At 36.9% G+C, this 133512-nt stretch overlaps 4 protein-coding genes and 1 long non-coding RNA gene across 12 annotated transcripts in view; 1 reads left to right on the plus strand and 4 right to left on the minus strand.

Moving 5' to 3' along the window:
* Nucleotides 1–3358, minus strand: part of tnfaip3 (tumor necrosis factor, alpha-induced protein 3) — a 10713-nt gene extending 7355 nt beyond the window's left edge. Inside the window, exons 1-2 of the mRNA XM_058796394.1 lie at nucleotides 2990–3358; nucleotides 1808–2144 (exon numbers count right to left, since the gene is read on the minus strand). Of these exons, the coding sequence (XP_058652377.1) occupies nucleotides 1808–2114 (307 nt within the window). The 5' untranslated portion in view covers nucleotides 2115–2144; nucleotides 2990–3358. The remainder of the gene's footprint in view (nucleotides 1–1807; nucleotides 2145–2989) is intronic.
* Nucleotides 3359–48722: 45364 nt separating this feature from the next.
* On the minus strand, nucleotides 48723–88629 carry LOC131552506 (uncharacterized). Its single transcript, XR_009273989.1, has 5 exons — nucleotides 88556–88629; nucleotides 87905–88003; nucleotides 55350–55467; nucleotides 49480–49660; nucleotides 48723–48924 (listed from the first exon to the last, which is right to left on the minus strand). It is a non-coding gene; the product is annotated as an uncharacterized LOC131552506 (long non-coding RNA).
* On the minus strand, nucleotides 64310–65065 carry olig3 (oligodendrocyte transcription factor 3). Its single transcript, XM_058796335.1, has one exon. It carries the CDS (start codon nucleotides 65063–65065, stop codon nucleotides 64310–64312), a length of 756 nt encoding a protein of 251 aa, XP_058652318.1.
* A 1362-nt stretch (nucleotides 88630–89991) lies between the features above and the next one.
* On the minus strand, nucleotides 89992–94279 carry si:ch73-52p7.1 (uncharacterized protein LOC100321084 homolog). Of its 7 annotated transcripts, none has more exons than XM_058796037.1 (4): nucleotides 93961–94275; nucleotides 93241–93494; nucleotides 92703–92929; nucleotides 89992–91301 (listed from the first exon to the last, which is right to left on the minus strand). In XM_058796037.1, exon 4 carries the CDS (start codon nucleotides 91282–91284, stop codon nucleotides 90658–90660), a length of 627 nt encoding a protein of 208 aa, XP_058652020.1. In that variant the 5' UTR covers nucleotides 91285–91301; nucleotides 92703–92929; nucleotides 93241–93494; nucleotides 93961–94275; the 3' UTR covers nucleotides 89992–90657. The 7 variants fall into 7 exon arrangements, with proteins under 7 accessions (XP_058652020.1, XP_058652017.1, XP_058652016.1 ...); XM_058796034.1 differs by having other exon boundaries at nucleotides 92703–92873; nucleotides 93241–93776; XM_058796033.1 differs by having other exon boundaries at nucleotides 93241–93776.
* Nucleotides 94280–99908: 5629 nt separating this feature from the next.
* LOC131552444 (interferon gamma receptor 1-like) lies at nucleotides 99909–118130 on the plus strand. 2 transcript variants are annotated; one of them, XM_058796243.1, is made up of 8 exons: nucleotides 99909–100115; nucleotides 112543–112660; nucleotides 112748–112929; nucleotides 114560–114693; nucleotides 114786–114957; nucleotides 115541–115558; nucleotides 115657–115778; nucleotides 115908–118130. In XM_058796243.1, exons 1-8 carry the CDS (start codon nucleotides 100040–100042, stop codon nucleotides 116232–116234), a joined length of 1149 nt encoding a protein of 382 aa, XP_058652226.1. In that variant the 5' UTR covers nucleotides 99909–100039; the 3' UTR covers nucleotides 116235–118130. The 2 variants fall into 2 exon arrangements, with proteins under 2 accessions (XP_058652226.1, XP_058652227.1); XM_058796244.1 differs by lacking the exon at nucleotides 115541–115558.
* The last annotated feature ends 15382 nt before the right edge of the window (nucleotides 118131–133512 follow it).

The raw sequence follows: 133512 nt of genomic DNA on the forward strand, positions 1-133512 counted from the left end.
TCCTAGTCGATTAAAGCTATGATTTAATTTATTGCAAGTCAAATTACAACACTGAACTTGCTTCAAAAAAAGCTATTACCATTATTACGGATATTACATTTATTCCTGTTCCCCTCTATATTCGGTTACAGGTCATATCAATGATATCTGTTTTAAACAGCATGTTCCAGTCTGATGCTTTCATAATCCCATGTGACTTAAAACAGGAAATTCCTGTTTCATTATGAGGAAAAATCTGTGCTGTCCAGAAAAACTAAAAAAAAAATTACCAGAATACAAGAATGAGACACTGTCCACTACCAGGAACTAGACATGATAAAATGACATTATACTGTATAAAATACTGACACTTACAAACTAAGCTTGCGGACTATTTCGGACAAATGTTAAGGTAATGAGAGAAAATGTTATGTGTAATCTGCATTTACCTAATTTCAGTTACAGTAACTAGTGACTGTACAATGGAGCAACAATGGCAAGTACAGAGAAGTTTCCCTCGCAGCATTACTCATAAGAGAAGAGTAGTGCGTCCTGACCCTGAGTGAGCAGGAGAAACGTCATAAAGCGCTCACTTTGAGTCCTGCATCACGCCACGGCCCCTTAAATCAAATTGTGTTGTTACTACGGGGGAAGAACATCAGTGTGACAGACAGGGCAGGATTTTCCCGTCTGCCGTGAAGCCCTCATGTGCCAAGCACGATAAAGATATCTTGAACTGAATGCTTATTTTATACAATGAAAGAGGTTATCAAACAAAAAATGAGCAAATAATGGCCTGGCCGATAGGGCTGCACAATTAATCCAATTTATAATCGCGATTACAATTGTTCAAAGTGGCAATTAATTGTTCAAAGTCCATATTATTGTTATTCTATATGCTTAAGATGTTTGTTTGTTTGGTTTTTTTCCCCCTACAGGTTATCTTTAGGGTTTTTCTATTGTTCTAAGTTTAGTTTTAGCATTATAATACCATGCATATTTTTACTTTTTAAAATTGTTTTATTTAAAGAAGAAACCAATCCGATGTAAAGTAGGACATTTGAGGCTTAATACTATAGTAAAGCAACAAAGGTTTTTCAGTTAGTGTTTTCAGCTTGTTTATTTTCACATAAAATGATGGCATGTGGTTGCTTCAAACAATTGTATAAACATCATTCGGTGTAAATTGTGATAATTGTAGTTAATAATCGCAATTAAATCAACAATTACGACTTTTGTCATAATCACGCAGCCCTACTGGCTAATATATATATCTGCCTATTGCTAACAGCAATAGAATTCTCGAGTCATTTAAATAGTGTATTAGACCATTAATGCATCATTAACATAAATCGACACCTGAATGTGACCCTGGACCACAAAACCTGTCATAAGTAGCACTGGTATATTTGTAGCAACAGCCAATAATACATTGCAAATACATAATTTTTCTTTTATGCCAAAAATCATTAGGATATTAAATAAAGATCGTGTTCCATGAGGATATTTAGTAAATTTCCTACCGTAAATATATAAAACTTACATGCATTGCTATGGACTTCATTTGGGCAACTTTAAAGGCGATTGGCGAAAGGCAAACCATACAACAATGGAAAGCTTATTTTTTCAGCCTTCGGATGATGTATAAATCTCAAAATTTACCCTAATGATTGGTTTTGTGGTCCAGAGTCACAAACGGTTTAAAAGATCATCACAGGAGAAAGAATCCAAGTGTTTCCAATGTCAGCGTTTGAGAACACTTAATTCAAAGAAAACGCAACACACAGAGAGCCGCCATTTCTAGCTGATAAAATCACAGCATAGTTACCGTTGGTCCTCAGCGGCACCAGCTTCTTGACCTCGCGGCACCAGTTCAACCTCTTCTCCTGCTCCAGCGAGCTCTGCATGGCCCGGTCCAAGATGGCCGCCTGGATGACCTCGCGGAAGGCCTGCGGGAACTGGCTCATGCGGATCATCTCCAGCGTGTAGCGGTGCATGCTGCGCAGGTGATGGATCAGGCTGCTGCTGGCCGAGGGCTTGACCACATCGTTGGGCACCCGCTCTCTTATTTTCACGGCCTTCAGTAGGTTACTCACAAACAGGAACTTGGGCAGGAAGTTCTGGCCCTGAGACATGGTAGTCTGGAGTGGGGAACCGATCTATCTCTGTGAAAGAAGACATGAAACAAACACACCATTGTCAGAGGCGCTCAACCCACGACCATGTGCTACAAAGAAGAATTTCCCCTCCACCCTAAAGGTGAAGAACTGAAAGACAGATCGTGGCCCCTGAAAGCTTTTGGTGTATTCCAGACTCATGGTAAAGGGCTCTTGAGGTCAGATGAGTGAAAGGCGAAGCTCTTTATTAGTCCACTCCACCCCCACAATGAATTTTCCAAAACTCTATCAGAATGGCCTAAAGATGGGCTCAGACGCGCAGACTGGAACCTGGCGGCGTTAAAATGCCATTGACTGCAAGGGCACCATTTATTTGTCTCAGCTGCCGAGGTTCTTTAGGGACAACTTACTCTGATCGCCAAAGCGACAGCGTTCCCTTAAATACCTCTCGCGCGAAATGTTCGCCGCGTTAACGTCGCGGGGAAAGCGACGTCCACAGTTTTATTTAACACAAAGCACAACGGGGACAATAGAGACCGAAGCGAAAAAATATTGTAACAGCAGTTGCTGACGCTCGAATTACGTAATTGACTTGACAGAAGCCTTAGACAATGCCACAATGTAACATTCGAAAGGAAGCGATATGTCCCCATGGCAACAATAGAACGTTCTCTCCGTTTAATGTTCTAAATCGCCGACAAGTGACGTCTTCGCAAACAATGGCTGTCAAATCCGTGGCGTTCAAGACCGTATCCGTCTGTACGAGACAGACAGACCGCCGTTTAAGCGAGAGACAATACGGGAGAAATCAGCCCCGCTCGCTTTAGGATTCAGTCTGGACACGATATCAGAGAGGCGAGGGAACAGGCGGCGATGAATCGCACAACTCTTACCTGTTCAATATGTCGGTAGCCACCAACAAAGCCCATAAGATGCTCTGGCTCTGCTGCTACTTCACTCAGTCCACTTTAATGGTCCATGGCGCTCTTCTAGAGATCCACAGGATTTCACTGCTCGCACGAGACGCGTCCAAAACACGGCCAAGTCTTTACTCTAGTTCAGACCCGATTGAAAGCAGTACATAAAAGCCAGTGGGGATTTCCATAAGGTACTTTCCACTTTCACAACCCATTATCTTCGGTTTGTCCGCTAGGGGGCGAACGGTGGCGTTGTATGCGTACGCTACGTCGTGCTGGATGACGTCAGCTTGACGCTTGTTTTGCCACACCCATAGGACTGGTAGTTAGGTGAGATATGGAAACACAACACAGTGGAAGTCCCAGCCTGTGCAATTTACACGTGTGTGTGTGTGTATGTTTTAGTTCCATTTGACGGATGTAAAGAATAAATGTGCATTACTAGAAACGCAGCTGTCTGAGTCAGTGGGCGAGAAGTGATACATAAGGGCCTTTCTACCTGACTTTTTCAGAGTAAGGTCATTAAATGAATGTAGTTTAATGTATGTCATGTCTTCAGAAAGGAAAGAAGCTGACGGTACAAGTCGAAACTAAGGTTATTCTTAGAAAGATAATTTATGCTGGTATTTCTACAAATATTCACTCCCCGATGAAAAAACCCCAATATAAACCATCATAGAAATTCTAATGGTCTCCTCTACAAATATCATTACAAACATTACAAAGCATCAGCTTTTAACCATTAAAACCATAAAATTTTTTGGGGGGACATTCCATTAGGATTTAGTGATTTTAACGAGCCACCAATAGAAGGTGACAATTTACCAGACTCTCAGAGACCATTACAGTTCCCCAAGTCCCATTATAACCAGTAAAAACATTACACGTTCTGTGAAGGTTTCTATTGTTTTGTTCAGCAGGGCTTTTACAAAATCTTGGTAACACGGCTGAACATATATTCTGTATGTTTTGTTTTCATCAAACTGTGTGTATTTGCTAAAACACCAAGGAGAAAAGGAGAAATATGTTACTGGATTATTGTTGTAATTACCATATTAACATATAATAAACATCAGCATCAGGTTTACACTTTATGAGAGAGACGTTTTGTAGAATGACCCATATACTGTGCGTCCTGGGCAGAAACAAATTATTGCACATGATTGATGATAACGATGTGGGAGTAAAGTTTACAGATCAAGATTCAACTCAGCATTCAAGAGAAGAAGAAGAAGTTCCCATCAGCAATAATGCAATAAAGAGTGACTAATATTTCATTTCTTGCGAGGGTCGTTCATTCTGTGTATTCATTCCACTCAAAAATTCTGTAAAATGTCTTTTACTATTAACCTGAACAAACATTTTTACATTGTTAAACTCGCACTGACCTACTCTCTCAATACCGTTGCATCTTTTGACATTCCCTGAATTCATCGTGCAACTTTATTGTCTGACAGAGATTTATATTTGTTTAATTAAAGCAATACACTCTATAGCATCCTTAATATTATTTTTTAGCCGTAAATGAGCCATAAAAGGTTTAGACCATATTTAGAAATACATTTCGAAATTAACAATATATTTTTCATATTTTTAAAGAACTTTTGATGTGTTTTCTGTGCACTGACACCCTGCAGTACCTCCATACACATCCAGGCATGCACAAACCCAGATTTCTTTTAAATCAAATCAAATCAAAAATATACAATATGCTCATCCAATGGCCAGACAGTTTTCGATCCAGCAGCCCGTCACTCACATTTAACAACAGCACCAATTAGCAAAATGACAACAATCCAGCCGACAAAATCAAGTCCTGTCCTACATGTTTTTCCTCATTCAAGGAGCTTTTCTCTATGTTGCAATAGGGAAGAAAAGTCGTTCACACTATCTGGCTCAAGCCGACATTAAAGGGAACTAAACATACGTTTATGTAAATTGCACATGATGTGTCCCAATGAGAAAAGTTTTGAAGTACTGAAATCCGTCCACAGGACGAGAATCTGAGGAAACTGAAGAATAAAGGTTATTCCATAAGAGCAATAATTTGCATTGACAGTAAGCTCTTGATTTAAAGAAATTACACAGCTGGCTACTGTTGAAAATACCAGCTGGGACTTTTTAAAACTTTTGACTTTTTAAAACTCATCTCATCAGTTAAACTGAAAGGATTTATGTTGAAATCTGTTCAAATATATTTTAATAGTTAATTGAATTTTTATAATATCATGTCAGTTTGACTTTACACAGAGGTGGGTTTCGTAGATTTTACACAAATGACTTGAACGTAGAGGGATTTTTTCTTTCTTTTGTTTTCTTTTTGGAAAACCATAAGTTTCCATCTGGGCCCTTGAAGCGTTCCCTTATTGAAACGTCATCATTACGTCATTGAAAAGTTTCCCAGCGACAGAGGAGGAGAACAACACCTGTATTCACAACATGACTCAGCTCAGTTTGCTCCGGATCTATTAATGCATTCAAAAATACATATTCTATAGTAAACGTTTTCTTTTAAGCTTTGAAATTCAGTTGCCACGCTGTGGAGCTTACAATACCAGTGGCCTAGAGATTGTTATAAAGAGTTAAAAAGCAGAGCGCTGACACTCATGACTGTATCATTTATTTTGATTCATGGCAGTGTTAGTTCAGGTTGTCACATGGTACAGGTGCACATGTATTCATTCAAAAATTCATGATATTTAAAAAAGGATTTTGAAAGCAATGATTATGATGTTCACTCACATGTATGGTTCACTTTATGATTCCACCTCGTGACATTAAATCTTTGTATAAATGGTTTTGTTTTGTATGTATATTCAAGAAATACTGTTTTACTCTTTCTTTTTCGAAGATCTTGGATCTTCATTATATATTGGACAATGATTTGTCATTATAACCAGTGTTGGGGAGTAACTAGTTACACAATCGCGTAATTTAATGACAAAATAAATGTAACTGTAATCTGTTACAATTACTGAGAAAAAAATGCTCTAAAATATGAGACACCGATGTTTCAGGAGTTTAGGACACAGAACAGGACACATGCTTATTTATGTAAATGCTTTATTTTTTAAGATTAACTGTTTTTTCCAAAGCATTGTCAGATGCTGTATTTAAATCTGTATTTAACCTCAGACTGATCTCAAAGTAAAAAGAGGTCCTAAAGTCTGGTTTTGTGGCGACTGTGCTTTAATATTAAATTATTATAATCTTAATTCGAGTGATGGAGGATTTTGAAATGTTCCAAAATGAATAACAGTTGAAAATATTTGTTTCAGAAATTTTGAAAAGTAATCAAAGAGTAATCAAATGTAATCAGCTACATTACTTTAATAAAGTAACTGAAATAGTTTCACTACTTATTACATTTTAGACAGGATAACTTATAAGATAATGTTACTGATTGTAATCCCCAAACTAAAACTCTCTCGTTTGGTAGGCACAAAGCCAGCAATTCTGATCAATATGCCATGAATAATTCTGAATACTGTCAGAAATGTTCAGGGTTTTCCAATACAGCTGATCCCACAATCAGCACAGACTGGCCCACAGCCTAATAATATGACACGCAGAAGCCTGCGGTGATCTCTTCCTGTCCCAGTTTTTTTTCCCCAATCTTTAATGTAATCTGAACTCATTTTGTCTGTCAGCGGAAACTCCCACAAAGGTTATTTACTGCTTGAGAGAGGCTTCAAGAACACAGTGTTATATTTCCTAGTTTGTCTTCATAAATCATCACTCAACTTCAAAACTACAGCACTGTGATGTTGTGAGTTGTATGTATTTTTGCAGTTGTTGAGACGCCTCAGCAGAGCACTGCTAAAACTCACTGCAGGGATAACATCCTCTCTCTGGCCTCATGAATAGCCTACATCATATCCTCTATAGTATCCATATCAACTATATTCATAACATCAGATCGCAGGATCATTCTGAGATAACAAGCCAATTTCATCTTTTAAAACAAAAGTGTGGAAGAATTACAGGTGCATCTCAATAAATTAGAATGTCGTGGAAAAGTTCATTTATTTCAGTAATTCAACTCAAATTGTGAAACTCGTGTATTAAATAAATTCAATGCACACAGACTGAAGTAGTTTAAGTCTTTGGTTCTTTTAATTGTGATGATTTTAGCTCACATTTAACAAAAACCCACCAATTCACTCTCAACAAATTAGAATACTTCATAAGACCAATTTAAAAAAAAAACATTTTTAGTGAATTGTTGGCCTTCTGTATATACTCAATACTTGGTAGGGGCTCCTTTTGCTTTAATTACTGCCTCAATTCGGCGTGGCGTGGAGGTGATCAGTTTGTGGCACTGCTGAGGTGGTATGGAAGCCCAGGTTTCTTTGACAGTGGCCTTCAGCTCATCTGCATTTGTTGGTCTCTTGTTTCTCATTTTCCTCTTGACAATACCTCATAGATTCTCTATGGGGTTCAGGTCTGGTGAGTTCGCTGACCAGTCAAGCACACCAACACCATGGTCATTTAACCAACTTTTGGTGCTTTTGGCAGTGTGGGCAGGTGCCAAGTCCTGCTGGAAAATGAAATCAGCATCTTTAAAAAGCTGGTCAGCAGAAGGAAGCATGAAGTGGTTTTACCAATGAATTTCTTGGTAAACGGTGCAGTGACTTTGGTTTTCAAAAAACACAATGGACCAACACCAGCAGATGACATTGCACCCCAAATCATCACAGACTGTGGAAACTTAACACTGGACTTCAAGCAACTTGGGCTATGAGCTTCTCCACCCTTCCTCCAGACTCTAGGACCTTGGTTTCCAAATGAAATACAAAACTTGCTCTCATCTGAAAAGGGGACTTTGGACCACTGGGCAACAGTCCAGTTCTTCTTCTCCTTAGCCCAGGTAAGACGCCTCTGACGTTGTCTGTGGTTCAGGAGTGGCTTAAAAAGAGGAATACCACAGCTGTAGCCAAATTCCTCGACATGTCTGTGTGTGGTGGCTCTTGATGCCTTGACCCCAGCCTCAGTCCATTCCTTGTGAAGTTCACCCAAATTCTTGAATCGATTTTGCTTGACAATCCTCATAAGGCTGCGGTTCTCTCGGTTGGTTGTGCATCTTTTTCTTCCACACTTTTTCCTTCCACTCAACTTTCTGTTAACATGCTTGGATACAGCACTCTGTGAACAGCCAGCTTCTTTGGCAATGAATGTTTGTGGCTTACCCTCCTTGTGAAGGGTGTCAATGATTGTCTTCTGGACAACTGTCAGATCAGCAGTCTTCCCCATGATTGTGTAGCCTAGTGAACCAAACTGAGAGACCATTTTGAAGACTCAGGAAAACTTTGCAGGTGTTTTGAGTTGATTAGCTGATTGGCATGTCACCATATTCTAATTTGTTGAGATAGTGAATTGGTGGGTTTTTGTTAAATGTGAGCCAAAATCATCACAATTAAAAGAACCAAAGACTTAAACTACTTCAGTCTGTGTGCATTGAATTGATTTAATACACAAGTTTCACAATTTGAGTTGAATTACTGACATAAATGAACTTTTCCACGACATTCTAATTTATTGAGATGCATCTGTATTATTAACTTTTCTACATTATGATATTTCAGTTTGGGGTGAAGGATCTGGAGATCTCTGGCGCCATCTAGAGGGTCTTTCACTTCCTTCACATCAATCCGCCGAGGTGCTTCAGAGATTCAGAGATAGAGCGCCCCTAACCTGATTTACCAAAATATTACTCGTGCGTGCAACTGATGCAAGTTCTTGTCTTGCAATACTACCAAGTCTTAACTCTTAGAATTGGCCTTGAAAGGAATATTAATGGCAAAAATATACAAGGAGAAATACTCAGAGTAAGAGCAATATGTAATACAATATGTAAAAATTGTAATACACGTAAACACACTGTAAAAATAAATAAATAAATAAATAAAATATTGTAAAAACAGGGCACAATATACTGTATTAACACTATAAGGAATTTTCCATATTGATTTTAGCAGTATTTTAGCAGTATTTTTAATTCTGTACTTAATTGCATTGTGTTTTAGGGTTAACGGAAATGTCTGTAAAATTAATGTAAAATCTTCTGGCAGAACATTACCAGGAAATTTATTTTAAAAAACCAACAAACAAAAAAACTGTGTGTGTGTGTGTGTGTATACATAATGCACTTTAATACACTTTAAAAAAATAAATAAATAACCAACGTTTTGTCTTTTCATAGTTAGCAGTGTATCACACTTCATTCATTCATTCAAGTAAATAAATAAATAAAAGATTGTGATTTACCTTTATTTCTTTTCTATAACCAAGTACACTAAATAGATTAGATTTAATAGATATAGATTGATTAATTAATAAACAAACAAACATGCATGCATGTGTAAAGTAGCCAAGCAGGGACAAAATAATTCATTGTGGTATAATGACCTTAGTCTTTTGAAACACTGAAAAATAATTTTCATATAATAAATGTTGAAATTATTTAATTAGTTCATCATATATATATATATATATATATATATATATATATATATATATATATATATATATGAAACTGATTGAATGAATAAGAATGATTTTGGAGCGAGGATTAGAACAAGAAGTTCTATTCATAAAATTAATAACAAAAGTATTTTTACTCAATATCAATTTAAATTTTCGCTAAAGATGCTTGAAAACAAACATGGTAGATTATTAATCAACAAAGCTTTTGTCGTTTGAAGTGACAGAAGGAAGGGGGAATATGGCCAGTGCTGATCATCTGAACTTGATCAAATATGGACTGATTTCAAAGTTATATCTAAATTCTTCATCACTGCTTGTAATCATGTAGCAGTATTTAGGAAACATATGAAGGGAAATGGCAAAAATGATTTTTCAGAATTGCAAGTAAAACAAAAATTATTGGAGTCTTCTCCTTAAAAATTCTAGTTTAATTCTATGCATTACTTGCTGTTTCTATGTGATATTTACTAGCAATTCTTGAGAGAAAATTGTATCACTTGAATATAGCCACATTCATTTACAAAATACATATAAGAATTCAGATTTGTGAACAAACATCACATCTTTTCATGTACCTGCAGTTATTAAGATGCGTCTTCTTTAGTTTGAATAATTTACAGAGCACAGAGTAAAACTGTGATGTGACAGGGGCTCTCAATGTGAATGTAATTCATGTGAAATAACACTGGATGGCAGCAAAGGCTTATTTTGTTTCTGGACTGAAACCAAGCTCGCAGAGTCCCACTTCAAGACGTGTTCAGTTTATTTGATCATTTATTTCATTTTCTTTATGTTCTGCGCCTAAGTGCTCATTATATTCAAAGAACAAAAAAAAAACATCAAGTATTATTTAAAAATGTAGTTATAAATTACAGTTATTTTGTCATATTTTATAATAAACATGAACTTTAAAAGGATTTAGGATTTCCTCTAAGATTCTTACTATGGTAATGTATCCAGACTTTTATTTTTATTTTTTGGAGTTATTTTGTTATTCCTATTATTCTCATTACATTCTCAAAATCAGCAGCAGTCAAAAGCAGCAGACCAAAAAAATATGAATACTTTTTACAGAGGCAGCATTTAAATGTCAATTAATTATAAAATGGTTGAAAAAAAAAAAAAAAAAAAAAATATATATATATATATATATATATATATATATATAAAATTATTAATATTTTATTAATAAATATATATTTTTAAATTCTCTCAACTCACAAAACATAATGAAAATTGTAGCTCCAGTAACAAAAGTGACAGTAATTATTTAATAATGCCACCACCAAAGATGACGATCTATAATTCCATTTTTGAATGTTATGATATAATCGATCTTTTTGCCCACCAAACACCTGAATGAATAAAAATAACCAGTTTTCCCCTCACAAACAGCACACACGCTCCTGATGCTCCGTTGACCTCAAACAGACTCTTTAGCCGCGCGGTCAATGTGAGGCATCCTCCTCAAGGCTTTGGAAATACGGTTTTTAATAATGCAATTTCATACGCTTTAGTCGCAGGCCTGGCCTCGCTCCATTCTTCTCTGTCATATAGAAAGGAATTGTTGAATACACGTCACACATAACATGACAGCGAGGGTCCCTGCTGAGACTTCATCACATCCACTCCTCACTCCTTCACTGTCTCAGTGTTAGCTGTGCACATTACCGCATGCTTGCTTCCCACAATCTCCAACTGTTGTGCTGTCTTCATACTTTTTCATTGCAATGAGTTCATTTTGTCTCAAAACTTGATATACAAAATCTTTATCAATTTTGTACAATAATATTCTGTCGAAATACAGTAACACTTTATTATAGGGACCAATTCTCGCTATTAACTATTATTAACATATAAAACACATATTCTGCATGACCATATTCTACATGCCTAATCCGTCCGAATACTTAAACTTAACTGCCGCACTAATAAGCAGCAAATTAGGAGTTAATTGAGGCAAAAGTAATGGTTTGTTAATGGCAAGAATTGGCCCTTAAAATAAAGTGTGACCAAAATATGTTTATAAAGCATTTGTGGTTACTTCACATTTCTAGGATACTCCAAATCTACAGTAATTCAGGTAACGCTTTACAATAAGGTCCCTTTAGTTAAAGTTCATTAATGCATTAACTAACAGTGACAATAAGTATACATTTGTTACAGTTTTAAATAATCTTTGTTAATGGTAGTTTATAAAAATTCATTGTTAGTTCATGTTAGCTCAGGTTCATTAACTAATGTTATATATTATTACTTGGATTTTAATAATGTATTATTAAATGTTGAAATTAACATTAAGATTAATTGATGCTTTAGAAGTAGTTTTTACTGTTGTAAGTATAGGCCTATTTGTTATATAATTCATGTTAACTAATGTTACTAAATGGAAGTGAATATAATCTTGTTTCTAGAAATCGAGCAACAATTCCAAAGAAAAGACACGATTATTAGCAAACCATTTACAATTCAAAAGAGAAATCGTATGGACATTTTAAGGATGAAATCATTTAGCTGTGGAGCACGTGACAGTCTGTAGCTGGATCCATGAGCTCCAGAATATCAGTAATGAGGTGCTTTGACAGTCACAGATTTCAAAAACAAAATCAAGAACCTAATAAAATCAAACACAAAAATCCATTTGATCATAAAAGGGTTCTTCAGGATGATGTGGTTCTGAACAGAACTGTTACTACATGTGAAGAACCCTTAAAGAACCGTACGGTTCATTACTCGTTCTGCGTCACAGGTGTGTTCGTATCTTTGTCCAGCACTGTAAAAAGTGATAAGCTGACTTAACTTAAAGAAAAATGGAGGAAACCCGTTGCCTTAACATTTTTAAGTAAATTATAATTAAAAGAATAAGTTATTTGAATTGTCAAGTTCATTTAACTTTTTTTTTTGTTGTTAATTATTATGTACTTAATAATTTTAAGGCCATTTTTTTTTTTTTTCACTTTTTACAGTGAATGTCTCTCCTCCGAACCCTTCTTGCCACTGCCTCGGAATGACAAAAGAATAGCAAACTATTACAAATTCTTATTATCGTTGAAGTATATTTGATTGTGCTAAAGTGGAATATCTTGGAGATCATGCAATCGTCATCAATAGTGACATTAAAACACATTTTAGGCTTAATATTAAGTACTAATACTTGAATACTGAATACTACTCAAGTAGTAATTATTTATGTATTTTTGCTGTACTGCCTATATTTTATGCTTATTTAAATAAAAATTACTGTAATAAATATTGAGAATTCTAAGTTTCTAAACAGACTGTGATAATGTCAGCATGTTAACAGTCTTGTAAAATAGGCTTGATTTTCTTTCCACAGAATAGAATTTCTGTTTCTTTTGATTCTGGGGTGAGATGTGACCTATCTTCGTGAGAATCACCCACTTTTGTGCACGTTTCCTCGTCTGTTGTGTGATTTTGTTCGTGTTTTGTCAAAGGGAGATTACATCCTCATGAAGAAGGGAGAAGGTTCATGATCATTCCCGCTCAAGCAGCCGCTGTGGGCCACAGACCTTCGCTGATGTCCCATGATGCAGTTGTGCTCAACATCTCGGGTGCTGTGAAGCTTGGCTGCCTCGCTAACTCAGCAATGACAAGCACTTCCCAGTCGGCATCTCTGTCTGCGGGGAGACAAAGGGAGCCTCCGGCCCAGAGCCAAGCCAATAGATGTGTAGACTGCTGCAAGTCAGTTCCCAAGGCCAGGGGCCAGCGGCTGCATGACAAAGAGGCCCCGCGCTGAGGGCCGCCTTCCCCTGGGGAGAGAGTGGCGCTTCGGCCCAGCGGGATCCGCGTGTGCTCGGGGAACAGGAGGGGCCAGGAAGTGTGCGTGTGTGTGCACTTATGATGAAGAGTCAACCAAGACTTCATACCAGCTATACAGTAGAAATGCATTACTGCCTTGAATATATATATATATATACACTACCAGGAAAACGTTTTTAAAGAAGTCTCTTCTGCTCACCAAGACTGCATTTATTTGATCCAAGATACAGCAAAAGCAGTAATACTGTGAAATATGTTTACTATTTAAAATAACTGAATTTTCAGCATCATTACTCCAGCCTTCAGTGCCACGTGATCCTTCAGAAATCATCAATATTATCAATATTTAAAACAGTACGCTTTTTTCAGGATTCTTTGATGAATAGAAAGATCCAAAGATTAGCATTTATCTGAAATGAAGCTTTTGTAACATTATACACTATACCATTCAAAAGCTTGGAGTCAGTATTTATTTACTTTTATTTAGCAAGGATGCTTTACATTGTCAATCAAAAGATAAAGACGTTTATAATGTTACAAAAGATTTATATTTCAGATAAATGCTGTTCTTTTCTATTTTATTTGGAATAAAAAGTCTGGATGCATTACCATAGTAAGAATCTTAGAGGAAATCCTAAATCCTTTTAAAGTTCATGTTTATTATAAAATATGACAAAATAGAAACTTTCATCAAGGAAACCTGAAAAAAAACTACTTAGCTGTTTTAAACAACAACAACAACAATAATAATAATAATAATTATAATAATAATAATAATGTTTTAGCAGCAAATCAGAATATTAGAATGATTTCTGATGGATCATGTGACTGCAGTAATGATGTTAAAATTCAGCTCTGAAATCACAGGAATAAATTACATTTTAAAATATATTCAAATAGAAAACAGTTATTTTAAATAGTAACAATATCTCACAATTTTACTGTTTTTGCTGTATTTTGGATCAAATAAATGCAGGCTTGCTGAGCAGAAGAGAATTCAAAAACTGTTCAAAAACCTTTGACTGGTAGAGTATATACAGGTGCATCTCAGAAAATCTGAATATTGTGAGAATTTTTTTTTTTTTGTAACTTATTACAAAAAGTGAAACTTTCATATATTCTAGATTCATTAAAGTGAAGTATGCAAAGTAAAACATTTCAAAAGTTGTTTTGTTTTCATTTTGATGATTAGAGCTTACAGCTCATGAAAGTCAAAGATCCAGTATCTCAAAATATTAGAATATTTCATAAGATCAATAAAAAAAAAAAAGGATTTGCAAATCAGAAAAGTTCAAGTTCTTTAAAGTATGTTGATTTATGCACTCAATACTTGGTCGGGGGTCCTTTAGCACAAACTCCAGCATCAGTGAGGTGTGGCATGGAAGCGATCAGTCTGTGGCACTGCTGAGGCACTATTGAGCTTCAGCTCGTCTGGATTGTTGCATCGACTGTTTCTCATCTTTCTCTTGAAAATATCCCATAGATTCTCTCTGGGGTTCAGATCAGGCATGTTGGCTGGCCAATCAAGCACAGTGATATCATGGTCAGCAAACCACTTGGAAGTGTTTTTGTCACTGTGGGCAGGTGCTAAAGTCCTGCTGGAAAAGGAAATCTGCATCTCCATAAAGCTTGTCAGCAGATGGAAGCATAAAGTGCTCCAAAATCTCCTGGTAGATGGCTGCATTGACTTTGGACTTGATAAAACACAATGGAGCAACACCAGCAGACGTCACGGCCCCAAATCATCTCTGACTTCAGAAACTTCACACTGGACTTCAAGCAGCTTGGATTCTGTGCCTCTCCAGTCTTCCTCCAGACCTTAATTTCCAAATTAAATGGAAAATTTACTTTCATCTGAAAAGAGGACTTTGGACCTCTGAGCAACAATCCAGTTCTTTTTCTCCTTAGGCCAGTTAAGATGCTTCTGACGTTGTCTCTGGTTCAGAAGTGGCTTGGTAGCCCTTTTCCTGAAGACGTCTGAGCGTGGTGACTCTTGATGCACTGACTCCAGCTTCAGTTCACTCCTTGTGAAGCTCTCACAAGTGTTTGAATCGGCTTTGCTTGACTGTATTCTCAAGCTTGCGGTCATCCCTGTTGCTTGTGCACCTTTTCCTACCCAATTTCTTCCTTCCAGTCAACTTTGCATTTAATATGCTTTGATACAGCACTCTGTAAACAGCCACACCTTTCAGTAATGACCTTCTGTGACTTACCCTCTTTGTGGAGGCTGTCGATGATTGTCTTCTGGATCATTGCCAAGTCAGCAGTCTTCCCTGTTATTGTGGTTTCAAAGAACAAGAGATACCCACAATTTATACTGTAGGGATGGTAATTTAATGAAACTCAAATGTAAATATTCTAATATTTTACAAAAAAAAACTTTTGAAATGTTTTACTTTACATGCAATGAATCTAGAATATATGAAAGTTTCACTTTTTGAAATGTTACAAAAAAATAGCTTTTTCACAATGTTCAAATTTTTTGAGATGCACCTGTATATAATATTGTTTTTTACTCATTTCAAATAATTATAAATATTAATAATAATAATAATAAAGAGAATTTCACCAACATTATATATATGAACATTATATAAACATATATGGGTTATATACAGTCATGGCCAAAAATATCGGCACCCTTGGTAAATATGATCAAAGAAGGCTGTGAAAATTAATCTGCATTGTTAATCCTTTTGATCTTTTATTTAAAAATCACCAAAATCTAACCTTTCATTGGATAATAAGAATTTAAAATGGGGGAAAATATCATTATGAAATAAATGTTTTTCTCCAATACACATTAGCCACAATTAACGGCACCCTTTTATTCAATACCCTTTGAAACCTCCATTTGCCAGTTTAACAGCTCTAAATGTTCTCCTATAATGCCTGATGAGGTTAGAGACACCTGACAAGAGATCAGAGACCATTCCTTCATCCAGAATCACTCCAGACCCTTTAGATTCACAGCTCTATGTTGCTGCTTCTCCTCTTCAGGTCACTCATGTTCTACAGGGTTCAGGTCAGAGGACTGGAATGGCCAGCAGAAGCTTGGTTTTGTGCTCAGTGACCCATTTTTGTGTTGTTTTTGAGGTTTGTGTTTGGATTATTGTACGGTTGGAAGATCCAAACATGGCCCATTATAAGATTTCTATCAGAGTCAGTCACTTATTGATTTTTTATCTGTTGGTATTTGATAGAATCCATGATGCCATGCGTCTAAACAAGATGTCCAGGAGCTCCAGCAGAAATATAGGCCCACAACATCAAAAATACAGCAGTATATTTCATTGTACACATGGGGTACTTTTTATCCCTGTGTTCACCAAACCCATCTTGAGTGTTTGCTGCTGAAAAGCTCATTTTTTACTTTCATCTGACCATAGAAGCCAGTCCCATTTGAAGTTCCAGTCGTGTCTGATAACTGAATATGCTGGAGTTTGTTTTTTGGTGAAAGCAAAGTTTCTTGAAACCCATGCAACATGTGGTGATGTAGGTTCTGTTTGATTTTTTGTTTTTTTTTAAGGTTTTCTGACCCCGAGACTCAACTATTTTCTGCAATTCTCCAGCTGTGGTCCTTGGAGAGTCTTTAGCCGCTCAAACTCTCCTCCTCACCGTGCATTAGGACGAAATAGACACACGTCCTCTTCCAGGCAGTTTCCTAACATTTTATGTTGATTGGAAATTCTTAATTATTGCCCTGATGGTGGAAATGGGAATTTTCACTGCTCTAGCTCTTTTCTTAAAGCCACTTCACTAATTTGTGAAGCTCAATTATCTTTTGCTGCACATCAGAAATATATTTTTTGGTTTTTCTCGTTGTGATGGATGATTAAGGGTATTTGGGGTTTGTTTTCCCTCCTATTTATATTTCTGTGAAACAGGAAGCCATGGCTGGATAATTTCATGTTCATAATCACCCTGGAGTGCTCAAAATTGTGAATATGAATGGGAATATACTTCAGAGATATTTTACTCATAAGAATTTCTAGGGGTGCCAATAATTGTGTCCAACGTGTATTTGAGAAAAACATTTATTTCATAATGATATTTACCCCCATTTTAAATTCTTATTATTCAATGAAAGGTTAGATTTTTGTGACGTTTTTTTAATAAAAGATCAAAAGGATTAACAATGCAGATTAATTTCATAGCCTTCTTTGTTCATATTTACCAAGGGTGCTGATATTTTTGGCCATGACTGTATACATATGGGTTGTTGATGTGACATGGCATTTTCACTGTCCCACAAGATGAAAATGAATATAATTAATATTGTCATTATTTACAATGCAGTAAATGGTTAAACATTTTTTTGTCCTACATGGACGTTTTGTTGTAAAATCTGCAGTGTTATTCAATTATTTTTATTTTTTTTAGCCAAATCTCAAAATTGTCCTATGGTGTGACTGTCTCAAGCATGGTTCAATAAATTACAACTTTTATAAATGAAAAAGAAAAGCATAAAAATGTTAATAAATACCTCCGCATAATTGTACAAGTGTCTATTTTAGTAAATGGCAATCATTTTTTTCATCCATACATTTCTGAAAGCGTAGGAATTTAATACATTTTGTCTCTGAAAACCATGTCCTCTTTTGTGACACCATATCTTGATTTTAAAGGGAAAACTTTAATTAGTTTTAGGACCTCATTCATGGTCGTGTAACTGAAGCCCCCTGTGAAGCACATGACATCTGCACATGGTCCATATTTGACTCAGAATTGTTCAAATATTTAACTTTTTTCGAACCACTACAAAAGTGTTACGTTTTGTTGTCCTTTGGTGTGACACCCCTAAATTATAGTTTTTTATTAAAAACTGCATGTTAAACTACATAATCATGGAAAATTATGCAAATATGTCTTGCTAACCTCTAGTGACAGGTTAGCTTGGAATAGCAAGGCCAATAATTGACAGAAAAAGGCTGAAACGTCCTACGGTGGGACAGATAGTGTGTGTACTGTCACACCACAGGACAAAGATGTCAGACCAGAGGACAAGGTCTCTTTAAAAAGCATTTTAAATAATTAAATAAGATTTGTTTAACTCCTTTTTATTCTTTTTTTTAAATCATTTTCAGTGGTCTTAAATGCAATAACTACATTAATTAAACTATTTTCTGATGTTTTTACAGAAAACTTGTATTGTTATAAAGTGTCATGAAAATAAGTATAAAATGTGATACTATGTTTTTGAAACAGAAAGAATTGAGGGAGAGAAATTAGTGGAAGAAAGAGGACACAGAAATATAGACAAAAAATTAACAGATCCTAAGAGAACAATGCAGAAAGTAAACTGAACCAAAATGATGCCTTAAAAAGAGTAGCCATATTGTTTTTAAAAAAAAAAAATTTTTATATAGTTTGAATATCAGTAATATTTAGCTGCATGTTTAAAATACATGTTGATATTGTTTGTATCAAAATGAAACTTTCTCCTTTGACATGTTCAAAATTAAACAGAAATAATTTAATAACTACCATTTCTGTCCTTTAGTGTGACGAGATGTCCTGTGGTGTGACACACATAAAAGAACCACGGATTTATTTTATCTCAAAATATCTTAAAAGAAAACAGTTGTATATTGCAATAGGGGAGATACAAATATCACTCAACTTAAAATGGTAGAATTTTTAGCAGTTTTAAACAAATGACAGCAAAGTTTATCTTGTTGTCAAAGTTTGTCTTGAAATTGTCCAACAAGTCATGGGGAAAAAATGATGTTAATTATAATTTTATGTTAAATAAATAGCACTATATGAAAATAAGTGTCTAACAATGAAGATAAATCTCTCTCTTGCTATTTATGTATTATTAAGAGTTTTTGTTTTTTTTCTTAAAAAGCAGTGAAAGAACTGACGAAGTTAGTGAACCTTTATATTTTCTCAAAGAACAGACTTCACACTAAAAAAAAAAAGTTTAAAAAAAAAAAAAAAAAGCATTTTTTACTGCCTATTTGTCAACTACCCATATATACAGTTATGTTGGTAACACTTTACAATAAGGTTCATTAGTTAACTACATTAGTTAACATGAACTAATAATGAACTGCACTTATACAGCGTTTATTAATCTTTGTTAATGTTAATTTCAACATTTAATAATACATTATTAAAATCTTGTTAACATTAGGTAATGCACTGTGAACTAACATGAACTAACAATGAACATCTGTATTTTTATTAACTAACGTTAGCGAAGATTAGTAAATACAGTAACGAATGTATTGCTCATGGTTAGTTCATGTTAGTTAATACATTAACTAATGTTTAACTAATGAACCTTATTGTAAAGTGTTACCGTTATGTTTGCCATAATGCCATAATATTTAGCAGTGTCCTACATTTCCACATGATTTTTTTCCTCATGGTAAATTATATAACAATACTTACAATTTTAACATCCAGGAAGTGACACCATATGGATCATATGGATTAGCGGGAAGACAAGAAAATAATCAAACTAATTTTCACAATTTAGTAATGACTGCATTCTCCAAGCCAACGCTATTTTAGTATCATTGAGATATTATAGTTTTTAATTGATATTTTGAATTAGTTTCTGTTTTGTTCATTTCAATTTTAAAGTTTATTAATTTCATTTTAATTACAGTTTTAAGTCAAATTTTTATTTCAGTTTTAGATTTTGTTATTTTTGGTACATCAGGAGAAATGTTAACTAGATGAAAAATAAGTTTTAGTATTTTTTTATTTATTATTGAATTATACTTTTCTGGTCTAAAATATTTTTCTGGTTAGATGTAAGTTTTGGGGTGTGATTGTGTAAAGGACAGGCCCAGGGTGTTTCCATTATACAGCCTCAGACTTCAGCAAGTCATAAAAAACTACACACCAACATTTGTACCAAACTAACTAGCTGCCTAATGTTTTAGAGGTTTTTTTTTAATTCGTTAATTTCATTTTTTTAAATGGTAAGATGTGTTCCAAAAACTGCAAACCTCAATATAGTAAATGCAAAATTAAGTATTTCATTTTTTTGTCTGACCATTTTCGTGGCCTATTTTGTAACATAAAGAAGGAAATAATTAAAGAAAAAAAATCTTTACTTCATTTTTTAGAGCATCTCACAACAACTCAAAGACATCAGTAATCATTCCAGCAGCATTCAGTAACCAAAGGAGGCGCAGCTCCTCGTCCAGAGCCCCGCTGCTGGAGATGGAAAGCGCTGTGCTGTGTCTCTCTGAGGAGCTGAATGAGAGCGAGGGGCCGGCGGGACGCCTCATCACTCTCTCCACACTTCTGCTGTCACTCTCTTTGTGATGGAGCAGTACTCACAGATTCCTCTTGCTGACCGCCCCTGCAGGAGTCCAGTCTAGTGCTCTATACCCCGTCATACTGGACCCTACAGCATCACACAGGCTGATGTCAGGGCTATTAACATGAACTACAACTAAAGCTATTAAAACATTTTTGTTAACTGAAAGCAAGCTGAATTAAAATAAAATGAACTAAAATGAACTATAAAATAAAATAAATAAAATAAAATAAAATTAAATTAAATTAAATTAAATTAAATTAAATTAAATTAAATTAAATTAAATTAAATTAAATTAAATTAAATTAAATTAAATTAAATTAAAAATTAAGCAATGATTAGAAATGTTTACTTGGCAATTAAATTAAATTAGTTAAAGATAATAAGTAAAAATAAATACATAGTATAAATAAAGACTAAAAATGAACTAAACTATAACAGAAATGATACTAAATTGAATAGTAATATTAAAAAAAAACAAAAACCTAATGAAAATTAGAAGAAAAGAAGAAGATGGAAAAGAAATGGAAAACTGAAAAAACAAACAAACAAACAAAAAAAAAATACTACAATATTATATTATATAAATAATACTAAAATAGCATTGGTTGAGATCTGCTTGCATGAAGTGTTCCTGAAGCATTTGAAATAAAACTGAGTAGAGAAATGCTGAAAAAACTATCAAAAATCATCTTTTTAATATCTCAGTTGTCTCCACTAGATAGCAATATAAGATTTAACAGAGAGAAAATGAAGATGCTTAATTGTGCCTAATTCTCAGTTTTTTAGCATTGGAAAAAGACCCCTGTGAACTCAAACGTGTCTCCTCCAGAATTTCAGAAGAAATCTCCACAGGCGTTCAGAAGAAACAACTGAAGTAAAGTCATTTGCTTCTTGGGAAAATGTTTAACATTATCATAGAAATTGTATTGTCTTTTAAATGGGTGTAATGTGCTCTAATTGCTTTAAGAAATCTCCCAATGTTCAGGAAATCATATCTATAATGACCTCTGTTTAATTTTGGGGAGATACAGTATTATTTCAGAATCTTATAGGACATAAAAAAAAATAAAAAAAAGATTTTTGTGAGGGAGAACATAGTTATGATCTCACTTACTTTGATTTTAAACAAACCATCTCATTTGATTTCTTTTTACATAAACCACGGCCAAAACACAGCTGGCAAGACATATAGAAAAATACAATCAGAAAAGCACAGACAAAACATCTCCAGTGTAATCTCGGGCATCACGCTGTGCTTTTAAATGTTTATTTTGCAGGCACAACTTTCCTGCTAATTAGTTTTGCTTTACTTCACATTGTGCATTTGTGGGATTTCTCCTGCGTTCACCGTCGAAATGAACTGACGTCGCAGTACTTTCTTTGGAGAGCTCAGCTGAGTTTATTTTCTTGACCTCTGTGAGTTCAAAGGCTCCGGCGGATCATTTTTATACGAGATGAATGTCCTCCACCCGGAGCTGAACCGGCTCAGAGCCGACGCGCCGACGACGAGGAATTACTAAATAAATGTGACTGTAATCAGTCAGTTACTGAGAAAAAATGTGTAATTAAATTACAGTTATTTATGAAAATGTTAACGATTGCAAAGGGGGTTCTATCTTTTTTAAAATATTTTTATAAAAATGTATAAATACAGTATTTATAAATATATATATATATATAATTTATTTATTTATTTTTCACACCCACCCACATACAGATTTAATTGATTTCTTTCATAAATTGCAGTGACTGCTCTAAAATATGAGACACCAATGTTTCAGGAGTTTAGGACACATGCTTCTTTGATAACGGTTTTATTTGCCAATTTGGATTTATTTATATGTATTATTTAAGATTAACTGTTTTTTCAAGGCATTGTTAGATTCCAGTGCTTCCTGACATAACTATACAAACATATGATTTCAAAAACAGTATCATAGCTACTAAACTATGTCTTGTTATGCTTTTAAATCTATATTTAACCTCTGATTTTTGTTGAAAACATTAGGAATGTAGAAAAGTAATCACAAAGTAGTCAAATGTAATCAGTTACATTACTTTAATAAAGTAATTGAAACAGTTACACTACATTTTAGACAGGGTAACTTGTAATCTGTAACCTATTACATTTCCAAAGTAACCTTCCCGACATGGCCGTCCGTCCGCAGCCATCAGGTCAACAGTTGGTCTCCAGAGCCAAAGTGGCTGGGCTTTCTGCCAGTGTCAAGAGGCTCTGTCTGAGATTATCCCAGGGTAATTAAGCAGGGGACGCAGGTCAATACAGACAAATAAATCATACTGATAGTCCAAACACTGTTGCTGAATGCCTCCGATTGAGCAAAAACAAGGAGCCGCCCCATGCTTGTTACCGCTTAGCTTGAGGCCCAGCGGCGCGCTTCACATTACTTCCCCAGAAAAAACAGCGAGTGGGAAAGCATTGTGCTACATCAAAAGCTGAGCAAAGAGACATGGGCTTTAATTGTTCCGCTTTAGTTTTAAGATAAAGGCAGAATGGGCATCAATTTAGTCTCTCTTTGTTGGTAAACAAAGCCGATTATGCTGACAGAATGGCGATTGTTCTAGAAGTTGTGTAAAGGATGATGAAAGTTATCAGTTTAATGCTTTTGATCAGGCTGCAAACGCCTTCGCGCACTCTTGATCAAAATCTGCATAATCCCACAGAGGACTGCCAAGACAAGTAGCCTACCTAGTTGCGATAATGGCAAAATAATTTTTTTTTGTTTTTTTTTTAAACAGCAAATATGCCAATTAGCAATTGTTAAACTCGCTTAAAAGGCCTAAAAAGCTCCTATTGCCAACCTCTGTGTAGTCCAGACCAATACGACTTCAAAAATGCTTTCGTTTAATAGTCTTATTACCGTAACGCAAAACTAATTCATTATTCTTACCGCAATGCCTCCTTAATGTGAGGATTTATCAACACGATCTCATTCGTACTGAAACGTACGATTTTTAGTAAAACGTAAGCACCTAACATCAGTGGGACGTAAGCATATTGTGCAAAATCAAACACATGTCGGTGGCACTTTAGGTAACTATTTATTTTAAGGTGTCCTTGTTACATGTTACATGCACTTACTATTATAATAACAATAAATCATGCATAATTAGATGCAAGTAACCCTAAGCCAAACCCTAACTGTAACCATATAGTAAGTGCATGTAGTTGTAATGTATAATTGCACTGTATCACAACATGTTTATAATGAATATTAATATAGGTAGTTTTTTTTTTTTTTTTTCTGCATCACAGTTTGATTGTGCCTTTCGAGTAATTGAGCCCAGTTTTAGTGCAGGAGTCTGTTAAATAGTCTGTTCCAGAGGAGTGACAAAGCCTTTCAGACATATTGCATATTATATTAATAGCAGCGGACAACTGTCGGGCACAAAAAAAGTTTCTCCTCAAGGGCTGAAGAACAAAAGAAAGCTCTACTTAAGTTTAATGTTCCTCTTCATTTCCCATTGGCTAAAAAGCAGATAGCGAGAGATGGGAAGCGATGGAAGACCTTATACCATGTCAAATCGTCTTTTCTTTCGGAGGTCAGGACATTCTGTCTGGGTCCACTCGCATCTTTTCCTCAGAAGTTTCCCCATTCAGACACACAATGTAACTGTCAGTCTGAGCAACAGTTTCTGCTTCCACTGGCTCCACATCTCACAGGGTAACACAATATTTCACAGCACCAAACAATCGCCTGTCTGCTCAGGCCAACCATATGGTTACTATGGGGTGCAATATTGACACACATCACCAATTATTCATAAAAAAGGGGTCGATCGGGGGGAGGTAAGAGGAGCCGCGCACGCTCCGTAACACTGCGCTACAACTTTGCAGGGGTAAAAATGAAGAAGAAAATTTATATATATATATATATATATATATATACAAATTTTCTTCTTCATTTTTGAAGACATGCATTGTGTGTGTGTGTGTGTGTGTGTGTGTGTGTGTGTGTGTGAAAGTCGAGAAAATCAAGAAAAGATTTAATAACTTTAATAAACACACATGTATTGAACGAATCCTGAGGTTGAATGTGTGAATTAGTTTTTTTTGCATAAACCACAGTCAAACCATAACAGTGTTTGTGTCTGTCTAGTTTTAGCATAACTGTTTTGAAACATTACACTGCATGACTAAGTTGAATAATTGCCCATTACCTGTTGTACTGTGAAATTGTCATATTATTGTGTAATTGGACTTTAGAGAAAAAAAAGTAAGATATGCATAATCCATTTTTACATATTTAATTATTTATTTTACATTCATTTTTATCAAAACAAAAAATAAAAAAAACATTAAAATAGTAGTAATGATAAATAATAATAAGAAGCATTGTAATGCTATGCAATAGTCATTTAGGAAGCTTCATTAGTTATTAATAGTTTATTTAGGATGCGTCTCTTTTGCTTTACCCGCCACTAAGTCGCCCCCTACTAGGTGGGAAAGTCCACATGTCCATCAGTGCATGACAGAAGCACATAGGACTGGACTGCTCAGCAATTTAAGTGATTGACAGCCTCTCCCACCACGTCTTACTAAGGGGGTGGGACATTTTGCATCTCGCTTGTCATTTCTGATGGGTGCATGACAGGACGCGGAGAGAACGAGAAAAACTAAATTTCTGAAGTTAATCAGAATTTTAAAACATTTAGGCTACTCTTCCCGTTCATATATGCAATATATATGCAATGCAATGGTCTAGTCATTTTTTGGTCACACTTTAGTTTGTTTTAACTAATTTTAACTATTAACTAACTATTAACTATAACTTTTGCCTTAATAAACTCTCAATAAACTGCTTATTAATAGTTAGTTGGGTAGTTGTTAAGTTTAGGCATTGGGTTTAAAATTAAGGGATCTAAAATATGGTCATGCAGAATATGTGCTTTATAAGTACTAATAAACAGGCAATATGCTAATCATGCTACTAAGCATGCTACTAGTTAATAGTGAGAATTGATCTCTAAACTAAAGTGTTACCCATTTTTGCATAGTGAGATATGTGCCTGAACTATCAGAAAAGTGATTGATTTACTGAAATTAAAAAATATATATATTGAAATATAATAACCTGAAGCTCGCTTTCAAAACCTGGTGAGCCTGTACTGTATGTGAGTGGTGTCTTTATAAATTCACCACTACTGCACCGCTGCATCACATCTGTCTGTACAGAAACCTGGCATACTGCAGCCCATCTGCCTGCTGGGCACCAACCAAAACATGCAATTCCAGCACCGCAATGTCCAAATGCATGGGTCTTTTTTGTTGTTTTTCCATGAGGCTTAAAAAGGAGAAATTATGAAAATTATTAAGTAGTCTACATGGCTCACGAACTACAAGATGAATGCAAGTTTGTAAGCACTGGGTTACATTTGTTATTTTTGGTGGCCTTTTTGTAGCTTGAAAATTCTTAATAAATTCTCCTTTTGTGTTCCACAGAGAAAATAACAGCAATGTTTAAACACAGGAACGTGTGCTCACGAAAAGCAGACGTCATAAAAAACTGTCCTAGGCAATGCTAAGCTCAGAGCCAAAAGGACAATATAAATATGAATGTCACCCCTCTTGGTATGTTCCATGAGGGAAATTGACTTTTTAGCCTGCTGCTGTCTTCGGCCATATGCTGATGTTTTCATATTCCAGAAAATCAGTTCAGGGAGTCGTAAAGTTTCTTTAATTCCAAATGATACCCTGATGCTGCAGAATGAAAGGGCCGGCCGTCTGTCACACTGCAAAGACTTAAGTGCTGCGCTGGCCTCCTCTGGCACGGGGCAGAGCTCCAGCTTATCTATTTTTCATGCCTTCATTCACACTTACAGACTAATGAGGCTGTAAACATCTTAGCATACTTTCAAGAGAGCGACTAAAGAACTTGTGCTGAAATACAGCAAAGTTTCTTCACACAGAGGGAGGGTGAAGTAATGTCAGAGTCGCAGGCCTAGTAAGTCAGCAAGCAAACACACTAAACACTTTGATTACACTGGGAAACCAATTTTTATAAATGTTTTTCGCTTTTATTTTGAATGTCTGACATGCTGAATATAAAAATTACATTACTTCATTACTTCACTACATTACTAAAAAAAAAAAAAAAACTTATCTGTACTAAACCAATGTTTCATAACTAATGATAGAAGTTCTAAAATTTACCTGATCTAAATATTTACCAAAATATTGATGCTACGTGAAAATAAATAGTGCAATGATAACTAGCACCAAAGAATTACAGAAGAACCATCAAAAATGTAAATGAAACTAATTTGGGTATATTGTGTTATTCAACAAATTGAACAAATATAACTTGCGTTATGCTCTCGTTCATGGCTTAAACAGACAGACATATTTGGAGGGCTGTTCACACAGAACGTGTTCTTGCATGCCATCTGTGTTGTTTTTAATTGTTGATCTATGTACACATGCGTATGGTGAATGTCATTAGCCACTGCACTGTGTCTGCGTATGTGGCCTTGCTGCCCAGCCAATAATTTCACAGAGGGCGACTGTGTATGAAGATACTATTTAAAGAAACTATATTCAGACTGGCTTCCATAATGTCACATCTAATAAGAATGAGGTAAAGCAAACTTTAGAGATAACCAAGCAAATATTTTTATTCCAAAGAATACACATAGGATTGTGGGATATCATAGCAATAACATTGGTTACCATTTATTCTAAGGTGTCCTTGTTACTGTGTAATTATACATTTCAGTACTGAGTAATATTAATGAACTACATGTACTTACTATAGGGTTAGGGTCAGGATTAGGGTTTGTTTTAGGGTTACTTGCATGTAATTATGCATAATATATTGTTATTATAATAGTAATTACATGTAACATGTAACAAGGACACCTTAAAATAAAGTGTTACCAAAATATGTACTCTGCCCTCAAAAAATGGACCAGGTGAAGACATCTTAGTATGTTCATATGCGCTTTTGGTAACACTTTAGTTTAGGGACCAATTCTCACTATTAACTAGTTGTTTATTAGCATGCACATTAGCATATTGGCTGTTTATTAGTACTTATAAAGCACATATTAATGCGTTATTCTGCATGACCATATTTTAGATCCCTTAATAAACTAACAACTACCTTATTAACTATTAATAAGCAGCAAATTAGGTGTTTATTGAGGCAAAGTTTGTAGTAATACTTAGTAAATAATTGGACCCCAAACTAAAGTGAGACCGCGTTTTCTATTTAATTCTGTATTGCTGTTTTTAATTTAGAGTGAAAGACGATATTCAGTGAAGAAAAATGTAGTGTGAGGCTTCATTTTATCCACTGACTGATTCGGTTTTATTGACTACATCGTAAAAAACAAGGCCAGCTGGTTGGTTGTGGAAGTCAACTGGGAAGAAAGTTGTTTTAAAGGTGGAGCAAAATGAAACGGCATCTGTACAATTTGGCTATTATTACCCAAACTTTACTGTGGAGTGGGATTCTTGGTCACTTCCTGATCAGTACCAACAAACTGACCCTACATGCAAAACTTCTGCAGGTAAGTTCAAACATTTCAGAGCCAAATTTTCAGCCAGGTCCGGCATTTGTCATGCAACAGCGACGACTGTCCCGAGACTCGCTCCCCGTGCAGCCGGAGACCCCTTGATAGTAGGCATCGGCCGCTGCACTATTGGGCTGACTGAGTTTTGAATCCGCACAGTTATGTAAGGTGTTTAAACGCACGGCTCCGTCGTCATTCGCACCAGATCATCTCTCCACGCGCGAGCCGACAGATGCTCGGTCCAGCTGGTGCCGAAAAAGTTTATAGCCCAGTTGGAACGAGGGTCCTTACGCTCTCCACAATGTTGGCCACCGTCTCCTTTTTTAACGAGTCACGAATAGCCTGTTTATCTCTTGCTCCCTGCTGTTTCGGCATTTTCCCTTCCAGAACAATCCCAGAAACACATGCTGCTACAGACGCAAGTGCAATGTGCACAGACACTCGGAGCCAAATTGTAACAAGGAGCGGTTTTTTTTTTCCCGCCTTCTTCTTGGGCATCCGAATGAAAGAGGGATTACAGGATGTGTAATAAAGCAGTGATTCAGATGTTCCATTTGACCCCTTCAATATGGTCAGCCAGAGAAAATGGAGCCCAGCCGAAGCTCAACAAACACTCAAATGACTCCATAATTGGCATGCTTTGTTGTTCATGTTTTGGCTCTGCTGAAAACGGTGTGAAACGCTTTCTGTAATCGCGTTACATTACAACAACACATGGCTCGCTCAAAAGAGATGTAAGCTGGCAGGACCTCGCGGACGTAGCAGGTGGTGTTGACAGTTTTTCGTCAGCTCTCAGAATAATGATTTAAAGTTCGCAAGCGCGCAGATCAGAGATGCCAAACATCAACGAGGTAATGTGACTTAGAGGAGGGTGTGCATGTCTGCTGAAGAAGAGCGAAAGCGCCCCTAAATAAAACGCGATCAGCTAAATGAAGTGTTGCCAGCACAGCGGGGTAGATGGGCTAATGTGTAGATTTATGATTGTTCCCCGTTTGTTCCCCTCCACACTGATCTTCAATCTGAGACTAATAGAGTTTCTTTTTTCAAAGTTTGGCTAAGCTACTGTGAGCCACTATTAGTTAAAGGAATTGTTCCGCCAGAAGTAAAAATACTGTCATTATTTACTCATCTTCAGGTTGCTACAAACCCATATGTGTCAATAGGGACTTTAAGCAAGAGCTATGGATGGAATGGCAAAAAAAAAAAATAATAATAAAAAGTTATATTGTGCATATGTGACTTTAAAGGGATAGTTCACCCAAAATGAAAATTCTGTCATTAATTACTCACCCTCATTCCAAACCCATAAGACCTTCGTTCATCTTCGGAACACAAATTAAGATATTTTTGATGAAATCTGAGAGCTCTCTCACCCTGCAGACAGCAACGTAACTGCAATGTTCCCAGCCCCAGAAGCGTTGCAAGGACATCCGTAAAACAGTCCACGTGACATCAGGGGTTCAACTTCAATTCTGCGAAGCTATGAGAATACTTTTTGTGTGTAAAGAAAACAAAAATAACATAATTTATTCAACAATTCTTCTCCCCGAGTTACCGTCTTCCACCATTTTCTGCCGTTACAGTCAGGATCACTAATAGTTACGCCCCCAATATTTGCATATATCCGCCCATGTTCTAGGCCAGCCGCCAGCGAAACCATCAGAAGTTCTGCAGGTATTGTGAAGAAACAAGCGAGGACAACAGCGAAAATGGCAGATCATGGAAATAAATATTCTGTTCCAGGCTGTGCAGGGGATGTGAAGTGCAGGGATGGGTTGGTGTCTGTATTCAGAAAGGCACAGAATGCAAATAAAGTGTTCTAATAAAATAACGCGAACCACTAAAGGGACATGGTTAGCTGCTTGCTAGCGGTAGCCTGTTACATTACAGTACATAAGATTTCACTTACCACATAAACAGAGTAAGGAGAGATGACTGAGGATGATGGCGAATGATTTACAAATCCTGAGCACCACTGACAAGCATCTGATCTTGTAAAATGTGTGGTAAGTACTGCCGCTCCACAGTATAAACAGAGTACGTGCGATCACGAATCTCGAAAGAGAAAGTGAAAGTAAAAAGCGATCGTGCATTTGAAAGCACTTCCAATGCCCCGCATATTAATAGCGGCTCCCTGATGCTCGCATTTTATATACAGTATAATTACCCGACGATATAACTGCGCGAGAAAGTATTGAAATATATATTTTCCCATTGTTTCCTTCCTGCTGTGTGAGCTACTGAAATGAGCCACACTGTGAAACAGCCAATCAGAGCAGAGCTCAACGTTGAGCCGCACTGTGAAACAGCCAATCAAAGCAGAGCTCAACATTTTTATTCATGACCCTTCCAAATAAGACAATAACAAACCGTTTCATTCTAGGGAGAAATCCTAGGGTTGTAAATGGACATGTAAAACAGTTTCTGGTGATTTTTTGCCCTTATCTAAGCCACATACCTTACATGTAGATATCAGAGAACAATTTAAAATATTGTATCAATGCATTCTATGGCACATTTAATGTCAAAAGCAACCGTTTCCTTGCTTTTTTAAATGACATTTTTTATAACTTTGATGAATGATTGAATGCTCTGTTCTGCTGTCTAGTATCGCTTAGTAGTTAACAGGCCGAAATTTCAGTTGAATCCTTTACTGCAGTTACTTTGTAAATGTAACAGGTTACAGATTACAAGTTACACTTTTTAAAATGTAATAAGTAATTTAACTATTTCAATTACTTTATTAAAGATGATCTAACAGTTATTCTTAAAAAAATAAATAAATAAAGCATATACATAAACCTAAATAGGAATAAAACAGTTATCGAATAAATGTTTCCTATTCTGTGTTCTAAATTCCTGAAGCATTGGTGTCTCATATTTTAGAGCAGTCAATGCAATTTGGGAAATAAATCAATTAAATCTGTGTGTGTGTGCGAGTGTGAAAATATCCAGATGTAACCCCTTATAATCTTTAACATTTTTATAAGTAACTGTAATTAATTACAATTTTTTTTCTCAGTAACTGTAACTGATTAGAGTTACATATATTTTGTAATTAAATTACGCAATTCCGTTACATGTAACTAGTTACTCCCCAACACTGGTTTTTATGTTGCAGCAGGTTTGACATAATTAACCCCATCAGTTCCCCAGTGGTGCTCCAATGCATCACGTCAAATATGAAAAATGGAGAGTGAAAAATGAGAGCTGTCTTATATCTTACAGTATGATACATAAGATACCAATGTTCAATAAATCTACTTACTAGTGATAAAAAAATGACAGGGATAGTGCACCCAAAAATGCTAATTCAGTCATCAATTACTCACCATCAAACACAGAAAACTTTCATTGATCTCAAAACACAAAAGAAGATAATATTTTAATGAAACCTGAGAGATTTTTGTCCCTCCTTTGAAAGTCCATTCACCCAATACTTTAACGCTTCAAAAATTTCATAAAGTGATCGTAAAAGTAATCCAAATAAACTAGTAGTAGTAGAGTAGTTTAATATAAGTCTTCCGAAAAGACACAATAGCTTTATATGATGACCAGATTAAATGTAGTATTTTATTCACATATGAAAACTGATCAATGCACATACATATAACTGGTAAACGTATGCTCTACCGTACTTGTAATTGCATAATTGTTTAACTGCATTTAGGAGTCCAAACTAATTGACATGCTTGTGTGACGTGAGGACAAACCTCACTGGTACATGATACTGTAGACTTCATTAATATAGAATTAAAGCATTTTATTTTAAGGACCACTTCTCAAAACTAGCTAGTTGCTTATTAGCATGCATATTACTAGCATATTGGCTGTTTATTAGTTCTTATAAAGCACATATTAATGCCTTATTCTGCAAGACTATATTTTAGATATCTTAATCCACCCCATACCTAAACTTAACAACTACCAAGTTTGTTCAGGGAAAATCGTTCTATTCCAAAGTGTTACCAAATTAAACTGATCATGAATGTCTGTATTTCAGGTTCAAATGTGGGCCTGAATCAAAACTTTCCATTTTATATGCAATTAGTGCAACTCAACTCCTTTATTATTTAGCTATGAATTCTTGTTTCAAATGAGTATATTTAAACTGTAAGGAAAGCACATGCTTTATTGTAATTATTGTAACATGCTAAATAAAATCACTGCTAAAAGGCAATTTAGTCTATGCAGTGGCAATTTTAGTATATGCAGCGACCCCTTCTGCAATGTTTCATTGCTTTTAGTAGACAGTTGTTTCATTAACAATATGTATTAGTGAGACTCATTTTCATGACAGTGTGAGTTTAATAGGGGATTCATGAAGTGCCGCCATTGCTGTGCAGTAGTCGATTTCTATAGGAGCTGCATGCCCAAATACACAGCAGCTGGTAGTTGTTTTGAGTCTTTGCTCTTACTGTATATCACTGGAACTCCAGAAATTACCCAGTCAGGATCTGAAGTATTTCAGAGTGATATTTCTTTTTAGCATAAATCACATATAGACTAAAGTCCGACCTCGAGCATTTCAAGATGCAGAAAACACTTGCTAGTTTTCTCAATGGCAAAATCATGACCTTCCATCAACATACTACTAAGACAAAACAACAAGCGAGGCCCGAGCCCAAACCAGAGGTCCATGTTTTTCCGAGCACCATGAAGTTTTGTTGGACTGAAATATCTGTGGAATCTTGGCAGAGAAGAGGCATTGCCCAGCAGCGTGAAATTTTTATTCTGCAATTGTCCCCTTTGTGGCGAACACAGAGTTTACCCTTTGCATTCTTGTCATTGTACAGGTCACTGAGGCAGAGGCGGCCAAGTAGAAAAGATCCTGCCAGGTCGGAAACAATGGGAAAAGCCACCCCGTAAATGTCTCCCCTTCTGTACCGCCCCATTGACTCCCCGATACCCCACCAAGATGTCACTGGTCGACCAGCCCTCTTTAAAACAGCTTAATTAGCTGAAAGGCCGCTGTTGTCTGAGCGTGTTGGCGTTGAAATAAAAAAAAAGGCTGAAAAGTGTTTCTCTCCACCTCTCATTGTCTCGGTGCTCTCTCATGACAGAAATCAGCGTTTTCCTTCAGAGTGGAAGACAAATAAAACAACATTCCTTTCAATCAGACTACAGCGCCTGACGACTGTGTGATGCCCCAAAGCCTTGAAACCTCACCGAGTGACCGCTCGCTTGAAACACAGACTGTAATCTGAGAGGCTAATATTCCTGCTTCTGAATTTACATGAAAATATAAAACAGAGATTATATGCAATCAGTTGATCATTAGTGTAAAATAAACCCGGACGGGATGAGGACCTCGACATGAAGGGTATGGCTACTTGCCAAAAAGATTAAATAAATAAAAGGAGATTTAATATTGATTGAAATGGTTTTATTATGAGAGAAGAAAGAGACTGTGGAGTGATACTCTCTAAAAAGTATTGATTATCATTATTTTTGAATGACACTGCATTGTTTTTTTTTAAATATATATCTGATTGATATTGATCAGAAAAAAAAAAAATCAATCCGATTGAAAGAAAAGGTGTAGATCATAAATGATCTGCTTGACAGAAACATTTTGACCAAATAAACCCTTAAATCTATTCTAAACAATTTTTTCAATCAGAATTAAAAATACGTTGTGCACATGCATGTGTCTTACGAATGTGCATGTTTATTTATGTCTCACATCATATTTGCTAAAAAGCTTTTCCGACATATAAACAGAACTTCTGAAATCAGATTGGATTCATTTCCATTCATGAATATTAGTGCATAATAGATGGCTACTTGCCAAATAAATGATTAGAGATTAAATATTGATTTTTTAATTATTATTATTATTTTAGTATATAAAATTCAGCAGCAAAAAAAAAGTTGCAATGCACTCTAATAAAAGTCTGTAAAAATAGGGTCCAATATACTGTGTTAATATAAGGGAATTTTCACAGGTGTTTTCCTGAATTACACTTTGCATTGTATTGTGTTTTAGGGTTTGCAGGTGCAACATGAAATACTTCTTTGGAAATTGTGGAAGCGTCAGTTAAAATTTCTGGTTGTTTGAACCCATCTTCAATCTAATGTTTTGCATTAAAAATGCTTTCCAGAACTACTGAAAGAACATCACTGAAAACATGAATGACTCATTTATTACACAAATAATGTCTCAGATAAGTGTCCAAACGGAGAGATACACTAGCCAGGGCAAGAGTTTCTCTCAGCCTCATTTCTTGTTTTCCTTTCAGAGCAGACCCCTGTTATTCCTTTATGCTCGGCGCTCTTCAAAGACTCAAAACAGATTGATTCTCATGTGAACACAGCTGAAGCGGGGACCCGGCCTTTCTGTTCTGACTTTGAACCGCTAGCTGCCTGTTTACCGCTGTTTGTCCGCCTCCACGTGAAGATGAACCGTAGCAATCAGAAAACAAACTCGCATTCACGAGGCCATGTCAAAGGTGAGTGGCGGCCTCGCTCTGGAGCGCTGCTCCGTAACCATGGCGATGTACCTGCTGGATGTGTATCTTGTCTGTGTGGGAATAGCCATTAGACACTTTGTCAGGGTGATCAATGGGGTCGGTGCTCTCGCTGGCTGTTTGACAATAGAAGGCAGTGCTTAGGAGGGAAAGTGAGTGTTGACCAGTGCAGGGCCTTGCTTCACACATTTCCCAGCACTGAGCACACACACATATACAGATGCTGTGCAATTACACTCAAAAACATCTGTAGCGTTTCACAATAATTGGTTTATGCATTACATATCGTGAAATAAAAACAGATTTGTGTTTTTGTATCCAAATGTTTTAACAAAACCCCCAGATTTCATAATCTGCATACACACAGTGTACTCATGTAAAGCAATATAGGCCTACTATACAGCATGTATGTTATTATTATAAATGTTACTACATTATTACAGCTCTATATGTACAGCTTTATCTGCACACATACAGAATCCAAACATAAAGCAAGATTGCGAAATGTATAGATACAGTGTACGTGTGTAGGACAATAAGCATATCTCAATTGCACAATTGCTTGCACTGTTGCAAAACTATATTTTTAGCTCTAATCTGCTAAATGTTATTATAAGGCATGAAGTTTACTACATAAATATTATAAACATTAACATCATTCTTTTATGTAAAGCTACTATGAAACCATGTGTACTGTGAAAAGCACTATAAAAAATAAATCAAATCACTGGGTCATTATGACCAAAATCTTGGTTAATGTTAAATATAAATATACTATTGATCTTGGTTAATTTATACATGTTCAGAATACATTAACTAATGTTACTTTATATTACACAATGTTAATTTTAATGTTATGATCATGCCGTAAAAGTATTGTTCATTGTAATACCAACAATGAATACGAATGAATTGCACCTCATTGTAAAGTTTTACACGTTACTTCTTCTAACGATTAACATGTATAGAAATGAGAAGGAAAATGTGAAACACTTTACATCAAGGCCCTATTAGACAATGTCAGTTAATGCATTAACTAACACGAGCAATACATCTGTTACTGTATTTATTCTTCTTCTTTAGTTAATAAGTAGTATTTGAATTGTTTATTAACTAATGTTAACAAATGGAACCTTATTTCAAAGTTATAGTAAAAAAAAAAAAAAGAGTTCTCTATATAACTCAATGCAACAAAAAATTGGTTCACTTAAATTTTCTTCTGTAATTCTGTGGTGCTGATTATTATTGTACAATTTATATTAACGTAGCATCAATATTTTGGTAAATATTTAGGTCAGGTGAATTTTAGAACTTCTAAAACAGAAAACATCTGACACATTGGTTTAGTACAGATACGTTTTTGCACTGATTTTGCATGTTTTTAAAGATATTTTGGGAACATTCTGGAATATTCTATTCTGTGATATTCCGACTCACTTTTGCTAACTTTTTATGTTAAACTGTTAGCTCAGTATTATGTATGTACCATGTCATGTTCATGCATGGGTAATAACAGATTAGCTTAATATATATATATATATATATATATGTGTGTGTGTGTGTGTATGCATAGTTTTCCTGAGAACTGTTAAACATACACAAAAAGTAATGTGATTTTTGTATTCAGCATGTCAAACTTAATAAAGAAACATTAAAAATAAATGCGAAACTTTATAAAAATTTGTTTCACGGCGTAATCATTTCAATTTGCCTATGAGACATCATTATTAAAAGCATCTTGCACTTTTATAGACCATGTTGACTTTTTCCTTTGGAAAGGTGGATCATAAATTTAGGGAAAACAGAGATGGCGACATTTTGCACTCATGCATGAAGTTCAATTTCAGGACAGCAATGCGTTCCCTTGCCACGTTTGTCATTTTCTGACTACAAGACGAGATATAGAGCCAACATAACTTACTTTTTTAACAACAGCTGGCTTTGAGAGCACTGTGGATTGAACCATATTTAACCCTTATGTGGCAGACCACCCGCTAGTGTCTGCCTCCTAGACTGACCATTCACAAGTGGCCCTGGCCCTCGGCGAATATGATCTAGAGCCGGCCCTTAAAGGGACCGCAAAGACCAGGTCCTGATTTATGTTCTACAGGGCTTAAACATCTTTAGAATATGCCTTGTGAAGTGGCAAACAAAGCCTCCTCCGATCACAATGAGCGAGCGGCATAAATTGGCTTGTTTTTCACCGATAGAGCTTTTATGAGGGGGCAAGTGCACACTTAATCCATTGGTTCCCAGGTTATGTTACTCGGCCGCTCTTTAAATAAGAGTTGTGGGCCCCTGAGTTTTAAAATCAGTTTTTTTTTTATTTTTATTATTAATGTGGATACAGTGGCCCTAAGATTGATATCTTTATAATCATATAATACAAGATATAATCATATATAATCATATAATACAAGAATTATATATGATTTAATAGCATTGCAATAGACAACAGAATCTGCAACCTACACTTTTATGAACCATTTTTGCAATGATTTTTAATCATTGTGGTGAGTACAAAGTCAGTTCTCCTGACCGGCGTCCCAGTAGAGCAACCACCGATGAAGTGTGACAGCCAGAAGTCTACAAATAGCTCATTTTGAACCTGGCAAACAATGTTGAGCTTCTTTCAAATGAATGCCAAATGGTATGATGTTTGTTTGTTTGTAATGCAACTGCATTCCAGTGGTTTTTGTTCACCGTTGTCCTGCATTCTTTACGCTCGATGGCTTTGATTTTGAAAGGAGCACTATGACCATATTGTAGGGCGGCCACTGGTGGGATCAAAGTCGCCTCATTTTATTTTTCACACTGCAAACAGTTCCATATCCAGCTTCTTTTGCCCGAAACGCAGAGGTTTGTCCCATTCCCACTGTGTCCCCTTTCAATGACCTCAGCGAAATGACCTCACATAACCATAAAGCCAGAGCACAATCCGCCTGGATTAATAATTATTCCACAAGGCGATCGGTGGGGTTGTACGCTTACTAGGTCTCAGCAAGGTGGGGTCAGCGTATGCCACGGCTGATAAATGGACTTGTGAGCTGTCTCTTTAGATGGCCATCAAAGGCGGGCAGGTAAAGGAATGCCCCCTTTGATAGATGAGCACCCATGTTGTGCCCTTGACTATGGGGGAGTGAGAACAAACAGACAGAACACAAACAAAGGGCACGCTCATCTTCCACAGCCTATTAATTACACTCGCAGCCACAATAGCAGCTCTGAGATCAGAGAGGGAAACGGTGACCTTCTATTGTCACTAAGTGCTCAAATAGAATCTGACTGACACATAATAAAACGCCACAGAAAAAATGGGACGACGGCTCTAGCCTACATCCCATGGCAGCTCACTCTTTAAAGCAGCTTCTTTAAGCCCAAGAACTATCAAAGAGCAGCCTTTCAGCAATAAATGGATAACACTTTATTTTACAGCGTCCTTGTTACAGATGTTACATATATACGTACTATAACAGCATATAATGCATAATTACAAGAAAATAACCCTTAACTAAACCCCTATAGAAAGTACATGTTACTAATTCATATTAATCAGTACTTTGTGACACTGTAACAAATGTGTAATTACACTGTAACACAAACTTTAAAAAGATAGATAGATAGACAGACACACAGACAGACAGACGGTGGCCCCAAGATTTATATCATTCATATAAATACTATATATACGTATTTATACCACTGCAATAGACAACAGAATCTGCAAACAAATTATGCAAAGTACACTTTTATAAACCATTTTTGCAATGATTTTTAAACTATCAAAGAGCAACCTTTGAGCAATAAATGGATAACACTTTATTTTACAGCGTCCTTGTTACAGATGTTACATGTATACTTACTATAACAGCATATAATGCATAATTACAAGAAAATAACCCTAAACCAAACCCTTACGCCTATAGAAAGTACATGTTGCTAATTCACATTACTCAGCACTTGTTTGTGTAATTACACTGTAACACTAACTTAAAATAAGTGTAACCATAAAATGTATTGATAGATAAATAACAATCAAAATCTAATGCATGTTCTTTTTCTAATTATCGGTGTTAAGAAAGAACAAGACATTCCAAAGACTTTCTTTGTCTTTTAGATTAATCATTAACAGCGAATCAAAATAGCGCATGTTAATGTTTACGTAGTCTCTTCAGAAGACTGTCAGATTAGCTGAATTGTTATTCAGTCGCACTTATGTTGAATATTGTAAAGGGCTTGCTACAGCTTGCCCCAGGGCTCATGGTGTTGTCACTGCTGACAATAACTAAAGTGTCAATACAGCAGGCTCTGCCATTGAGCGGCCCAGTCCCCACAGTCATAAATCATGTTTCCAGACAGCTCCGCTCCTGCTTCCCCTAATCCGCTTGCATGGAGAACAGCCTGGGCTCGGTTCCCCTGAGGAGCGCGTGAAGGTGACAGCGGGTAGAATCATGACGGCCTCTTTAGTGCGCTTGGAAACACCAAAGAAGAACATAAAAAATGACATACTTACAGCACAGGCCTACTTCAGTCAAATACGCTTTGATGCAACACATCTGAAACTAGAACTGTGAGATGTATGTTTGCTTTGCATCTAATTATAGTCACATACAGTAAATGTGCCTCGGGCAGTCATAATATACATTTAGTGCAGATTAATATAAATAGAGATTTTGTAAAGTGAGTAAATGCCAAAAAAATAAAAAAAATATAATAAAAGCTTGTCCTGAATTCTGATTCTGATTCAGCATTGCACTGCACAGCTCTCGTAGCAGATGTTACTTCTGTTGAACGTCCTGTTGTTTATAGCATTATTAATATTTAAATGAGCTTTTTTTTATATTTTCAGTTTTAATCTTAACTTTAAAGTTTCAGTAGCTTTATGAATGACATTATTATTATTATTTAAATATTTCCATTTAGCTTTGATTTATTTTCAATTCAATTTTAGTTTTAGTCATTTTAGAGCTACCACCACAGTTGCCAAGGCCACATTTCTAATTGTCGTTTAAGTTAAAAATTGGTTTCATGTAATATTTAGATTGTATTTCAGCTATATTTTACTTATCAGTAACAATTTTTAATAGTTTTATTTTCAGGTAATAATAACTGAGTGAGAGTGTAGATTATTAGCACTTTTAATGAAATATTTAATTTAATATTGATTACTGCAACTTAATATAGCTCTAATATATGTAAGCTTATACTGTGTATATTGTGTAAAACATGTATATTGTTATTAATGTATATTGTCTGTTGTGTTTACATCTTGTTGTTTATACTGCCATGATGCAGAGTCTTGCAACTAAGAATTTTATGATACACTTGTGTACATAGTGTGTGACAATAAAGAGATCTGATTTGATTGTTGAATAATTTAATTTTAATGAATTAATTGCGTTACAAAAGCAATGAGGCATTTTAGGCCATACTACTGTATATTGTACAATTAAACCGCAGTTGCGCTCCTCAAAATTGATTCATTCTGTGAATTGATTCAAGTGTGTTCATTCTGAGTACAAAAGCACGTTCTGCCTGTCTGCGTTCATGCCACGGTGATCTAGACTACATGCACTCTGATCCACACTGACTCTCAGCTTGTGCATTGCTTAGTGACTCAATGCTCAAAACTATTTTTTTTTTTTTTTTGGCAGAGAAAAAAAAATGCATGGAATTTAGTCAGTTTATATTAATTACCTTATTGAACTGTTGCATAACAGCCATATATTTGTGAAGTAATAATCTGTAAAATGATGTGTAAAGTATATGTTGATGGAGCTTTAATTCAAGGGGTTGAACAAAAATATAACAAAAAGCTTAAACTATTTTTTTATACACAGTCCCTCCAACAAGGGCTCAAATGTAATTGGACAAATAAATATAATCATAAATAAAATGTTCATTTTTGATATTTTGTTGAGAATCCTTTGCAGGCAATGCCTTAAGTCTGTAACTCATGGACATCAGTAGAGACTGGGTTTCCTCCTTTGTGATGCTTTGCCAGGCCTTTACTGCAGCTGACTTCAGTTGTTGTTTGTTTGTGGGTCTTTCTGCCTTTAGTTTGTCTTCAGCAAGTGAAATACATGCTCAATCAGGTTGAAATCAGGAGATTGACTTGGCCATTGCAGAATATTCTGCTTTTCTAGCTTCAAAAACTCCTGGGTTGCTTTTGCTGTATGATTTGGGTCATCGTCCACCTATGAAGCACCACCCAATCAACTTTGCTGCATTTGGCTGAATCTGGGCAGACAGTATATCCATATATCTTCTGTCACGTCATCAATAAACAGCAGTAACCCAGTGCCACTGGAAGCCATGCAGCTCATGCCATCACACTGCTCCACCATGTGTCACAGATGATGAGCTGTTCCAAGCCTTCTACATACTTTTTCTTCCTGTCTTTCTGGTGCAGGTTGATCTTAATTCCAGCGTCCAAAGAATGCTTTTCCAGAAGTGGTCTGGCTTTTTAGATGTTTTTTGGCAAAGTCTAATCTGGCCTTGTTTGCACCTTGTGGTGAACCCTCTGTATTTGCTCTCATGAAGTCTTCTCTTGATTGTAGACTTTGTCTGCCTCCTGAAGAGTGTTCTTCTCTTGGCTGGATGTTGTGAAAGTGTTTTTCTTTACCATGGAGAGGATTCTCTGATCATCCACCACTGTTGTCCTCCGTGGACGTCCAGGCCAAACTGTTGATCAAACTGCCACTCCTAATGTTCCTGCTCTCTCTGATGGATTTGTTTTGTTTTTGAAGCCTAACAATTGTCTGTTTCACCTGCATGGAGAGCTCCTTTGACTGCATGATGTGGGTTCAATTACTTATGGTCTCTTGAAAAAGGGAGGAGGTACATATTAAAGGGGTGGTTTACTGCTTTTTTTCTTTGCTTGATTGCGTTTATGGGGTGCAATATTACATGTCTTCGTGTTTCGTTTGTTAAAAAACGCCTTATTTTTCATATATTTCACCTTTATTGTAAGCCGCTTTCTCCTCTGTCATTTGAACGACCGGTTGACTTCCTGATTCTCTGAAACCACTCCCTCAGAAACAGGCGATGGGCTCAGATTGGTTAGTTGGGCTGGTGTGTTGTGATTGGCTAAACTGTGTACTGCACATTGTCCGAAACTTCACGCCCATTACCTTCACGGCGACAGTCGCATGTGCTGCGGTCAAATGTAAATAATGGTGTCAATATTGCCGTATCAGTTTGAGCCAGAATCAGACTCAGAAAGCGGTAATGAAGAGAGTCAAGCAGAACTTCTGCAAGCACGGCTCTTACAAACGTTTCTGAATGAAGTTTGCTGTTGTGACATATAATTGTTTGAAGTTTGTACACGTTTGTCTTATACACACAAAATAGCATCGAACTAACTGGCTACTATAACCAAACAGCGTTGGCTTGTGTTTACGTTCTTGATCAAATCAAAAATTACGTCATAAAGTATACATGGAAAATACATTTACAAAATTAGTACATAATTACAAATTCGGGTCCAAAATGTTTGTACGCGTTTGTCATAGACACACGAAATAGCATTTAACTAACTGGCTACTAAAGCCAGCGTTGGCATTTGTTTACGTCCTTGATAAAACTAAAACATTACGTCTGAAATTATACATGCAAATACATTTAAAATGATGAAATCTTACTTACAGGTTGTGGCCCAACAACTGCTGCCTCTGGTTTTAAAGTTGGAACTGCTCCATGTTTTAGTAATAGTTTCTGTGTGAATCCGGCATTGAACTCTGAACTCTCTTGATTCTGGAAGCTGTCTTCCGTAAAATGCGCAGCACAGAGAGCTAAATTAGGATTGTAATTGTCAGGAACATAATCAAACATAAATTTTAACCATTGTTGACGAACTACAGCATCCGTAGGAAGCCCGAACACAGAAGACCTGACAGCTGGGTGAAAATAACACCGTTTCGACGGCATGGCTACAACTCTCCACTATAACTCTTCCTCTTCGACAAAGCCGCAGAACATGGCCCCTCTTTTGCATGTTCCGGAGGGAGGGGTTGATGCAAATTTATGGGTTTTTTACGTATGCAACCCGGGAAGTATCTCGTTGTAGTCCCATATGAGTCGTTTTTGTAGGCATTAAACTTCCTGATTTTTAAAAGACGATATCTCCGCTTACATGGAACTTTCAGTGCAGCAACTTTGCAGATACTGTTCATGCACCAACAGCAACATTACACACTATTTAAAATGAAAAAAGTGAAATCGCAGTAAACCACCCCTTTAAAGAGCTGTAATTCCTTAACCTTTCCTCCACTTTTGATTTGAATACCCTCAAACTAAAGCTCAGAGTGTGCATTTTAAGCATATAACTGCAACTTGAATATGTTTTGGTCAGCATCTAAAATTATAAAAAGTGTGCCTGTGTCCACATATATATACGGGCCTGACTATGTATGTAATAAAAGAAATGATGACCTGTCACAGCACTCAAAATACATACCCTATATTCTTAATACATTCATATACATTTTAACCTAAAATCTTGATAAAAATGTCATGTTGTTGTGTGCAGCTATTCTTGTATTAAATTGTCAAAATATTGATTTGTTTTTTTAAAGAGAATCCAGGCCAGCTGTTTACACACATAACCCACTGTTTAGATGAAAAGCCATACATCAACTGAGATTATGCATCTGAGAACGAGCGCTGTCAAAGGACATGCAGGAAAATAAAGAAGATAAATGCAGTAAAATCTGAGAGCAAACAGACACGTCTGTGATCACTCTTGGCTTTATTAGGCTAAATGAATTATGATGTCTTTAACTAACTGACAGATTACTTAGCTGCTTGGATAGAGCTGTTTTCACACTTGGCGGGGGCCCTCTGGGGACAGTGACACAGTCGTCCCATTGCCAGAGCTATTTTTCACTCAATTTAGCTCCAAATGATGGCTAACCTTGGGTTCTCCCTCTGGGCGAGGTTTATGCAATGATTAATGGCAAGTGTTTGGCGGGCTTCACCTGAGGGACTGCCCCATCTGCAGAGTGATGTCAGGTAGAGTAGGGCTGCCTGCAGGTGTCTGTGTGTGAGTGGCAGCTTCCCTCGGCCTCGGCTGCAGCGTCGCTCTTAAGCGCCATCCCCTGTCACAGCTAAACACTGTCGTGATCGGGAGCGTCTGCTTGAAGATAGTGCTCAGCTGGATTTCCTGAATCTGTCCTTCTGCGCAGAGTAATGAAAAAGCTTTGTTGGTTTCTGATTCATATGAGGCTCAGAGAAACTCTTCTTCAAACTCTTTCATCTGTGTTACGTGAAAAACAAAGTAAAAGAAAAATGAGTTAATATAATGTACGTTTAATTATCATTTACTTCTAATATCCTAGAATACAGATTGGATGATAATTTCAAATTTGTTTCAAATTTTCTTGGATAGAGCTACATAATTTCACATTGTTTCAAAGCAGCTTCACAGAAAGTCATACTTTTATCTTTAATATTTTAGTGTTTTACCACAATATGACAGTTCAAAACATTTAGATCTAGCTGCACTGTATTTATAGTGTTGTCTATCATATGTGACCCTGGAGCATAAAACCAGTCACAATGATACATTTTCGGAAATTGAGATTTATACATCATCTGAAAGCTGAATAAAATCAGCTTTCCATTGATGTATGGTTTGTTAGGATCGGACAATATTTGGCTGAGATACAACTATTTGAAAATCTGGAATCTGAGGGTGCAAAAAAATCTAAATATTGAGAAAATTGTCTTTAAAGTTGTCCAAATGAAGATCTTAGCTATCCATATTACTAATCAAAAATTAAGTTTTGATATATTTACGGTAGGAAATTTACAAAATATCTTCATGGAACATGATCTTTACTTAATATCCTAATGATTTTTGGCATAAAAGAAAAATCTATCATTTTGACCCATACAGTGTATTGTTGGCTATTGCTACAAATGTACACGTGCTACTAAAGACTGGTTTTGTGCTCCAGGGTCACAGATATATTAGAGCCACAGTGACTCTACCACACGTTTAAGTGTTCAAAATTAAATATTTAGCATAAGTGATGATACAACCAGTTGTCATAAATAAAAAAAATTAAAAATAGCCAGTTTTCAAAGAGTCTGATGTGCATTTAACATCTTCTGAATTGAATTAGCAGTCTGCATTGAATTATGAATTATGTTGATAAATGTTGGGTATGGCTTTAATTTGATTTAGTTTCAGGCAGAATTTCTATATATTGACAGCTGCTGGAAAGTCAACACTATTGCTTTAATGCCAATAACGAATAAATAGACTTGTCGATAAAATAAATACAAGAGTAAAATGAGGGCACGGTACATTAAGAAGTAATTAAAGAGACAGCAAAAAGTTTTAAGGTGTAACATATTCATAAAAAATGGTTGTTTTCCCCCTTAATTAAAGAATCAGCCACAACCAAATGGCTGCCTGATTAATTGATCAAATATTATTATATGCCAGCAAATATTGTCATCAAAAGCCAAACTGAGTGACAACTTTCTAAATACTGATTTAGGTGTCTATTTTACGCATGAACAGTCTGTCTTCTTCATTCTGTCAAAAGGCAAACCTCCCGTTACAGCACAGATGCTGGTCGGACAGTAATCAGATTAGGACTTTGGACAGGTTTATGGGCTCTTGCTGTCAGCTTCACTTTGTGTGCAAATGATAGGATATGGCTCTTATAGTGATTAATGAGTGTGCTAATCTGCTGGATGCTGATAGACACATCATCAGAGTCTGTGTCTTCCAGCCCTCTCTGATTTCCTCTGGGTGCCATGCCAAACGGTCAAACCCAACCACTGCTGCTTTTCATTCATCAGCCCAGTTACAACATCTTAAATGTCTCTTCTTTACGTGAAAGTGTTTAAAGCTGAAGCGAGTCATTTTTTGATGTTGTATAATACAGTCTTCCAGCCCATGATTATATGCAGAGCCCATGTCAATATGGAAACCTGTCTTTTTTTTTTTTTTTTAATTCGATTTAGAGCCACTACGAATTTATATGCTATTTGGAGCATATATAATTATACACATCAACGTATGACATTTTTGAGCATTTGGCCTCTGATAGTTATGCAATTAATATGCAATTAATGAAGTAAACTTATTTCAATCTCTAAACATTTAAAAATGTTAAAACGAAAAAAAGGAGAAGAAATTAAAAAGAAATTCAGATGACTTCTTACCACAACTTAAAAAATGGTTGCAAATTAAATATTCTAATTTACTGATTTAATGAAACCTTTTAAGTTGCAAACATTATTCTTATTTTATTATTTTTGATATTTGATTTATTTTTCTTTTCTGTTCGCATTATAATGGTGAGCATTACATCAACTTAATATTGTGTGTAATTTAAACTAAATTTTCTTCCATTATTTGTTTTTTTAAGATTATTTCAAGTTTAAAGTTAACAAAATTTTCTTGATAGCTTCAAAAACAAAGATCTATATTTAGCATGCTATGCATAGAAGTGAATGAAGAGAACAGATGTTGAAGTGAAGTGTTATTATATGAGTTTTTAGTAAAAGGAAAGACTTGTTAGTGACTTGAAATATTTGACAATAAGCATTTAGCATGTGATATTCCAGCCATTAATACATAAGTTTAATTGGCTTCAGGGCTGCCACTCAGTTATGATGAAATTAGTTAGAACAGCTTTATTTCTTTTGAGTAATCAACTTTAAAAAATGTGATTATGCAATAAATTAGGTTCCTATAACTCACTGAAGTTTGTTAGTTGAACAGAATTTCATTAGAAGCTGTCTCTTTTTTCCCAGCAGATTTGTTTTCAGAGTGCAGATTACCAAATGTTTCTGTTACAATTTTTGTTTTCAAATTTTATTTAGGTTTTAAAAAAAACAAACAGAAAATACATATTTAAGTTAACATAATGTTTATTAATATATATATTTTTTACATCCCTGAAACGTTTTTCTCTCTCTCTCTCTCTCTCTCTTCAACCCTACTTAGTCTTATATAAAATTTCCAGATATGAATTATACAGTAGCTCAATACATTGTCACTGGGTGTTGATACATATTCATTTGAAGCCACATGAAACTGCCCGCATCAAATGCCATCAAGTTTCCCTCTGAGCAACAGCACACACAATAGCATTGCTGCTCCAGTCCGCAGCGACGAGATGCTTTTGTTTCGAGAGAAAGGCTCTCTGGAAAAGGTAAGTGTGTGTGTGTGTGTGTGTATGTGTGTGCGAGGATGTGAACAGGGTAAAGCCCTGAAAGCAGATAAAATCATATTTTGTAACGGCGGGTTCACCATAAATGTCCCCCAGCACTGGACAGCACAATAGCTGCAGGCGTTTACAGCATCATAAATCAAAGGTATCCGCCGCGCGAGAGCAGCTGGCACATTTGCAAATAATTGTAATTATTAATCATGCTGATTTCACACCCTTCAAGCGGGTGCTGGGAGAGCTCTGTGTCCAGGCGGCCCTGGCGCCAGGAGCCCGCGGCCCGGGCCTGTGTGTGCCGCGCTTTGATGCCGCTGAGCCGCACACAATGGGTCAAAACCAGAGAAAGCGTCCCGTGAATGCTGTGCCCATCATTTATCATCATCAGCAGCACAGCTCTTCTCAGATGCATCTGTATTCTGCAGGACTGGTGTTTGCTGTCATTTGTTTTCATCATATTCACATGCTGTACTTTCAGATCGTGATGCAAAATATGGATTATAAACAGATAGCGCTCACTCGGAATTCTGATTGGATGAGAAGTGCTCAAAGCCAGCGCTCACCTGTGATTGTACATGTGACCCTGGACTACAAAAGCAGTCATAAGGGCCAATTTTTTTAAATTGAGATTTATACATAATCTGAAAGCTGAATAAATCAGCTTTCCATTGATGTATGGCTTTTTAGGATCGGACAATATTTGGCTGAGATGCAACTATTTAAATATCTGGAATCTGAGGGTGCAAAAAAATCTAAATATTGAGAAAATCACCTTTAAAGTTGTCCAGATGAAGTTCTTAGCAATGCATATTACTAATCAAAAATTAAGTTTTGATATATTTACGGTAAGAAATTTACAAAATATCTTCATGGAACATGATCTTTACTTAACAGAAAAGAAAAATGTATAATTTTGTCCCATACAATGTATTGTTGGCTATTGCTACAAATATACCTGTGCTACTTATGACTGCTTTTTTGCTCCAGGGTCACATATACTATATTAATGCACAAAGCTGATATGTTGCTTGGCACCACAAACCGCTTATAGCTACATTATACATTAATGTTTAAAAGATTGTTTTTTTTAGTTCAGCAAGGACACATTTAATTATAAACACATTTATAATGTTACAAAAGATTTCTATTTCAAATACATGCTGATTTCTTGAACTGTTTTCCATCAGTGAATCTGAAAAGAAAAAAAATCAGTTTTCATAAATACATGAAGTAGCACAACTGTTTTCAACATTGTTGAGAAGAAATGTTGCAGCAAATCAGCATATTAGAATTTTTTGTAAATATAGCCTATTCCAATGAAAAACAGTTGCTTTACAAAATAACAACATTATTATGATTTTACTGTATTTTACTGTAATTCTTTATTTAGTACTATAGACTTGGTGAGCATGAGAGACTTCTTTCAAAAACATTTAAAAATCTTACAGATTGCAAATTTGTATGTGTACTGTATATTTGGCAAAATAATAGATTATTCTGATTATTAGTACATTTAACTATATGTCAGCATCTTATAGAACCATATGATTACTGTTTAGGGTGCTCCATACATTTCATACAAATGCTCTAATTTGTATATTCATTTCACATGCAAATCACTCAACTGTTTACTTCCCAAAGGAAAAAAACTATAAGGAATTTAAGGAAACCTTTTAACCATAAGGAAATGCATAGATTGGTATATAACAGTGTTCAAGCACAACTGTCCCACTTTACCTGTACTCACCGCACTCAAAAAAGTTTTTTTTTCTTTTTTTAATATTCAAGCAAGACATTTCAGTTGTCACTGTTTACTGACACAGATTCCATTATCAGTTGTACAACATCTCAATTTATTTAATTAGATCAGTTTAAATAGTTTGAAAAACAAACCTGCGTGACACATAATTTCCATACAAAAAGATATTGTTTATAGATATTGCTAGTAAAACAGATGTGTCCCCGTCTGTTTGCGTTTGTGCAAGTATTTGCTGTAACTGCCAGCAAGGCCTGCCGTTGGGAAAATGGTTCCGATAGATAGGATTGTTTCCCAGCTGTGAGCTCAGCTCAGTAGTTGGTATGTTGATTTACTAAATAAAGCGTCCAGCCCCCGTCAGGCTCGGCCGTCCACACATAAGACACAAGCGCACAGATGGCAGGCGGTCCAGTCTTCATGCACATGCCAACAGCGTGGGCAGAGAGAGCGAGAGAGAGAGAGAAAGAGAAAAAAGTTTTTACTTGTGGAACCAAATTATCCATGTGTTTCTCACATTAACAATATTTAATTTTCATTAGCAGCTAACACTAATGAATCCATTTTTAATTACCCAGGCTCCTGGAACAATATATAACCTACACATTCATTATTAATAAATATCAATGGGACTAAAGTAGTGTGAGTGTATATATACTGAATGCATATCCAGGTCACATTCCACCCCAAAATCGTACAAAATAAAAAGGAAATTGTATTTTGCATAAAGAACATGAATCTATTTTTTATGAATGTATGTGTTTTGCATTGTGACGTTTTCATGACAAATAATCATATTTGCTTCCCTCAGTAAAGTTATGTAATTCCTTAGGAAAAATAAAATAGAAACAAGTGAGACATTTAATGCATAATATAATTTGGTCTCGGAAGAACTGGATGAGTTCATGTTGAATTCTTTGACTTTACAAGTAAGATCACCAAAAATTTAAATTAGCTGAAAAAATACTCACCAAGAATGTAGATGAGTTTGTTTCTTCATGAGGTTTGGAGAAATGTGTCTCTGCATCAGTGTCTCAGCAATGGATGCTCTGCAGTGAATGGGTGCCGTCAGAAAGAGAGTCCAAACAGCTGATAAAAACATCACAATAATCCACAAGTAATCCAAGTCTTTCAATCTCAAGAAGACCAATCCTGAAACAAAAAGACATTTTTAACTTTAAACCTTTGCTTCCTGCTAAACTATATCCATAATAATAGCCATACTATTGCTGTCTCCAGTGAAAAGAGTCATCCGGTCTGAATCAGGAGAGAAATCTGCACAGATCAAGCACCGATTACAAGCCAAAACAGGATTTCGATGTGAGAGACAACAGGAGATGGACTTTTTCCACTGGAGGAAAACGCTATTATGGATTCGTAGTGTGGCCAGAAGTGACAGATTAAAGTTAAACTGCCTTAATGATGGATTTGCTACTTACAATCACACAGCTTTTTAGTGATCTAAAAATATGTTTCAGTGAATCTTGGCCTAAGGGTGAGTAAATCGCCTGCAAATTTTCATTTTTGGCTGAACTATTCCACAGTTTGAGACATTGTTAAGACTTAATTAAAAGTCTTCATTTCCTCTCAGTGTATTCCTATTGCTAAATAAGAGAAACCATTGAAATATCAAAGTGATTTTCTTTGTTATGTGCACTTTTCTAACACGCAACGAAAAAACACACACGGCACAATCATTAAGTGAAAACTTCAGGCAGTAGGTGGGGAAGTGATGGGCGGAGGCTCTCCAGGAGGTCACCTCCTCTTTGACAGAAGGTGATGGATGACCTCTGAGCAACCTCCATCAGACTTCCCCAGCTCCTGCATAACACTGGCCATCAGAGCACCAGGGCCGGCCCGCGGGACAAAGGCCAGCACAGGTATTCAAATGACCCCTAATGGAAAGGGAATAGACTCAAGAAGAAAGTGCAACTCTGACTCTAATGAGTTGCTAATAGGAGAAAATCACTTTCTGTTCTCCCAGTGGGTAAAGACAGATGGAGATGGAGGTGTATTTGCTCTGAATGACAGATCTGACAGGCCCATTTGATGAGAAGAGAATTGCACATGCGCTCAGACACGGGCCTGCTGCCATACTCACAGACGATCGCTCTGAACAAACGCACATGCATTACTATTCCACTCTTACTTCAGTCCATATTTTTAAGCTGCTTTCACACCATAAAAAGTGCTCATTCTACACTGAATATAATCCTTCCCAGATGGGAGATCCTGATGTGTGTTTACCTCACATCTTTCCAAACTAAAACAGGACAACTTTTGACTTACAAACAATGAAAACCTTAGAACAAACTTATGAGAACTTAAGCTGATAGGTCTTGCATTTAGAGACGTATTCAGTGGGTAAAGTGCAATTTTGGCCAAAGTTTTATTTGCATCAAATGACTGTTTCGGAAATCATGGTGTAAACGAATCATTTCAGGTAGTTTGATTGTAATGTGTGAAGAAGCTAGTGATTTTTGGTGCTCTAAAATAAAAAAAATCGAATCAAATCAAATAATCTTAGCAACTCTGCTTCTAATATGAATGCATTTTGAAATGTTATGTCTTTGAGTTAAGCTCATAATACTTTAATGACAAAAATGTATTAAATCAGTTCAAATGCAATTTAGAAAGCATGATGTAGTATAAAATCTCCTGTAAAATTAATGCTCAGTTCAATACACTTCACTTGCCAGTCTACTATCAGTGCTGGGTAGTAACTGATTGCTTGTAATCTGCTTTACGTGATCAGATTCCAAAAAATGTAGTACTTGTAACAGTAATTGCTCATAATCAATTACAGTTACTTTTTTTCATGAATTACATTTTTCATTTTTATGATTTAATTGATTATTAGCTTAAATTCCCCTGCAGTTCTTCAATTTACCCCAGTTTGGGAATGATGACGTTGACAACAAAGTATTGGATATATTTTATTTCTCTTTTTATTTTATTTTTGTTAAACGATAATCCCCTTTAAAGTTTATTGTAAAATTAATCTAGAATAGCCAGAATACATTACCTGAAATAACTAATCTAGATTAAATTATCGACTAAAATTTTCATCATGCATTAACAAACTTGTAAGTAATACTATCAAGACCTCTTATATTTTAAATCGAACAGCTCTTGCGGCATATTTAGTTTAGCATTGACAGATTGAGAACTGTTTGTCAATATGTCAAAATGAGTGACAGCATGCTGTATTGTCCGGGCTGACATATGTGTGAGTGTGTGCTGAGCTGCGGACAGAGAAGTGTGCCATCCCTGCCCTTTGTGCGGAGCAGAGAGCATCAGCAGGGCTTCAGCAGCAGCAGGTATTCTCCAGTGACATTAGGATCCAGCAGTGAGAGAGCTTTACATTGAGGGAACTGCTACGGCTTGCTAATGGGATAATAAGGATGTAGCCGGCCCCCGGCACTCCAGCGGCTCTATAGCACAGATGGAGTGCCCTCTTCTGCCGGAGCGATGGATCAGAACGAACGAGGGCTGTGATTGACGAGAGCGACAGCCGCCACCTTGCTGCATTTCCTCTCGTCACAGCGGAAACAGGGACGCTTGGCATGGGTTCACCTTATCTGTGCAGGAGCTGCTGTGTTTCTGTAGAGAACAGCTTCAAAATGAGCTGAACCCAAGTGTGTCCAACATCGAGCTTGATTTAAGAAAGACAGTTGCCATTAATCACTGGACTAATGTCTTATCAAAATAGGCATAAACTGAACCAGACGGACTCATTCATGTAAGTCATTTGTTTGATACACGACCAGTCAAAAGTGTTTGAACAGTAAGATTTTTAATGCTTTTTTAAAAAAATAATTCTCTTCTGCTCACCAAGCCTGCATTTATTTGATCCAAAATACAGCAAAAGCAGTAGCAATAATATTGTGAAATACTTTTACTATTTAAAATAACTGTTTTCTATTTGAATATATTTTAAAATGTAATTTATTCCTGTAATTTCAAAGCTGAATTTTCAGCATCTTCAGTGTCACATGATCCTTCAGAAATCTATATAGAAATGAATACTTTTATTTAACAAGGATGCTTTAAATTGATCAAAAGTGATGATTTATATTTATAATGTTACAAAAGATTTCTATTTCAGATAAATGCTGTTCTTCTGAACTTTTATTCATCAAAGAAACCTGAAAAAAACTACTCAGCTGTTTTCAACATAATAATAATAATAATAATAATAATAAATGTTTTTGAGCAGCAAATCAGAATATTAGAATGATTTCTGAAGGATCATGTGACTGGAGTAATGATGCTAAAATTCAGCTCTGAAATCATAGGAATAAATTACATTTTAAAATATATTCAAACAGAAAATATATTTTTTTGAATGTCCTGTTTTTGCTGTATTTTGGATCAAATAAATGCAGGCTTGGTGAGCGGAAGAGGCATCTTTAAAAAACATTAAAACTTTTACTGTTTTTGACTGGTAGTGTATCATCGATGTCATCACTGTTAGAATAATTCACTTTCAGCACTTATATGTTTGTGCTTATGAAAAAGAAAATGAATCTGAACAAATGGCCAAATCCACACTTTTGTTGTGTTGTCTCGTCTGCAGTCTCAGTCAGCTTCCTTCATGATTGTCTGTCTCATGGTGAGCAGCTGTTATATTGCATTTCAGCATCCAACACATATAACCCAACATCTGCTGTATTTCCCATAACAGTGGCCTGTGATTCCACCCATATCATTAAACCCTCCACTGCCTTCTGAGCTCCAGCGAATGCTGCCACACTGGCCAATATATCAGAGAGAGCTGCTCAGGACAGTCAGCAGCACGGGTCCGCCTTAAAAGGCTGTTTTTCTTTATTTCTTTCAAAGGACTATGTGATATTGTGTGAGAATATATAAAGTATATGAAATGTATAGAGTTTATGCTCAGTACCCTAATCCCAAACTCATTTATATGGATTTTTGATGTTAAAAACACCAGTGAAAGGTTTGGAATTATTAAGACTTTTGTAATGTTTTTAATGAAGTCTCTTCTGCTACAAAGAGACTATAAGTCTACAAAGGCTGCATTTATTTCGTAAAAAAAGAAAAGAAAGAAAGTTAAAGCTCTAATATTGTGTAATATTATTATAATGTAAAATAACTGTTTTCTATGCGAATATATGTTAAACTGTAATTTATTTCTGTGATCAAAGCTGAATTTTCAGTATCATTACTCGAGTCTTCAGTGTCACATGATCCTTCAGAAATCATATTTTAGCATAAACAGTAGTGACAGCGTTCTTGCATCAGTTCAGCACAACATTTATAAAGTACAATAACATTTTTCAATTGGCATTTTTCTAATTTCTAATGCAAACAAAATCGTTACAAATAATATGATCAGTTTATCAAGTTAAAAGCCTTGTTTGAACCCCCCAAACCCATTAATTTTCATGTATGTATAGTTTTTGTTATTTCCTCTTTTGTTTAATAACATTATAGTTAAGAAATCTGACCTTCACAAATGATTTCTTATGGTCATTATCGCAAATTAGATCAGTCATATTTTTTTAATAATAATAATAATAATAATAATCTTAGAATTCTGCACTGTATATATACAATACTGTCACTCTAGCTGATAAGTCCTGCATTCTCATCATTATATATAAAATTATATGCTATTCATCATTACATATCATAAACAATAACAGTTATACATACATATTAAAAATAGTTCTTATAATACATACAAATGTTTAATTTATCTGTGCTCCACATATACACAGCACTGTGTCTTCTAGGAAATATTATTTAAGGGCTTTGAGATTATGCTCAGAAATATAAATATCTGAAATCAGCAGTCACACACACACACACACACACACGTTTGTTTTTGTGAAAAGTGGGGACTCTCCATAGGCGTAATGGTTTTTATACTGTACTTACTGTATGTGCTATTGCCCTACACCAACCCTACACCTAAACCTACCCCTTACAGGAGACTTTCTGCTATTTCAGATTTTCAATACACTCCATTCTGTGTGATTTATAAGCGTTTTGAAAAGTGGGGACATGGAGTAATGTCCTGAAAAGTCACCTTCTCCTTGTAATACCTGTCATACCCTTGTCATTATACAAATTTATGTCCTCATATGTGCTCAAATGCGCGCGCACACGCGCACGCACACGCACACGCGCACACAGCGATGTCTCTCTTCCGATTAGGTGAGCTCTCAGGAGAGTCATTGGGTACAAAGCGTTAACATCTGGCATCCATTACAGCCCCAGATCAGTTGTGATTTGTCCATATGATGACTCTGGCCTAGCCAGACGTGGGGGGCTCACAGACAGACCAGCGCTGCTGTCACTTCTGTTTTCACACCAGTGCACAGCACACACACTATAATTAGCTCTGCTGGCCTGAGCGCGCGCGCACACACACACTCAGTGCTTCACATTGTAGCTCCATGTCATTCAACTTAATGCTGTAATGTAAACTTTGTAATGTGTTCACATCAGCCTGCTTGTAATTTGGAGTCTTTTGTTTTGATGAAGTCTTTTTTTTTTTCTCTTGCACTGGTTAACAACAGTGATCCGTTGCCTAGATCTGATAAAGTGATTTGATTAACGGTTAATAATGCCCTTATAATGTCCCTAGCTGTTTATGTTTAGTTAAAAATGTAAAAACAGCAAATTACTAAATATTATTGATCTCCTTTGTGTGTTTCATTGAATGATTAATATTATAATATCCTACTTTATATCATGTATAAACAGTGATCAGAAGTAAAATGCATTTAGGTATCTCTCAATTCATTGTGCATTTGTTTTTACTAGAAAACCGTCTGTCGTTTACATTTAAATGGTATTCAAATCCACCTACTGTGACCAATGTCTTCTGGCACACAGCCAGCTTCATTGAGCTGCCAAAGCCTCACATTACTCAGGCAGTCCTGAAATAAAGGCCGAGCTCCGACTTGCAGCGTGAAGTCTGGTCCTCTCTGCAGACAGAAGAGACAATACGAGCATCATGTAAAGCCACGCCATTCTTTTTTTGAATGTGCCATTTAAGATTTATCTGAAATAGCTGATACCACAATAAGACAGGGCTGACAGAACATTTGCAAGAAAAAATAATAATAAATTAAAACATACAAAATGCAAATTGTGAAATATTTGAAGAAGAAATATTCTGTAATATTTTATATTATAAATTATATTCTGCCAATCAAAGTTTTGGAGTAATTAGGATTTTTAAATTACTTCACAAGAATGGTCACTAAGGCTGCATTTATTTGATTAAAAACACAGTATAAATTGTAATATTGTGAAACATCTACTGTTTTATTGTAATATACTTGAATAATGTAATTGATTCCTGTGATGCGCAGCTGTATTTTCAGCATCATTCCTCCAGTCTTCAGTGTCACATGATCTTCAGAAATCATTCTGATATGCTGATTTGCTGCTCAAGAAACATTTCTGATTATTATCAATGTTGATTTTATTTTATTTTTTTAGATAAACACCTCTATATAATATTTATATATAACACCTCATCATATTTGGGGGTCCTTGGCATAAAGAAGTGTTACAGTTTTTTCATCTGCTTACACACAAAATCTTTACTTGTCTCAAAATTTCTGAAAGCTGACCCTCAAACAGCAGAAGCACACACCAAATCTGCAAAACCACACGCTAATTCTCAGCCTTTGACTCAGTTTTCAATTTCATAAAACACTTTTTGCAAAACACACAACACACAACTCTCTATGTAACACAAAAAATAACAGGAACTAATATTATGGCAAAGGTATTTGCAAATATTTGCTTTTGAGATGTCTTAGTGATATTTTGAATGCAGTGCTTCATTTTGCAAGAGATGTGAGGCATTGTGCATTTCGTGTGTGCAGTTCTTGGATTCGTTTGTAAAGTTTGGAAAAAAAGAGGCAAAGTTTTGTAAAATCCCTAGTTTAGAAAACACTACAATAATTGTGGTACAGTCCTCCTGGCATAACCTAGAGTTAAGTGGCAATAGTTCAATAGTTCACCAGCAGCAGCATCTGAATCATCAAGTTTTCAGGTTGCAGTCCAGATCATGTTGTCCTCTGCAGACTATGCAACTGAGTGCACTATAATGAGCGCTTGGAGCTTAAGCTTGCATTGTACCATCTGCATGCGTGCCACGCGTGGAGCGTTCGTTCAGCCAAACTGTCAGCGTCTCAGCCATCCGCGTGCTAACTAGCTTCTCTCTCAGCAGCCGACCGGAGCTGACAGCCAGCCATTTACCAAAAGGCTGCATGATGTGCCCTAATTAGCGTACACCACTCCCCTTTGTGCGTGTGATTAAGTAGTAACTGTATCAATTTTGCTCAATCAGATTTGTTTGAGATAATGCGCCTCTGGAGAGGCGATCCATACGCTTGCCTAATCGAGAATCATCTTGCATTATTCCACCGCTGGTAGAGACCTGTGCATCCTCAATGCATTCGATGTAAGGTCTTTAAATGTGTCATGGCATGTAGTATGTACACGTATGTCATTTTTAGTTGATTTAGAAAGTCAATCATATCTCATTTTGAGTAAACCTTTGACAGCTGAATATAAGCAGTCCACCGTGTCACCGTGCACATTTCACTGCCGTTACATTTATGCCAACACTCTCATTGTGTGCCTACATCATTTTGTCGAACAATGTCCCCTACAGAGAGGGGCACTACCATACTTCCCTATGCCAAGACACGAGCTGGCACACACATTACAGCCTACAGACGTATCACATCTCGCTTTATCTGTATTTTCAACTTTCTATCAGCTGTGCCACACAGAATTATTGCTGCGTTCACGTCATGTGGGAATTACCATAATTTTGAGTTGCCGAGTGGTAATAATAACCACTCATGCCTTTGGCTAAATTTATAATTAAAAGTTCAAAATTCTTAAATAGAAGTAAAAGTAGAATTTTCTAAATGCTCCCACTTATATTTTAAAACTGGTTCAATCTTATGTTTCCAGAGTCCTGTGATTTATTTATATGGCAAATAATGAATGTGACCAGTGGTCGTAGAGTGTGTTCCTGGGGTTAGGGTTAGGTTAAAATATAGGGTTAACCCTGGGAACAATGTGAAAGCAAACATATTGATCGAAATATCACAAGTAGGGCTGAGATGAGGGGTTGAGGGTAAGATTTGTATGGGTGCCAGCTCATGTGAGTGGGAGCAAAGAAAGACAAATAGACAAAGACACAGACATAAATGTTAAATGCAGATGATAAAAACAATGGCGAGGATAGAATGGGTTGATGGTTGTATTACATTTAAAGAAACGTAGGGCTGGGTAGAGAAGCAAATAAATAAAAGAGAAGAAACCGGTTTCAGATATACAGCTCTTAATAGCACACTACACAGAGTAGGGAAATGCGAATCTTGCAAGAAAGATGAAACAGTACAGCATGTAATGATGTCCAAAATATTATAATGACATTTGGAAAAGGAATTCAAAAGATGAATAGTCTTCATTTCTGTTATAATATTGAAAGCTGCAGAGTAAGACATGTAGTGCACAGTTCAACAAAGCAATAAATTAATAAATCCTAATTCACACGTCTTACCAGTTAGTGTTGGTAATGCACCTTAACTAAAATTCAGAAGAAGAATAAAGACCCTGGTAATACAGACCCTAGTAATTCCTGTAAAAAAAAAAAATAAAATAATATATATATATATATATATATATATATATATATATATATATTTATTTATTTATTTATTTTTATTTTTTCAACATTAAAAGTCAGTATTTTATACTGTTGTTGTTATTTGTTGAGACAGGTTCAATCTTCTATTTCTTCTGATTAACAAATCAAATACATACATTTTATTCAAAAAGAGCACTCTCTGGAACAGTTTTTCCCAATCACTAATCGATCAATATATGGATTGTCTGGTCTAGTTGCAGGAAAGATTGTGCATGTAATTTCTACACAACTAATGGCACTGATCTGCCACCGACTGGATGTACAGTACATTTACTCCTGCCCCAAAGTCCTGCGAATTATGGAGTTTGAGTTGGACAGTTGCTCAAAGTTGCACCATTTTTAAAGTACCTACAGTACAACTGGCTGACAAGTTATAATATGCACATAAATCTGATAAGGCATTTTAACAGTGAAAGCTCACTTGGATTCACTCAGACTACTTCATTAAGCCGTTTCCACATTGCCTACTTCCTCTTGAACCTACTGACCCCATGATCCCAACATCTTTCAGAGCATGTTCACCTCGTGCTACATGAGCCGCGGCAGCTTTCAAGCATGTGTCGCACCACAATTTAAATAAACACACATCCTTTGATCACACCTGCTCCCAAAAACCTCCCTCTCTCTGACCAGAAGGCCGGGTGGCACGAGGACCTCGCTCATTGGCGGTTGACAATCAAGGACATTTCGTTTTGGGCAATATCAGGGCTGTAACATTCTCCCAGGGAGTCCCTTATCCATAGGCTACTGGCAGACAGACAAACACTCAGTGACAGCCATTTATGGCCAACTAGTGAACGCCATCTGTCAGACACAGTAGGAGAACATTACGGAGCACAGAACTGAGAGCCTCGCTCTTTTATGTTGTCGTATTTAGAGTAAAAAGGGACGCCAAATGCTGACTTGGATGTTGTAGATTGACTAACACAAAGAGGATCTGCTTCTCTGTCATTCAGCTCCAGGGTTTGTGCTTTCCCGTTTAGTCTGTTTAGCTTGTAATTTGCTTGTCGGCAATGAAGTCCTTCCAGGATGAATGCTGATGAATTATCAATTTAAATGAGCACATTCTGCTTGAAGTTTCTGGTCCGTACGTGGAGGAACGACGGCATCGTAAACGCAGTGATGACAAAAAGAGCAAAAGTTTCTCGAAACTAATGAAGCAGGTCGACGCAAACGGCATTTCCGCACAGCATTTAAATCATACCCGTGTATAGCATGAACAATAGCAAACGTGGACATTACCGCTTTAACTGCACAATTAACATGCAAATGAGCGGTGACACTAATGGCTGTTGCAAAACGCTCTTATGATGGAAATATGCTTTCTGTTTTGGCTGTATGGGATAAACATTTGTCTATGAAATCAGCTGATGACAGGCCTTAGGCATTCCCCGGGGGCAGAGCAAAATGGCTCATGCACCTGCCACCTAATTCAGCCCAGGACGTGGACTGGAGTAACTGGCAGGCATAATGAACTGCATTCATCCTGTCAGCAGAGTCAATAACTTATCCCCACAACTGCTTTTGTTCTAGCCGAAGCTCGCGGGTTCCTCCGATGTGCCCCATGCCCTTATTCAACTGAAATTTATTTTCAATTGCAGCCCCCGGTGTCGCCCGGCACAAGCCTGGCTTTGACGGGACTCTCTTTAGCCCTGGGCCGGGAGCATTGTTAGCGTCCGCGTCCATTGTTCGGGACCTTTGAGCGCTCGGATGGTAATAAGGCCACTCTGGAAAGTGTAAAATCTCAAGTGTTTCCAGTAACAGGTGTGTCCACTGACGAGGACTACCCATTTGTCATGTGTGAAAAGAAAGGGCTCCACTTAGCGTAGCTGTCTTTTCGACAGCGGCCGCGGGGAAATTACCCGGGAGCATGTGAGTCTCATCCAACCCCGCTTGACCCCTCTGAGTTTTACGGCTGGCAATCTGCTGCCTTCTTAGCTCGCTTCAGCGCTCTACGTAAACTTTGCATCGAGCGAAAATGAACCCGTATGGCTAAATCTGGCGCATTCACATGATGGACCTAGGCGCTCATGTCGAGTCACGTGCTCTGTAAAATAAAGAATCAAGAAAAACACAACTGCACCAGGATAGCCAGTTAAAAGCTAATGCATCAGATGATTTTTCAACAGGTCAAGTCATGCAATATACTTCACTTTAAAAACTATCTCAACTTTGTAAAAGGAAACTGTAAACAAACATGTTATCATAACAATCAGAATGGTTAATGAAGCACCAGCAGGAAAGGAGTTTATTAACCACCAAACTGTAATTAAAGGAAACAAAGGGAGAGGCATGGAGCGAAAAATACCATGAGGCGTTTAATTTACTTTCGAGCGAGCGTGTGAGAATTGCTTCGCGCCGAGCTCTCATTGGCTGCCTCGCAGATGCTTTTTTGGAAGACATAACACATAAACACAGACTTTGACAAATGACAGATTCTGACTCCAGTATGCCGCATGCTGCTTTCCATTTTGCTGGCCTGCATCTTAGGCGCTGTTTGGAACACAAAACAATCTAGAAGCAAGAATAGACAGAACATAATACAGGCTAGTAGAGAGCTCTAAGTATTAAACTTTGCCATGCAAATAGTATCATATGATGCTTGCCCTATGCATTAATGATGGCTCAAATCATGTGATGGATGATAAAAATGCCTATAGCCACATCTGGAGACCAGAATAGCGTAGAGATTTGAGGGTGGGCTAATTTCAACACCAAAAACACCATGGCAACCACTGAGTAACACCCTGGCAACCACACATAAGAACATAACACTGTAATAGCAAGTGTTTTGTGGTTCATGGTTCACTTTTCGGAGCATCATTTACATTTTTTAGAAAATGTGAAATTACTTTTTGAACCACTTCATTTGAAGGCAGATTCACGTTACACTTCTTTTGTGGATCATTTCAGCCTTAACGGGTGAAGCTACATGCAAGTTTCAACAGTTAGAAGGTTACAAGACACTATGCAAGATACACAGCTGTAACGAGTGCCGACGGCATTTGCGTAACGCTGATTGGTCAGCTTCAGCTGAAGCACCAAATGACGTACAACAATGGATTTAACATTTTAAATAATAATAATAATAATAATAGTGAGCAATTTGGAAAACATATATTCTTTTACATTTAAAATTAAATTCCCGTTGACTTATTCACATTTCCAAATGATGTCATTCAGCATGACAAATCGCGACTGGCCTTCTTTCTTGATTTTATTTGTATATTAAATGTCTTTTTCTTTCTTGCATATATTTTGGCATCTATAAAGTGTGATTAGCGTGCTGAGAAAAATGGATAAAATTCACATAGAACCAAAGCCTAACCCTTACACCTAACTTTAACACTTTCTGCCTCTGGAAATGCAAATTTAATGCAACGTGCACACTGTAAAGTGTGATCATAAGGTTTCGCTCTGCGATCGACAGAACTAGTTTCTACAACAAATAGCTACTAATTCGCTGATTCTGAAAATCAGCGGATAAAATGACGCTTTGCACCGTAGAACGAATCCAATTACGCAAATGTCTTTTGCCAGTGCGGCGTTTTTCAAGCGTTCGTCCCGAAGTGAGCTCGCTGCTTTCCGTCCATCTGGCTCGAGTCCTGGCCGGTGTTCATACACTGTTTGTAGTCCCTAAAAACAAAGTGTAAAACTAGCTCACCATTCTCGCCCAGGCTCTTCTCGTTACTTGTCTAAAAAGGGACTTGAGCCCCTCAACGAGTTAGTTACAAAGGGCTTTTTAATCCTTCGCCTCATTTACATCCCCCAAGAATAGAGTCCTGAATATCTAATCTTCTTCATTTAGGGTCCTGTAATCCGCAAGCCCTCTCTGATGTTTTCTTCTCCCATTCCCCTATGAACAATTAACTTGTAATCTCTACAAACATACATTCAGCTGCTGCCTATCTGATCTGCGCGGAGTCTGTGAAAGGACCCAAGGGACTGCCTTTGTGTTTCAAATGTGTCCAGTGCAATTTTATCATTTACTTCTCCCGCTGACACTTAAGGAAATAGTCTATTATTTTAGAGATAGCTACCGTTTTAGGGATATCATAATAAATGAGAGAATATTTCCTTAAGCAATTTTCATATGAAATGTAAGAAATAGATGAACCAAATCATCACAGCATTGTATTAGAATAAAAACTGAACGGTTTTATTATTATTATTATTATTATTAATTGTATTTTATTTAAAACGGTAGCTTTTATTATGTTTATTGATGTATTTTTATGTTTTATTCGTCTTGTTTAATCGATGTTTAATTAGCATCCTAATGAATCAGACTTTGTCATTAATTTCATGTTGCTGTGTCACAGCTCCCACCATCACAGAATGATATTTTGTGTAAATATTTTTCTTTGTTTCTATCATTAAAACACTGTTTTTTGTTTTTGACTTGCATTTACATTCATTCGCTTTTATCGGCTCACAGTGCAATGTTTTATAGCATGCACAAATTAAACGTTTGGGGACATTACGTTGTTTTCTCTCTTTTTATTGTTTCCTTCTTATTTCTTTATACATTAATTTATTCATCTCTAAAAAGCATTTATTTTGACCGGCCAAGGAAACTATTTCTGTCTGTCACGTATTATGTTTTGGAACATTTTCTTAAAAGTGTAAAATACTTGATTGTATATAGTTATATGAAACGACAATTTTCATCATTTTCTGTAACCATTTTGATATTTAAGAACGGACTGAGATTATTATTTTTTTTTTTTCAATTACAGCTGTAATAGCTGCATGAGGCACAATTAATTTAATATGCACAACATGTTACAAAATATACAAAACACAGAGATATATATATATATTTTTACAGCAATGTTTTATTGAAATTTCATCCAGGAACACTGGGCAATAATAAATATCTCATTTGTCAACAAGAATGTACAAAAATAAACACCACGGCAATCTCTCTGGAATAACAAAACTTTTCCAAGGAAAAAAGTTCATGCTTAGGTTGTTTGAACAAGATGCCATGCCGAATAATTTCAAATAAAGATACGACACAGAAATAACACGACTGAAGGTTCAGCTATGACTTAGGCTGACAATGGATGAATAAAATAATCGAAGGAGATATAATAATACCACTCTAGTGCGAACTAAATCCACAGTCGTACAGTTTTCATCCGAAATGCCATTTCGCAATCCTTGTTACAAGGAACATGTGGGATTCGTCTTTTCATACCCTTTGCAAAAAGATACATGCACGCAACTCCCCCACATCACATGATCAACAAGTAGCCTTGCCGACCCTTAAGCAGATTCACCAGGATAGCCACAGTTTGCGCCAGAACGCCGTAGTAACTCCAGAAAAAATATGCAACAATGAATGAAGCGTCATTCATTCAAGTCAGAATCTGAAGGAGATCCCACATTAATGTAGGCTCTTACTGTTTTACAGTAGAAACTCGGTTTCACTTTATTTCTATGGCCCCTTTAACACGTTCTGTTGACTGTAATTAATATTTCTCTAACTTACTCTCATTAGAGCGTTAGTGGAGTATTAGGTAGGGTTAGGGTTAGAATAAGTGGAAATGTTCTTGCAAAGTGACTTACAGTCAGCAGAATGTCTGTTGGGACACCGTCACAATAAATAGTTAGCATTTATTAATCAGACAGCCTATACTAATAGGCTACTCTAATGAGAGTTAGTTGACATGTAGGTGCAAAGTTACTCATTGCTACTCATCAAAAGGGACCATCAAAATAAAGCGTTACCAGAAACTCTAATCGTTGTCTCTGCGTTTTTTGGCGGACAATGTGGTTACCACGGCAAATTTTGGTAAGGGGAGTGAGTGCTCGCGTTTCCAGGGCAGCTTCAAACACATATACTCCACCTCAAATAGAACAATTTACTCTCATTTACAGTGAATTTACAGTGAATTTATGCAGCACGTACTCCATAAGGGTAAAGTAGTTACCTTACAAAGCAATCGAAGAGATCCTTGTTACAAGGACGAAGTTGCGAACTCGTAAGGGCTAAAACAAACAAACAAACAAACAAACGAACAGACAGACAGACAGACAGACAGACAGACAGATCATGCAAAGTCCAGTCCGTTCGCTGTTCACTTCATCGCGTCCTTGTTCTCTGTGGAAAGCCTCGTCAGTCCTGTGGAGGTGATGGGCAGGTGGGGAGGCGGCGGCACCTGGCAAATCGTGCAGGGGCACGGCAAGCCCGCCCAGTGCTGGAACGAGCCCCCGAGCTGCAGCGGAGGCGCGGGGCTGCTCTTCATCAAAGAGTGCGGCGCCCTGATGGAGGTAAGTCCCGGTAACGTGCTGGAAAGCGTCGCGGAGGCCGACGAGGTCAGTGCGCTCCCGAGGAGAGGATGCACCTGGTGCGCCGCCGCGCTCGCGCCGCCGTGGCCCGCCGTCCCGCAGTGAAACGCCGAGTGGTGGCCGCCGTAGATCTCGCCCACCAGCCGCTTCATCTCGTCCAGCGAGCTCGTCAGCATCAGGATGTAGTTTCTGGCCAGCAGAAGCGTGGCGATCTTGGAGAGCTTGCGCACCGACGGCCCGTGCGCGTACGGCATGACCTCGCGGAGCCCGTCCATCGCCAGGTTCAAGTCGTGCATGCGTTTGCGCTCTCGGCCGTTGATCTTCAAGCGCAGCTGCTGGATCTCATGCTCGGTCACCTGCTTCTTGAGCTTGTACTTGCTGCCGGAGGCCGTCTTGGACGCGAGCTCGCCCGTCATCTTCTGGAGCAGCTCGCTCTGCGTGGACGACACCGAGTTCAGGCGGCCGTCTTGAGGATGGAGGTGGTGGTGGTACATCCCATCCATGTCTGGAGAGGAAGCTCTGCTGGAGCTGGAGTCCGAATTCATTTTATGGCTGCGCTTGGGTAGGAGGTTGTCTCTTGCTCTTGCCTTGTTTTTATTTCAAGTCACTCCTGCTAGATCACCTGATTTATCCCACTGGAGGCTCTCTCTCACTCTCACTCTCTCTCTCTGTAGATCGAGGCCGCGTCTCCTGGTTTGATTTCGCACCTCTTGCTCTGTGGCGACGCATCACAGGACTCCGTATTTATAGTGCTGCTCGAGAGGGGCCAAACAAAAGGAGCCCCTCTATTCATAACGGTCTTGTTAGGATGACGTCCCCATTATCTGGAGCGGTGTGCTTTGACTGTCCCATTGACCAAAGGAGCATCTATTCATATTCATTGTAACGACACCATGGGGAGACACTTCAGCCCAGGAGCCTCTGAAAGTTTGCAAATACTTCTCCACGCTTAAGAAACGATGCCGGGTCGCTTACAATGCACCTTGCATCATTTCTTGTCACAGATATGCAGTTATAATATCTATAAGCTGTATGCAGGCTATGTCAAGTTTACTGGTGTGCATCACAGAATACTAACGGAGAAGCCTATTATCACTTTCGTTAAAACCAATATTAACAAACATTATTACAACTAAAGATTGTAATAATATGTTACATTAGAAATATCTGATTCTTGAAGTTGAGTCTTATATTGTTATTCTTGTAAACCACAAATTCACAGCTATTCAAAGGCCCACAAAAGCTTGTCAAAAATACAGTTTGAGCCCCATTAAACTGAAACCTTTCATTTAATTGCTTTAAAGAACAATGAATAAAGGTAAGTTTTAAATTGATACAGAATTCTGTTTTCATTAATGTCAGGTGATGTAGTAATTATTAACATTATAATGTTTAGAATAGTAACTAATTTGATTCATTCTTTACCTTGACTTGATAATAACTGCATATCTCTCATTGCACATTTCAGATACAGTTTTTGACTTAGAGTTAAATTACTAAAACTGATCTGAAAATCTAAAACAAAGATGTTACTGATGAAAATATTTTTTAATGTTTGAACATTATTATTATTATTTGCAAATAATAATAAGAAAAATTTTAGATTAACCTTGTGGATGAAATTTTTCTCTTAGGGTGAAATGTAATGCTGTCAAATGTAATATATATTTGGTTAATTTCATAAATAGTTCAGCAATTTTTAAGCCTCTTTTCCTGCTATAAAATAGCTAAATTGCTTTGGCGTGTTTATTTATATTTCAATATGTTACAGAAACAAAGTCAAGGTAAAGAATGAATAAAATTAGTTACTGTTGTAAATATTATAATGTTAATAATTAATATATCACCTGACATTATGTATGTATCAATTTAAAACGTACCTTTAGTCAATTATCTGGCAAGATGCTGTAAATGTATTATGATATAATATGTTGCTCATGCATTAACAAAATTGCTATGTATATTAACATCAGTAAAAAGGATTATAATGATTATTATTAACAAATAAATATATTTCATTATTAAATGAAAATATACTGATTTATGCTCACTTTGAGAAATGTTTAATTCCAAGATCTTTTGATTGAATTTGTCATAATTTGTTATGTATTACAAATATAGCGAATATAATGAATATATTGGTTAAATATGAAATATGTTTCCAAATCTTTACAATATATAAATTATTCTTTTATTGGCCGATGATGGACACATGCTATTACAACCTCTTCTGTCACAGACTTTACATCTGAAGGAGTGGAATCAATACTGAGATTTGATTTATGATATATTGTTACCGTCTAAAATTCTTAAAGGGGTTTGTTAATATCAAACAAATAAACCAAGATGCAGTTTTGTATTTGTATTTCTGTGTACAAAGTGAAATTAAAATCAGGGTAACCATCAGAACACGTAATAAAAATGACAGCAAGTATGATGTGAGATGAAAACTGTCCCACAGTATTCTGAAATAGGTAGAAGTTCCCAATTTCGTGTATACAGAGAGAAAAATAAAATAAAAAAAGTGTTCTTTCTGGTAGTCTCACTGGTTTTCCACAGCAATACAATCCCCACATAAAAAGAGTGAAAACATGAATTCACCGCAGCATAGAGGAAGTTGAAAGGGAATCGTTTCTCATAAAGGTGCTGCAATGCAAAGAAAAGCTCGGGACTGCTTTACTCTCTCTTGGTGGCATTTGAAAGTGTAAAGCTTTGAATACCAATTGCTTGAACTGGACATATGTGAATCCTTTTTAATCCTACTAATCCTGTCTCCAAGTGTTTCTTTGTCTGTGGGGGCGACCACATAGATCTAAGTGAAAGTGTTCCTAATCCGGCCAATGTGGAAAAATGTCTCAGTGTGTGAGCGGAGGGGAGAGGGAAGAGTCCGGAGGAGTGAGGACGGGAGGGGGAGAGAAAGGGATGATGTGGCCGCTACGGGGATGTAGAGTGGTGGGGGGTCCCATTTACTCACTGCTGCTCCGAGAAGGAAACCCAAACAGCAGGACCCCCTTCAAACACAGCCCAACCCTCTCGCGCTCTGCTGACGATCCCAGAACCCGGGCGCTGGACGGAGCCGAGGGCGGCGGTACGGTCTCCGTGGGCAGAGCTGGAGTGTCCGACTCATTATTAAGGCTCTTTATAACAGCCATACTCGTGCTGTTCTCTGCGCAGCTCCTGCTCCTCCAAAATACACAGAGCCGCATTCCACGTCGCTGGTTTGGTCGGGTTGCAAAAACAATAACGACAGCAAGCATGCGTTGCATGAGGTGTGCATAGACATGTCAAAGCATTTCAAATTCTACAGTGGCTCCAAAAACTATATAACTGCATACTTAAAAATATGTATAAATTCCATTGCATTGGATAATGAAATTTCCACCCATGTAGTATCTGCAAATAAATGAGGCTAGTGGTTTTCTAAGATCTTTTTCAGGGCCGCCTTTGCACTGGCAGCAGGTCATTTTAAGTAGAGGTAAAGTCCAACCAAAATTTATTCAGACACCTTCAACACATTTAGTAATCAATAATTGATAATCAATAAGTCTTCACAATTATTTTATTCTTTATTGATTAGAAAATCCACAACACAGTTTATTCGCTTTAGATTAGATAATGGTAATAAAATATGACAAGAATTTAGAGCTAAACTGTGTCAGAACAAATTCATCTTGATAATGTGAGATTACTTTGATAGAAAGGCATGTAATGGATTACAATCAACCAAAAATTATTCAGCTGTTAAATTTAAGTACAAAGTTAGATAATACCAATTTAGCTCAACCACTTACCAAGCAATGCTTCATTTTGTTCAGTTTGTGGTGTAAAAAGGTCGCATTAGCAATGAATGAAAAAAACACTCAAGTAGAACATGTTCAGGTCAAAGTGTCTGAATAATTTTTGCTCCCAAATTTTTAATCAATTTTACTTTTAGTCCACAAAGAATTTTTAGGTATAATGTCACAGTTCACTTTATTTTGCTATCCTCACTTACATTAATAAACTTTAGTGTCCTGCACCCACTAGTAAAAAAAAAATCTGCTGTCTGAATAATTTTTGGTTTGACTGTATAAAATCAGTTCACCTCAAGGTCACATAGTTGTCCATAGGTGTAGAGGACCACATCAAACAGAAAGTGTCCAAAAACATTTTTGTGTGCAATTGTCTCCCCAAAATCAGTGCAAAAATGTCTGTAGTCATGTGAAGTTAATTCAGCAGTTTAATAAGAGGTATCATAGAAGTCGTCCATGCTAACAGGAGAACTGGCACACTGACAGAACTGCGTGGTTGAGTAAGGGACGTCCAGCCCCTGCAAGGGCCAAATGCTCTCAGACAATAGGTGACGTGCTAGAGGCCCGGATTACATCGCCCGCTGTCAGACACGATTTACTGCTCGTCCACGGGGGAATGCTCAGCGTTAACAGACTGGTTAACCTACGAAACAAATGACTACAGATATAAACGCTCACATATACATATATTAGTGCTGTCAAATGATTAATCGTGATTAATCGCATCCAAAATAAAAGTTTTGTTTACAAAATATATGTGTGTATACTGTGTAAGTTTATTATGTATAAATACAAACACATGCATATATATATATATATATATATATATATATATTTAAGAAATATATTTAAGAAATATATGTTATGTTTATATATTAAATATATTTATATATAATATAAAATATCAGAATATAAATATATAAATGTATATACATGTAAATATTTTCAAATTATATACTGTATGTTTGTGTATTTATATATACATAATAAATATATGCAGTACACACACATATATGTGACCCTGGAGCACAAAACCAGTCATAAGTCGCTGGGGTATATTTGTAGCAATAGCCTAAAATACACTGTATGGGTCAAAATTATACATTTTTCTTTTATACCAAAAATCATTAGGATATTAAGTACAGATCATGTTCCATGAAGATATTTTGTAAATTTCTTACCGTAAATATATCAAAACTTCATTTTTGATTAGTAATATGCATCGCTAAGAACTTCATTTGGACAACTTTAAAGGCGATTTTCTCAATATTTAGATTTTTTTGCACCCTCAGATTCCAGATTTTCAAATAGTTGTATCTCAGACAAATATGGTCAGATCCCAACAAACCACACATCAATGGAAAGCTTATTTATCCAGCTTTGGATGTATAAATCTCAGTTTTGAAAATTTACACTTAAGACTGGTTTTGTGGTTCAGGTGATATTATGTAAACAAAATGTTTTATTTTGGATGTGATTAATAGCGATTAATCGTTTCACAGCACTAATATATATATATATATATATATATATATATACTCTTAAAAATAAAAATGCTTCACGATACCATAGAAGGAACCTTTAACATCTGAAGAACCTTTCGGTTTCACATATAACAAAAATAATATGTATGTACTTTTCATATTCTACCTATGATATGCCATTTCGTAGATTCTGTTTTGTTCAGCAACTCACACAGGTTTGGAACAATAAGTTAATGACGACATAATGTTCATTTTTGGGTGAACTATCCGTTTAACAGCATTTTTATAAGCCAGTTGAGGAAGAACTATCCTTTTTACTCATGGGAACCAATTTACATAAATCAAATGTAGGTTTAAAAAAGAACATTTTCTGATGAATATAAGTTTTTAATTTTTTCAGAACTGGAAAAAAGTTTTGTTCTTTTTTGTGACGATGCCATAGGGTTGCTGAAAGAAAGATATCAATGAATCTTTGAATCCCTTGATTCTATATTCTGTTATCTTACAAGTAAACAAACCTTGAAATTTGAGAAATCTAATTATCATTGCGATCAAACGATAAAAGCTCACTAATTAAAGAGCTTGTAAGAAGCAGCACAATGAATGTGAGGTTTCTAATTAATATTTTCAGGGTTATTTTCCTCAAAGAGGACATTTGCATTCATTAGGCAAAATCAGAGGAATTAACATTTCAGTGCAAAAACATACCTTTATGTTTCTCTTTAAATTGAGAAGTGTGAATAACTACTTCTGCAACAAGTAGTTTACTTTTTAAAGCTGTCATTCAGTGTCTCAGAAACATCTTTGAAAGATTGGCCACACTGGTAAAGGATCCAATAAATGCCAAATAAATAACTCTTTGCAACATGGTTTGGTCTAAAACACTATGTTTATTCAATTAACGTCTTATCAAACAGGCTTGCATATTGCTGTAGAGCCTGTACAATAAGATAATCCAACATTACGTAAAGATGTGTAATGTTGAAATATATTATGTAGAGACAACTGTGCATAAGACATTTGTATTTTTATTCCCCACGAAAAGTGTCAACACTGAGACGCTCTCAAACATTGGGCTGTTTGTCTGAACCCTGACCAGCCCCACCCAGCGGCGGGAGTTTGAGGCAGGACCATCAGTTTCTCTGACCAATGACAGTTCAAGAAACTTGTCTGCCAGCAATCATTATTTTTGCAGTTCCATTTGATTTCGAACTAATATGCTTAAACATTAAGATTTGTACTCATGGAAATGACTAAAGTAGTCAAACCTGTTTATTAGAAGGGGGTGACCCAATACTTTTGGCAATATAGTGTATGTTGACATTATATATGTAAAAATAAAAGATAGTCACCTTAAACATTAAGAAAACAAACATAAGTATGCAGAATTGTTGTATATTTGTTGTTTTAAGCTTGCAAATATGAATTAAATATATATATTGCTAAAATAGTTGTCACGGGCTTGTGGTTTTAGCGAACTTAAAATAAAAGACTTGGAGAATGAAATAATCATAAACTCACTTTTCCATTTATTAACGTTAAGACGAGACAAAGACAAGGGGAAAACTGAGGACTTATAAATGGAAGAGAACAAAAGAGCAAACAACATAATCCAAATCAGGTGGGGACAATGAACGATAATAGACTAACAAGAACAGGAACTAAACCAAATAAGGACAAACAGGAACTCAGAAGGGCCGACACGTGACAGTACCTCCCCCTCCCGGAAGGCGTGTCCCGCGCCGTAACACTACCACCGGGGAGGGGGGGGTGGGCGCCCTGGAAGCCGGTGCAGGACAGGGATACTGGGGAGGCATCCAGGGCGGAACATGGGACTCTAGGCGGCCATGGCGGGTCAGGGAGCTCGGGTGACCATGGCGGAGTAGGGAGTTTGAGAGGCCATGGTGGATCCGGGAGCTTGAGCACCCAAGACGGAGCAGGGAGCTTGGGCGCCCAAGACGGAGCAGGATTCTCAGGGGTATAGCCCTTCCTGGGCCGCGAACGGCGGCGGAAACTTCTTATTTGATGGCGGGTTGTGGAGATTCGTGGACGACGGCTGATTCAGGAGTGCCGGGGATGACGACTGACGAGGGGGAGCCGCGGCTGACAGGTTGGTTCCGGCTCAGGCCCGGACGCTTCCCAGACACCGAAAAACACCTCTCTCCAACAATCCTGTGGTGTCTGGGAGGTCTACGGGACGGTGGAGATTGGCTCCGAGCCGGAACAGTTCTATAATGGTGGCGTCATCCCACTTCGTTGCCGCAGCAAGCTTGCAGAATTCCTCGGAGTAATTATAAAAAGGAAGATTCCGGAGGGCTAGGGCGGCGAAACATTCCGCAAACTCCATATTTTGGTCGGTCTCGTCTTCTGTCACGGGCTTGTGGTTTTAGCGAACTTAAAATAAAAGACTTGGAGAACGAAATAATCATAAACACACTTTTCCATTTATTAACGTTAAGATGAGCCCAAGACAAGGGGAAAACTGAGGACTTATAAATGGAAGAAAACAAACGAGCAAACAACATAATCCAAGTCAGGTGGGGACAATGAACGATAATAGACTAACAAGAACAGGAACTAAACCAAATAAGGACAAACAGGAACTCAGACGGCCGACACGTGACAATAGTATGGTCGCTACATATCATATAAAAATTAACTATTAATTAAGTAAATACATATTATGGACATATGTACATGTATACATTTTGCTATGGGTATTTTACGTCTGTTATAAACATATGTCTTAATATATCAAGAGAATGCATGCATGTAGTAAACAATAATAATATCACCATATACAGCAGGTAACATACAAGGCAATATTATTCTTACTATAAAACAATATATGCCATAATGAAATGGAATGAATGCAGTGAAAGCTTTCCACGTCAGAGAAGGTGGAGCCCCAGAGTATCCCCACCTATTACAGTTCGGAGGTGTTTAGCAGCCAGCTCAAAGTTATTTCGAACCACCGAAACAAACTCCAAAACAATTTTGTTTAAAACTATGTTACAGTTTGTTCTTCGATTTCACTATTGAATATATCAGGGCCTTAACAGCACTCCACACGAGAGGCTAAAATGTGCCATATGGTCAACAAGTCCAGCGCTTCAGAATACATCCAGCCCTCAAGCAGCCACAGAGCCGCCACAGAGCCGCATGACACCGCAAGGCTGGCTCGCCATCGAGTCCGGCGCAGCATTCTCACTTTAACTGTCCCTTTCAGCGCCGACAATTGTTTGTCTCTTTTCAAGCTCAGTTTCAGCCTGGTAGCCTCCATTCTGCTTTGTGTGTCACTCTGTGTCTGGTTCGCCCCCTTCTAATGGGTGCACATGACCAGAAAATGAAGGCCTGCATGAGGGTTTCGTCGAGACGGGGAACTGCGAGAAGAGATTAATATGTAAGCTTTGCGGCTAAGCTGGATACAGGGGAGGGTGCTTTGTGCCCAGGGAGGGTTACATGTAAGGAGAGAGGGGCTGGCCTTTTCATTCACCAAAACGTGTCCCGATGAGCGCCCGCTCACCATTGTGCGAGTCGACATGAGGGCGGTTGTTTCATTAATTACACATTAGCCATTGGGCCGCAAGGTGGGAGGTACGGCGGAGAAAATACAGATGTGCTGGCGGCCAGATCGAGGCAGGGCAGAGAACGAGAAAACGCATTGATCTCATCCAAAGGATTTTCATCTAAAATGAGGCCATGCGGGCTCGGAAAAGGAGGCTCTTCTTGGCTGTCCCAGGCCACCTTATCCCAGTAAACTGCTTGGTGGTCTCGCATTGTCTCCCTTTAAGTCTCTGCTAAGCACTATTGTGGTTAGCCATTGTCACAGGCACTTCAGAAGAGAAATCACACCAGCTTGATGAGGCGTTGCTGCTCCTTCTGCCCACCAGCACCAGGCTCTCGCACACTAGACAATAAAGCTGAAAAGAGTGCAGGCTTGTACCCTGAGAGGGCGCATCAGGCTTCGTCTCATTGTACTCATTCTCCTCCGGCTCGCCAACGCCACAAACCTCTGCTGCTTTATGACCTATCCTGGATTACTGTCATTCAGCTGGGACGGCCCTCTCCAGCCCCCTGGTAACCCAGTAAAACCAGTAGGAGGGTCTCAACTTTATGAGGGCTTGCCTAAATGCGCCCCTGGATTGTTTCCCATTAGAGCGTCCCTCCCACCCATCAACAATGCCCAACAAGATCCCAGAGAGCCAAAACGAGACTGTGGCGGTTTCCTAAACCTTTTGAGATTCCTGGCTGCTACTTATTTCAATTAGGCAAAAGAGGTAGGGCCTTATCCCAAATGGAGAAACTGAAGAGGATCTTCAGTCTTGTGGACTGTACACCCTCAGGGAAAAAAAAAAAAGAGAAACAAACATTCTATGTCACTGAGGCAGCACCCACAAAGGGACATCTCATCTTCCCCTAAAACAGGGGTGTCCAAACCTTAGCTACAACTCTAAGTAAACACACCTGATCCAGCTAATCAAGTTTTTCAGGATTACTAGAAACAGGTTGGAGCTAAACTCTGCAGGACGCTGGCCCTCCAGGAGCAGGATCGGACACCCCTGCACTAAAAGATTCAAACGGGACTAATATGCAAATTTTAGTTTTAGGTACAAAGTTGTCTCTTTTTTATGTGACCATGGACCACAAAACCAGTCATAATAAATAATAAATAAGCTTTCCACTGATGTATGGTTTGTTAGGATCGGACAATATTTGGCCGATAAACAACTATTTGAAAATCTGGAATCTGAGGGTGCAAAAAATCACCTTTAAAGTTGTCTAAATGAAGTCCTTAGCAATGCATGTTACTAATCAAAAATGAAGTTTTGATATATTTACGCTAGGGAATTTACCAAATATCTTCATGGAACATGATCTTTACTTAATGTCCTAATGATTTTTGGCATAAAAGAAAAATTGATAATTTTGACCCATACAGTGTTTGGTTGGCTATTGCTACAAATTAACCTATGCGACTTAAGACTGGTTTTGTAGTCCAGAGTTGTTATGCCTTTATTCGGACAGGACAGTAGAGAGCAGACAGGAAATCATTGGGTAGAGACTAGAGAGAGAGGGGAATGGGATCGGCAAAGGACCATGAGGCGGGATTCGAACTCGGGTCACTGCTGTATGTCAGCGCACCAACCACGAGGCTATTGGCGCCGACACAACGTTGTCTCTTTGAGGGTGCTGCCCAACCGACAAGATATTGTACCCCTCAAGGTACAATTTTTGCATATTTGTGATTACCCCATGTGTTATATGATGTTAAAGACATGTGACTGTGTTGTGTTCAGTTGTGAAGAATATTATGATGAACAAAAGAAACAGAAACTTTGTTGGTCACATATTTTCTGCAATAATCCAAAACCCATGGAATTCAAAGAAAAATCCTCGGGTTTTTTTGAGGAAAGTAGTGTGATCCTAAGATCAGAATAGCATACAAAAGTCACTGCAGTGCACTATTATACAAATATATTTCTTCTCAAAGAAGTTGGGGGTAAGTTATCATGTTTGTCACAATCTATGATGGCTTTCATTAATGCAGGTCATTTTGGCATAATGTAAAACATTTACGCTACAATTTGGTCAGCCCCACCCAGTACAAGCGGACCAACAGAACTTTTCCATAGATGCTTCATAACTCATTTCCAGTCTCCAAAGAGACCGATTAGAAATGCTGATGTTTGTGGCCAGTCTGATTTTATAGTGATGTAAACCTTTTCAGACTGTGGTGCCGCCTCCCTGCTGAAGCAGTAGGCCTTAAGGTCAGCCTTGAGTAAACTCTGAGCGTTGGTGGCCAAGCTTCACCTTTTACCCTCTCATGTCTTTCCCCATGAAAAGCCTTTTTTTTATTACACTCATGCATGAGACATTCATAGTCCAATGGGACTCTTTGATGTAAGCAGTCATCAGACAGAAGGAGGAACGCAAAAGTAGGTTTTGCTTTTATCGCCACTGAATGGATTTCAGAAATGTGATCCTGGAGCACAAAACCAGAGGTATATTTGTAGCAATAGCCAACAATACATTGTAAATACATTGTACGGGTCAAAATGATTGATTTTTCTTTTATGCCAAAAATCATTAGGCCATTAAGTTAAGATCATGTTCCATGAAGATATTTTGTAAATTTCCTACCGTAAATATATCAAAACTTACATTTTTGATTAGTAATGTGCATAGCTAAGAAATTAATTTGGACAACTTTAAAGGCGATTTTCTCAATATTTAGATTTTTTTGCACCCTCAGATTCCAGATATTTAAATAGTTGTATCTCTGCCAAATATGGTCCGATCCTAACAAACCATACATCAATGGAAAGATTATTTATTCAGCTTTCAGACAAAAATGACCATTATGACTGGTTTTGTGGTCCAGGGTCACAAATGCTTCTTTTTGTATTGTGTTTTGTGTGGGGCTGGGCGATATATATAATATATTCATGATATATTCATGATGACTTGCTTAAATAAAATGATGCAAAAGAAAAATCAAATAAAACTAAGCAAAATTGTGAATATTGTGATGATTTTAATGTGCCTCTTACTGAACCAAAGATCTCTCTCTTTCATGATGCTTCATTGTCCAGAAACCTGTAAGTATAGCTTTATTGCAGCCTTAAGAGAGATTTAGATTTTAATAGCATCTCAAAAACAGTGTTAGAGTTAAGTTTGATTCATTTCTGTTCATCATTGTAACCTTCCATCATAGTGAAATAATTGAGTTCTGGATAATCATTCAAAAGTGCTCATGGAAGTCTCCACATTTTTATTACAATAAAATCTTTTAGTAAATACAAATTATTATTTATGTTTATGTATTATTGGTGCCTATAAATCAAAATGATCAAATATCATTCTGCATTGTGTTCAATACGGGAAAAATGGGAAAAATCCCTTGCTTTTGAACAAAATTTTTGCTATATCTTGGAGCAAACATTTTCAATGGCAGAAACAAATACAGAATATTTCAGGAGAAATACATGAATATATGTATAGCATACTAATAAAAAGCTAAAACAATGTAATTTTGCTGACTTGTACAGCTCTAATTCTATGTATGGGTGTTGATTGGTCAAAGAAAATGACCATTGCTTTCTCTTGCATTTCCATCTATGTAAGAACAAAGATGTGTAGACTGATTACTCACAGTGCAATCATTAGATGTAATGAATCCTCAAGTGATACGAGGAGCGTGTCTGTCTGCACCTGCAGTCTTGTGCATTTCGGGATGTTTTTGCCTGTGTTTCTCTCTCTCTCTCTCTCTCTCAGGGAACAGCTCATTAGTACTCACTAGTCAAGGGCTATTAGCTTTTCAGGTAGTGCAGTTGGGAGGTGAAGGCCAGCGTGAAGTTAAACTAACACTTATCTAATTACCCACAAACACCAAACAAAAGTGGATTCATTCTGCTTGACTGCTCTAATCTGACAATGTACTTACAAACCACACCTACAACAGGACTAGATTAAAATCAGCTGAAATACTAATACCAGATAAAAGATCAATTCTGCTCAGCATTACTGTTATTTGTTTTTATCTATTTCAGAGATTTTTTAAGCAAAACCCCCAATTTCTGGCACTGGATGGTGATTTATACTCCCTATAGCTTAAAAAAAGGGACCATAAAAGTCTTTTAAAAATAGTCACTATGACTTAGTCACCGAAGCCACATATGATAGCTTCATGTGAAGAAATTTGGGTCATTATACACTGGAAATGTTCCTGTCTTCAACAGCTGTCAAGTCAACTGGTTGCTCATTAGCATGCCTATTATTAACATATTGGCTGTTTATTAGCATTTAGAAAGCATATATTTTGCATGGGTTGTATATTTGCATATTTTGACCATATTCTACATTCTAATACTACTCAATACTTGAATTTAACAACTACCTTATCAACTATTGATAAGCAGCAAATTAAGAGTTCATTTAGGCAAAGGTCAAAATAAGTGGTTTGTTAATAGTAAGAATTGGACCTAAAATAACGTGTGAGCATATATGTGACCCTGGACCAGAAAACCAGCCTTAAGTGTAAAATTTTCGAAATTGAGATGTATACATCATCTGAAAGCTGAATAAATAATATTTCCATTGATGTATGGTTTGTTAGGATCAGACAATATTTGGCCGAGATACAACTATGAAAATCTGGAATCTGAGGGTGCAAAAAAATCAAAATATTGAGAAAATCACCTTTAAAGTTGTCCAAATGAAGTTCTTAGCAATGCATATTACTAATCAAAAATGAAGTTTGTATACATTTACAGTAAGAAATTTACAAAATATCTTCATGGAACATGATCTTTACTTAATATCCTAATGATTTTTGGCATAAAAGAAAAATGTATAATTTTGACCCATACAGTGTATTTTTGGCTATTGCTACAAATATACCCCAGCGATTTAAGACTGGTTTTGTGCTCCAGGATCACATATATCTCAGTCATATAGGTGTGACCAATAGTCATACCAATAGTCTTTGACATCAGTAGCATAAAACCTTGTAAATTATCATAATTTAAAAAAAATAAAAATAAACAAATGCACATTTAGCAATAAAATTGCAAATGAGAAGAAGGTATTCAGGGAATAACTTACAACTCATAAGTGAATTTTCCCAAAGAACATTTTTTTATGGTTAATTTTGTTTTTTGTACCTTTGCAGTATAAATCACCATCCACATTTGTGGTTTGAAAAACAGAGGCTCATTCATTCTGTCTAACGTCATTTTCTGTTTCATGAAAAAAAAAAAAAAAAAACACATTTTTAAGAGCGAAAATAATGACAGCATATCAATTAAACTAGTATATTTGATATTGCACTTTTTGGGATATTGACTGATTTCAATTGCAATAATTTTTATCACTTGACAAATTATTTTATTATGAAATCAAATGCATTTGCCGTGATCGACTGCGGTTCTTCATATATGAAGTGCATTTGATGTTAAACCCATTAACATATTTAACAAAAATCAACCGATTATCCATGTAATTAAAGGGTATAATTAGCACCAACAATCTGAATTCATTGAAGAAAAGGCAATCTTTAAGAAGCAGAGAGCAACGCCTGTGTGTTGTAGAGCTTCTGAAAGGGCCATCAAAACCCTTGTGCATCAAATGACACAGTAAAGCAATTTAGAGTTGGAAAAAGAGGGCTTTTCTAAGGAGAGACCCGGCAAAGCAGCAAGTAGGGTAATTTAGAGATATTGAGGGGGACCCGATCCTCTCCACCCCTCTCATATGCAGCTGCAAACAGGGTGTCATTGCCTCCCGGGCCCAGGGTCTGTGCGCATGCAGCGCTTCCCCGCGTTTGTCAGCCCATCAGCTAATGGAGGAAGTTAATTGTGTTGGTTGTAAGGCCACCTGTCACGCCAGCCTTATTTCCATAGTAATAGGACGAGGGTGGCATGGACAGCATGCCTCAGCCGTAGCGGGGAACCACCGAACACACACACACACGCACACACATTCATTGTTCAATGAAAACAACATCTACAAATGCTGAGCTTGTCAGCCAGATCCAAAATAGCTGTAATTAAACCAAACAATACAACAGTCAGAATCAACAAGGATAAACAGAACACATCTTGCCAAGTAAGCATAAAATGGAGAATTTAGTCTCCGTCAGATCTTGTTTTCTGTTTCACTAGGGCTACAAATACTGACTATGTTAGTGACTTCAGCAAAAGTTTGGCCAACAACAGCAGGAGAAGAGAATGGCAGTTTAATACGGCCATCTGTATCGAATAGCAGCCGTTCTTCTCATGGCTACAGGACGCCACTCGGACAAGCTGTCAAAACTCAGTCGTACAGTTAATAGATATTTCTCAGTTATCCTGATCTTAGCACAGGGTCACATCACATCTTTTTGCAAAAAAAAAAAAAAAAGGTATCTCAATAATAATATGTTTGCTTTAAAGTGGTCTAAAAGTTAGCTTTTTTGATCATAATTAGTCAAGGTGAAAAGGCATGTGTTTACACTAAATGAACAATGATTTAATAACGATTGTATAATATTCAGTGTCACATGATCTTCAGAAATCATTCTAATATGCTGATTTGCTGCTCAAGAAACATTTCTGATTATTATCAATGTTGAATACAGTTGTGCTGCTTCATATTTTGCAGAAACCATACTTTTTTCAAGATTAATTTGTAACATCCTTACTGTCACATTTGATCAATTGAATACGTTCTTGTAGAATAAAAATATTCGGTTTGAACAACAGTGTATAAATATGATCATTTTGAATCAATATATTGTCTCTGCCAGTTTGAACTGATTCATGGAAATGAATTAAATGTAGAATCTCTCATGTAGTTTTTGATACTGAAGAGCAAATCAGAAACATATTTTAAAACATCTGTTTTATATGAAAGGGCTGAAACTAAATTAGGACACTCTGAGGCCAAATAAAAAAAATCATTGTGATGTTCCTGATGTTGCTTAATTTTAAATTACCAGCAAAATCATTGCGTATATGTTATGATTATTTTCCATATCATCTTCAAGAGGGGTATGACATGTAAATGTAATCATACAATATTTTTACCATGTGTAATTATTTGTATATTTTATACCAAGCTGCAGCTGAGATGTAATTTCTCATCTTAGCATTCAATCAAATATTTCATTGAATTTTACTGTACAACAATCATCCAGAAAAAAAAAAAAACTGCAAATTCTCATTGATACATGATAAAGCACATGAAAAATCCTGGCCTTGGCAAAAAGTGGTTGGAAACCGGGCCCACCATCTTTTAAAATGACACCTATTATTAAACATATAATCTGCACACTTACAATTGCAATCGTCTAAGAATAACTTCTAATCACTGATGGCTCAAGACGTCCAAACTTTCTCAGCTCTTTAATGTACGTAATATGATTATGCCATGTAGCTACGTATTTAATTCGCCAACAGTCCGAATAGCTTTTTTTCTCCATATTTTTATTTGTTCGCATTTAAAATGCTAATGCCCACTTTATTGCATGCTCTATCAAATGCAAATGTTTTGTTTTACTGCAGCAAAGTTGGGCTGACAAAGGCATTAGCATATCTTATGCCTTTCTCCTTAGCATGCGCTGGCGCGGCGAGAGGCGTGAAAATGCTATAAATTACATTAACAGACGCATTAGATAAACAAGCCAAAATGATGTCGCCGTTAAGACCTGCAGTAAGGTTGTTTGGGCAAATGAAGGTGTCTGGCTTTGCTAGCATATGGCGCACCAATTTCATCAAATCAACACCGTCTGAACATTAGCTGGAAGTGTCAGGCGAGCCTGGAACAGTCTAATAGTCATCATTTTAATAACAGTTTATGACAATGGATGATTTAGAAACTTCAAGAAGCCTAAAAACAACTTTCAATTGCTAGTTTTTTATAGATAGACCTCTAGAGAATTATATTACAGTGATATATTAGAATGATTTACATTTTAACATATATTCACATAGAAAACGTTTATTTTAAACTATAGTTTAATTTCACAATATTATTGCTTTTACTGTATATGTTTGAGACTTTTTTCAACATGAAAAATCTTAATTAATGCTAAATTTTGAAAAGAATAAATAAAAAATTGCAAAAGATTAAAACAACTAAAAGAGGCGGTTGCAAGTTGCAAGTTATTTAGACTTGACTTACCTGATTAAATAAATGTTAATTTATTATTATTATCTTCAGTTCAAATTTTTAATAAATATTCAATTATTAACATGTAAAATATTTAAGTTTAAAATATATTACAATAGTAAACAGTTGTTTTAAACTGTAATTCTCTTTTACAATATTGCCTACTGTTTTACTGTATTTTTAATCAAATAAATGCAGCTTTGATGAGCAGAAGACTTCTTTAAAAAAATAATAATAATTATGAATGATACTGTGATCAGTCAGATAATGTTTTTTGTTTGTTTGTTTTTGTTTAACTTGATTTGCCTGCTGAAAACATTTTAATGTGTTATTATTATTATTATCATTACCAGATTTAGCAAAGCACATTGATACAAAACATTGATTTTTCTTTCTTTCTTTTTAATAATTTAAATAATTATCCTATTACAGATATGTCAATATTTCATTGACTATATTTCTCATGCAATGTAAAACTTTCTCACAAGCCGTAGTGGTGTTCCATTTGTGTTTTGAGTTGATTCTTCTTAGTAAATCGGTCAAAATGACTCATTACTGAAACTGAATCAAAATGTAAAATGGCCTGATGATCCAGTAAACAGACAATGAAAAGTCACGGAAAGTCACTGGTCAAAAAGAGCGAGAACACTGTACATCACAACAGGTCATTTTTCACTCTCCACACTCCTTCATTAAGATCACGCAGCACTGATGGAGACACAGGTGAAGAGCTGCTGCTGGAAAATCTTCACCAGGACAGTCATTCAGATGAAGATGCACATGACCCACCGTAATTTTTAAGACACCATTCATCCATTCTTTACGGAGGCCTGAACATCCTCAATCCCACTTCACACCCATCGTGGGCTTTAAGAAAGCCTCAGCCTCAAACAGATGGCCTGCAGTCTCTGAGGACACGAGGCTACATGGACAGCACTGGCTCTTCTGGAGGGAGGGCTGATGCAGAGGCATATGGCTGCAGTCCCGTCCCCTGCTGACTGCTTGTCAGCTCGGCACACACACACACCGCTGCTGTAGTGGCTGGCAGATTGCAGCATAGGACCCCCCCGTACCTCCCCATCTGCACCTAAAGACCCGCATGCCCCAACAATGAGGTGGCCATGTCCCTGCCTGCACACGAGCAGAGGGGGCCAAGAGAACAGAGGAGGGGGAAACACATTAACAAGCTATAATCTCAAACGCCTTATCCATAATGCATTGTCTGGGCCAATTTACATGGTGTGGAAACCTTCGGGGAGAAAGGGCCATCCATCACATTACTTTATTAGCTTTCCAGCCTGTCTCACACAGTCCAGCCTTTCACTTTTCTGTTTTTTTAGGTCCCGTTTTGTCATGCTTGTTGTACCGAGCACAACTGGCCCCATAAAGAACTCTAAACAGCTTAATTGTGAGGTTGTAAAAAGATAAATAAATTGCATGTACAGGACAGAGCGAGTACGACACAAAATATATGCGAACGTAAATGCTTCTACTGTAGCTGTGCAAGCTCGATTCGGTTTGCATTTGAAAACGTGTTAAAAAGAAAGTACAGTAAGTTTTGTTTTTCAGGCACATGCTTTTTTTTCTGCTCACACTTTATTTTAAGGTCCAATTCTCACTATTAACTACAACTTTTGCCTCCATTAACTCCTAATTACTGATTATTAATAGTCAGTAAGGTAGTTGTTAAGTTCAGGATTAAGTGATCTAAAATACGAACATGCAAAGTGTGTGCTTTATAAGCACTAATAAACGGCCAATATTCTAGTATTATGCATGCTAATAAGCAACTAGTTAATAGTGAGAAATGGTCCCTAAACTAAAGTGTTACAGTTTTTCAAAAGAGGATCACACTGCTATAAAGTTTTTAAATCAAGATTTGCAATTATGGTCAATTTGAGCATGTTTTGATTATGAATGCACCATATAAATATAACTATCTGACTTCCAAACAGTTTCCTTGTGTTAAGCACCATATTAAGACTATCTATCGTTCATTCATTTCTGTGCATATGCAAACAAAAGTAATTGAGCGCTGTGAAACACAAGCATTTGTGAAAGTTCAGTCTGTTTTCCAGGCTCTGTTTGTTGTGTTTGCTGTACAGCGTCGGCCCCAAGAATTCTAAGCAGATGAATTGTTAGATTTGTTAAACTAAACAAATTGCACGTATGGGACAGAAAAGAGGAGGTGTACAGTAAAATGAATGCTGAGGTTCAAGACAAATCTTTCTCAACAAGTGCAGTCCAAATGAATTCCCCCATGAATCAATCAAATCAGCACCAATTATGAGTTGGGGTGTCTGGTGGGGTCAATGGAAGGCTTGTTACTGTGAACCTGTGATCATGCTTCGACTACTAAACAGTCCTGTTGTGAGGGTCTGTGACAGATGAGAGCGTCTAATTACCTTCAAGTTCTGCCGGTTCAGTTATTCTGAAAGAACTACGCAGCATTCCCAACACAAATACTACACGTCAGGATTATTCTGACAATCACAGTTTGGTAACAACAGAGATAAAAAGGCTTGTTATTTAAATACGTGTGTGTGTGTGTGTGTCTGTGTGTGTCAGACCCAAGGACTGTTTGTTTGTGTTTTCTTCCCTCATGTGCTCAGTTGACCTAGTTTTCCGTCTATGTCTGATTATTGTCATTTGTTTCAGGTGTGTGTCATTTAATTACCATCATCAGCCCTCCTATTTAAGTTGTGTTCAGTTCTCCGTTTGTTGTCCGGTCTACTACGTCTGATTCCGCCTGTCTGACCTGTGTTCGTCCTTTTCTGGATAGTTAAAGACTATTTGCATCGTTCAGTCATGTTCTTCGTGTGCTTTGTTCACCGTAGCTGTGACAGAAGACGGACCTAAAAGTGAAAGTAACGCGGGGTAACGTTTTGTTTTTCGTTTTGAAAAAGTTTTTCTTTTTGTTTTTTGTTTATGGAGCTGGCTGCGGTTCAGCAAACCGGCCCGGAGGAGCCAGGAACTTCAGCCTTCTCGCTGCTACCACCACCTTGGACGATGAAGCGCTGAAGTGCCTGTTTAAGATCGGGGCAAACTGCCATCGCCCTGTTGACCTCCCAGACACCACGGGATTGCACTTGAGGGAGGCGATCGTCCGGTGTCTGGAGAGCCCATCATCAACCCGCTGCGTGGAGTTAGAGCCTGAGCCCACTGTGAACGACGAGCCATCGCCATATGGAGCGACAGTGCTGAGGATCGCCCCGGAGCTTGAGCCCAACACGTCAGACCAGGTGCGAGAGCCGGCTACACAGCTCGCCACGGGGAGCATCATGGACAGCGAGATTGCGGAGGGAAGCTCCGCACACTGCACCATGACTGAGGGTGAGCCGAGCTCAGTGGAAGCTGATTTGGATATATATGCAGACATGCCCCCTCTTCTCCTGCCTTCGTCTGAACTATCTGTCTGCCCTGAACTATCTGCCAGTCCTGAAACGACCAACTATTTGGGATTGCCGCAGGTCTGCCAGTCTGGAGGATCCCTTGTCTCCGCCTCCAGTCTCCGAGTCCTGGACTCCACCTCAGCCCTTCGACCCAGCGGCTCCACTATGGCTCCTAACTCCCTCCTCTCTGCCGTGGCCCGTCAGTCCACCAGCTCCCCTGGGCTCCCTCGTCCCTCCAGCTCAGCTTTGGTCAGTCGTCGACCATCCGCCGCCTCAGGACTCCACTCCTCCGGCTACACCTCGTCCCTCCGGCTCCACCTTGTTCCTCTGTCACTCCGGCTCCACCACGGCCTTCCGGATCACCGCCTCCGCCTCAGTCGCTGGAGCCATCTGCTCCGCTTTGGCCCTCTGGATCCTCCCCATCGCCCTGGCTCATCGGCTCTTCATCTCCGCCTCGGGCTCCGTCCCTGGATCCTCCCTCCGTCAGCACCACCATGGACTCTGTCGGTCATCCAGCCACCTCCTGAACCTGCCTGCCTTCCTGCTAGCCCTTTGCCATCCCCGTTCACCATCCCACATCCACTCCTTTATCTTCAAAGTGCTTCACTGAGTGGATAATACAGAGTGGATCATGCAGTATCCTTTGTATTATATTTGAATAACGGTAAAGTAGGAGCCTTTCTGATGATTTGTCATTGGCAGTGTTTAATACTATGTTCCAAATATGACATTTAATTGTAAATGTAACCAACAAAATTCATTATAATAATAAAACCTTAAAGTTATTTATATTTATTCATTTAGAAAATGTTAATTTGCTTTTAATATATTTTAAGATTCAATTACATTTCAAAATGTATAATTATATTATAATGTATAATTACTGCAGAATATTATTATTATTATCTTTAGAACAAATTTATGCAACATTCTTAACCATGTATACTGAACTGAAAGGTTAGAAACTGCATTTTTATGATAGTCAAATACAAATAGATTTTATTCCCCCATTAAAATGTCTTTTCACCCAAAATGCACCATTGTGTCATTTACTCGCCCTTATGTTGTTCCTAACATGTAAAACACTTCTTCTGATAGAACACAAAATGAAAACGTTGGAGTCGGAGAACCTCTGAACGACATTTTGAAAGTTTTTAAGAAACATTTATTAAAGTCTTTTCCAATGTAAATATTACAAATATACCTGATTATTCTTTTACTTACCTATTATCATTTACACTTTTTAAAATGGAACTTTTTTTAAACAAAAAATAAAATAAATAAAATAAACTATAAACTAAAAGACCAAAAAAAAAATTAATAATGTTCATGAATTTGTAATTTTAGTAATTTATATATTGAATAAATAGTTTTTAATATATGATCTAAATAAACGTATTATCTGAAGATATTATAAGAAATAAAAACATTTCTTTACTGCTTGCAAGTACAAAAAATGTATCTTATTATTGCATTTACTTTTGTATTAACAGGACCATAAATCAATTAATTGTAATTCAATAAGACTGCATCTAAAAAAAGTTTGACAACATTTCAAACCACCTGTTGAACTGTCCTCATATAAACTTTACTGACAACAGTTAAAATATGTCTGCATCTTTCACTGTTGATCGGACCATTATGTTTGTCATCAGACCATTTTCTCTCTCTTTTTTTTCTTGAATTATATTTCTCGACCTCAAAGGACTTCCGATAATGACAACAGTTTCTTTGAAAAAGTACCACCATTATATTCTGTATGAGACCATCATAATAATCATCATGATTTTTCACAGTGACGGCACGTGAAAAACAAAGCTGACGTCTGGAGACAGCAGCCCACCATGGGCCTAAACCCACAAAAGTGCCAGTTTGTTTAATTGTCGCGCATGCATCTCCACCGGCACGCCAAGCAACTCCAAACACCTCACTAACTCATTACCGCCCACAACCCAGACTTTACCCACTATCCATCTCAGCAGTGAGGACAGCACACATCGTGGCGGCAGCCACTGAGAAAGAGGTTTATAATTGTAATCATATATGTAGAGACGCTGCATTTGTGCCATACTGTACGATTAGTAAGACAAATAAGTAATAATTTGCTAATGACAACATTATGTTGAGTCAGTTTAGGGGCAATTAAAGTGAGTGATATTTACATATGCCTAATGAATCACCGTGCAGTGGCAGCTTCAGGAAGCCTCATGAATATTCATCCATGCATGCGCCAGCCCTGCTGCAGTTTATAAACTGAATTATGGTTGATTTGCCCTTTTAAAAAATGAACATGGGCGCATCTCCCACAAGGAGCGAATGAACAATAAAGGCTGATTATAAAAATGTTTTAGTGGTGAACTGCCGGTGAGGAGACCAAAGGCTGATTTTTATAGACTTCCCAGGCTTTCGTGCAAAAAAAAAACAAAAAAACAACAACAACAGAAGAATAAATAAAAGCCATGCATTGGAAGCACTGGAGCAATCTGTGGTTCCCCACCCCCATTCAACTGGTTGGCACCCATTAGTGAGGTCAACTATATCAGCGAGGGTTCCCCAGCAATCAGCTCAAAACACAGCCTTAATTTGTCATTTTTCATCCAACGCCTAGTCTTTCAGCAGGTGCGGTGTTGTTTGATATCCATACGCTGCATGTGTTTGAGATGCAAAACAAGGCGCATTCGTGGGGGGAGACACAGCATTCAATTGTCTCATTTTTCCCCGCAAGTTTTGCATTCACTAATTGGTCGCTATTAATTGCAAGATGTGCGTTTTGAGTTGGGAAATGCAATTCCCTGGGTAGATTATTAATTGTAAATGCCAACATCTGCTGTCATGAGAGCAATTTGATCCTGCCCACTCTGAACTTTTGACCCTCATCCGTAGAGCAAGTTCCTGTGTACTTTATGCTCCGGTGATCAATAAGTATTTGGAAAATGTTTCATGAAATTTGGTTTTAGTGTTTTAACAATCAAATGTGTAACATCAGTCACAAGTTCATTTCAGACACAAGATTTTGTGGTGTCTACTAGAGGAGAATATTAAATATTAAAAACAGCGTTAGTCTTTACCTCTCATGGACAGTCCATTTGGGATCTTTTGTAACTGTTTAGACGCTGTTAAATCCTCTAAAGTCAGACTTCTCGAGGTGATGGAAATTAATTGTGGTTCTGGAAAAATCATGGAAATACAATCTCAAATTCAAAATATCAAGAAAACCTTCTATTTCATTAAAATTGTTCTAATCATGCAACGGTGTAAAACATTTCACTAGAGATAAATTGCTCTTATAAATGACTTTAAATACTTTTTCCTGAAGGACTGCAAAGGTCATGTGAAGATGTGGCTAAAGTATAAATACATTTGTTACACACACACACACACACAATCGTGTAACTATTATCAGTATTCGAACATATATCACTCCAGGGGCCTGTTTCATGAAACAAGTTTACCAAATAAGCCAGTTTTATTTAAGTTAGTCTGAAGTATTGTCAGTTGATTTGGTTCAAAGCAAGTCAGACTAACTGAAATAAGCCTGGCTTATTTGGTAAACTTGATTTATGAAACAGGCCCCAGGGCTGCATTTCCCAAAAGCATCATAAGCTCAAGTACATCATAGACCCACTGAAACCAATGGAGCTACGATCAACTTACAATGCTTTGGGGAAACGCAGCTCAGGTTATTATGATCAGGTATCCTAAGCAACACTTTCACTGACCTCACATCTGCTTTGAGTTTCCAGTTCAGAGCAGTCAGGAAGAGAAATCAATCCCCTCACAAACTCACATGGAGCATTACTGACACCTGCTGGCTCAAAGCACTGAGCTACACCAAGCAATTTTAAAACTTGTCAAGGAAATTGTGAAGAAGGTTGAGGCGATGTGAAGCATCAGGAAAAAATAATCCAGACATATATACGATCGAGTAGCCTGTTTTATTTTAAATAGGGCGAGTCGTTCTCTCTCACTGTATTCGTAAACTTTTGGTTTTGCGTGATGACACATCCATGCTCAGCACACTGTTACCAGCCAACAAATTAAACAAAAACTGTACAAAAATAACGCTTAGCTATAGTGAATTCTATGAATTTACGCTGATTTGAGGTGTGTAGGTATGTCCAGATTAGCTACAGTATTTGTCCCAAGTGTTCAACTCTTCATTGCCTGATGGGACACACTTTTAATGTTGTAAAAATGCATTTACAGATTTTACTTTTGATTTTCATGTTTACAGAGCTTTATTTTTATTTCCAATACGTTGCATTTTAAAATAAACTTCTAAATGTCTGTTCATTTAATTGTCCGTCGTCCTTATAACAGATTACAAAATTTAGCAATTGTGATGCTTCTAATTAAGTGATAAAAACCAGTTGCAAATGTTGTACAAAATACACGTACTAACCTTTGCAGCAATAAAATGTGCAGCACTTTATTTAACTTACACTGGAAAGGTTATCACAAAATAATCTCAGGATTGTGTTTTCCACAACATGATGCATGATGGGATACGCTTAGCCTCGAATACCTCAGGGTTTTGGTATTTTTAAGACCTGGGACAGTCTTGCACACTTCCTGGATGCTCAGGATTGGCCAAGAATGCAAGTGTGGGTAATTGGACAAGCCCCCAGACATACTTCTAAAGTTTGCTTTGTCCTTTGACTTGTGTTTTTGACCTGTGACATACGCTCCCAGAACAGGTAGGCACTGAACTGACACAAAATTGACCACAGTGAATACCTTTGTTAATATCTTGAAAAGAGCCACGTAATGATGTAAAATTCTGTTGCATTGCAAATTCTCTTTGGACCCCAAAGCTTTTTACAGGCTGAAATAACGTTTAATAAGTAGTGTATTTGGTGCCTGAATAGAAATTTTACCAGATCTCTTTATACAGAATATACAGTCTTCTCTTTTCCTTTGGCTGCTCCCATTATGACTCACCACTGGATGGTCCTTGCTGACACAACTAGTCAGCATATGCTGAAGTATCGTCACTATCCATGTTTGTTTATGCTATTGTGAGTAGCTAAAAATTTGTGATATCACATGGTATGTTTTTGACAACATTTGAAAAACTATCTACATTTTCACATAACTACAAAACTACATGAAATGCACTGCAGTTTCCAAGTGAAATGAACACTAGAGGCAGTGGAACACCAACAACTTTTATTCCTTTTCACACAAATGATTGCAGGACCAGTTCCGTATGTGTGGTTTTCTGATCTATTAAATTTGCTCGGTAGCTCACCTGGTGCAGCAATGCACTTGTGATGCGGAATGCTTAGATACAAGTAAAATACATGTAGAGACAAGCTAAAATGGCCTGTTTGCTGCAGCAAATGCGTTCTTATCTCACGTTTGCTTTTGCTTTTGCTTATTTTTTTTTAATATGAGTATGGGTTGTTTTTGAACAGGCATTACAAATGACTACTTTTGGGTCTAAGCGGGATCAGATTCTGCAGGGCGGTAGAATCTTAACAACAGCATCACACAATTCTTTGCCATTTTTTATTTATATAAATACATTTAAAAAAAATCAATATTATCCTATTTTATTTATTGTAAATACAAAACATCTTAAGAGAATGAAATCCTCAGTAAAACAGCAGCGCATGTGCAAAGCCCACATTACAAACCTCAGAGAACGGACTTGTTCTTGTTTAGTATTATGATGATGTTTGATTTCAATGTATGCAATAAGTATTTCTATAAATGTAATTGTATGCATTAAGTATATCCATTATTAATTATGCACAACAGCTATTTGTGTTATAGTGACTACAATGAAGCTTTTAAATTTGTGGAAAAAAAACACCTCTCAGTACAGAAAAGTGACAAATATCCTGGACATTTCCGAAAGCCCGTTGCGAGACATAAAAATGTTCGGGAAGGACATCATTTCGGTTTGGACTGTGTACGACTTCAGCTCTGTTTTCCCGGTCAGCACAGAGGAATGAATGACAGCGATTCTCACCTCCTCGTGGTAGGGGGCGTCCCTGTCCTTGCCTACGATAATGTCATAGCTCTGTCCAGGCTTCAAGAAGGGATAGCTGACCGTTAGAGTCTCCAAGCGCTGCACTGTGAAGTACTCAAATGGGACGGGCTGCTCGGCCGCGGGCTTGCACTGGATCAGCGACAGGTGCCGCACCTCAGAGTTGTTCAGCATGAGGGCCACGTTAAGAGGCGAGCTGTACCACACCGTCAGACGCTTTTTGTGAACCGGGCTGGGACTCTCGGCCCTGTGCAGGACAGATGATTGATCCTTGCAGTTGCTGAACTCGCTGGAGTTCATCTCACAGAAGGCCAGATCCTGGGCACACGGGCACATGTACACGCTGCGCTCGGTCACGTAGGCCACCTTGAATTCAGAGCGCAGGAAGGCAGGCGCAGCGAGCCACAGTATGCAGCACAGCACTGCAAAACTCATCGGACTGCACAGGATCATCTGGATTCCTTTGAGACCTGCGTGTGCATGAAAGAAGAGTAAGTTATTGGTCAGCTTCGACCGTGGCTCCGTTCCAAAACCTGGTGAGCTGCCTTGTGTCTGCTGACAGCATCCTAACTGAAACAACACCTCATTAGTAGAGCATCGCTCTTCTTACGGCCCTCATTGCGTACAGCTCAACAGGCATAGGAGATCTGACTCAATATTTATTTCAGCTCTTTGAAAAGGCTGAAGTAACTTTGAATGGGTAAAACCCAGAAACTAAGGAGCAATTTAGCATTTTCAGTTCCATCGTCCCGAAGTCAGTGGGTGTTTTTGAATGGATTTTGGTTAAACGAATGAAATAAGGTCTGTGGTTAACACTTAAAATATATTGTCTTTTTTTTTTTTAAAGCTTTTACTTTTTTTGCTACAGATTGCTAACAAGTGGCTAAATGGGGCTACAAAGGCTATCGGCTATCGGTCATGCATCACCAAAATTAAAATGGTTTTCACTACAAATACCATTGCAGACATTTCAAACCATCAACTACTAACCATTAAAACCAATAAAAATGGTTTCCTGTAGTGTGTTTTGGGACATATTCCATTAGGATTTAGTGGTTTGAACAAGCCACAGGCACCATTACAGTTTCCAACCAATCCAATGTAAAAATGTTGTAAAAATTATGATGAACAAAACGTGTAAGAATCAGAAACTTTTTGATCACAGAGTTCAATAATCCAAAAGCTAATGGATAAACCGTATTGGATTTTTGCCAAGGGAATTATAGCGATTTATAACATCCCAATTGTTCTAAAAAAATACGTCATCAATGCAGCGTCCTATTGGGTGCCTGACAAAACCACTGCAAAAATTGCTTAATGAAGTATACCACACTGTTTAAAAAAAAAAAAAAGACAATTCATGTGTTTTAAAAGATATGTCAAATGTCATACTGTATAATCTATAAAGTGTCTGTCAAGCATTCAGTGAGCATGGGAGATTTGTCTCATTATTGATTTCAATAGAATCCTGTGTTAGAATGCTGCAAGCTAACAACTTAACACTTTATTTGGCAAAAAAACACATAAAAGAAATCAAAAATATTGGGTAAAATGGTTCATTTTGAATTAGACTGAACTATTTTATTGATTTACTGAATTAATTTACTGAACCTGTGCTAAATTTATTCTATTTACGACTATTTACGTTCTCTGTCCCTCTGAGCTTGTAGCTATTCATTTCTATAAAGGATACTTTGTCTTTAAGAAGGATTAGTCTTAATATGCCTTAAAGAAGGATTCTTAGAAACCAGCATAATTGTTCTATCTTTTGGAACAGTCCAGAGTGTGCCTTTAAATTCTGTCTACGTAGGCAGCTGGCCTGATTTCACAACAGAGCCGGTCTTGTTGTAAATGAAAGAGCTGCGACCCACCAATACGTTTCAGTGATGCGTGAACAGGAGCGCCACTGTGATGGTTAGTTAGCCAATGCGAGATGTAGAGAGGACAATAAACCGGGCTCAGTCCTCTGACAGTCTGTGGTGCGGCCCACTTCGAGCAGTGCCATGGTTTCAAGGGACAGATTGAGCCGTCGTCTCAGATGGCTGAAAGAACAACATTGTCCAGAGAAACATGGCCAACATGGTCTGTCAGGTCACATCTGACAACATAAAATGGTTCAGAGGGCCACAATGAAAATACAGTCTATTTAACTGTGGGAAGTGTGAAGATTTTGAAAATAAAGAAAAGCATTCTGTACTATAAGCCACCATCTTCAGCTTCAGGAACGCAGCAGAAATTGTAATGCATATTTGGCGAAAAATAATAATCAAACAAAGATAATAGAAGAGTTTGCAAGAGTTTAGCGACTCAGATTAAAGCACGGCACAGCACATTTTTTACTTTACACAGACAATTGTATATTTAAAACATGTCTCTTACAGTTTTACATCATCAGTAATGAAGCCTTACCTTTTTATCGGCTTTCTTGGGCAACTTCAAACCTGAAGGTTTGGATTTTATGAGCTAGACACTCACAAAAATTCCTAAGCAGCAGTTCAGCTGCAGCGCCGTTGCTTGAATTGGCAGTCTACTTCCTCCAGAGTCTTAAACTATGCTTGGGTTTCTTATTATGCAACAAAACTGGCCGGAGGTGACGTGCCGTTAGCAACCACTGTTTCTCCTGCCTGGTCCAGAACACATGCAGCTGTCCTCCATTTTCTGTCCTGAATAACACCAGGGTGTGTCCACACTTCATCAGCATGTCAGAGCTCGCTCAAGATTTACTTTCCATCTCACCTCTCTCACTGAGCAAACAGTGCTTTCAGAGCTCTTGTAAACATGAACCATGAACTGTTCATTCTCAACTAACATTGCTTTCGATCGTTAAATCCTCTTCTTTGCTTTTAATAAAGAGTCTACATAATGGACCAATTCATAAAGATTCTCCTTCATAAGGAATTCCTGGCAGCTCTGCCTGTGCTGATTCACAATTTCCTGTAACTAATCTGAGAAAAAAGCCTGTGAGTTGTCTGAGCTGTCAAAAGATAATACCCTGGGCAAATATTTTTATGTTTTGTTAAAGTGGTGAGATTGTCTTTAGATAAACACTGCCCACATATGGCTCCATTTAGAGTAAGTCACATCTAAGCAGAAAGAAAAGTTAAGAAAAGGTAAAAACATTCGCAGTACCTGTTTGTCGGCAGTCAAACACATGTCCATCTCTTGGTCTGAGCGTCTGAGGACCTAACAGATCATTCATGGGCTGCGGGGTTGGGCTTACCGGATTCAGAGGCTGCTAAAGCCACAAGACCGTGTCCTCAGCATCTTGCTATGCATGACCGGCTAAGCCAAGAAGGAAAATGTTAACTACATCTGGGAACAACGTGAGACAGTCAATAAAAAATATGATGTAAGCACAGATGAAGCTTAGAAAAGCATGTGCTTGAAGCGGGGCAGGGTGAGGTTTCCTGGACGTTCTGGAAATCTTGATGAATATTTTAAAAGAAGAGAATAATTGTTGTGTTTTCAACCAGTATTTTTATTATTTATCATCCTTATTTATACATTTAAATGCAAAATAAATCCCAAAGCTTAACTATAATTTCGGTTTCACCAAGTGAGTAGTTTGAAAGTGTCTTTGTATAATAGTAACGTATGATGAGGAAACTTTTTTTATTGGTAATTTACAATAAGGTTCCATTTTTCAGCAGTTAACTGTATCATTTAACAATGAGAAATACTTCTAAAACATGATTGATTTTAGTTCATATTAATTTTAATATTTACTAATACATTATTAAAATCAAAGGTTGTATCTGGTATTGTTCAATGGACTTGAGTTAACATGAATTAACAGTAAACAGTTTATTAGCTAACATTACAAAGATTAATAAATGATGTAACAAATGTATTGCTCATTGTTAGTTAACGTTAGTCAATGCATTAACTTATATGAACTTACTGTAAAGGGGTACTTATTTTTATTATTATTAAATACTACCATTTTTTATGTATTGTGAATGTAGAACATAATCAAATCATTTATGTAGATTTAAAACTAAAATCTTGACTATGGACAAGTTTCAAGTTTCATTTTGACAGAACTACTTATAAACAAACTACTCATCTATGAATCATGCAATGAATCACAAATTTCCCCCTATTTTGAGCGTAATACATTAAATGACCAGAGGAGGAGCCGTGAAAGTACCTTTGTCAATAATTCAGCAGAAGAAACATCAAGGAGACAGGGGCAGGTTTGTTGTTGAAAATCAAAGGAATTGTATGGGTTTGGTCCCCCTCAGCTAGGGGTGGGCGATATGGCAAAAATATCACAATTTTTTTTTTAGAAATATCACGATTCACAATATTATCACAATTCTTTGTCATGTTGGATTTTCTATTTTGCAAGCTGTTTGAGCAGTACAGCCAAACTAATTTCCCTATTATAAAGACAAAGCCTTTCAAGGTAACAAAATATTAAAAAGTATGGCGGATATTTAGGCCAAAGTGGGTGAAGATAAAAATCGTTGTCATTATTTTATCTTTGTTATTAAAAAATGAGAGCAAAGATACACATTACAAATACACATAATATACAAATAAAATAAACAGTGTTTTATTGTAGTCTACAATAGGTGTATTTAGCAGGAGCATTCAAGAAATTGAATGAACAAATATAAAAATAAAACACTATATAGATTGATTCCTATTAAAGCAACTGTATACAACATTCATATGCTTCATTGTGAAAGAATCCTGAAATTTGTATAGGCAAAACAGGGGTGTTTTGGAAACAATGGCATCTTAAAGCGGTAAATGTAATTGGCGATTTATATGAGAATGAAATTTTTTATGTCATTGGTGAAAAAATATAATATTGTGGGCCAAGGAAATTTTTTGGAAATATCTGCAGATCAGACACTGTGTTAAGAACAAATTCAATGCAAGTGATAACCCTGTGTAGCCCTATTCGGACGGGACTAGTTTTCTAAACTACGTTTGAGTTTCGATTCTTATCACCTGACGTCTGCGATGTTCATGCACCAATTCGGACGGGACTAACATCTCCGTGTTTATTACAGAGGTGGGAGGGTCTGATTTGTACATCTGGGCGTTTCAGAGGTCACGCGCTCTGCATGCGTGCATTGCGTGTCATTCGGATTGATTACCATTAGTATAACAGTTTACTACAAATACCATGGTGAAGCTATATGGCTAGTATAGCAAAACCATGTTAATGTGTGGTTGCTTAAGTTTTACTTTAGTTATTTATTTGTAGTAAACCCGTGTTTAATTTTCATAAAGGTGCATATGTAATTAAAACATTATGTAATTGAGTGCAGAAATGAACGCGAGTAATTTTACCTGACGCAGATATTACAATAGCCAGTCTGAATGGTTTACGTGATCTGACTCTTGATTTTATTATTGTTTTTAATTTATTTACTTTACTCTTTTTTCCATGCCGGGAGGCAAATGAGCGCGGTAAGAGCGTCTACGGTAATTCACGTTGGCCAAAACACACAAGGAAACGCGTTGTGAAAAGAAATCTCACCGGCAATCACAGACATTCGCATTCGGACGGGATTCGTTTTCTCAGAGGATCACTGAGTTTGCTGAAAAACAGTAGGTAATTTGCTCTGGAATTATTACAGAGGATGTGTGAGAAAAACACAGACATGGCAGATTCGGACGGGATTAAAATCACCAAGTAGGTCTGTGAAACACACATTTCTCTAACGACCCCCTGTAAAACTAGCCCCGTCCGAATAGGGCTTGCCTATCTTAACTTACCATGTGAAACTCAAACTGCTTCTGTGTGTTACAAATGAACAGTGTTGGGCAGTAACTAGCTAACTAACTTAGTTACTGTAATAATATTACTTTTTGCAGTAACTAGTAGTGTAACTAATTACTAATAAGATTTCAGTAATAATATTACAGTTACCATCCATAAAACAGCTTAGTTACTTTTGATACCTCAACCCCGCTGATTTAAAATCCAACAATCAAATAATTCCTAGATTTATTTTCATAATTTTCATGACTGCACATGCATGTGATGTCCCCGGTGCAGCAGGCAAGCTTGGAATATGGAAAAGCTTACATTCAGCAGATAGAAATATTGCATTATATTGATTTTGTCAGGAAAAAAGATGATCTGAACACTGTGTAAGTTGTGGCTTTACTTTACTCTGGCATTACATCCCACCCACATCCCTCTGATCAGCATTTGGCACATTATACTACTATAATTACAAATCTTTAGGGAAAATTAAACAGTTTCTTACAAACTTATGTGATTTGATAAAATACATAATGAAATATAATCGTATATGGGTAATGGAGAAATTCCAATTAGCTTCAAGCTACACATGACAATTAATGAGATGAATACCACACTTCTTCTTGAATGTCACTATCAATCACTCTTGAGTGTTTGTAATAACTTCTGACTGTGATCCAATGTGGATTTTGGTCAAATGATGAGGCAGAAATATGTTGTTAGTAACATGTTGCTAGAATCATTTTATGTGGAAGATACACAGTTACTTCTGCGGGGCGTGAAGAAAAAGTAATGTAACTAGTAGTGTAACTAATTACTGTTGCCAGAAAATAATAAGTAAAGTAACAATATTACTTTTGAAAGGCGTAACTAGTAATGAGTAATATATTACATTATTTGAGTAACTTGCCCAACACTGCAAATGAATGCTTAATGTAACTGCAGATACTTGTAATAACCTGAAAACAATATTGCAGAAGGATTTGGGGATTAATATTCATGATAATGACTGGCTAGATATCCTATCTAATGTGGGTAAGAACATAAGGGGAAATTTATTCATTACAAAATAATACATAGATTCTATTATACACCGTCTAGACTTTACAGGACGGGGATAGCTGGAAATAATCTATGTTGGAAATGTAAGGAAGAAGAGGGCACTTATTTATATATGATTTGGGAATGTTCTTTGGTTCAACCATTCTGGCATAAAAAGAGTGGCTGGGCTTTACCTGTGGAACCACAATTATGCCATCTTGGAGATAAATCAGTTGTACCTAATATAGCAAAAAATGCATTTACCCTTATTAAGAAGGTTGTATCACAGCTGCCAGGGTGATCTTACGCAATTGGAAATGCCCCAAAACTCCTGATTTGAAAGATTAGGTTGATGGGATGATTAAAATGGCATCATGTGAGTGCATGTTGGGGAGAAATGAAAACAAAACAAAACATGGGATCATTTCTGGCAGCATATAAAAATGGTGTGATGAGCAGGACTCCTTAACAACTGTTTAATTTCCATGTGCTTTTGTGTTTTATTTAATTATTTGTTTATTTTTTTCTTACATTGATGGTGACTAGCAACTGAATATGTAATTGATTGGAACGGTGAATGTGGAATACTGTGGTGATTTATGACGTTTTGACTGTTGAACAATACAAAGAAAGTTGAATTACAAAAAAAAAAAGAACTCCCCTTAATAAAAACTTTTTACAATTTATCTGATTTTGTTTTGTCCAATTTTGTTTTGGAAAGAATGAAAGGCTTCATTTTCCTCTCACCACATTTACAAGGTGAGTAAAAATGCCAACAAAATTTTAATTTTGGGGGAACTATACCGTTAAGATCACCTGCTCAATAGATGGGGTTAAACAGCCTGACATGCTGCGTTGAAAAACAGCAATAAACTGCTAAAGTGCAAAATTCTGTGGTTGTAGCTGCACGGATGTCACAAATTCTAGAACTGAATGTTTTTTATGTTTTCTGAAATTGGAGAGGAAATCGACTTGTACACTTCAAAGGGAACCGTAAAGGTGGTGGAAATGCAGTGACATACCTCTCTGTTCGTCACAGAGCATTTTCTCATTGCTGCTTGTAGTTTTCATCTATGTTTTCCAAACTTTTAATCTAGTCCAAGATTGTGGCTTCTCCTGCAATATTTAAGCTATATATAGAAATGATTAATTGAATCATACAGCTGAATGAAAATAACTAAAAAAGCTACTGAAGCATTAAAAAGAAAACTTCATAAAATAACTTTGTAAAATATAGATGTTGTTGTCATGTCAAACCATCAGAGTCCTGCAATATTTTAAGAATTACTGACATCCAATATCACCATTGTACCCCTGAGCAAACTACTCAAACCAGATCTTGTTTGCATATCACCATGCCTGACATGCCTATTAACCAGGGTTGCCAGGTTTTCTCAGCAAAACCCTCCCAATTGATACTCAAAACTAGCTCAGTCGCTTTTCAGTGGGGTTTCCCAGAAAACCTCAGACTTGGCAACACTGGTATTAACTGAGAATGTTTTTCTGAGATAACAAGGGCTAGTTGCACTAGTTTAGTATCTTAAATTAGGATATTTTGTGAATATATAATACAAACTAAAATAAGAAAGTGGCTGAGAAGTGAAAACCATAAAACCACACTGGCATTAATATATATATATATATATATATATATATATATATTTGTTGAAGAGTAATTTCTTCTCAAATCAGGCACATGTTACATGTACTTACTATTATAATAACAATTAATCATAATTACATGCAAGTAACCCTGTGCCAAACCCTTAATCTTAACCCTAATCATACAGTAAGTAGGCTACATGTAGCTAATTCTAGGGTAATTCTATAAAAAATAACCACACTGTATGTGACAACATTGCAGGCTATTGGATCAGTGTGTTTACGAAAAAGTTTACAAACTTTTTCTTGGCAATAACTAAACATGACTTTCAAAAATAACTGACCACAGAGAAATGATTACTGCAGTCAAAGTCTGACAGTCCTGGTCTCCTACACTAATATAATTAGGCTTATGTGTAGTCTATTTTCTTTACCGAGCATTCAGGTAAGCTGACTTTCATGACAGCTTTTTGCTTGGGGCTGATAAATGTCGTTGCAATTGGTCAACAAGGTGGAAAGCACCGGATCTTTTATTTCACCGAGTTGCCAGATTTGTTTAAAATCGAAAGACAAAATACAACGTTTCACCATGTTAAGAGAATTCATATTAGAAAAATATATTTGACCAATCAAATAAAGAAATGACCTATACAGTTTATAATGTATTAAAGCACGAACCAGTCGCCTTATTGATTTGTCAGGCGGAATACTTGGCAACCCTGTCAGATCGGCTCCAGTAGAAGTGCGTGCGCTTTAGAGACGAGAACACAGAGCCCGCTCAGGAAATGCTTTAGGAAACACATCTGAACGCGATCTGCGACGTTTTAGAAAACAGTTATGGCAATGTGGAGGGATCCTGTAGTCCAGTTTGGTGTGTTTTACGCCTTACTGTTTCCAGGTGTCTTTGGTTTTGGTGAGTTATCGTTTTGCTGAAGCCTCTCGTGCTAACGGTGGCGCATTGTTGTATCTCTTTATTTGTCCTATTGTGATCATCTATGAGATATGCAGCATGCGTTCCCGTAATATTAAAATAAATGACATTCTTTACAGTATATTGTTTAGGCCTACTATAAAATCGCTGCGTTTTAAATGCGTGTATCCTATGATAACAGGCCTGTTTGAGTTCCCTGGCACGAGCATGGGAATCATGGAAATAAGCACGTTTTACAATTATGATATCCCTGCCTGGAAATGGCTCAAATCTTAAAGTTATGTCTGTAGAGAATATGTTTATGATAGGTTATTTTACCGTCTAGTCTGTTTTTGAGTTCAGTGTTTATAAACATTAGCCTACTTCAGATTTAAATCACTTGAGATTCAAACTAGTTCACATTTGGTTGTTTAAAAACACTTATTTAGAGAACGTACTATAGGAGCAAGCCTGTAGGTTTCTTATAGTTTTATTTATTTATTTTTATAGACGTAACGTTAGGCCTTTGTGCTAACATGGGCTAAAGGTTCGCCTTCATTTTTGTTGTTGTTTTCAGTATATAGCTTGAGCTAAAGATCGAGGAACTTTTGTAATCTAACAAAATGTTCCTTCTCCTCTTTTGTGTCTAGAATCAAAAACTGTATTATTTATTGTGTCAAGCACTTTATGTTAAAAGTTAAAGTGGAAACTTTACAGCACAAACAGCAAGGGTTTACATTGCCAGTGTTACACTGTTAATATCTACCACAAATTACAGTACTACAGTGTTTTTGGCTGGCATGCTCTTGGTTTTACTCTACCGTGAATTGTAATCATTCAATACCAGGGAATATGAAAATAATTTAATTAGCACCACAAAGTTTTTTATAAAAGTAAGTACTTTACAAAAGACACATTTCTGCTTAAAGGTTGACATATAATGTGAACAAGAATTTTATAATTGGCTAAAATAATAAAAATAAGACAATAAAGAGAGAATGAGAGAATTATGTTGACTGAGATTGAATTAGTTTGAGCAATAATTTTTCCCTGTATATTATCCTAAAGCTTCCACTAAAAATAAATAATTAAAAATAATGAATCATCCTAGTGTAGGGGAATTTACAGTTAAAAACCCAACGGCCAGGTATGAATTAAGACCAGGAGTCAGAGATGCAATCAATTGAAGAAAAATGCACTGAAGAAAATAGTTTGCAGTTTCATCAGCAGAAGTCCGCTTCAACACTCTCGATGGAGTTCGTAGGCCGCTCTGCGTACATGCTCCAGACACCGATAGTTATACTCTAACAGAGGTCACTAATTACGTCAATACATAGGGGGGAGGGGGGGCCAGGGGGCTCGAGCCCCTGCCCCTTTGAGGTCCGACGGTAAAGTGCCCTTGTGGTCCGGTGCCCCCGGTCTGCGATTTCTGCCGAGGGTAGAGGTGTTCGATATGACGATTTTTGATCGTGGACTATAAAAATGTCTCCACGATTTGCTTTTTTGAAGAAATATCGTAGTATCGTACTTCAGCGCGCATTCTATCAGCTGCAGTTCTGGCGCCGCTGTCTCTATATACTGAACAACGCCACATACATTCACATCAGTGTTAACTCAGCGGTAGAGTTGCTCTAAAAATTTGCTCTAAAAGTGCTCTAAAAAGCCCGTCAAACAGCGCCTGATTACTGAACTAAGTTATGTTTTGTGCTAATACTGTCAAAACACACCAGGTTTATGTATAGACTCAGTTGGTTATGTGTAAAATGAAGGTAAACAGCTGAGAGAAACGCATGCGTGTCTGTATATTAGATGCGTGCAGGTCTTAAAGGGGCAGTACTAAACATGCTGCCGACTGTCATTAAAGGGATAGTTCACCCTAAAATTGTAATTCTGTCATTATTTACTCACTCACATGTTGTCCCAAACCTGTATTAATTTCTTTCTTGTGCTGAACACAAAAGAAGATATTTTGAAGAATGTGGCTAACCAAACAGTTGCTGGTTCACATTGACTTTAACAGTAGAAAAAAAATAAAAATACTGTGGAAGTCACTGTAGACCAGCAACTGTTTGGTTTTCCACGTTCTTCAAAATAGCATTTATTTTCAGCAGAAGAAACTCGTTCAGGTTTAAAACAACTTTTGAGTGAGTAAATGAAGGAATAAAAATCAAACACTAGTCTATTTTAATTTTGGGGTGAATTATTCCTTTAATGTTAATAAAACACCAAACACAAAGAGAAAAATCACTCACTACTCTTGACTGAAAAACTTTAATACAGTTGCTTTAATAGGAATCAATCTATATAGTGTTTTATTTTTATATTTGTTCATTCAATTTCTTGAATGCTCCTGCTAAATACACCTATTGTAGACTACAATAAAACAGTTTATTTTATTTGTATATTATGTGTATTTGTAATGTGTATCTTTGCTCTCATTTTTTAATAACAAAGATAAAATAATGACAACGATTTTTATCTTCACCCACTTTGGCCTAAATATTCGCCATACTTTTTAATATTTTGTTACCTTAGTCTGGCTGTACTGTATTTATAATAGGGAAATGAGTCTGGCTGTACTGCTCAAACAGCTTGCAAAATAGAAAATCCAACATGACAAAGAATTGTGATAATATTGTGAATCGTGATATTAAAAAAAAAAAAATTGTGATATTTTTGCCATATCGCCCACCCCTAGCTGAGGGGGACCAAACCCATACAACCCCCAATATTAGGGCATATCTGTCAGCTGAATACCACGACTGACCAGTCAAAATCAAGTATTCCAGAGAGCTGTGTGATAAGCGAGGATATGTGCTGCTGTAGGAAAAATGTATTTAATTGCCAAATTCCTGGTGAAGAACCGTTACACACAATCTTAAGGAGTGGTCCATCAGTCAAAAAGGTTGTTGTTACCATGGGAGCGCAAATTACGGCAGCAGAGGTCAGCGAAGGCCGTCTACATCATGAAACACTGGGAATGTTACTGAGATCATCAGCTCAGACAGGACACGTGTGCAGATGTGCAGTTCTGTGAGAAAACCACGGCTCAAAATGACTTTGCAATACACTTAAATTACTTTGTATTATTATATATTGTTATTATTATTATTATTATTATGGGTCCCACTTTATATTAGGTGGCCTTAACTACTCTGTACTTGCATCAAAAAATAAGTACAATGCACATATTGTGGACATATTGTATTTCAAAACACTTTTTCTGCTATTGAGGTGGGATACGGGTAAGGTTAGGGACAGGTTTGGTGGTATGGGTAGGTTTAAGGGTGGGTTAAGGTGTAAGGGATGGGTCAACAGTGTAATTACGAATTTAATTATAGAAATCAATTACCTGATGTAATTATATGCAGGTATTTTAAAAATATAAGTACAATGTAAAAACATGTATGTACACAATAAATGCATTGTACTAAATGATTAATTTAAATATAAGTACATAGTAGTTAAGGCCACTCAATATAAAGTGGGACCTTATTATGTATATAATTTGCATTACGTCAGTAGTGGAGTCAGTGTTGATTATCACGTTACTATGTACAGTAAAGCATATTTTATGTAGGTTTACATGTTATACAAGTTGTTTTTTTGTTTTGTTTTTTTGGAATAAATAATCAAAGGCAGGTAGTTTATTATGTCATTAACTCTATGCTTAACAGATCTGTACACCGTATAGGCTAGATTCAAATATGCATATGATAAAAACCTTAGTATTTCCGTCTGAATATAGAATGATCTGTTAGATGTCATATAATGTAACGATGTTTTACTTGCAGGTGAAAAACAAGTACACTTCCATAATGTGCTTAAAGTGCTTAATATACTAAAAATGATATTTGATACCGTAATGATACCGTGAATATGAACTAAAATGCACTTTTAACTTTCTATCTTTGTATTTAAAAAATGTATTTAGTTTCCACTTGTAGTACACTTGAGTGTACTAGTGTATGAAAGATGGGTTCGAGTGTACTACAAGTGGTAACTAAATACATTTTTTAAAATACAAAGATAGTATGTTAAAAGCGCATTTTAGTTCATATTCACGGTGTCTCAAAATCGCACAGTTGAGCACGCTTAGATGATCTTAAGTTTATCTTCAGAAGTACTAGAGGATCATTTTTAGTATATTAAGTACAAAATTAGTGCACGAAAATAGAGCACTTTAAGTGCATTATTGAAGTGCACTTGTTTTTCACACTTGTAGGTGTTCATTTTTCTCGCTCTAACGGCAGATCATCACATGGCTTCCAGCTAGATTCCCACTCACTTTAGGTTTGACTTTAGCAGGTGTCATATCTCTGTTGAAGTCATTAATGTCAGTTTGCAGTGTGTCTCTATAATGAATGAATGAATATTTGGGTCTAGATTTCTGATTCTCGTTCATAGGGTTGTATGTTTTTATCTTCTTCTGTGTTGCGTTAAACCTCTTATCATTTCTCCTTTGCACTTTCACTTCCTTCCTGTTGTTCTTTTCATTCCTTCACGTCTTTCTTTTATGTTTTCTTTCTCTATTCTTGTTGTGTTCAGCCAGCAATACATTGAAATATTCAGGCCCAGTTTTGAGTTGTTTATTTAAAGTACAGTATGGGTTCTAGAACGTGATGTGTAGCCTTTGGTTTTATTTTCACACTTGTATCACAGGAAAACCACAGTTAGGTCTGATCTGAGCGGGTGTGAATACATCACACGTGGTTACAGCTGCATATCCGCGTGGCCTTAAACCTTGTTTGACAGTGTACATGGAGGTGTTACTCTGTCACTCTCGAGTTGGAATCTTAATGGTGATTGCGCAAAACAAACATCAAACAAAGCAACCACCTCAAGTGTATTATTGCTATTATACAATCTCTGCACCCCTGACAGGCATGACAGAGCCCTGATCAAAAGAAAGCAATGTAGAGTAACAAAATAAGATGGGGCAAATGAGCAAAGTTGGCATGTGATCTCAGTTCTATGGCATGGCTATAGGGTGATATATGTCGCCTCTGGCTTGCTCAGTTGGGGACACTTAATTTCTAGCGATTATCGCCGATTTGATTGCACAGATACTATTTAAACTAAACTGAGCTAGACAATGACATCTCTGAATTCAATAATGAAATGCCTTTAACTGAAAATTGAGTGTTTAATCTTATCATTATACATTACTGACACTCTATCCTCCAATTTGATACTGTTAAGTGCTTTGACACAATCTGTATTGTAAAAGCGCTATATAAATAAAGGTGACTTGACTTGACTTGACCTAAAATCAAAACCTTGATTAATTTAATATTTTACCTCGATTACGATTATTGAACGGTTATTTTATTCATTTATTTTTTTGCTTGGTCTAATCGTTACACCCTCATAGTTAAAGGTTTGTACTGTAAATATACACAACTATTAAAAAGTTGAGATTTTTTTTTTCTAATGAAAGTGCATTTTTTTATATTTGTGATTTTAAAATAATTGAAGGAAACAAACTCTTTGTGGTTATTTGTTGAATATTTCGAACAATTAAAATTAGAGCTTGCTTGAAATGAAGACGTCTTATGAAAAAGTTGCATTTCGGTTTTATTGTAAAAAAAAAAAAAAACGTTTTTGCAAACAAAATAAATTAATATTGCCTTGTCAAAATTAGAAAATAACCAGCAAACAAAATAGCCTACTTTTTAAATATTGAAAAGTACAAAATAACTCTTATCTCTTGTAAATTAATATTATTTTAAATAATGAATTGTGAAAAGTAGAAAAATAATAACTTTCTCCTGTAAATATTTTTTTTTTTTAAATAATGAATGTAAATAGAACACTGCTGATTAAGAGAAAGTGCATGGCACCATCTCCGTAATATTGTCCTGTCATGCTGTATGCACAAGTATTTACTCTAGGTTCTTACTGGCCGTTCACACAGAACATGGCTTTGCATCTAAACCGCGATACGCAGCAAAAAACAAATGCAGCGCAGAATGCCTACTCCGCCATGTTGCCGTCAAATACAAAACTTGCCATGCCAACCTGCTACTGTAAACAAAAGCTTGCAACGCTTGCCCTGCCTCCAGGGTCTTCTGATTGGTCCACTGTTTTGGAACTGACATTGATGAGTGGCACTGCGTGTAAAAGTTTAAACACTTTTCACGCGCCAGTCACGTGCAAGACGCTGCAAAAGACTCGAGCACAATGATCATTCATGTCCGTATAGTGCCGACTACACATGCAGTGTAAGTATTTTCGTAAGGGAACTTAAAGTACGAAATAACCAACATGGGAAAATTACATCGGTCGGTAACACTTTAGAATACTGTTCCGTCGTTTATGAATAACTACACAGGAACAAATGACTAATGCACTATTAACATTGTAGTAACTACTATTAACTAACAAGAAACTCTGATTAACGATTTATTAAGTAATAAGTTGAAACTGGTAGTTCACTATTAGCTAACCAATAACTACTATTTTTTTTCATATATCCTGAGAACTCCTGAGAACTACTTTATACAGGTTCATAATTAATGTGAATTATGCATAATGAATAATTCATTCTAAAATGAAGATTATGGTAACCCGCTAGTATTACCAAATGAACTACTAATTACTTGGATCAGTATTCTAAAGTGAAAATCATCATAACTTCATCATAACATCATAACTAGCATATTGGCTGATGTCATTGTGAGCTTTTGAGATATATGTAAGGTTTTGGATAGTAATGACTCAAGTGTTACTACATCCTTCTGAAGAAATGACTAATTATTTGGATTATTATTCTAAAGTGAAGATCACGGTAACCAAGTACACTGTAAAAAGTGAAAGTTGACTTAACTTAAAAAAATTGAGGAAACCCGTTGCCTTAAAATTAAGTGCATAATAATTTTAAAAAAAAAAGTTAAGTGAACTTGACAATTCAATTAACTTATTTTTTTTTAATTATCATTTACTTAAAAATTTTAAGGCAACAGGTTTCCTCTATTTTTTTTAAGTTTAAGTCAACTTATCACTTTTTACAGTGTATTAATGATTTGTGATTTGTGATGTTACCAAATCTAGCTAAATGAATTACTAACCAAAACCTTACAAAAACCTCAAAAGTTTACAATGACTTCAGTCATTACTAGGGAGTTATCACGATCTTCACTTTAGAATACTGTTCCAAATAATGACTAATTCCTTTAGAAGGATGTAGTAACACCTGAATAATTACTATCCAATACTTTACAAGAACCTCAAAAGCTTACAATGATACATGATCTTCACTTTAGAATACTGAACTAAATAATTAGTCATTCCTTAAAAAGAATTCGGTAATACTTGAGTCATTACTAGAGGGTTACCATGACCTTTACTTGAGAATGAATTATACATTATGTATTATTCATATTAATTATCAACATGTATACAGTAGTTCTTGGGGAGGTATAATAGTTACTGATTAGCTAATAGTGAACTACCACATTCAACTAAGCACTATCACTTACTAATTCATTCATCAGAGTTGCTTGTTAGTTACTAGTAGTTACTAGAGAGATAATATTGCATTACTCATGTGTTCTTGTGTAATTATTCATTAATGATGAAACGGTATTCTAAAGTGTTACCCATCGGTTACATCGATTTCTTTTCAAATGAATGGTCCAGCCCTACATGCAGTACCGCCGCTCCCTATACGCAGAGTACGCAGTTTGCGTAGGGCACCGACTCCAAGGAAAAAAATAAAATAAATAAAATGTGACGCGCCATTCCTGCATTCGCGCCCGCGACCGCTCGCACCTCATGTTTTGCGTGCGTCACTTTCAGGTAGGCTACATTCATAAAATCACAATCCTGTGAAACTTTTTTTGGGTGTTGAGGTTAATAACGTGTTTAAATGTCGGTAATAATTTCACCACCACCAATGCATTTAATATTCTCTCCGAGTTTCCATGTTCACTTACGAAAGCCATGGTTTTAAAAAACAAAATTTAAATCATGGTTGGTTGTATCCATGGTAACCGCAAATTAACCTTGGATTTGTTACTTCAAATAATTATATATCAAAGAAGTATTAAGATAATATATTTTTGTGGTTATAAAAAGAAACCTAAGCCAACGACAGTCTTTAAAATGACTTATGCATTATATAAAAACAATGAGGCAACCTTGCTAAAAAATTTTTTTTAAAAATACAACCATCACAGAAAATTCTAATACCATCACAAATGAATAACAAATAAATCACAAATACCGTTACAAACATTACAAACCATCAACTTTTAACCATTAAAACTATTAAAAAACAATGGTTTTCTTATGTAGTGTGTTTTGGGACATATTCCATTAGGATTTATTGGTTTTAACAAGCCACCAATAGAAAGAAACCAATTACCAGTAGAGACCAACAGGGTCCATTATGTTTCTATTAAAACCAATAGAAGTCCCATTATAACCAGTAAAACCATTACAAATTTTGTGATGGTGTCTAATGTTTTATTTTTTATTTTTTCAACATTACATGTTATTAAAAATGCCCGTAAAGGGCGCCAAAGGCCTGGTAATTGCTGCTGTTATACTTACAGGATGATCATATTCTTGTTTAATGGGCTATTGACCAAACATTTAATTCAAATATCCACGTAATCCTTCATTTTTGGCCACCTTTTTGCTATAGATGACACGGCCTCTATAATTTCTTCAACAAAAAACATGTGGACATCACAACCCTTACAGAAATTAACCATGGTTTTATCGTAGTAAAAGTATTATTAAAAGGAAAGTAGCTTAATTTTCTTTTGCATGATTTCTGAATGCTTGAGACCATAAAATCAATCAGACAACTGTATTAATAAAATAATAGCCATAGGTAACTGTCTAGAGCTACAATTGTAATTTGTAAATAATACAATTTAATTACAATTTATTTATTCATTTACTTTTATATTTTATTAAAGTTCTATATTTTGACCCTTATAGTAGGTGTTTTTTTCTTTGTTTTGTTTTTTTACTTTAATATTTGAGGGAGGGGGGCACAACAATACAATCCTGCTTAGGGCACTCATTTGGCCAGCAGTGGCCCTGCCTACATGGCTATATATTTTTACATACTCTCACATCTAAACTAAACTGTTAGTAAGCACACTGTTAGCAGCACTAAACTACTTCTTAGGAGCAACTTCTTATGATTTCTGCTTTCTAAATTCCACTTCTCTACAACAAAGTGTTCAATAACGTCTTTGATATTTTTTTTATTAGGTTGATTTTTTTTTTTCATTACTAATTTTTCCTCAAAGTTGCAGAAACTGCATTATGAGCTCTGAGTTTTAATGGTATATGTGATGAGATGACCTAACGAGGTCAATAATAACCAGGCGAAAGGGGCGATGAGGTGGCTTCAATCAACAAACACATTTTTATTCAAACAAGTCGACATGTTAAAAATGACATCACCAAGTTTTAATGCAAATACATGGAAAAAAAGAAAGAAAGAATTGGAAAAAAAAGAAAAGAAACCACAAAAAAAAAAAACACAGGTGGGCGTAGGTTAGCTAGAAGAGAGTGAAGACAAAAGTGGTCCAAAAGCAAAAGTGCTCTCACCGCAGTCAAGCTCACAGCAATCACACTGCAAACCTACAGAAAAGAAAGCAAACAGGGAAAACACAGTCTATTACAACAAATACATTTACAATGTAAAATGCATCAATAAAATAAAACACACTCACTAGAAACACTACACAATTTAAAAACATAAAAACTCCCTTTTAATGAACACAATATCTCTAACATCTGTTATTTTCGACTGACAATCAGTCAGGCAATAATCCAGCCACAACGCTAAAAACAGAAGAAAATTCTATCATTAAAACATGCTCCTATCAATGAGCTAATTAAATTACAAAACTACTGCCTCCTTAAACGATGCATCATATGTACAGTTCTCGATGAAACGCCGGCAATATTTAACCTAACTGCTTGTCCGCTACCAGCACTTTTGAAGTGCTAAAGGGCAGTCGTGGCCTAATGGATAGAGAGTTGGACTTGTGACCCGAAGGTCGCGGGTTCAAGTGTCAGGCCCGGCAAGGATTGTACCAATCCTCAATACCACGACTGAAGTGAGACCCTTGAGCAATATCGCATTAATAACTGCAGATGAATCACCTTCGATAATGATCGCGATATTGCGTAGCTTGTCAGTGATCTTCAACTCTGTGTATTAAATGGCGCTCTATTTGAAAACAGGTGATGGAGATGTACACGCTAATCACGGAACCGGCTTTACTGACGAGATGTGCATGAATATCGTGTTCGGCATATCGCCCAGCCCTACACGGGCTGGGACTGATTTCTTAAACCCGCTCTTTCTCTCAGAGCTTGTGAAAAATGTACACAAATACTCAGACTAAACATTCGTTCAAGTTAACATCCAGAATAACAGGCTTATAATTGTGTTTAAATAAGATGAAGTAATGCTAAACCAAAGCACCAAACCACACATGACAAACACAAGTTTGTTTTTTTGTTTTTTTAGCGTTATAAAACATTAACCGTTAAAACAAAGCCACAACTAGCGGCACCTCAGTTTTTAAACGTACTGCATGATACACACGCACCAAATGATTATCTAAACAAACAGTTAACTGTTAACAAACAGTTTAAGTAAATAAGCCAAAGCACATTATGAAATATGTTTAAGGGCAACTTAAGGACGATCTTAGGGGAAAAATTACACTTAAGGTGCTTTATGCAACCGGGCGCTGGGTTCTCCAACCCTGCTCCTGAAGAGCTAACTTCCTGCAGACTTAAGTGCCAACCCGCTTCAACACGCCTGTCTGTAATTAAGTAGCCCTGAACACCTTGATTAGCTGTTTCAGGTGTTCAGGGTTGAAGCTGAACTCTGAATCATGTTAGATCTCCAGGAGCAGGGATGGAGACCCCTGTTAAAGACATTTGTTTGTACGGCATTTTACTACTAAACTCAAAATGGTCGATGCCCAAAAAAGGCAGACATAGGAAAATTAGGTATCATTCAATTTGGTATGCCGTTCTGATTTTTTGATATATTTTGACCAGTAGGAGGTGCTGTGCTTAAACTACTCATGTGCCCTCAGGTCATGCTTGATATAATACATACCAAGTTTGGTCAGAATTTGCTAAAGCATTGCAGAGATATAGCTTCATGTCCATGTTTGCGCAAACTGTGTCAAACCCATTAATACACTTTACAAAAATGGTTTGGTATATCAGAAAGTTTTTGATAACTTTTGCCAAAATACTCTGAAGGTGATCTGATGCAATTTTGGTGAAAATTGGACAAACTGTTTAGGATGAGATCGAAAAGGTAGATTTTTCAGAAAATTCTTGACCCATAGAGATTTAAATTTTATTTTGCTTTCAAACCTTGCAGGTCACAAGTTATTAGCAGAAACAAGTACACAAATTTGGCCTGTTGGTGGTGCTAAAGAGTTAGAGACTCCAAATTTTCTATGATTAATATTGAGACTCTATTTGTGTGCCAAATTTCATAATTTTTCCGCAAATGTTTCTATGGGCTGCCATAAACTTCCAGAGTGGAAGAAGAAGAAAACGGATAAAATAATAATAATGATAAAGCATTTTATGTGTACCAAAGTAAAATGAAAACAGAAAAAAGTCATCTCACCTATAATACAAAAATGTAATAACAGACAATGCTATTAAAGGGGTCATCGGATGCAAAATTCACTTTTAAATGTTGTTTGAACATAAGTGTGTGTTGGCAGTGTGTATACACATCCACCCTATAATGATAAAAAGCCACCCAGTGTTTTTTTTTTTTTTTTTATCCCTATAAATAATACCCCCTTTTTCCAAATCAAGTTGATCAATAGAGCTGCCTATTCATTTATTTTAATTTGTTTTTGACACACTGAAGTTCACAGAGACTGGCAGAAAATGCACCGTTTGCTTTCGTTCTTTTACGAAAACAAAATGTTTTGTTGTTATTTTGAGTGCACACAAATGAAAGTAGCCCTTTTTAAAGGTGTATTACTGTTATCTGTGTGAGCAAAAAATGATTTTAAGGTAAACGCAAACAATGCCAGCTGTTGGTGTTAGGAGACTTAGCCACTTCCTGTGGATTTTTTTCTTTCTGCGATTTAAATGACTAATGAAATTTTGATCGACTAAGCCTCTTCTGGTCAACTAATGGTTAGTCGACTGTTAGGGGGCAGCCCTAATATTCAGATGACAAGACTCAGTCATGTGTGTCAAATTCAGTGATCATGTCTGAGCAAAACTCAAAATCTAGTCCAAGATTGTGACATCTCTGAAGAAGATGACATCCGTCATGACAAGAATAACTCTGCATTTCAGTAGCTGTTGAGCAATACTGGAAGGATTCGTTGTTCTCATGAGCTTTGAGTTTGTATAATAGACTAATAAACTGAACCTGAATCAAACTTTTTTTTCTCTACAGTTCCTTCTCCAACAAACATCAGTGTTGTTTGTCACAACTTTGTGAATGTCCTCTATTGGAACTACAGTAACCCAACTGAACAGCTGAAATTCAGTGTAATGGTCAAACCTTATGAAAGGTATGTGTGTGTCAGAAGCAGCTGATCAAGAAAAAAAAATTCTGAAAATTTGACATTACTTAATCTTTCTGTCCCATTTATCTCTAGTGATCCCCAAACAGTTGACACCTCTCAGACGCACCTCGATATCAGCAGCTCCAGCAGAGATGTGGGGGATGATTACTTTGTGTCTGTGACGGCACATGATGGGCAAGACAAATCAGAAAGCGTCTCCATTAGATTCACCTACAGCAAAGACTATTTTGATGAGAACCAACATAAATATAAATGTAAGTTTTCTGAGTATAATTTAATCATATGGATACAGTATTATTTACTGTTTATTACTGTGTATGCAAGGCACCGTTTATGATGAAACACTATTGATATTTTGACGGACATTTTAAAGGGGTGGTTTATTGCAATTTCACTTTTTTAACGTTAGTTAGTGTGTAATGTTGCTGTTTGAGCATAAACAACATCTGCAAAGTTGCAGCGCTGAAAGTTCAATGCAAACAGAGATATTGTCTTTTAAAATTCTGGAAGTTTAATGCCTACAAAAACAGCTGGTAAGGGACTACAGCGAACTACTTCCCGGGTCTGATACGTCACGGACCCAGATAAACCCCACCCCCGGGAACATGTAAAGAAGGGGGCGGGGCCATGTGGTGCTGCTTTAGAGAAGAAGAGAAAACTAGGAGTGCACGTAAAAATCTATTCATATATGAATCGCGATTCTGTCTTCTATCGATTCTAATGGATTCACAAGTTTCAAAATCAATTTTCTAAAACAGCCATTCTACATTCTTCCCGAAATGCAACTCGGAGTGAAAAGACTGTGACGTAATCCTCATTCTCTATACAAAACGCATTATTTTTCATATAATTTACCTTTATTCCACACCGTTCTGTCCCTTCTCTGACAAACGCCTCGATTACTTCCTGTTTTTATGAAGCCCCTCCCTCAGAAATATGTGATGGGCTCTGATTGGTTAGCTGGCTCAGTGTGTTGTGATTCACTAAACCGCCGAGCGTATGTCTAAATGTCCCGCCCCTCAGCTCAGCGGCATGTGCTCCGGTTGTATTGTAAACAATGGCGTCGTCTATATTGCTTATCAATTTGAGCCCGATTGAGATGCAGAGGATATTAGTGAAGAGGATCGCGCAGAACCTGTGCAAGCACAGCTCTTAATGGTATGTTTGTTTGTTTGTTGTCTCATACGTTTAGATACACTGTTATTATGCTACTGCTTATGTTAGCTTTTAATATACGGTTTTATTCTGATTAAAGTTTTAATACAGTATGGCAACCACACATGCGTCCATGTATAACGCTTCTCATTGCTATGTGAAAATGTATAACTGGAACAGTTTATTGGAGCTGATCTGAATGAGAGAGAGAGAGAGATGCAGAGCAGGGCAACACTAGGAACAGTATAGAGAATGAGGATTACGTCACAGTCTTTTCACTCCGAGTTGCATTTCGGGAAGAATGTAGAATGGCTGTTTTAGAAAATTGATTTTGAAACTTGTGAATCCATTAGAATCGATAGAAGACAGAATCGCGATTCATATATGAATAGATTTTTACGTGCACCCTAGTTTTCTCTTCTTCTCTAAAGCAGCACCACATGGCCCCGCCCCCTTCCTTACATGTTCCCGGGGGCGGGGTTTATCTGGGTCCGTGACGTATCAGACCCGGCAAGTAGTTCGTTGTAGTCCCTTACCAGCCGTTTTTGTAGGCATTAAACTTCCAGAATTTTAAAAGACAATATCTCTGTTTGCATTGAACTTTCAGCGCCGCAACTTTGCAGATGTTGTTTATGCTCAAACAGCAACATTACACACTAACTAACGTTAAAAAAGTGAAATTGCAATAAACCACCCCTTTAAGCAATATTGGCTTTTGCTTTTTTCCAGGCTCTTTGGACTTTCCAACTGTAAATACATCTGTCTACAAAGATATGATTGAAGTGTCCTTTCAGCACCCTTTCATGCTTCATAAGCAAGACATAATGAATGAAGAATTTGAGTACACAATCACACATGATGAGGTCGCACAGACTCCCCAATGTCCTTCTTCAAATGTTAGTCATGTTAGGATGCTAAATTGTTAAAATCACTCTGTTCTTTTCTCCTTCCACAGCAAACGGTTTTATACTCATGTTTTGAGGATGAGGAACTGTGCACTGCAGAAATCCACTTTAACCAAAGCATTGCTGGACAGTGTGTTGAGCTGAAGCTTGAAGGGAAGATTGCTGGTATCCCTACATATACCTACGGAAACATTTGTGTCCCTCAGCAGACGCCTGAGACCGGTAAAAGCATTATCAGTTTAATTATTTTTCTTGATGCAGTGCAGATGCTATTAAGTGCAGGCAGTGTGTGAAAACCAGTATTTATTTCTCTGATGTAGCCGTCAGGATACTAAACAAATGAGTCCGTTTGAAAGCTCTGACGTGAGCAGTGTTTGAAATCGCTGCCATCCCCTCGCTGACTATTCCCTATACAGTCAATGTCATATAGTCCACTACATGAGAAAGGGGTGAAAAAATTGTGCCCCAGAGAGGGCTGGGGAGCTGTCGCTTAAACAGTTTAATTCCACGAGACCCTAACAGTGTATCATGGGTACCCTTTTCTTATTGCTGTGTATTTTGAGATGGAATAAATGTGCTGGATAATCTCCACTATAGTTTCAGACACCACTAATATTGCACCAGAGGATACAGGGCGATTTTGGTTATGGCATATTTTATAGGTGAATACAAAACCAAACAGCACTACCTTACCCTAAAAATGTATTCATAATTCATTCAATACTGAAAAGGGACTAATGTATAATGTATCTGTCCAAACAATGGCAGTTTGTTGAATACTTGAAACTTTTTTTTTTTTTTTCAGTTCTGTCTGATTTTGATGGTATGGAAATTCTGAACGTCACCTTCATCTTAAATAAAGTCAGTATTTGTGAGTACTAGAGTAGACGCTTCATTGAATTGTTCTTGACTTTTCTGTAGACAAAACGGGAATAATCGCAGCTTTGCTTGGTGGAGGGATCATTGTGCTCTTCATTATCATTGGCTTTGTGTGGCTGCTCTGCAGGAAGTGGTCCGAAATCCCCAAAATGCCTAAATTTTTGGTACGTATCCTTTGATCTTTTTGCTGTGTATTTTATTTTATTTTATTTTTGGGGAATTGTTCTTTGTTCAGCAGTGTTTTGTATTTGTGATGTGTCTGGTGATCTGCTGTTGCTCCTTTCCATATGCAGCGGAACGTTTTACCTGTCCAATCTCCTGCAACCCAACCCGAGCCGACCTGCATTTCTCAAATAACACCTCAGGGACACACACCCCTACTGACCGAGGAGATTTTTAGTTATGCTTCTCCCCCTATTTCCCCGACCGAGAAAGACAAAGCAAACACTATCCTTGATGACACCGTAGTGGATCTCCCCGAGGTTTCGGAAGAGGACATGGATTGTGAAGAGTCTGAAGGCTTCGGATGGTCGTCTGACTACGACAGTCCCAAATTCCTGCAGGAGATGAGTCCGGGGGACATTACTGTGGGATACGGCCCTCGACCACCAGTGCTTTAGGTCTGAACGTGTGTAAGAACGACACTGGAAGGTGTTTTCATTTCTTGTGGAAAGATGGCCTGTTCACACCAAGTCATTTTTTGGTCCATTAACAATTTCCCACACTGATCAGAAGCTGACGTCTGGTTCTCAGTGCAGAGCGTTCGATTGTGGTGAGAGCAGTCTAGTTTGTTGCGATGTGCTGCATTGACAGTGTTAACTACAGCCATGCTGAGTTTCCCACTAGCCTGCATTAAGATAAATAAAATAATTTTGCTTGGAAGGAAAAATAACTGTTGAAACGTACACTGTCAGGAGGGGAAAAAAGGGGTAATGTCATGCCAGAAATTTCCCAGTACCTTTTCATTACATTTACAGACATTTTCAGTAACACATTGTCTTTGTTACACATGATACATATACTTACTGTTATAATAACAATACATTATGCATAATTGCATTAAAGTAACCCTAAACCAATCCCTAATCCTAACCCTAACCATATATCCACAATATAACCACAATCCTAAAATATAACTCCATGCAATGTGTAATTCTAAATTTTGGTACACCTAAAAAAAAAACCATCATGTAAACACCCATAAAAATCAACATTGTACGTTGGGCAGCATTTTTACAGATGGTGCTGCTTTAGAAACTTATGTGAAGCAGTTTCTAAGGGAATTGCAAATGAGACACTCTATCAATCAAAAGTGGTAAAAATTTACATTTTTACTGAAACATACTCCAATATAGGCATCCGTTAACCGATAAGAATTTCAGAGATTCTGATACCGAAATCCAATTTGCTGCATTTCCACTCTCGGCAACAAAACACTTTTCAACAATAAAACACATCTTGCACATATCTATCTGTTAAACGCTTTGGCAAGGCCTCTTTAGCATGTGAGGAACTAAAACTGCTTGTGTACGTGCGTATGAGCCATGACTCTTCTGTTTTTTTATGAGGGGATACTGCAAGTTGTTACTATTATTCTTGATGTTGTCATGAAAATACGTGTCGTAGCATTCATTTACATCAGATGCGAATGATGTGCTGGATTCAGTGCTGCTGTAGCTTTAAAACGGGACGACTTTGCCAAGCTGAATATATAACATGATTCTAGGCAGTGGTTTGTTACATTTGTAAAGTGTTTGCTGTGATAACAGCATATGTTTAAGCAACAACAGGCTACAAGTAATATCTGCCAGGCACTTCTCTATATTTTTACAGTTCTCTTGCTGAAAATGTTACATGTTGTAGGCAGTATAAATAGAACAGCATTACTCTGAATGTCTCGTGAGCAAACATTTCATGATATAGAAAAAGTGATGTCACTTTTTACCATTTAGAAAAATGTCAAGATGCAAGTTCAAGGGGGGAAAAAATGTGGTATGACATTAATGACTTTTTTTCTTTATGCACTTTTTATTAAAATGCTTCTATTTTTTCTAAAATTCTTCTAATCTTAGTTATTTTATTTATTTTTTTATTTTATTTTTTTGCTTTTTGAAAAATGAAGCAAATTTGCACTTAATCAAAATTGATCAATAATCTAGAATAAAGTATTTACACGGACCAGAAAATGTGTCTATAAAAAAGGCAAATCCATTATTACCACAATTAGCTTGACAATCCTGTGTTATACTAACCATATAGAGTATTCTCATTCATGCTTTTATCTGAAATCACATACAATACTTTCAAGGCAAATATTTGTTTCCAGGAAATTGTAGGTGCCATAATTTACCAGTTGAGTTTAATTATTTACATATGTATGTGTCAAGTTTCTGCACTTTGCACTCTTTTCTGATAGAATTGTATTTTTTAACTTTAACTTGACGTCATCATGTCTGTTTGATATTCATGTGCTTTCACACATTTTAATCGCAATAAAGTAATTGGCTGCATCGTTACTTCAGCTGTTGATTTAAATCTCTCTGGCACTGAATGCATACAGTTTGTAGGAGAACTATCTTTATTCCGCTCAACTAGTGGCTGCTTGATTTGTTCATTTAAAAACATCTCAATATGTGTACATCTTAATATTATATGTCCCTACTTTCACAGTTTTGGTGGAAAAAACTGTTTGCAGACAAGCTGTTATATGTACATGAATCTTTATTTTACTCTCTAACTCTAGCACTCTCTATTCTAATTTTATTTTATCTATCTGTCTTCTTTTTATTTAAAAAAAATACACATTCGACCCTCCATCAATTGCATATTTATTCTCTGAACTGCTAACTTTTCTTGTAAAACTAACACTAGCATTCTTTTTTCTATTCTATGTATTTTTCATAAAAAACAAACAAAAAAACACTAAGTTTCTTTTTTTCTATATTCTATCTACTTGTTTTCTTTAAAAAAAAAAAAAAAAACGTTTTATGTGTACTGTGTTAGACTTGTAATAGCACTTGCATGTTGTTGCTCTTTTGTTGGTTTTGATTGCTTCATGCTAAATGTAAATGTAAATATGCATTTAGTATATCCTATTATATACTCTGTATGCAAACTATAAGTAAATTCATCAATGTAATGAATTGCAAAGAGCACATTGCTTGTCAAAATAAAAAATAAAAAAATTTAAATAAGTCAACAGTCAGCAATATGTAACAAGTCAAAATAATGAATTCAGCATAGCTGGTTGAGGTTCCTCCTATTGCATTGTTCTGTACTGAAATTCAGTTGATTATCTGTGAGAATATCATGTGACTTCCTAAAAATACAATTTTAGCATTATGATGAGAATATTTTTTAATATGGTCAAATTTATATAAAAATAAATAAACTTTTATTTTGAAAAGGATTTATTTGGTGGGAGACAGACGTCACGTGGCTGTGTGCTTCATGCTGCTGTCCTGGCCTGCTGCTCAACAGATCAGACACACACACACACAGCAAACGCCACACTGAAAAAAAATAAATAAATAGCAAGACTAAATAGCTTATGTGATTTTGCTTATCCTGTAAATTCAGTAAATATTTGCTTATCCAGTAAATGCATCTTAATTTAAGAATTGTTAGATATTCTTTTAAATAAAGTGCATTTAAAAACTAAATAAAGTGCATTTTGCTTAAAATAAGTCAAATTACCCCACTAGCAGATCATTTTACTTGTTTTAAGGGAAAAAATGCACTTTTAGTTTTTTCTCCCCTGGAAACGAGACTAAATATCTTAATTTAAGGATTTTTAGATATTTTGACTAGAAACATGACAAAAATATTAAGAAAGATAAGCCTTTTTTATTTTTTGCAGTGCAAGTCAAGAATTATCATAAACCACGCTAAGATGCTGTTATATCTGTAGACATTTGCTTTATCAGAGCCCGTTTAACACTAGTGTCCAGTGTTAAAGGGGGATTTTCAGTCTGTGTAAAAGAGACAAAGAGAGCAGTAAAGGAGAGGAAGAGAATGAGGAGGAAGAGGAAACACGGGAGGAGGCCACTCTTGATCAATTTTGTAGATAAAAAGCTTGCTCCATACATCTGCTGCTGGCATAAATGCTCCAGATAAATTATTTGTTATTAAAGGATCTACGTTCACAAATCACTGTTAATTTTAACAGAAAAGCAAGCATACTGTATACTGATTTGGCATGGACAATACAATAACCACTGCCTTACCTAATGCAGCAAAATCCTGCTTTGGACCAGGCACACTTCCAGAATCAAATTACTGAGGATACTTCTGAAATTAGTGAGGGTTTTTTTGTCTCATCCATTGCTATTACCCGCTTCGGATGTTATCACTCTATTGAATAAGCGTTATCAGTGGATATCAGCTTATAGATATAGGCCAGAAGAGGTCTGCTGCGCCTACTGGTAGGCTGTTATCATTGATCCACATGGTTAATACCCACACGCATGTATGTGTCACGGGTTGTAGGAGTCAGGGAAGCGAGGAGACGAGGAATATTTGAAACAACACAGACTTTACTGAAACACAAACGTAGGGAGCACAGGAACACAGGATTGACGTATAACAGCTGACGTGGAGACAGGGAAACACAGGGCTTATAAACAGAACGAAATCAAACGAGGAGAACTGACACAGGTGGGGAACAATCAAGCACGGCTAGGGACAAATTAACTAATAATCACGGGAACAGGAACAAACCAAATATGGGCACGAGAGGAGGGGAAACACAAGACAGGACTGACATTACTCCCCCCTCCCACAAGGCGCGTCCCGCGCCTTGCAACAGCCAATGGGGGGGGGGGGCGCTCTGGAGGCCTCTAGGGACCAGGAGACACAGACGGCCTCCAGGGCGGCGCCCGTTCCGGGAACCATGGCGGATCAGGGGAGTCCGGCGGCCATGGCGGGTCAGGGGACTCGGGATGCCATGGCGGATCAGGGGAGTCCGGCGGCCATGGCGGGTCAGGGGACTCGGAATGCCATGGCGGGTCTGCCTCCGAGACCTCGGCCCCAGCCCCCACCTCGGCCTCTCTGGCAGGAGCCCTACTACCCCCCCCCAAGATTTTCCTTGGGAAATTAGAGGTGGTCTTGGGCTGGGGTTCAGAGGAAGCGGATTCTTGGGAGCGCCTTCGTGGCGGAGGCACAGGGGGGCGCTCTGGCAGCGCGGAGCTGGATGGGACCAGCGGAGACTCTTGGAAGCGCCTTCGTGGCGCAGGCACTGGGGGGCGCTCTGGCAGCGCGGTGCTGGACGGGACCAGCGGGAACTCTGGAGGGGTCTTGCGAGGGGCCGGCTCTGGCGGGCACTTGCGTGGGGCCGGCACAGGCGGGCACTTGCGAGGGGCAGGCACTGGCAGGCTTGCCATACTCTCTGCCGGGCTAGGGAGAGCCGCGGACGGCGGCGGGCTTGCGTGAACTCGACCGCATACTCATAGAAAGGGAGATCCCGTTGGGCAAGGGCGAAGACCTGCGCGGCGACTTCCATCGCCGCGGGAAACAAAAAACAGGAACAACAAAAAACTGACTAAACGTGGAAAATAAACCGGGGGAAAAAACAGAAGAGGTTACGTTTTTAGAGTCAGCTGTTCTGTCACGGGTTGTAGGAGTCAGGGAAGCGAGGAGACGAGGAATACTTGAAACAACACAGACTTTACTGAAACACAAACATAGGGAACACAGGATTGACGTATAACAGCTGACGTGGAGACAGGGAAACACAGGGCTTATAAACAGAACGAAATCAAACAAGGAGAACTGACACAGGTGGGGAACAATCAAGCACGGCTAGGGACAAATCAACTAATAATCACGGGAACAGGAACAAACCAAATATGGGCACGAGAGGAGGGGAAACACAAGACAGGACTGACAGTATGAAGGTGAATTTACCACTGGAGTACCAGCAGATGCAATCGTTTCCCCAATGTCAACAACTGCATACGGACCAAAGACCAGCGAAATAGCGCATTAAAAGATGGATTTAGATGACTTCAGGACACATATACAGGTACCGTCTCATAAAATACTCCATGTTCCGTGTTTATGAATCAAGTTATTAATTTAAAATTTGCCTATGGTGGGAAAGGGATCATGTAACAAATCCACACATTTACCGTATTGTTACCATAGTAACTGTCGCTCGACCATGTCATGTGTAGTGGATGCACAGTAACCACAAAATATACCATGCCTCTACCTTATCCGTAGTTTTACTGTGGTATTTGTAGATAAAGCACAATAACTTACATATTTACTATGAGTTTACCTCAGTAACCGTAGTTTTACAGTGGTATTTCCCAGATAGCAAGCACACTCGGGCCGATTCCGGCTGAAATGCGGCACTGTCGGCTCAGTCACGATGTCGGTGAGAGTCTACAAAACACTTCTGGCTGACAGATGGCTTTTTCTCTCTGGGCCGGTCTCGGCTGAAAGCTGTTGTACATGCGGCAGGTCCACACTCGGTGTAGTTGCGTGAATTTACCTTCGGCCCGAGTTGGTTTAGTCGCCGGCGGGCCGCTGCTAGAATGAAGGAACTCAGCCGCCTGAGAGAAAGATTTGGCGGTTAATCCTGAGGAGATTTCGGTGGGCACAGTTCTCAAGAGGAATACTTCAGCTGCAAAAAGGTAAGTTAAGTTATTTAATGATCAATCTTGTGTTGTTTTATGTTTAAATGCCACGAAGAGTATAGTTTTTAGATGGTTTCTGTTAGGTTTGCGATGATAACATAGCGTCAGAAAAAACGTTCGGTCCCGGACATATTGAGTGTTGATGAGTAACGTTAGGCCTAACTGTCAGGCGCGGTCTCTTTAGGAAAACAATATGTAATTTTTTAATATGAAAAACCGATGAGCTGTATCCAGTGCACGATAATGTTAGGTAATTTGAATGAGTTAAATTCTATTTTGTTTGCTAGAATTCATTCGATTCGTCTTTTTCAACGAGTGATTGCTATTGAATCATAGGAGTCGGACTGCGCTGCTGGCGCCATAAACATCTAACGTTATACGAGTGACTCTGTCCGATTCCTTTCAAATGAGTCATTTGTTTGTGAATCAAACTGAGCACGCTGTTGTAGCATTACACCTGCTAAGACAATTCAATATGTGCAATCTGAGTTTAATAATAATATGTGCAATCTGAATTTAATAATAATATTCATTTTGTGGTAACACTGCCGTGTGGGAAGCTCTGACAGAGAAAAACACTATAGATACGTAAGAGAGCCGTAAAATGTAAGTGCATCATCTTTTGTTCTTGAATGGAGGCCTAATCTGTCTGCTGCACTTGAGCAGGTTCAGTTTTTAGAGTGAATGAAAACATGAAAGCATACAGGTGCTGGTCATATAATTAGAATATCATTAAAAAGTTGATTTATTTCACTAATTCCATTCAAAAAGTGAAACTTGTATATTATATTCATTCATTACACACAGACTGATATATTTCAAATGTTTATTTCTTTTAATTTTGATGATTAGAGCTTACAGCTCATGAAAGTCAAAAATCAGTATCTCAAAATATTAGAATATTTACCATCCCTACAGTATAAATTCTGGGTATCTCTTGTTCTTTGAAACCACAATAATGGGGAAGACTGCTGACTTGGCAATGATCCAGAAGACGAACATTGACACCCTCCACAAAGAGGGTAAGTCACAGAAGGTCATTACTGAAAGGTGTGGCTGTTTACAGAGTGCTGTATCAAAGCATATTAAATGCAAAGTTGACTGGAAGGAAGGAATTTTACATTTCATTTGGAAATCAAGGTCCCAGAGTCTGAAGGAAGAGTGGAGAGGCACAGAATCCATGTTGCTTGAAGTCCAGTGTGAAGTTTCCACAGTCAGTGATGATTTGGGCTGCCATGTCATCTGCTGGTGTTGGTCCACTGTGTTTTCTGAAGTCCACAGTCAACGCAGCCATCTACCAGGAAATTTTAGAGCACTTCATGCTTCCTTCTGTTGACAAGCTTTATGGAGATGCTGATTTCATTTTCCAGCAGGACTTGGCACCTGCCCACACTGCCAAAGGTACCAAAAGCTGATTCAATGACCATAGTGTTACTGTGCTTGATTGGCCAGCAAACTCGCCTGACCTGAACCCCATAGAGAATCTATGGGGTATTGTCAAGAGGAAGATGAGAGACACCAGACCCAACAATGCAGATGAGCTGAAGGCCACTATCAGAGCAACCTGGGCTCTCATAACACCTGAGCAGTGCCACAGACTGATCGACTCCATGCCACGCCGCATTGCTGCAGTAATTCAGGCAAAAGGAGCCCCAACTAAGTATTGAGTGCTGTACATGCTCATACTTTTCATTTTTATACTTTTCAGTTGGCCAAGATTTCTAAAAATCCTTTCTTTGTATTGGTCTTAAGTAATATTCTAATATTTTGAGATACTGATTTTTGACTTTCATGAGCTGTAAGCTCTAATCATCAAAATTAAAAGAAATAAACATTTGAAATATATCAGTCTGTGTGTAATGAATGAATATAATATATGTTTCACTTTTTGAATGGAATTAGTAAAATAAATCAACTTTTTGATGATATTTTAATTATATGACCAGCACCTGTATATGCCGTATGATGTGATTTAAAATCATACTTATTTTACTCTGGTGGGGATTATTATGAGCAAACAAACTTAAAAGTTTAATCTGAACACTATATATATATATATATATATATATATATATATATATATGTGTAATCTGACATTTTTATATATATATATATATATATATATATATATATATATATGTAATCTGACATTTATTATAATTTTTTACAGAAATTCTGAGCTGCTGCATGAACATTCATCAAACATATAAGGTGCGAATTCTGGGTCTGGTCCTAATGATTGTAAAAAGCTGTAATGCTTAAGATTAAATAATTACCTTACAATATATATTTGTACATATTTGAAGGCTGCAATTTGGAAAAAACCTTCAAGCTAATGCTGCTGAAATGGAGGTCAAGGGGACTGAAGAGGTGGCTCTAGCTGATCAAAAGGGTGGACTTCTGTGAGTTTAAAAGTCCCATCTCTTTAACCTTCCATAAACATGACACACTATCACATTTCTATAATTCAAATCTCAAAGGATTTTTATGCTGCACCAATTAGGGTAAGCAGCAACACTTCCTATAATATCTAATGTACATGTTAATTTGTAAGAAGAATGACATCATTGCTTATATTAGTTGCTTATATACTGTCTCACCCTTATCCCTAGGTTACAGTAATCAGCTGACCCAGACCAGACGGTGGACCTGCACCCAGGAACGACCACAACACATCCCTGACTGTCAGTGGAGACCATGTCAGCTAGATGACAGATCTCTGTGAAGACCTCATTGATGGCCCCAGCACAGATCCTCAGCAAAGACTACGAGAACCAGACAAGCCCTCTGCGCAGACCCTTTCTACCAGCTTCACCTGCTGGCGTGATATTACTTCATGCAGAAGAAGTTGGATGAAATATTCTGAATGATATCAATCCACAATCTGACTTGTGATGCAGCCTGTAATAATCACACCACGTTCATTCGTTTGGCCAGATGAGAACTGGTTTCCTGACTGAGCCTGGTCTTGTTTGGGTTCCACTGTTGCCTTTTGTCTTGCTTGGTTGAAGACACCTAATATTCAGCAATATTATTGACTTGACTGCACTGACACCATTTGATAAGAACTGAACTGAATTATGACACACAATGTTTTATATATGAAGAGTTTATTTGCAAAAACAGACAACTCCTTTTTTAAATATTTTTAAAAATCGTGTTTTTTGTTATCATGTTTTTATTGTTTTATTGTGTTAGTTAGCTAGTATTTATTAGTTATTCTTTACCTAATCAAAATAACCTGAATGCAATTTGATTGAGATTAATTGGAATGCACAATGAATAAACATGATTTTTAAAAATTGTTAAAAACAAAGTTATCTGTTTCTGCAAATGAACTCTTCATATATATATATATATATATATATATATATATATATATATATATAATATACAGTAAATATAACTTACTTGTTACTTTGTGGTTTAAAAAGTGTGAATGTTTATACTGTAGTGCATTTGTTCATATATATTTATATTACTGAGGTAAACTCATAGTGCATATCGAGGTTAGTGTGCTTTAACTACAAATACCACAGTAAAACTACGGTTACTGAGGTAAACCCATAGTAAATATGTAAGTTATTGTGCTTTAAATAAAAATACCACAGTAAAACTACGGTTACTGAGGTAAACTCATAGTACATATCGAGGTTATTGTGCTTTAACTACAAATACCACAGTAAAACTATGGTTATACTGAGGTAAACTCATAGTAAATATGTAAGTTATTGTGCTTTAAATACAAATACCACTGTAAAACTACGGTTACTGAGGTAAACTCATAGTACATATCGAGGTTAATGTGCTTTAACTACAAATACCACAGTAAAACTACGGTTACTGAGGTAAACTCATAGTAAATATGTAAGTTATTGTGCTTTAACTACAAATACCACAGTAAAACTACGGATAAGGTAGAAGCATGGTATATTTTGTGGTTCGACTGTGCATCGACTACACATGACATGGTCGAGCGACAGTTACTATGGTAACAATACGGTAAATGTGTGGACTTGTTACATGATCCCTTTCCCACCATAGGCAAATTTTAAATTAATAACTTGATTCATAAACCCGGAACATGGAGTATTTTATGAGACGGTACCTGTATATGTGTCCTGAAGTCATCTAAATCCATCTTTTAATGCGCTATTTCGCTGGTCTTTGGTCCGTATGCAGTTGTTGACATTGGGGAAATACGGTGGCCGGGAAGTGCAAAACAACATTACAAAGTGTGAAACACTTTTACGAAGCTCGAGACAAATTTACATTTTGGAAAACATTTTTACCTATCATAAAACACAATTACATGGGAAAAACACTTTTACCAAGGATGAAACAAATTTACATTTTATAAAACAAATTAACAAGACGCAAAACACTTTTACCAGTCCCAAAACAAATTTACAATGACAGATTCTTCACGGAAAGGGAATGTACCACACACCGGAAGTGACGCGGTGAAAGGTGTTGTTGATGGTGAGCGCGGTAAATTCGTCTTGTGGTTGTGCAGTAAATGGCGTAAACATAGCCGCGGGAACTAGGGGTGCTGAGGGTGCTGTAGCACCCCCCGCCGCAGGGCCGGGTCTGAAATTTTCCTTTTGCCCCTTGATCATCCCCAAGATACTTAATTTTTGTGATTATTTATTAAACTGACCAGAAATATATAGCCTAGTGTGGCTGTATTTTTCTTGCGCGCCTCATGGCGCGCATCTCTACATCTCCCCCTCACACTGACAGAAATTCACGTGAATGTTCACGCGATGTTATCTTAATTTTAACATTCCAACTTGTAAGAACCATTCACCTTCTCGTCCTTTTTATGAGCTGTTTTCCGAAGCTTTCGCTTCTCAAGACGGCCACCGTCAATGAGCTTTGCGCTCTAGTCTCTGGTCAAACGCGCTCAAACCACTGTAGCCTAATGTAATCTATTAACTACGCACATCATAACGTTTTAGGCAAATAGGCTATCCATATTATGACAAAATATTTTAATAAGACTGAATTTGAATTTAACTTGATCACGTTTAATAAAAAGACATTTTAAGTTTAATTATAACGCATGTCCACTATTATTCAAAGAACAAACAAATTATACAGCGAAAAAAGAACATTTACATTATCAAGAATATTACTGTAGCGTCAGTGTAAGCACTCAAAAAAAAAAAAAACTATAAGCTATAATCAGTGAACCTCACTGCAGTCTGCAGTGTTTGAATTAATTATCTGAATTAATCTCTTACATCGCACATAGGTAGGCTACATCTGCACTTTGATGTTTCTGATGAGAGAATTCGATAAAGTGCATTGACCAAAACTTTTACGTATCAGCGATGTTAATATTTAATAAAATCCCCTTAAATAATAGAAATATTAAAGAAAAAATTATTGAACTAAAATCACAAAAGCACAAATATATCTAGGTTATTGGTTCGCATATAGGCTACATCTTCATTTGTATGTTAATCTATAAGAGTTTGGGCTGTTTATAGGATTTTGCCAAAAATCCCCCACGTGGCCCCGCCCTGCCACATCAAGCCCCACCCCTCAGATAAAATATGCTATGGGCGTAAATAAAGTTTATGGTGAGCGAACATGGACTGCGGCCGAGGGATGTTTTGCCCGTTTTGTGGCAAACACATGAGCAGCTTAACGCGGTTTTGCTTTACGTGTGGTCGGTGTTTGGAGTTTCTAAAGGACGCGGACCAGACGGAAACACAGGGGACGTCTCGACAGCCGGACAGTGTTAAGCTGCTCATGTGTTTGCCGCAGTCCATGTTCGGTCACCATAAACTTTATTTACGCCATTTACTGCACAACCACAAGACGAATTTACCGCGCTCACCAACAACATCACCTTTCACCGCGTCACTTTCGGTGTGTGGTACATTCCCTTTCCGTCAAGAATCTGTCATTGTAAATTTGTTTCGGGACTGGTAAAAGTGTTTTACGTCTTGTTAATTTGTTTTCTAAAATGTAAATTTGTTTCGTCCTTGGTAAAAGTGTTTTTCCCATGTAATTGTGTTTTATGATAGGTAAAAATGTTTTCCAAAATGTAAATTTGTCTCGAGCTTCGTAAAAGTGTTTCACACTTTGTAATGTTGTTTTGCACTTCCCGGCCACCGTAGGGAAACGATCGCCTCTGCTGGTGCTCCAGTGGTAAATTCACCTTCATACATGCGTGTGGGTATTAACCATGTGGATCAATGATAACAGCCTTCTGAGCCTACCAGTAGGCGCAGCAGACCTCTTCTGGCCTATATCTATAAGCTGATATCCACTGATAATGCTTATTCAATAGAGTGATAACATCCGAAGCGGATGTTGCTATAAGGTTCCCTTTCTAGAGAGTCTCTCAAAGTTGCGTACATCATAGGCTGACACTTTTGGGAAGCACCTTACTCCTTAAAGGAGACCTGTTATGCCCCTGTTTACATGATGTAATATAATTCTCAGGTGTCCCCAGAACGTGTGTGAAGTTTCAGCTCAAAATACCCCACAGATCATAAATTATATTATTTTGATAATATTTTGAGTGGAAGCAGAAATGCGCTGTTTTTGTGCATGTCTTTTTAAATACAAATGAGCTGCTGTTCCTTCCCACTTTTCCAGAATAGAGCTGTGCCTTTACACAGCATTCACTAAATTCCAGGTGTTTCATTACCACGATGTAAAATGGGCGTTTCTGGATGCGTTAGGAAAACGCCCCCTTTCAAAAAAAATTATGAAAAAATCAAGAGGTCACTGATCATGCGCAGAATGCTGTTTTTTCCGATCAGCTCTGATGGATAATGAATGAGAAAAGCGTTGATGGATAATGAAGGTCATACAGGTTATTTTTATGTTTTATGATCTTATATTTAAACGACTTTCGAAAACAAATAAACAACCAGAAAAAAATTTACACGTGCAGTAACGTCAGTTGTGAATGGTCTGTAATTTTTTAGAACAGAAGAATCCAGTGAAGGCTCCTTGAGCAGGAGAGTGACTGTAGCCACTTTAAGATAGAGCCCTGCGCGGGACTGTTTTCTTATACCCGCACCTGCCCACTCCCGCTGAATTTCTGACCAGGACCGCCCACTCCCGCAACCTGCGTGTTCCACTCCCACCCGAGCCCGCAATGTTTGTGTCCACTCCCGCCCGCTTCCGCGGACTTTCTCTCAGAGCTTGTAAAAAATGTTGGCTACACAAATACTCAAATATTCGTTCAACTTAACATCCAGAATAGAAGGCTTTAAACATGATTGCGTTTAAATAAGATGAAGTAATGCTAAACCAAAGCACCACACATGACAAAAACATTGGGTATTTTTTTTATTAGCGTTATAAAACATTAACCGTTAAAACAACGGTAACAATACGGGTGCACAAATATGCATTAAATAATGCTTAACTAATGCACAGATAATCATGAGTTAATGTATAACTCATGATGAACTAAACCATTTATTAATGATTACTGCATCAGCAACTAATGAACATTTGGTATGATTCAAAGATTAAGTAATCGATAAATTGTTATCAGTTAAATCATAATATATTAACTACCTAATAACTTATTTTATTAACTAATGAAGTAAATTCATACGTTAATTACCACATTGGGTCGAAGCCATACCTTTAAACTTCCAGTTGTCTGCTTTAATTAATCATTAGCTAATGATTTGCATGGGTATCATTATGTTATGACTTTGCTTGTTGAGGCACATGACTATTAACAAATTGTTAAGTAATATGTCATTGTGGTTATAGATTTTGAATTAGTTAGTTAGTCGAGTGCCTCAACGTCATCGACTATGCATTCCGTTAGTTTCTCAATTTGGTGTGTTTCACCGGGCCGCAAAGAAATATAGAGCTGAGTATCATCAGCATAACAGTGAAAGCTAACACCATGTCTCCTGATAATATCTCCCAAGGGTAACATGTAAAGCATGAAAAGTAACGGCCCTAGTACTGAGCCTTGAGGTACTACATACTGCACTTGTGATCGATATGATACCTCTTCATTCACTGCTACGAACTGATGGCGGTCAGAAAAGTACGATTTGAACCAATGCTAAGGCACTTCCACTAATGCCAACAAAGTTTTCTAGTTTTCTAGTGTCGGACACAGGGCTAAGATCCAGTAGAACTAATAAAGAGATACAACCACGATCAGATGATAGAAGCAGGTCATTTGTAACTCTAATGAGAGCAGTCTCAGTACTATGATACGGTCTAAATCCTGACTGGAATTCCTCACAGATACCATTTTTCTCTAAGAAGGAATATAATTGTGAGGATACTATCTTTTCTAGTATCTTTGACAGAAAAGGGAGATTTGAGATCGGTCTGTAATTAACTAGATCTTTGGGGTCAAGTTGTGTTTTTTTAATGAGAGGCTTAATAACAGCCAATTTGAAGGTTTTGGGGACATATCCTAATGACAAAGATGAATTAATAATAGCCAAAAGAGGAACTATGACTTCTGGAAGCAGCTCTTTTAGTAGTTTAGATGGAATAGGGTCTAACATATGTTGTTGGTTAGATGATTTAACAAGTTTATACAATTCTTCCTCTCCTACAGTAGAGAATGAGTGGAATTGTTCCTCAGGGGGTCTATAGTGCACTATCTGATACGATACTGTAGCTGACGGCTGCATGGTTACAATTTTATCTCTGATAGTATCGACCTTGGAAGTAAAGTAGTTCATAAAGTCATTACTGCTATGCTCTTGGGAAATGCCAACACCTGTTGATGCTTTATTTTTTGTTAATTTGGTCACTGTATTGAATAAATACCAGGGGTTATGTTTGTTTTCTTCTAGAAGAGACGAAAAGTAATTAGATCTAGCAGTTTTTAATGCTTTTCTGTAGGATAGGGTACTTTCCCGCCAAGCTATACGAAATACCTCTAGTTTTGTTTTCCTCCAGCTGCGCTCCATTTTCCGGCTGCTCTCTTTAGGGCGCGAGTGTGCTCATTATACCACGGTGTTGGACTCTTATCCTTAATCTTCCTTAAGCTTAAAGGAGCAAACGTATCTAAAGTGCTAGAGAAGAGAGAGTCCATAGTTTCTGTTACATCATCAAGTTGTTCTGAGCTATTGGATATGCTGAGGAACTGAGATAAGTCAGGAAGATTATTTATAAAGCAGTCTTTTGTGGTAGAAGTGATGGTTCTACCATATTTGTAACAAGGAGTTGGCTTTACAGCTTTAGCTATATGGAATATACAGGAGACTAGATAATGATCTGAGATATCATCGCTCTGCTGCAAAATTTCAATGCCACTGACATCAATTCCATGTGACAGTATTAAATCTAGAGTATGATTTCGACAATGAGTAGGTCCTGACACGTGTTGTTTAACACCAATAGAGTTTAGAATGTCTATAAATGCTGATCCCAACAAATCTTTTTCATTATCTACATGGATATTAAAATCACCAACAATTAGGACTTTATCTGCAGCCAGCACTAACTCCGATAGAAAATCAGTAAATTCTTTAATAAAGTCTGTATGGTGCCCAGTGTTGGGCTCCTTACTCAAATAATGTAATATATTACTCATTACTAGTTACTCCTTTCAAAAGTAATATTGTTACTTATTACTTTCTGCCAACAGTAATTAGTTACACTACTAGTTACATTACTTTTTCTTCACGCCCCACAGAAGTTGTAACTGTGTATATTCCACATAAAATTCTAGAATGTTACTAACAACATATTTCTGCTTCATCATTTGACCAAAATCCACATTTGATCGCAGTCAGAAGTTATTACAAACACTCAATAGTGATTGATAGTGACATTCAAGTTGAAGTGTTGTATTCATCTCATTAACTGTCATGTGTAGCTTGAAGCTAATTTTAATTTCTCCGTTACCCATATACAATTATACTCATTAGGCGTATTTTATCAAATCAAGTTTGTAAGAAACAGTTTAATTTTCCAAAAAGATTTTTAATTATAGTACTAGGCCTATAATGTAGCACATGCTGATCAGAGGGATGTGGGTGGGATGTAATGCCAGAGTAAAGTAAAGCCACAACTTACACAACAGTGTTCAGATCATTTTTTTCCCCTGACAAAATCAATATAATGCAATATTTCTATCTGCTGAATGTAAGCTGCACCGGGGACATCACATGTGTGTGCGAGTCAAGAAAATTATGAAAAATCTAGGAATTATTTGATTGTTGGATTTTAAATCAGCGGGGTAACTAAGTAACTAAGCTGTTTTATGGATGGTAACTGTAATATTATTACTGAAATGTTATTAGTAATTAGTTACACTACTAGTTACTGCAAAAAGTAGTATTATTACAGTAATTAAGTTACTAGTAACTAGTTACTGCCCAACACTGATGGTGCCTTGGTGGCCTGTATTGGTTTGGATGTTTTCTGTATTTTCTAGTAAATGATAGCCTTTTTTTTTTTTTACAAAGAAATACTATGAGTCGTTTAACATTTCTATCGTAAAACAGTAGTCAGATATTAAATGTTTAGCTTCCTTACATATTACATTTCACCGTTAAAACTGAAGCATCATCTTGGAATTTTTATTCAGTCTCTGTTTACAGTAAACCCCACCTTCTTTGATTTGACTGGACCATTGGCAGACCAGACTAAAATGTGCAACGTGATCGCATGATAATTCGTATGTATTTTACGTAAAATGTGGTTCTATAAAACGTATATTTACTTACGTTTTTACAGGCACTAAAACGTACAATACTTACATATTTTCAGCATTTAAACGTACAAAACTGACGTATTGACGACATCTAAAAATAAATCCTTATGAATATTGAAATCGCGGCATTAATTTTATTATTAGTTGTTTTTAGTTGTCATATCAATTACCTTGTTTTCAATTGTATCATTAAATAGTTTACTCGTTTACTTGATACGAAATGATAACATTTCGTTTTGTTGTGTGATTTCTGCTGCCAGCTCGTTTCCAAGAATAGGCCTACATAATGTTAAACAAGACTTCACTTTAAACCTTAAAATAAATAACATTTGAAATCGTTTAACCTTTACTTGTCATGTAATGTTTACTTTGTTTGCCATGGGCCACAAAAGGCGTTTTCTCCGACACGCTGTGACTGACAACAGAACTATAAAAAAAACACCAAAACCGCAACATAATTACGAAATGAAAGATTTTATTCATGCGCTGTAATCTAGATCTACAGAATCCATACGACTGCGAGGAACAGACCCAAATCCAAGCCTTTATTCTATGATCTTCATCTCCATCCCGAGCAGC

Source organism: Onychostoma macrolepis, chromosome 13 (assembly GCF_012432095.1).
Source record: "Onychostoma macrolepis isolate SWU-2019 chromosome 13, ASM1243209v1, whole genome shotgun sequence".
In the NCBI taxonomy this organism is placed as follows: Eukaryota; Metazoa; Chordata; class Actinopteri; order Cypriniformes; family Cyprinidae; genus Onychostoma; species Onychostoma macrolepis.

Bases quoted from the DNA above. Each gene is read 5' to 3' on its own strand.
- si:ch73-52p7.1 (XM_058796040.1), bottom strand. From the start codon at position 91,284: ATGATCCTGTGCAGTCCGATGAGTTTTGCAGTGCTGTGCTGCATACTG.
- olig3 (XM_058796335.1), bottom strand. From the start codon at position 65,065: ATGAATTCGGACTCCAGCTCCAGCAGAGCTTCCTCTCCAGACATGGAT.
- LOC131552444 (XM_058796243.1), top strand. From the start codon at position 100,040: ATGGCAATGTGGAGGGATCCTGTAGTCCAGTTTGGTGTGTTTTACGCC. The intron at 100,116-112,542 runs GTGAGTTATCGT...TTTTCTCTACAG, and splicing joins TCCAGGTGTCTTTGGTTTTG to TTCCTTCTCCAACAAACATC. The intron at 115,779-115,907 runs GTACGTATCCTT...TTCCATATGCAG, and splicing joins CCAAAATGCCTAAATTTTTG to CGGAACGTTTTACCTGTCCA.